This window comes from Rhinatrema bivittatum, unplaced genomic scaffold (genome assembly GCF_901001135.1).
Source record: "Rhinatrema bivittatum unplaced genomic scaffold, aRhiBiv1.1, whole genome shotgun sequence".
Lineage (NCBI taxonomy): Eukaryota > Metazoa > Chordata > Amphibia > Gymnophiona > Rhinatrematidae > Rhinatrema > Rhinatrema bivittatum.
The window spans coordinates 1-130,255 of NW_021820948.1; the positions used below are offsets into that span (position 1 = coordinate 1).

The 130,255-nt window shown below is 44.4% G+C and overlaps 1 protein-coding gene and 1 long non-coding RNA gene across 2 annotated transcripts; both read left to right on the forward strand.

The window, feature by feature from the left end:
* The first annotated feature begins 27,039 nt into the window (after window positions 1–27,039).
* Window positions 27,040–45,174, forward strand: LOC115082322 (thioredoxin-like). Its single transcript, XM_029586556.1, has 5 exons — window positions 27,040–27,169; window positions 32,446–32,550; window positions 36,653–36,712; window positions 43,496–43,561; window positions 45,051–45,174. Exons 1-5 carry the CDS (start codon window positions 27,146–27,148, stop codon window positions 45,114–45,116), a joined length of 321 nt encoding a protein of 106 aa, XP_029442416.1. The 5' UTR covers window positions 27,040–27,145; the 3' UTR covers window positions 45,117–45,174.
* Window positions 45,175–61,138: 15,964 nt separating this feature from the next.
* On the forward strand, window positions 61,139–95,345 carry LOC115082323. The gene is made up of 5 exons (XR_003854135.1): window positions 61,139–61,379; window positions 80,302–80,400; window positions 88,916–88,974; window positions 92,789–92,854; window positions 95,212–95,345. It is a non-coding gene; the product is annotated as an uncharacterized LOC115082323 (long non-coding RNA).
* The last annotated feature ends 34,910 nt before the right edge of the window (window positions 95,346–130,255 follow it).

The window sequence follows — 130,255 nt, forward strand, 5'->3', positions numbered from 1 at the left end:
CAACGAGTGAGGTGATCAAAATTGCTGATGACACAAAATTATTCAAAGTTGTTATTATCACAAGAAGATTTTGAGAAATTGCAAGAGGACCTTGGAAAACTGGGAGATTAGGCTTACAAATGTCAAATTAAATTTAATGTGGACAAGTGCAAAGTGATGCACTTGGGGAAGAGTAACCCAAATTCTAGCTACACAGTTAGGAATCACCATTCAGGAAAAGGATCTAGGTGTCATCATTGATCATTTTTCGAAATATTCTGTTCAGTGGGTAGCAGCAGCCAAGAAAGCAAATAGAATGCTAGGAACTATTAGGAAAGGAATGGAGAATAAAATAGAGAATATCATAATGTCTCTCTGAATGCCTGCATCCTGCGATCTCATCTTGAGTATTGTGTGCAGTTCTGTGTCACCACATCTCAAAAAAGATTTAGTAGAATTAGAATAGATACAGAGAAGGACAAGCAAATGATAAAGGGGATGAGAAAAGGCTAAAGAGGTTAGGACTCTTCAGCTTGGAGAAGAGTCAGCTGAAGGGAGATATGATAAAGGTCTATAAATAATGAATGGAATGGAACGAGTAAATATTAATCGGTTTTCTCTTTCAAACAGTGCAAAGATTAGGGGGACACTCAATGAAGTTACTAGGTGATACATTTAAAACTAATAATAGAAAATATTTTTTACCCAACACATAATTAAGCTCTGGATTCGTTGCCAGTGGATGCGGTGAAAAGCTATTAGTGTAGCTGCGTTTAAAAAAGGTTTGGACAAGTTCTTGGAGTAAAAGTTCATAAAACATTATTAACAGAACACTATTTAATATAGTTAAAAACCTGACTAATGATAAAACAGAAGCACCTCAGTCCCCACAAGAGAATAAATGTAACGAAATAGCACACTACTTCAGGGACAAAATAACAAACTTAAAAGCAAAAATCCCAAATTCATCAACACAGGAAATTAAAATGCAGAGTAGAGATGTGATACAATGGTCCACATTTGACGAAATATCCAGTATCAAAGTTGAATCCATGCTAAAAAATTTAAACCCAGCACCACATAAAATCGATACAATTCCTACCATAGACATGAAAAACCTTGCTGACACCACATCCCATACAATTGCCAAAATAATCAACCTATCCCTTAATGAAGGATCAATCCCAGACATACTTAAAGGTGCAATAATCAAGCCAGTATTAAAGAAAAAAAAACAGTGACCCAAATATACTAAGTAACTACAGACCAGTCTCAAACCTATCCCTACTTGCTAAACTGATAGAAAAAACAGTACAAAAACAATTAACCGAACATCTTGACAACAATAGCATACTGTACCCCTCGCAACATGGCTTTAGAAAACACTATAGTACCGAAACATTACTAACCTCCCTAACTGATAATGTTCTACTAGGATTTGATAATGGGAAACACTACATCATGATACTATTAGATCTATCGGCAGCATTTGACACAGTAAACCATAACATACCGCTAAAACGATTAGAAGAAATAGGTCTACAGAACAAAACATTGAAATGGTTCAGATCATACTTAAACAATAGATTTTTCCAAGTACAGATTAAAAACAAAATATCAGACAGAATTGAGCTAAAAACAGGAGTACCCCCAAGGATCCACACTTTTGGCGACACTATTTAACATCTACATGCTGCCTCTATGCCACCTCCTAGCTGGAATAGGCATCATACACTACATATACACTGACGACATTCAACTAATATTACCCGTAGAGGAAACAATTGATAAGACATTAAACCTAGCAATGATGTACCTAGATATAATTAAGCAATTACTAAACCAAATGGAACTAGTAATTAACATTGAAAAAACTGAATTTATTCACCTAGAACGTAAAAACTCTGAGACAATTCAAAACCCCATCAAACTTAAAAACAATCAGGAAGTGGAACTCACCGAGAAAGCTTGCAACCTAGGAGTAATTATAGACACTGAACTCAGCCTTAAGCAACACATATCACAAAAAGTTAGGGAGGGCTACACCAAACTTATGATCCTTAGGAGGCTTAAACCCCTACTAACCCAAACACACTTCCGAACAGTTCTACAAGCTCTTATATTCTCTAGCACTGACTACTGTTACACACTATTTCTGGGACTACCGTATGTAACAATAAGACCACTACAAATCTTACAAAACTCTGCTGACAGAATACTTACTGGAAAAAGCAAAAGAGACCATATCACCCAAACACTTGCCGAATTGCACTGGCTGCCAATAGAACAAAGAGTGCACTATAAAACACTCTGCACAATCCACAAACTGATAAACAAAGAAAAAGCAGACTGGTTAAACACAGCACTACGCCTACACATCCCACAGAGAAATCTCAGATCAGCTAATAAAGCTCTATTACCCATCCCATCAATCAAGACAGCAAAACTGACCCAAGTCAGAGAACGAGCCCTATCATTAGCCAGACCAGCACTATGGAATTCATTGCCACTGGAAACAAGATTACAGAGAGATCTAAAACTCTTTAAAAAAAAGTTTGAAAACATGGCTTTTCAAGAAAGCATTCTACAATGAGAATGGAGATTCTGAAGTCTAAATGAACAAGCTAAAGTCACCAAATACCACACCTATACCTATATATTATCATTTTTACTTAACATTATAATAGAATAACTTAAGAAAACTGTAGTTCAAAGTGCAATGATTGTATGTTTTTTTTTCCTATTTACCATTAAAAAGGACAAGATCCAGATCACACAACATTTACCTTATATTATGAATACTTGTTACCGGTAAATATTATGGCACATTGTCAGTAAGAATTTCACCAAATATATATTTACGTGCCTCATTGTAAACTGTTGTGATGGTGCTTTACTAAACGACGGTATAGAAAAGATTTTAAATAAATAAATAAATAAATATGGAATTGCAGAAATCCACTTCTTATCCTTGTGATAAGCAGCATGGAGTCCATTTACCCTTTGGGATCCTGCCAGGTACTTGTGACCTAGATTGGCCACCGTGGAAACAGGAGAGTAACCCGAGAAGGGCCATGACTGAGGCGAGTCAACAGCCCACATGAGATGCAGGAATTGAGGCAATCAGATTATGATGGCCATAGGGGAGCTGTTATAAATAGGAAAAGGCCAAAGTGGGCAGACCATCTGTGAGTGCCACTCATCGTGGTGTTACCACTGTGAAAGGGGAAGCTCATTGGGAAGATTACTTAAATGGTCGCCATTACAGGGTCATGTACTGCACAGAGATAGGGCAGCGCTGGCATGAAGTGCTCCATTCTTCAGGGCACTATTAGCAGTAGCGGGGCCAATTTATACTTCTCCAATTAAGGTTTTAGTGCCCCTTACAGGTAGGTGCCCCTGGCAGCTGCACTGCTGCTCCTTCTCCTCCCCAATCTGGCACTGTGGTCAGGTAGACAGATCAGAAATGAAGAATGAAGAAGGAATAGAGGAGTAAAGAGGGTGGTGATAAGAACAAGAATTACCAAGCTGGGTCAGCCCATGGTGCATCAAGCCTAGCATCCTGTCTCAGACAATGGCCAATCCAGGTTGCAAGAATATGGAAGATCATACAAAGCAGATCTAATTCCTGTTACTCACTCTCTCTTCTGGATAGAAATATAGTGGCAAAAGAGAGAAATATAGAGAAGTCATATGAGAGAGTGAAAGGTACATGTTGGAGACATGGGGAGAAATGAAGACAGGAAAGCCATGAAAAAAAGTAAGAAGACAGAAGAGGACAAGCAGTGGAGAGATGTAACAGTATGATTAGGGAAGGAGACATTTGCTTAAGCAAGCATGACTGTGCTTTTTCTAGGGAGAGCGCTAGAGAAGGATTATCACACATTAAGGAAAATAGGCACCTCTGGTCTCACCGGAATCAGGCAGATGCCATATTCTCACAACAGGAAGTACAGTGTCTTTTAAACAGGAATCTCATATTAGTTTCATCAGGTGAAAAAAAAAGTTTCTTCAGCCCTTTAATTATTAGAGATGTGCCTTCGTTTTTCACGATTTAGCCAATGCCAACGACATTGTCTAATTCGTCATTGTTGGGGAAGTTGGGAAAAAGAATCAAAATTCCACGAATTTTCGGGTTTAAAGTCGGTTTTTTATTACTGCGCACTAACGGATGTTAGTGCGCATGGACTATCCGTTAGCGCGCAGTCGCTGGACGTAGTGCGCAGTACATGGCGCCTCACCGTACTGCGCACTAACGGATTATTAGTGCGCACTAGGTACATGGGCAGTGCGCAGTGATATATGTTAGTGCGCACTAACGTAAATTGATACTAAATTGACACTTTTTTTAAATTGAAGGTTGAATATGTATTCCTATTGGGTGTCTTCTTGTTTTTTTATTCATTACCAAGGTTACCAACAGCCAAGGTGCTGTTTTTACAGATTGTTTTATATGGGGGATGGGGAATGGGAATGGGGGATAGAGCTATTAGCTTGAAGTTCTAATCCTACTGTAGTAGTGTGTCTGTGGATATTGTGATTATGTCATCAATCATGTGACTAGAATTTGTTTGATATATTATGCATAATATTCATTTGCATCATTTTGAATTGGCCACTTAAATTAATAGGTTTATTTTCCCTCCTACTTTTAGTCAATAGGGTAGCAATAATAGCTATATAATAAGGGGTGCTCTGCTTATGTGTTGCTTTTGTTTTGTGGGTTTGAGGAGAAAACATCAGTCAATCAGTTTATAGCTAGCTGCAGCTGTTGATTTGATAGTTAGTTAATATTATACAGCCTTTATTGTTATTAAGGGGGTACTAGCTGCTAGCTGGCTTAGCTAGCTGATACTAGTATCAGCCTATGATACTAGCAGCCAGCCAGTAGCCATTGCCACTAGCCACAGTAGCATATAGCTAGCTACTGGTAGCAGCCAAGCCACTAGCCAAAATAGCCAATAGCCACAACCAGTGAGCTGAGCTGAGCTCTACTCTTTTTTTCTGTTTCTTGAGTGAGCTCTTCGTTCGCAGCATTCCTAGCCTAGGCATAGGCAGGCACCAGCACTCCAGTCCAGCAGCAGGGCTTGCTTATAAAGGACAAGGTGAAGGTACTAAGGTAGGTGCGTTGATTGCTTTCTGAACATTGCAGCAGTAGAGTTTTAATAGATTTATAAATATATAAAATTATATAATATTATATTTATCAATATTATATAGATGTATGTGTAATCTACCAGATTTATCACTAATAGTGTTTATAGCTAGCTAGCCCTAGCCAGTGACACTAGGCTAATAGCTAGCTTGGCTATTAGCCTAGTGTCACTGGCTATATTGGCTAGCTATTAAAGCCAGTGAGTCACTACTATCAAATCAATTCTACTACTAAACCTATAATTGGCCAATAGTCTGTCCAATATCCTATATTATGTATCTTGTGCTTGGCTTGAGGCTTCTGCTCCTGTGTGTGAGATCTGTGGGTAAGACTTGAAGTGGGAGGGAGAAGTTATTTTAGTTCAAAGAACAGAATAGGCCTGAAAAGGATATGAAAAAATAGGAATAGGACTTCTCTAACCTCAATGCAGAAAAGCCTAGCCACTAGCCAGTCCTGCCAGGAGGCTAGTGTAATGAGTGAACTGAAGTATTGCAGCCTAGTTTCAGTCTCAGTCTGCTGCAGTTTGATGCTCTGGCCAATGCATGGTATAAATTGCAATATAATATATTAGTAAGTATACTATATCAAATTATCAATTGTCAGTGTCACTCACTGTCTAATAAATAATCACTATATCCTTCTTTGTCCTGTGGTCTGGGGGTAGCCTTAGCAATAGCTAGCTAGCTAATGCTATTAGCTCAATAAAGTTTTAAAAATGAATACCAAACTAATTTATTAACTTGTTTAATGTACTATATTTATTATATATTTTCTTTGACCACAGAATCATAATGCCCCTACCAGTACCCTCTGGAAAAAAACGTGTTGCTAGTGATAGTGCTACTGGAAAGAGCTGTCTGCCAGTCCCTAGGAAAAAACTGCGATTTTTTGAGAAGAAAGAGGATGTAGAAGTGCAAGGAAACTTGTTGCAAGGGAAGGAACGAGCAAAATTTGAGGGAAAGGTGAAAAGATTAGATGAAAGAATGGTGCTACAGAAAGTATTGGATGATGATGATGAATCAGATATTGAGGAGGAGGAGGAGGAGGAGGAGGAGGAGGAGGATGATGATCAGGAGTTTTTGGCTAGTAAACATTCTGAGGAGAAGGAGGAGGAGGAGAACAGAAGCAATGACAATGTTAGTCAGATTGCAAAACAAACAACTACTGCCAGTGCCAGCAGTATTGCTGGTACCCTGTCCCCTACACCATTTGAACATCCACGTGTGACTACTACTACTACTACTATTTCTACTACTAGTATGAAAATGACAAGTATCCAGCCTAGAGTAAGGAACAGTACAAGGACATCAAAGATTTGGAATCATTATCATGTTGTGGCTGACCAGAGATTTGGACAATGTATCCATTGTAAAAAGATGGTGAGCCGTGGAAGAATTATTGGACATCTTACTAACAGCAACATGAAATATCACCTTGAAAGAGAACATAGAGCACTGTTGCTTGCAGAAGAAGCTGGTCCCACTGTGCTTGCCCAGGCTTCAAGTAAAGCAACAGGGAAGCAGCCACAGAAGGAAAGTAGTAGTACTAAAGATAAAGAAGATACAGATTGTGTGCATCTGCAGAAGCAGCAGTCTCCTCTTCCTCATCCCCAGCAGCAGCGGCAAGCTACCATGGAGCAGATGGGGTGGTGTTCTTCTGCAATGTCACAGAGCAGGAAGCAGGCAATGTCTAAAGTGGGTACACGACATATTGCTCTAATGATTGCTTTGGATGATCAGCCGCTGCAGATTGTAGAAAATGAGGGATTTAAGCGGATGCTCCATTATTTCGCCCCTTACTACAAACTTCCTTCAAGAAGTACATTTAGCCGTCAGGTGCTTCCTTCCCTATACAGAAAATGTCGTGCTGAAATGCAGATTATGATGGCAAGGGCAAAGGGGAGGAGCATCCATCTCACCACTGATGTTTGGACTAGTATGAATGCAATGCATGCATATTTATCTCTAACAGCACATTGGTGGCAGCTGGATGAGGCATTAATACCTGTAAGCACTAGCAGCATTGGCAGTGGCAGTGGCAGCAGCTCCAAAAAGGTTTCGCCAGGATACCATTGGGCTTTACTGCATGCTCAAGTGCTAGACAAGAGACATACTTCCGAAAATATCTTACACGCAATTCAGGGGATGATGGAAAAATGGAATGGGCTCCTTAGAAGCAGTGATATGGAATGCTTAAATGGATTTTTCATTACTGACAATGGTTCCAATATTATTAAGGCTCTGGCTGATGGTAGATTCAACGGCATCCGATGCTTTGCACATACCCTGCATCTGATAGTGAGGGATGCTTTGGGGCTTAGTGGCAAGGAAGGTGGTACTACTAGTTGTAGTAGTCAACTCCTGAAGCGGTTGATTGAAAAGTGTCGCAAAATAGCTGGGCATTTCAATCGTAGTGTAAAAAGTGGGAAGCAACTCAGAAAGAGGCAAATAGCAGTTGGCGCACCTTTGCACAACCTTCTTCAGGATGTGCCTACCAGATGGAATTCCACCTATCTTATGTTGGAGAGGTTGTCTGAACAGCAGACACCTCTTCATGATTTGGCAATGGCAACTGAAATTGGATGGAAAATCCTCTTGGATGTCAGGACTGGACAAACATTGCACACATGGTGCATGTCCTCAAGCCTTTCAAAGTATATACTGATGCATTGAGTTCAGCTAATGCCACTTTGGGTGGTGTCATCCCTGTAATAAAACTATCTGGAGGATGGTATTAGAGGAATTTCTGCATCATCCAGATTTCTCTAAGGAAGTGTTAATGCTTGTTAAATGCTTAAAAGAGCAAGTTTGAAAAAAGATTGAAACCTCTCATGCAAAGGGATTGCTATATGTTAGCCACGATGTGTGACCCACGTGTGAAAGGCAGTATTGCTCTCAAGAACAATGCTCTTACACATTGGAAAAAAAAGTTGATTACAATGGTTGAAAACATAATGTCTAACAGGGACTGTTCCACTGGTAACGATGAAAAAGATTTAGTATCATCCTCTCAGTCTCCAACTCCATCCTGCTCAAGTACTAGTATGATCAGCTGCTCCCCTACCCCTTCCATAACACATCAAAATATGAGTCATTCCACATTTAATGAACTGCCTGCCATGTCACAAGCAATCGCATCAGCTGTTGGCAGAAGAGTTACTACTGAGTCCTACCTGCAGGAGAATGTTTCAGAACTGCATGTTAAGAGTTTTCTGTCTGAGCCAATTCAGAGCATGGACTCAGATCCCTTGAGATATTGGGCACAGAAAGCTTCAATGTGGCCTGATCTTGCAATACTAGCACAGCACTTTCTTTCCTGCCCGCCAACAAGTGTGCAAAGTGAAAGAGTATTTTCAATGACAGGGAACATAGTGAGTCCACACCGTGCACGTTTGTCTCCAGACTTAGTCGAGCAATTGGTTTTTATCAAAACGAACTTTCCACAGCTTGGGTATCCGAACTTTCCCTGTGACTGGGAGGAGTGAGTCTCTTGTCGAGGGCCGAGATCCAAGGTCAAGGGGTGGAAGAGAGGCTTGGCTCTATGCAGCTGTGCTCCCCGCATCGCTTGCTGGGGCGCCCGGCCACAAGAGGCAGCAGCGGCCACAACATTGCCGCTGCTGCCTCTTGTGGCCCACAGGAGAAGCCAGTCTGGGAGTCACAAGACATGAACACTCTGTCCTGCTGCGTCTCCAACACAGGCTTCTCACTCCCAGGCTCCTTTCCCCCAATGTCCACCTCTGAGGCAGGCAAGTCCTCGCTGGGTTCTTCTGCCTCAGCGTCCATCTCCGACAGCATGATTGTGTGAATGAAGTATGAAAGAATTTCAGGCCAATACAATATTAAATTGCACTTACAGTGCACAGAGAGGTTGATACTCTAACTAAGTAGCTAGTGGCTGTACTAGTAGTAGCTAGCTACTAGCTACTGGATATCCAAGTACTAGCTACTACTTGGATATCCAGTTTATATCCAACTAGTAGCTGCTACTACTACTAGCTACTAGTTGGATATAAACTGTTACTGTCTGTTATATCCACTACTGTAACAATATATTGATTAACCAAATATATACAGACACCCTTGAGTGTAATAAAAAGAGAAAACTGAGCACCCAGAAGTTGTACATTTCTGAAGGATTTTTTGTTCATGAGTCTGCTTTCTCCTAGTCCTTACTCCTACTTTAGTATCACAAGCATTACATTTTTTGCTTCAAATGGCTGTCTTGGTCATGGAGCAATTTTTGGCATTGACGTGTGAGTCATTGCAGTAGCTTGAGTGCTGCACACACTGCACACAGTGCACAATATTGTATTGGCCAGGTTGAAAGATGTGTGAATGGTCAGTAGCCACGGTTGAAGCCTTGACGTTGGCGCTACTGCTCACAAGTATACAACTTGTGCTAATTCAGCCAGACTGAATGTTGTATGGAAGTGTATGACTAACTTAGTTACTACTACTAAAACAATGAAATGTGTTGGATTATAATAGACATACATCCGTACATGTCTGCTCTTTGTAATTTAGTAGTACCATACTATATTATTTTGGAATAATAATTATTAGTTAAATGACTAATAAAATAATATATAAAAAAGAACAAGCAAACATTTACAATATAAACAAATTTATTTTAACATTTATATTTCACATATTTATATTCCACCACCACAGTACACACATTTAAAAAAAACAAAACAAAACAAAAAAAAAACCCCAGGCCAGCAGCCCAGGTCAAGGCGAAATATGATGCCTTGACTTCATGATGTTGCAGCAGGGTCAGGCTCATGTGGAGAGGAGGGTGTCGCCACTGGAGAAACCTGCTCTGAAGCAGAGGGAACTGGCACCTCCTCCTCATGAGGCATCTCATGAGGAGGAGAAGCCATTTCCCTCTGCTCCTGAGGGGCCTCCTCCAGGGCTAACAACCTCCTCTCCACATTGCACACACTGGCCTGCACCTCTCCGACCCTCTGCTGCAACATCATGAAGTCGGCATCATATTTCGCCTTGAACTGCCGTACTTCCTGCAGGATCTCCTCCAACTTTGAATATTGTGCACAGCAGCACTTACAGGTTGGAGGAGATCCTGGAGGAAGTACGGCAGTGCTGGTGCTGGCACTGGCGCTGGCGCTGGTGGTGGTGCTGGTGGTGGTGCTGGTGGTGGTGCTGGTGGCAGTGGTGGGGCCGCTGGCTCCTGGCAGCTTTTTCTTGGCCTGTAAAGAAATTAAAAAAATAATAATTCAACATGAGACACAGAACTATACATTATACATACATTACATAGTCAGATATGACAAATAAAAAAGCAAATACTACTGGATGCGTGTGAGCAAGTTTATAAAATAATCTACCCCTTATTTAGTTTATTGACCTTGAGGATTATAGAAAAATGAGGAGTCCATTGCAGGGGAGAAGGAGTGAGGGGGAGAGTGGAGGGATATCAAATCTATCAACATAGATTAGAGAGAATACATAATTTGAAGGATTGGAAGGAGAAATAATAGTCAATCTCAGGTTACACAGAATATGATGGTAGGAGATACACTACAAAACCTCTTCTTTTTTTTCACCTTCAATTCTTTAGTTTACTATCATAGCCACTCAGTGTCATTTAATATATACAAATAAATAAATACACACATCCCCCCATTCCCAATCCCCAGCCACTATAACTGACTGATATAAAAAAAAAAGATTTTGTTTTTCAGCCTCAGATAATATATACTACTGTACTGGCTGTGCCAAGATATATTATTTCCTACCTAGACCACTTGTTGTTGCTGCCTCCGTCCTCCTCTGGTGACAGCTCTGCCTCCCACTAGGCCCAGGAAGCCCCGCCTCGTCCCTACCTGGGTGTTGTTCTGTACAAGACAAATCAAAATTCAGAGAACAACAGTTAGAATTTTAAAAACAAGAATGAGATCAGACACAATGATTCATTCACTGTTATAGTAAAGAAACATTTTTAACACAAATTCCATTACAATTAATTGAATAGTTGTGTAATGTGTGTTGTTCTTGTGTAGTATTCTGAAAACAACTTACCAGGCACGGAACAGGGCAAGGTTCGGCGGACCTCCTCAAGCCACCTACCCTCGTGCAATCGCAGATGGCGACCTGAAAATTAGAGGAATATACAGGAAAAAGAATAACATTGATTAATTTTTACAACATGCCCATGTTTTGCCTTGACCTACTAGATTATTTTTTATGCAACATACAAAAGTTAGTTATACATAAATACTATTTTATTTATATTTCAATGTGGCTTTCAAAAAAATCCCAAATACCACCATTTCAAAAAGATAAATATAAATATCAATAATATACCACAGATAATTTTATTTCCTTTGTAGTCTAGTTATTAAGTATTAATACTAGTATAGTATAGGGTAAGGGTGGTACACTAGTAGCTAGCTAGCTAGTAGCTAGCTACTAGTATTTCTGTTTTTTTTAAAATATATTTACTTAACATTATAACTTTTATTACTTATAGTAGTTAATTATTACATTATAATTATATAACTCACTGTATGCTACTAGTAGCTGCTACTGTAGCTAGTATTACTATCATACTCTATTTAATTTTCAATGACAAAATAATATACATAATTTATAATTGAATAATATGATCAACATTATTATTTCTCACCTTTCTTTTTGAGGTCTTCCACCTCACGAGGGTAGGAGGCCCGCCGGCAAAACTCCTCCTGGAGAGAGGCCCAGGCAGCAGTCTCCCTTTGCAGGTTAGGCCTGCTGCCTGGGGGGGTGTACAGGTTCCTCTCATCCAGGAGCATGAGCCGGGCCAGGAGGTCCACGTCACCCTGGGTAAAGCGGGGCTTCCTGGACCTTGCTGCCACCTTGGAGGAGGACGGTGGGGAGGAGTCAGACTCCCTCCCCCTGTCCTCACCGGACTCCCTTTCACGTTCCATCCTACCATGAGAAAATAAAAAAGAAGATGAAAAAAAGTATGTGCTATAGGACAGCTGTTTGTTCAGAAGCTCACACACTAATGCAGGGAGGGGCTAGGCAGCTCCCCCCTGTCTGTGAAGCCAGCCCTCAGCCCTCACCCTCACAGTGACAGTACACTATTCAGTTCAGTGGCAGGGACATGGGGGGGAGGGGAGGAGTGAGGGTCAGGCAGCTGAGCTCCCCCCCCCCTGTCTGTGAAGCCAGCCAGCCTCTCACTACGTAATGCAGGCAGGGAGGGAGCTGTCTCAGCCCTCACCCTCACAGTGACAGTACGCTATTCAGTTCAGTGGCAGGGACATGGGGGGAGGGGAGGAGTGAGGGTCAGGCAGCTGAGCTCCCCCCCCCCTGTCTGTGAAGCCAGCCAGCCTCTCACTACGTAATGCAGGCAGGGAGGGAGCTGTCTCAGCCCTCACCCTCACAGTGACAGTACGCTATTCAGTTCAGTGGCAGGGACATGGGGGGAGGGGAGGAGTGAGGGTCAGGCAGCTGAGCTCCCCCCCCCCTGTCTGTGAAGCCAGCCAGCCTCTCACTACGTAATGCAGGCAGGGAGGGAGCTGTCTCAGCCCTCACCCTCACAGTGACAGTACACTATTCAGTTCAGTGGCAGGGACATGGGGGGAGGGGAGGAGTGAGGGTCAGGCAGCTGAGCTCCCCCCCCCCTGTCTGTGAAGCCAGCCAGCCTCTCACTACGTAATGCAGGCAGGGAGGGAGCTGTCTCAGCCCTCACCCTCACAGTGACAGTACACTATTCAGTTCAGTGGCAGGGACATGGGGGGAGGGGAGGAGTGAGGGTCAGGCAGCTGAGCTCCCCCCCCCTGTCTGTGAAGCCAGCCAGCCTCTCACTACGTAATGCAGGCAGGGAGGGAGCTGTCTCAGCCCTCACCCTCACAGTGACAGTACACTATTCAGTTCAGTGGCAGGGACATGGGGGAGGGGAGGAGCGAGGGTCAGGCAGCTGAGCTCCCCCCCCCCCCTGTCTGTGAAGCCAGCCAGCCTCTCACTACGTAATGCAGGCAGGGAGGGAGCTGTCTCAGCCCTCACCCTCACAGTGACAGTACACTATTCAGTTCAGTGGCAGGGACATGGGGGGAGGGGAGGAGTGAGGGTCAGGCAGCTGAGCTCCCCCCCCCCTGTCTGTGAAGCCAGCCAGCCTCTCACTACGTAATGCAGGCAGGGAGGGAGCTGTCTCAGCCCTCACCCTCACAGTGACAGTACACTATTCAGTTCAGTGGCAGGGACATGGGGGGAGGGGAGGAGTGAGGGTCAGGCAGCTGAGCTCCCCCCCCTGTCTGTGAAGCCAGCCAGCCTCTCACTACGTAATGCAGGCAGGGAGGGAGCTGTCTCAGCCCTCACCCTCACAGTGACAGTACGCTATTCAGTTCAGTGGCAGGGACATGGGGGGAGGGGAGGAGTGAGGGTCAGGCAGCTGAGCTCCCCCCCCCCCTGTCTGTGAAGCCAGCCAGCCTCTCACTACGTAATGCAGGCAGGGAGGGAGCTGTCTCAGCCCTCACCCTCACAGTGACAGTACACTATTCAGTTCAGTGGCAGGGACATGGGGGGAGGGGAGGAGTGAGGGTCAGGCAGCTGAGCTCCCCCCCCCCCCTGTCTGTGAAGCCAGCCAGCCTCTCACTACGTAATGCAGGCAGGGAGGGAGCTGTCTCAGCCCTCACCCTCACAGTGACAGTACACTATTCAGTTCAGTGGCAGGGACATGGGGGGAGGGGAGGAGTGAGGGTCAGGCAGCTGAGCTCCCCCCCCTGTCTGTGAAGCCAGCCAGCCTCTCACTACGTAATGCAGGCAGGGAGGGAGCTGTCTCAGCCCTCACCCTCACAGTGACAGTACACTATTCAGTTCAGTGGCAGGGACATGGGGGGGAGGGGAGGAGTGAGGGTCAGGCAGCTGAGCTCCCCCCCCTGTCTGTGAAGCCAGCCAGCCTCTCACTACGTAATGCAGGCAGGGAGGGAGCTGTCTCAGCCCTCACCCTCACAGTGACAGTACGCTATTCAGTTCAGTGGCAGGGACATGGGGGGAGGGGAGGAGTGAGGGTCAGGCAGCTGAGCTCCCCCCCCCCTGTCTGTGAAGCCAGCCAGCCTCTCACTATGTAATGCAGGCAGGGAGGGAGCTGTCTCGGCCCTCACCCTCACAGTGACAGACAGTACGCTATTCAGTTCAGTGGCAGGGACATGGGGGGAGGGGAGGAGTGAGGGTCAGGCAGCTGAGCTCCCCCCCCCTGTCTGTGAAGCCAGCCAGCCTCTCATGCAGGGAGGGAGCTGTCTGTGTGACACTGACAATCTCTGTTAAACTTTTTTTTCACTAAATTAGCATAAAATTAAATGAAGTACTTTTGTGTGTTAAACTTTTAATTTCCCCTAATGTAAGTAACTTCATTTAATATTATTTTTATATTATTTTATGCTATTTCACCGAAAAAAAGTGCATTAACTATTTAACTTAACCAACTAACTAATAGTAAAGTAATACTGTATAAAAACTAAAACAAAATCTTATATATTTATTATATTATACACTTACACTGGTAAAGTTGTTGATGATATTGTAACTCTGTGCACACTACAGCTCAAGCACTCAGCTTCTGATTCCTGAATGGCACTGCAGTCTGCTGCTGCTCTCCTCTGTCAGACAGCACGTAGTAAGAAAATAATTATTAGTGCGTGCAGCAAAATGGCCTCTGGGGACCTCACAGAGCATGCTCAAGAGAGCGCGCACTAATCCGCGTTTGTGCGCACTAACCAGCGGTAGTGCGCACTATCCAGCGGTAGTGCGCACTAACTACGGATGAGTTAAAATACTGATTCTACATTCCCATTGGCTGTTTTCCAGGTGGTGCGAACCAGTGGGAGCCCAGAACCGTACATTTAGCTAACGAACTCCTTAAAAATTGATACGTTTTACTTAAAAGTTGCAATTTTTGGTAGTGCGCACTAGCATTAGTTAGTGCGCACTAACGGGAACTTTGGGCGCACTAACCCCGTTAGTGCGCACTAACTCTGTTCGTAAAAAAAACCAAATCACACGTGAAAAACTAAACTTTTAAACGAATCGGTCGACCGAAGCCCGATCCGATTCCTAAAAACGAAGCACATCTCTATTAATTATGTTTCAGACAAGCAGGGGTTCCCTGGCTCCTTAGTGCCTGTTGCGTCCGTCGGTGCTAGACGGCTTCACCCCGTTTGCCTCACCTTGTTCACAACTCCTCCCGCATCCCTAGGGAAAATGGCTGCCGCCTCGTCTACAAGCCAATCTCTCTGGCGTCCCTGGAACGGTTATGCCTCCCACCATTCTTCTCCCAAGGGCCTACTAGGGTGCGCATGCGCATGCCACCCAAGTCTTTATTCCAGCATTGGAGCGAACCTCGGGGGCTTTCCCCTCTACTGACATCACGTCATTCGGGTATATAGCCTGTACTAAGTTGCTAGCTCGTTGAGTTAGCAAAGGATTGGTTTCGGTCGGTTCTAAGCTACTCTGCCGCTTCCCTGCTGTTGCTGGAAGCTCTCTCTCTTTGCCCTTCGGGGTATTGCTAACCTGGGTACCCGCTCCTCGGGGACCCTCTGCTTTATTTCAGGTGCCTTACAGGGATTAGGTACTCGCTCCTCGAGGGCCTGCTCTCCCTGCCTCGGTGCCGCTACCTAACTTCTTCAACCTGGTGGAATCGCATACCAACAGCAACTATCTTGTGAGAAATCTAACTCTCAGTCTATCTCATCCACAGTGCTACCTTGCTAGGAAACCTGCACCAGAATTCCCCTATACCAACGGGGTAAGAAGGGTCCCCTCTGCCGAGGGTCCTGAGACTGCTACTTCCAGGCTACCTCACTACTGCCACCTCTGGTGGTACACTACAAGCGGTTTAATAAAAGAACTAAACTCTGTGTTTGTGCGTCCTGCGTTTAGCCCAGTATTGTGGCGCCTCACAGGGAGTCAAATTTATCTCTTCCAATCTTCAACCCACCTCTCCCACAACCCTCACCCATACACATATTTTCACCCTCTCTCTCTCTCTCTCTCTCTCTTTCCCGCTTCCAGGGTTGTCTCCCTCTCCATCACCAAGCCCCATATCAGCATTCATAGAAACATAGAAACATAGAAATGACAGCAGAAGAAGACCAAACGGTCCATCCAGTCTGCCCAGCAAGCTTTCAAACTTATTTATTTATTTTTTCATACTTTTCTGTTACTCTTGTCCCTTTAAATAACTTTTTTGGTTCTATTTCCCTTCCACCCCCTTCATCTTAGATAGCAGTGCTGGAGCTGCATGCAAGTGACATATCTAGCTAATTGGTTTGGGGTAGTAACCGCCATAATAAGCAAGCTACTCCCACGCTTGTTTACCTAGCCTGTGCAACTCAGTCCTTGTCGGTTGTTTGAATACAAATCCTCTTTTCTTCATACCCCCTGCCGTTGAAGCAGTGAGCTGCGCTGGATATGTATTCTAAGTGAAGTATCAGACTTGATTCGGGGTAGTAACCGCCATAACAAGCAAGCTACACCCATGCTTATTTGTTTTACCCAGACTATATAATTCAGACCTTGTTGGTAGTTGTCTGAATATAAATAATCTTTTCTTCATTCCCCCTGCCATTGAAGCAGAGAGCTATGCTGGATATGCATTGAACGTGAAGTATCAGGCAACTTTGGTTTGGGGTAGTAACTGCCGTAACAAGCAAGCTATTCCCATGCTTATTTGTGGATGCAAATTCTTTTTTCCACATTTCCTCTTGCCGTTGAAGCATAGAGCAATGTTGGAGTTGCATTAACCGTGTGTATATTTATTGAATAAGGATATTAATCTCCAGGTAGTAGCTATCATTCCCGCAAGCCACCCCCATACCTCTTCTCTTCATTCACATCCTCTAGACTTTATGGATCCACAGTATTTATCCCACACCCCTTTGAAATCCTTCACAGTTTTGGTCTTCATTCTTTTCCTTCCTAATCCCCCTGAGCCCAGCAATCCCTTTTCCTTCTTTTCTCTGACCCCTGCACTCTTCCCTTCCCTTCCTCCTCCTCCTCAATCCAGCACTCCCCCTTTCCTGACCCCAGCACTCTCCTTCAAACCCAAATATAATCCCAACATTCTTCTTATGTCCCCACTCCCAGACCTGACCCCAACTCTGTCCTTCCCCTTCCTTTCAAAGCACTCTACACCCGCTCCTCCCTCTTCTGAAGCTACTGTCTTGACTGCTATAGCCACCAACACCCTCTCTTCCTCTGGCCTCTTTTGGGCTGATTTGGCCACAGCCACCATTTTCTCTGGCCTCCACGAGCTGTTTTAGTCATCACTATTGTAGCTTCCTCTGACCCAGGCAGGCTGATGCTCTGCCTTTTTATAGCCTCCATGGACCAACACTTGTCCTCTTCCAGGCCATGTGGCCAACTCATGTTCAGGTGCTTTCCATCAGACCATCTAAAGCAGTACTGCTGGTATCTGGAGATTTTCTGGGTGTCTCTAGAGAACCAGAAATGTAATAGAAAAAACAGAATTTCCAGTGAAACTTAGGTATGCTAAAATAGTTTGCAACTTGGCAGTGGTGTTGCTTGCTGTCTTGCAAATGATTTTCTGAAAAAATAAAGTTTTATTACTTCTTCCCCTTTTTGCAGGGAGCCAATCATTGCAAATGCAGCAGCCGCAGTAGCCCAACACTGCACCATCATTCTCAAGTCTGTGTGTCTCTCTTAAAGAACTTCAATGTCTTGCTTCTGAAGAAATATTTCACAATCCTGCCCACTGCACCCCTCCTAGTGCCCAGGGGCTTGTTCTGAACCTGTTCCTACACACTCAGTGATGTCCTGGCAGTTTATCTCCCCAGATGCCTGCTGCTAGGTACAGCTTCACACCAGCAGGGATGAGCTGTGACTCCATTTATTGAGGGGATTATTTTGACCCTCCTAAATTTTTTATGTCTTCTCTTCATGATATATTATCTGTACTTATAGTACAGATTACAAATGGATAAAGCAGGACAACAAATACCAGAGTGAACAAGCATGAAAGCTGAAAAAAGAATCAATCAAATCAAGCCTGACCAAAAGTATCTCTCCAGTAAGACAAGACAACCCTGCACTGGGCAGGTGTTTCCTGTTATGCATTGTCCCAGAGTGAGTTTCTGGATCAGTAAGGGCTGGATACAGAAAGTAATTTCCAACAGCTTTAGGCTGGTTTACACAGGGGTATAGACAAAGACAGGGAACTCTGCAGAGGCGCTTACTGCAGCCCCAGCACTTCCTGCATCTCTTCCTTGGAAAAATGAATGTGTCACTGGTAGTAAAACTCCCCCCTGCAGCAACTAAGCTATGCCAATTCCTGAGAAACTGTAGGGAGTTACCGTAAAGCCATTGTGATGGATGGCGTGGGTGTGAGCCCTTGTTGCTATGGCATAGCTGACTAGGCCTCATAAGCAAACCTATGAGGCCTATGCCGACAGCTGGCAAACGTGCCCTGTAGCAGGACAGGCTGGAGCTTCACCAATACCTGCCCCTCACCCCCAGATTGAGCCCTTTGGTTTTGGTGGCCGGCAGCTTAGGTGGGACCCCCAGAGTGGTCTGGTAAGCAAGAGTCTAAGGGCACGCCAGGGTCAGGGCAGACAGCAGACTGAAGGAGCTGGAGACAGGCCAAGGTCAGTGCAGGCGACAGACAGGGGCGATCAGATCTAGGCAAGAGATCTGATCGCCCAGGCAGCAGGTAATCATAGCAGGTAATCATAGTCAGGTCCAAGCAAGAGGTCAGAATCCAGAAGTCAGACCAAGGGTGGGTGAAGACTCAAAGAAGACACTGTACAAGATGGATAGGACAAGTCACGGTTGGACAAGGAAGGCAGGACGAGACGGGAATCAGGAATGCAGGCAACAGGAACCAGGTATTCGAAGTAACACACACACTGCTAAGAGAGGAGACCCGGTTGCTGAAGCATCGAGGCAATGTTCTGGGAGCTTTATATACTGAGAGCCAGTGATGTCATCAAAGGGTGCCGCGGGGTCTTTTCCGGCTGTGGCCCCTTGATGTACCAGTGCACCTATGGAGCCTCTGAGGGAAGCAAGATGATGACGGCATGTTGGCAGTGTCTGAGCTGCATCGTAGGCTGAGGTTTGCATGGTCGTGGCAGAATTGGTGGTAAGTGCAGTGACTTGTGGGACCGACCTGGGAGCCGTGAATCGTAACAGTCATCCATCAGGACAGACTGCTAGAAACTGCTGTTAGTGTGAGAGTAGAAAGGCTGGGTATGGTGACTATCAGGACTACTTTAACACAGGCAGTTGGGACGCTCCCCTCTCTGCCCCTGCCATCCACCCCAAACATACAAGAAACAACAAGCCAATACCATTTAAGTGGAAAAACAGGGCCGGGGCAGATTGGCCTACCGGGGCTTCGGGCATGCCCGAGTGGGCCGGGCCAGCCAAACACGTGGTTTGTGTTGGTCACAGTGACCTCATGCATGCGGGGCCACTTTGACTGACCCCGGGAGTCCAGCTGCATTTCTCCCAAAGCAGGAGCCTCTTCCAAGACTCTCCCTCACTGACGTTTCCCATGGCAGTGATGGCAGTGGCTCCCCGATCCCCCTTCCACTAAGTTCTTGCACCTTCTCTCCCCACTTTCAGCTGCCGCCTCCCTCTCACCAGCTCGCTTTCTGTCTTTTCCTGCGGGAGGCGAGTGGGAGGCCTTGCGGTGCTGCCTCTTCTTTGGCTCCATACTTTCTGCTTGTCTGTCATGGGCCCCCCCCCCCCTCATCCTTGGGCTGCGGCCCAAAACCAAAACAAACAACCTCCCTTTCCTAAGGCAAGGGAAGCCTCTTCCTGTAGCAACAGGCAGCCACTCAGCCCACCGGGACCCTGTTATCCAGGGGCTTTGTTTGCATCCCCTAATCACCAATGTGATTTGAAACTGTTTGTGTGTGACCACTAACTATATTTGACAGTGCATTTGACTCAGCCTATGTGTGTGTCAGCATGTGAATGAGCATTTCTGTGTCAGCATATGCGAAAGTGTGTATGTGAGCATTTGTGTGTCAGTGAGCATGTGTGATAATGTGTGTGCATGACTGAGTGTGTGTGTGTGTGTGTATGAGTCAGTGAGAGTGTGTGTGTGACTATGTGACAGTTTGACATGTTGTGTGTGACGTGTGTGAGAGTGTATGTGTTAAATGTGTACATATGAGAGTGAGAGGTAAACATTTGTACATATCCCTCACCCCTGCCCATCTCTGGGTTTTTATAATTAAAAGAAAAAGTTCTTAGGTATTTTAGTTATTTAATTTGCTTTAAGAGCAGGGGATTTTTAGTCTTTATTGATTTTAATTGTTGGTTGTTTATGTCTGCTGTTTTGAAATATTTTATTGATGTTTGGGAAATTTTTAAACATTTTGTATGAATTTTTAATTATTGGATATTCTGTTCATCAACTGTTTTGAAATATATTTTCTTTTTGTTAGTATGTAATGCTGCCTTTTCATAGGTTGGGATGTTACTGTTTGAGTTCTAGCAGTTAGTACTATTTTAGTATGGGAGGTTTACTATATTGTAACTCAGTTTATGCAAAATTTGCATGGGGGGGGGGGGGGCTGGAGGAAGAGAGAGCATGTGAATGATCCAGAGGCTGAGTGTGTGTGTGGACCACTAACTATATTTGATAGTGCATTTGACTCAGCCTATGTGTGTGTCAGCATGTGAATGAGCATTTCTGTGTCAGCATATGAGAAAGTGTGTATGTGAGCATTTCTGTGTGTCAGTAAGCATGTGAAAAAGTGTCAGTCAGTAAGCATTTGTGACAGTGTGTGTTTGTGATTAATCATTTGTGTGTTAGTGAGCAAGTGTGATAATGTGTGTGCATGACTGGGTATGTGTGAGTGTGTGAAAGTCTGACATGTTGTGTGTGAGTGAACGTGTGTATATCAGAGTATGTGAGAGTTTATATGTTAAATGTGTGCATATGAAAGCGAGAGGTAAAAGTCTGTACACATCCCTCATCCCCGCCCATCTCATGGATTTTATAATTAAAAGAAACAGTTCTCAGATATTTTATTTATTTAATTTGCTTTAAGAGCAGGGTATTTTTTAGTCTTTATTGGTTTTAATTGTTGGTTATTTATCTCTGCTGTTTTGAAATATTTTATTGGTGTTTGGGAAATTTTTTAAACATTTTGTATGTAAAAATAGTATACATTGTTGTCATAAATGATATTTTACCTCAGAAACCTTCACTTTGAATGTCCTTTCTCATATAAAATCTATTATAAATGCATAATTTCTAATTATGGGTGGGGAGGGTGGGGAGATGCAAGGCTGTAAGGTTCACCTAGGGTATCTCATACCCATACACTGGCCCTGGCTGCACAGGTTCCTTGTGGAAAGGCAGGATTCTATCTCGAACTTTGTATCAGTGACTGAAGCAGTGATGCATGCAGTCTTGGCCATGGCTAAATTTTCTATTTTATAACCCCAAAGGAATTTGATAGCATGGATCACTTCTAGTGTGTCCTACCCTGGAGTAAGTATGCAGAGCAGAACCTGAAGAACCAGCAGAAGACCACGTAGCACACAGTCAACACAGTCACACAGTGCTGGAATAACAGGGTGAGGGGTGGGGTCAAGACCTGAAGGCAAGTTACAATCACAGAAAGGGAGGGGGTGAGCCAGTAGGAAATGCCTGTGCATTGTTATTGAGGCCTCTGTCTGAGGTGGCTGGGCTGAGCTCTGAGAGGGGCAGCGGGCTGTGGAGCCAATGAGTCTCCTGGAAAAGCAGGGGTGCTGAAAGCAGGTGGAAAAGAGAAAGGGAAAGGAAAGGACTCGCAGCAAGCAAGAACTTTTCATAATGATATAGGGGGCACAGACTAAATGAGCATGTGAGCAGCAGCAGCAGCAGCACAACAGCTGAATGTGTGTCTGTCTCTGACACACCGATTGGCAGTGTGGTTGCCTCATTGCTTGGCAACTGGTTCAAGAGCTGATTGGTTGGCAAGAGACAACACCAGGCTATGAATCTAGGATATACATACATGAGAGTGACTGTATTTCAAAAGGGATAGAGACAGGATGGAAGCTATCCAGAGAAAGCCAACCAAAATAGTGAAGTGTCTGCATCAAAGTCCATATGAAATAAGACTGAAGCACCTGACTATGTATTCACTGGAAGAGAGGTAAGATAGATGAGATACAATGCAGACTTTTAAATTCCTGAAAGGCATTAATGATGTACAAGAATAAACCCTTTTTCTGATGGAAAGAAATCTGTAGAACTCGGGGTCATGATATGATCTCCGAGGGGATAGACTCAGAAACAATGTTAGGAAATATTTCTTCACAGAAAGGGTGGTAAATGTATGGGATACCCTCCCAAAAGCTGTAGTGAAGACAAGAATGGTAATGAAGTTCAAAAACAGGCGGGCTAAACACAGAGGATCCCTAGTAGCTAAAGGATTGAATTGAAAAAAAGAGGTAACCTGCACGGAGCTACAGTTACTATCCTAAAAGAAAAAAAATGCTGGGCTAAATGGACCACTTGGCTCTTTTTACTGTTGCTTACTGTCGGGCCGATACAGTAAAAATCGCGGGAGAGCGGGCGAGCGCCTGCTCTCCCAGTGTGCGCACAGGCCACTCTCCTCTGCACGGGATTCAGTAAGTTAATTTATTTAAATTAGGGCCCGCGGCAAAAAGAGGCGCTAGGGACACTAGCACGTCCCTAGCGCCTCTTTTTGGACAGGAGCGGCGGCTGTCAGCGAGCTTGACAGCCGACGCTCAATTTTGCCGGCATCGGTTCTCAAACCCTCTGACAGCCACGGGTTCGGAAAACGGACGCCGGCAAAATTGAGCGTCCAGTTTTCAACCTGTGAGCCGCGGACCCATTTTACTTTTTTTTTTTTATTTTTAACTTTTTTTAACTTTTGGAACCTCCGACTTAATATCGCCATGATATTAAGTCGGAGGGTGCACAGAAAAGCAGTTTTTACTTCCCCGGTGCCGGCAGAAATTAACGCTTACCTTTGGGTAGGCGCTAATTTCTTAAAGTAAAATGTGCGGCTTGGCTGCACATTTTACTTACTGTATCGCGCGGGAATGACTAATAGGGCCATCAACATGCATTTGCATGTTGTGGGCGCTATTAGTCTCGGGGGGGGGGTTGGATGCGTGTTTTCGACAGGCGTCCAAATGCCGGTTAACAGTGCGCTCCACTGGAGCACACTGTACTGTATCGGCCTGTATGTTACCCAAACTTCGGGTAGGGGGGGCTAACAAGTTGAATGAATGGGAGGGGGACTGCACTCCAATTTCCTCATCCATGATTTAGGTTATGCTCTTTTTATTTATTTAGAAGAAATGTGAAATTTACATTAGAGATACTTTGGCTCAGATCATGTGATGTACCTCTAAAGGGTTGACTTGGCATGCTTTTGGGAGCTGTTGAAGCACATGCTGCACAGAAAGTGCACAAGGGTGTCTGATATATAACCCATGGGCCTATTTAGAAAAAATCCCCCAGCTGACGTTTTCCTACAATCCGCCCCTGAACAGGGCTGCATGTTTTATTAAGTTACAGCAAAAAGAACAATATCAAGTAGTACTCGAGCCAATTCCAAGTAATCACTGTTGCCACCTGGAGACTGCCATGGATCAGCTAAGCCCCAAGCCTTAATGGCCTGCCACGGAGCCACCTAAGCTATATACTTTGGGCAGTGGCCACCCAGTTGACTTAACCCCCACTGCAGCATCCTGGGGGTGGTCTCGTCTTACTGTCATGGGCAGCTAACAGGGTTTGACCTCCACACTGCATCACCATCCTTGTCTATGCTGCCATTCCACTGCAGGGAACTCCCCCCACACACACATGGTCCAAGCAGTCCTGTATGACAAGTCTCCTGCATTATAGCAGCCCCATATAAACATTGGCTCAGGTACCCTACCACAGACAGGGGTCAGTGCCAAGCACTCATCCCCTGACCCCCAAAGCTGCAGCCCAAAGATTAAACCAACCCAAATGATTTTCCATTAGCTTCCTGCCAATTATAGTTCAAGATGTTGTTGTTGCGTCGGAGGTGGACCCTTGGGCCACGGTGGGGTTGATGCAACCCATAGGTAGGAGACCTACGGGTCCCCACCTCGGCAGGCGGAGTGGGCTGATGGACAGAGGCCAACTGGAGCTTCACCAATACCAGCCCTTGTTCCCCGCAGGTGAGCCTTTGGGTGCCTGGGCCGGCTGGACTTAGGTGGGCCTCCATAGATAGTCGATGTAGAAGACAGCAGATGAGAGATGGTACAGTCTTACACTGGACAAGGTAATGTCCCGGAGACTCGGGCACCAAAGGAACGAAGGCAGACAGGGGGCGACTGAGCAAGAGTAGGCTGAAGCCTGAATAGACCAAGTCCAGGAAGTAAGCTGAAGAGGTGTCGAGGAAGAGGCTTGAGTCAGGCCTGGCGGCAATCCAGAGGCAAGCAAGGCTGAGGTCTGATCATGGAGAAAGTCAAACGTAGTATGCGTAGTCAGGCGAAGCAGAGGTCTCGGTCTGGAGATAGGCAAAAGTGTAGTCAGGCGAAGCAGAGGTCCGGGCTTGGAGAGAGTCAATGGCGTGGTCAGTCGAAGCAAAGTCAAAGTCCGTTTAGTCAATCCGAGGTATGAAGCAGGACATAAACAAGGAGACAGGAACCAGAAACAAACGAGAAACAGGAACACAGGTGTGAGACAAATCTCTAGGAAGCAACGAGTACTCGACCAGCGAGGAGACCTGTTGCAAAGGCAACTCTAGGGAGCTGAGCCTGTGCTTAAATACTATAGCTCTGTTGACATCATCATCCAGGGCCGCGGCTAGGTTCCTGCCACGGTCCATACTTAAACATCAGTGATGCTCGCGCACCTAGGGAGGGGCGTGGCACCGAGTAGCAGCGTCTCTCCGCGGGCCACGCGGAGAGGCCCAACAAGCAGCAATGGGTGCGGTGGCTGAACCAGGAATGCCAGGGGCTGAAGCAGGTCCTGAGGCACTGGGAGAGGCCTGAGGATGGAGCTGACAGCCCACTGCCGCCAGCGAGGAGGAACCAGGAGCTGGAGTCACTGTAGAAAGGTGAGGGGGCCGTGCCGCGGGTCTGTCGCAGGTGACACGCGTAACAGTTGTTGCCAATTTCTGATAGATGGACTAAGTCTTTCCAGAATGAACCAAGGCAATCGGATCTCAGCTCTTCATGCCTTATTTGCCTCCAGCAATGGCTTTCCACCTACATGCTTATTTGTCTGTTCACTTTTTTCAGGCCACTGTTCCAAAGTTTTTTGGCACTCAATTGCAGTCTGGGAAGAATGTCTGACCAAAGAAGTTATGTGCCCAGAAAAATGATTGCAAGGTGCAAATGTCACTATAAACCCTCCGGATTATCTGAATGCATGAAAGGTGACCCAAGTCATTACCGCCAACGTGAATGATAATGAGCTCCAGTCTGGCCAAGGTGTCTGGCAGCTGCCTCAAAGCAGGAATCAGTTGCCCCCATGTCACTCCACTTCTGCTCATTTAGGTGATGCAAACTCCTTTTGCTGCCATGCCCAGATGTCGCCCATATGCGCTGACTGTTGCCTGCTTCTCTGCCCACTTAACGAATGAATGACTGACTGACTATCCAGACTGATTCTGGACATGCTGCTTGAAATGTAATATCTAGAAAAAATAGCAATCACAGCAAAGGTTAATGCCCATCCTTCCCAGCTCACCCCACCTGGACATAGGTGGAATAGGCTGCGGAACGCCAACTGCTGATTCTCTTGATTGAGGATACTGGGAAACTCCACTGAGCTGCACTGGTGGCTGCACCAGTTCTGAAGGTGCTACCATCCTTGCCAGTTGCTACAATGCCTTGCTTAAAAATGGATGTGAACTGGAACCTTGTCAATGGGGAAAGAACCATGTGGACCAGCCAGTACTTACCCCATTGTGGATGCAAAGCAAGATAATCCTCTGCATTCCTCATGGGGACAGTGTCAAGGTGTTTAACTGTATGCAGGACTAACCGCATCTCCCTGCCAGCCTGGACCACCCTGGATTTATGTGACCTCAGGAACAACCTGTCTCACTGTATGGTGACGTTACTCAAGAGGAGACTGCCAGGTACCCCTCTCGCTTAGAATTGACTATGAACTCGCCTACCCGAAGGGTGCCAAAAAAAGGCTAATGTAAAATCTGCGCAGAACAATGCCATCTCGAATGGGGATGCACATACTTGGGGCAAAACCAGCCAGAGCTCCAACAGTGTGTCATATGTTACAGGGAGTCTTTGATCTGGCATTGGTCCGACCTCATGCACCCTCCTGCCATGAGCTTCTTTACCAGGAAACTCTGGCAGGGGCCATCCTATGCCAATGCTTTGGAAAAGAAGGAAACACCTGCTGAATGGGAAAATACTACCTGCATGCATTATATACTCGAGCAAGTGGCTCTCCACCACAGGGCCTGGTGGCAGCCCCCTCTGCTGACGAAGTGTTCCATTTTTCGGAATCCTTGCGCATATGCAGTCCAGGTTTGGATTTCTTGAGGAGCCTGAGTACTTTGTTGTCCCAAATTGCCACAGTTCTGCCAGTACAGCTGCTCCCTCCTCATCCACACCGAGCGTCAGTTCCCTAAAAACAGACACTTGAAGCGCAAGAGTGGGTCAGCTACACTGTTCTGGAATGGAGCATTCTGAAGAGGGACTTATTGCATCTCCAGCGCTTCCTCAGTCTCTTCCTTGAAAAAAATAATGTGGCATTGGTTGCAAAGTTCCCTCCTGCAGCAAATGAGCCATTCTAATACCCGAGAAACTGCAGGGAATTGCGAAAAGCCATCCAACAGGACAGACTACTAGAAACTGCTGGTTGTCTCTGAATAGAAGGGCTGGGTGTGGTGAGTACCATTGCTATCTGTGCAGAAGTAGGAGGGCTGGATATGATGGGCGTGACTGCTGCTTGCTTATAACAGTGCACCAGAGCTGAGTTTGGCCAGTAGGTCTGCTGCCTCCTTTGCATGCCAGTTGTGATCCCCTGGGGAATCTTCACCACTGTTACTAAAGGAAGCAAAGGTTCACCATGGTGAAGGAAATCCAATCAAAGGTAAGCCTCCTCTGCCGGGAAGATTGTGCAGATTTAGTTTATTCATTTGTCTTCATCCTCTGATCAGTGACTTAGCACATAGTCCAGCGTGTGAAAGCATGAAAGAAAACAGGAGGACCTCAGTCCCCTATCCCCCATCCCAGGCTTATTAATGTTATTTCTGAAGTTTAACAAGTGTCCCAATGTCAAGGTTTAAGGAGGAGAAAGATTAAGATGCATTAAAAAAAAAAAAACTCCAGTAATCTCTTACTTTTAACCCAATTTCCTTCCCTCAAAAATATTTGACTGTTTTGATTACTGTCTTGTAAAATGAATCCCTTACGCAAAGGTGCAAGTGCTTCCATAGAAAGTAAGTAGAATACAAGTTACTACATGCTTCAGCATTTCTGCTCCTCAGCTCAGATGAAAATGTACTTTGGCTATGGATCTCCGTTGAAATTCACTGTTTGGAGAAGGCAGACGTGTTCTGTGATTTTGTGAGCGAGGCAGATCCCAGGTCCAAGAACACAGGAAGGCTGTGTGTGTGTGTGCATGGGGATGTGCTGGTGGTGGGTGATCCCTCTCCTGATGCAACAGATCCAGAGGTTTTTAGGCTGAGTTCTTCTGGCAAGATGATCTTCTCTTACACTGCTGGAAGGGATCAGATTTCTCTGCATTGTGAATCGGCACCAGCTTACCTCGCAACTTGAATTCAGTCATTTTTTATATTCTGTAACCAAAGTTAGTTATGACTCAAAGCTCCATAGAAATGCATTGGGCTAGGTTCTTCTGTGTTTATTTGTGTAGAAAATTTAGCAAGTTTGGGACTCTATGTCTGCAATCATAAGGGTTAAAAGACACGCGGTTATTAAATCTGTGGAGTTGTGAAAGGCTGAGGAGAGCTGCCAGTACTTGGGGAGGAGAGGGGGAGGGCTTGAGCGGGTGAGGGTGGTTACATTTTAATTTCCTGTAGCACTTTGAGTAAAATCACAGAATTCCCCAGGTGAATCTTTCAGCTGTTGATATAGAAAACAGTTGCAGTATCTTTAATCTGATTTTTTTACCTTTATAAAATTTCTTCTCTCTCTCCCCACCCCACCAAGATGGTATGCCTGGGTGACTCAAGAACCTTCAAGACTATTTCTCACCATTCCTGTATGGCCAGCAGGGGTCGCCACCTTAATGGCAGCCATCTTCCCTCCCTCCCTGGTCTTGGCAGTGTTCCTGAGCCCTCCCTGCCAGTGCCATCGAACAGCAGGTTCCAACTCAAGTCTGCTGCAGCGCAGTCCTATAGCCTGAGGCACAGGACTGAGCCACAAAGCTGCCATGTACAGCACTTCTCATATTGAAGCTATGAGTAATGATTGTAGTTGATGTCATTGGTTTTCTAACTATACAATACAGAATGAAGCACTCAAGCAATTTATTTATTTAATAATTTTTATATACCGACTTTTCATGCAAGCATATCAAATCAGTTTACAGTAGCTAGCAAATATTCATAATCTACTAGATAAGGGAGCCCTGACCGACGTGCCACAAATGCGTAGTAGAGAGCAGCTGTACCGCGCATGCGTGGGCGAGCACGTCGGCCAGAGTGACCGAAAAAAAAAAGGCGCTGGGTCGCTAGGAGCAGGAGCAGCGGCGGCAGCGGCGATGACGAGCAGCAGCGGGAGGAGCAGTAGTAGCAGCGACGACGAGCAGGAGCGGGAGGAGCAGTAGCGGCGGTGGCACGTGCGAGGGAGGGAGGGAGGGACAGCCCCCATTATCGGTTGTGGATGAGATGAAAGGGGAGGGGAATGAGAGAGGGGGAGTGAGTGAGGGGAGGGAGGAGAGAGTGAGCTGAGGGGAGGGAGGAGACAGGAGGGGGAGGGAGGAGAGAGTGAGCTGAGGGGGAGGGAGGAGAGAGTGAGGAGAGGGGGAGGGAGAGGGAGGAGAGAGTGAGGGGGAGGGAGGAGAGGGGGAGGGGAGGGGGGGAAGGTGAGAGGGAGGGAGAATAGAGGGGGAAGGTGAGAGGGAGGGAGAATAGAGGGGAGAGGTGGGAGGGAGGGAGGAGAGAGTGAGGGGAGGGGAGGTGGGAGGGAGACTAGAGGGAGAGAGGGAGAATGAGGGGGAGGGAGTGGGAAGGAAATGGACCGAAAATTTTTTTTAAATGTAGCCCGTTGTTACGGGCTTAATGGCTAGTATAATATAATTAAGACAGTTCTTTTGACCTCTCTAAAGTTATTTATCAGATATCTACCTCATTCCTCTTTTTGCAGAAACTGCTGGTGGTTGTTGTGTGTACTGCTGCCAGGAGGGCAGGGCATGACATGGCAGGGCTTCAAAGAGGCAGGAGAGTGCTGAGTTTAAGACAGGGCACTTGAAAAACAAGATTTACTGATCCTGTTTGCTGCGGCTAGGTAGCTCCATGTCAAAAGAGAGTTTTGAAAAGGAAGGGATAGAGAGAGATGGCAGCAAGCTGCTACTACTAGTACGTATTTCTGTATGGATGGGCATTCAAGACAATCAAAATAGGAAATGGGCTGAAATTTCCTATTTCATTTTGGTTCAGTTTCAAAATGGAACGAGTTAAACTCCAATGAAATTTCATTGAAATCTCGTTTCGTTTTGAAAACCTATTTTTAAAAAAAAGTCATTGGTTGAGTCACTGGTTGAGCTGCAACCTGCAAAATGGGCCGCGGCCTATGCCCGAGCATGATACCGGGGTCTTAGCCTAGGCTGAGACCTCAGTGACCTACTGGAGAGTCATCTTTAGAAGTGGATTTTGGACATTCTTCAACATCACCACTTCCACTGAATTCCTCAGTGAAGTCCACAGCAGCTCTACCCATTGCTGCTGATACCATCAATAACACTCTGAAAGATTCTTCCAAATCTCAAAAATCATCTGTCACCTTTGCAGAAGATGAAATAGAAATCAAGATCAAAGAGATTCTGGATGTTCGTAACAGAGGCAAGACTTTTGAATACCTTCTGATTTGGGAAGGCTTCGGCCCCCGATTTGATCACTTGGGAGCCTCAGACCAATATCTTGGATAAAGAGATGCTTCATCAGTTTCACCTCGCACATCTTTTGAAACCAAAGCCTGGAACCCGAAGAGCAGATCGCCCTTTGAAGGGGGGTACTGTTGCGTCCGTCGCTGCTCGACACCCTCACTCCGCCCTCTCTACCTCTGTGGCGACTCCCTCTGGGCCTGATGGACGGCTAGCTGCTGCGGCGTCTTCTTGCCGCTTCTCTCCGGCATCCCCGGACCAGCACGACACTGTGGATCCGCCATGTTCCTGATGACGTAGGGTGCGCGCGTGTTCCCATTGATGTACCAGCAAGGGCGCGAACCTTGGGGGCATCCCCCGAGATGATGTCATCCGCTTCCAATACAAAAGGTCTCAGAATTTGCTAACAGATCGAGTTAGCAAGGATTTGTCTTCGGATTCATCCAAGCTAGTCTGCCTCCTCGGACTTACCAGGGATACCTGCTCCTCGGGGGCCTCGCTCTCTTTTATTTATTTCAGATTGCTGACAGGAACCGGTACTCGCTCCTCGAGGGCCCATGTTCCTGAATACTCTGAAGAATCTCTACTGCCTGGAAGCTATCGCAGATACAGACAATTTTGACTTACCAATCGCGCTCTCAGAGCTTTCCCTGGAACCAGGTACTCACTCCTTGAGGCTGACCCTTTCCATCTACTGAGCTTCATTAAGACCTTATGTGAGTTGTCATCTAGTTCTGGTTATGAACACTGCATACCTTGTCTACTCACGATCTATAGTTTCTCTACAGCTCAGCAACCCTGGGATCGCTGTTCCAGTCTCTGAGGGACTTCAGCCCTGCTGGGCATATCAGCTCACTACTGCCACCTTTGGTGGTTCTACGCACCTGTCTAATAAAAGAACTATCTGTGTCAGTCTCCATATCCAAGCCTAGCCGGTGGTCCCTCTCAGGATATCTTCCTGGGGGCGCTGTCATCTGCCATCGGCCCAAGGACCCACCTATCTACATTCCTTTTCAGTCGAGTATCATCTCTAAGCACTCCGCTGATAACAGATTGCTACTCCTTTCCCATCAGGAGTCTTCAGCTACAGATTCATATTAGATTGCTACCTCTGCAGTCTGTACCTTTACAGATTGTTATCTATTCCCTCTACAGAGCTGAGTATATCAGATGGCTAACTCCTCCTTCCACAGGAGCCAGCTCATACAGATTGCTAACTCCTCCTACAGGAGCAAAGCATAACAGATTACTAACTCTTCCCCTTTGCAGGATTATAACCTATCATTCTTAACTCCTATCTGATTGCTCTGCCCATCCAGCATCAGATTTATAACAACTGGCCACTCAAATGGCAGATAAAATTTCAAGTGGAAAAGTGCAAGGTGATGCACAGGGGAAAAGTAACCCATACTATAGTTCCACAATGCTAGGCTCCATATAAGGAGCTACCACCCAGGAAAAGGATCTGGGCATCTAGTGGACAATACCTTGAAATCCTTATCTCAGTTTGTGGCAGCAGTCAAAAAAGCAAACAGAATGTTAGGAATTATTAGGAAAGGAATGGAGAATAAAATGGAGAATATCATAATGCCTCTGTAACTCTCCATGGTTAGACCTCACCTAGAGTACTGTGTATAGTTCTGGTTGTAGCATCTCAAAAAAGATATAGTTGCATTGGAAAAGGTATAAAGACGGGTGATCAAAATGATAAAGAGAATGCAATGGTTCTCCTATGAAGAAAGGCTAAAGAGGTTAGGGCTATTCAATTTTGAGAAACACTAGATGAGCCAGAATATGATAAAGGTCTGTAAAATTATGAGTGAATGGGTAATTTAAATCAGTTATTTACTCTTTCAAAACAATGCAAATACTAGGGAATATTGCATGAAGTTAGTAAGTAGCACATTCAAAACAAATTGGAGAAAATTATTTTTCACTCAATGCACTATTAAGATCTGGAATTCATTGCTGGAGGCTGTGGTTAAGGCATTTAGCATAGCTGGGTTTAAAAAGGTTTCAAACCGTTCTTAGAGAAGAATTCCATAAAGTGTTATTAACCAAGCAGACTTAGGGAATAGTCACTACAGACTTAGGGAATATCACTGTGCGATAGCAGTATGAGAGCTATTTACTGTTTAAAATCTTGCTAGGTACTTGTAACCTGGATTGGCTGCTATTGAAAAGAGGATAATGGACTTGATGGATCCTCAGTCTGACCCAGCATGACTATTCTTATATTCCTATGTGTGAGAAGAAATGCACTGTGACTGATCTGCAACTTCTGGCATTTTTATTTACAGGGGGAGTTTGACCAAATACTAATTGAGTCGTCTGATAAACTTGTAGTGACAGACTTCTCAGCTTCATGGTGTGGCCCGTGCAAAAAGATTGCTCCATATTATGAAGTAAGTTGGAAAGAAAGATTTGGGGAAAAATGTGAATATTGACTTTAAAAATGGTATACCATCCTTTTTCATTGTAAAACCCACAGAGAAATGAAGAAAAACAAACCAAGTTTGTTGTTTGTACAAGTCTGTTTCATAATCTGATTTCAAGGAAAGACCAATATTAAATTAGTAGTTTGTGTGTGCATAAAATTGCTATGTGCCCAGGAGAACTCATGCTACTGACTGGAAACTAATATAAAAAAAACCCCCTAGTTTTGAAATTTAGTGACAATTTTAGTATTTTGATTTTTTAAAAGTTAAGCTTTTGATTTTTCTTCTTTGTGAAACAGAGAGATATAAATAACGCAGTGAACAAGTTTGTGTGCAGATAACTTCATTTTAATGCTCCTGTGCTGTAACATAGAAAGCATTTGAGAAGGAATTAATTAGTAATAGGCTAATTCTCTCCTCCTGCAGGCTTTTCTGGGAGAGGAAAAGTACAGGAAGACACATCCTCCCTCTCCGGCACCCCCCCCCCCCCCCCCTTCCTCTTTGCATCTCTCTGTTACGTTTACCTCTCGTGGGTCTCCCCGGCAAGTAGCTGCCCTTACCCCCGAGATCAGCGGGCCTTCCCGCAGCGAGACTCTGCTGAGCAGCACGACACTCCTCTTTGATTACAAAATCGATGCGGGGTGGTGGAGGCAAGAGCCCGCTAAGGCTGACAGCAGGAGGCTGCTACGCCGGCTGTTTTACAGGCTGTAGTGGATGAGCACAACCGCTTCTGAAGTCAAGCTGTGGAAGAGTGGCTTTTCTTTGTTTTTCAGGGCCTTTTGGGTTAGCGAGCTGATCACCCGCGCTAAGGCGACCACCAGGGTTTCTAATGGGTGCCTTGCAGAAGAGGATATACGGGTCTGTCCTGACACAGTCCAAATTTTCATCAGAAGGTCAAAAACTGACCAGCATGTAGCAGGGAGGGGGTTAGTTTGTATCCTGCTCATGTGGCAGCTATATGTCCAGTTATGGCCTTGCGAGATTATTTAGGGATGTACCCACCCAGGAAAGGCCCCTTATTGAGCCATCAGGATGGTTCTGCATGAATGCATTACCAGTTCATTAGTTTATTCTGTAGAGCATTGGCAGCAACAGAGGAGGAGCCACGGAATAACACACTCCTTCAGAAATGGTGTGGCATCATTCGCGAGCAGCAGTAGGCTAAGCGAGGCACAGATAAGGGCCATAGGGCAGAATTAGCATAGGGCTGCTAGGGCATTTGCTAGCCTTGCTCACCCTAACGTTGGTTTTGTTATTTACCGTAGACTCTTCTCCTGCTTTTGCTAAAGTTCTATGCATCCTGGGTCACTCATACATTTATTGGGCACACATTAGAGCCAAGACAAAGAGTATCACCAAACAGATGGGCATACCATAGAGCAAAACTACCATTTTCTGGCTAGGCAATAAAGGGATGAGGTGGGGCCATCCTTCAACATGACTCAGAGCTTCCATGGCTGGAATTTATCATCTTTCATTTAGGTGGTAATGACCTGGTCTCTGTCAAAAACATTGGCTTCATCATTGGCATCTAGTAGGATTTGGTGTTCATTAAGGCCTGCTGGCAGCCAGCAGTGTTGGTTTGGTTCTACATTATCCCTCACTTGGTGTGGAGAGGAGTGGCTTCCATCAAAAGCATCGAAAAGAGCAGGCAGAAATAAAACAAAGAAGTAGATCTTGAGTATGGGCCATAGGAGAACACGTTATCATATGTGAGGATATACCCGCTGGCTGCATGGGCTTGTACAGGCCAGATGGGATTCACTTATCTAAGGTTGGCACAGAACTCTTTATCCTCTCCTTGCAAACAGCCACAGAGGTACTAGTGAGTTAGGTGGGGGGTAGGGACCCAAGAAGGAGTAACTGGACCCTACAATGGAAGGGCCCTCACTGGAGCATAGGGAGAAGCTTTGGCGTTAGTGGGAGGGGAAAGAGTCCAGGCGCCAATGTATATGCATAGGAGGAAGCTTGTGGGGTGTTATTGGTCAACCTATTAATAGGCGGGGGGCTGTGGACATATGCGATGGATGGCGCAGACCAAGATGGGTATCTGGTCTAATGGTGGCTAATTGGAGGCCTGGCATAAAGAAATAGGCATGGCCTGCAAGAACGGCCAGGAGGTAGCAGCACACTGCATGGAGTGGCAGTGGCCATGGCGGTATTCACGGAGCGGGATGCCGGTGAGTACCTCCTTCACAGAGCAGAAGGTTGGAGGGCTACTGCCTCACTGGGATAGCGGCAGTAAGGGGGGGGGGGGGATAACAGCATGAACTATTTGATGGTGAGGGTGTAGGCTAGTCTGTTATAAAAGGTTAATGTTAAGTTTGCACAAAGGCTTTCTGTGTAGGGATGTGAATCGTTTTAGGACGATTAAAATTATCGTCCGATAATTTAATATCGTCTTAAACCGTTATGGAACACAATACAATACAGATTCTAACGATTTATCGTTATAAATCGTTAGAATCGTGAGCCGGCACACTAAAACCCCCTAAAACCCACCCCCGACCCTTTAAATTAAATCCCCCACCCTCCCGAACCCCCCCCAAATAACTTAAATAACCTGCGGGTCCAGCGGCGGTCCGGAACGGCAGCGGTCCGGAACGGGCTCCTGCTCCTGCATCTTGTCGTCTTCGGCCGGCGCCATTTTCCAAAATGGCGCCGAAAAATGGCGGCGGCCATAGACGAAAAAGATTGGACGGCAGGAGGTCCTTCCGGACCCCCGCTGGACTTTTGGCAAGTCTCGTGGGGGTCAGGAGGCCCCCCACAAGCTGGCCAAAAGTTCCTGGAGGTCCAGCGGGGGTCAGGGAGCGATTTCCCGCCGCGAATCGTTTTCGTACGGAAAATGGCGCCGGCAGGAGATCGACTGCAGGAGGTCGTTCAGCGAGGGTTCCGGCGCCTCGCTGAACGACCTCCTGCAGTCGATCTCCTGCCGGCGCCATTTTCCGTACGAAAATGATTCGCGGCGGGAAATCGCTCCCTGACCCCCGCTGGACCTCCAGGAACTTTTGGCCAGCTTGTGGGGGGCCTCCTGACCCCACGAGACTTGCCAAAAGTCCAGCGGGGGTCCGGAAGGACCTCCTGCCGTCCAATCTTTTTCGTCTATGGCCGCCGCCATTTTTCGGCGCCATTTTGGAAAATGGCGCCGGCCGAAGACGACAAGATGCAGGAGCAGGAGCCCGTTCCGGACCGCTGCCGTTCCGGACCGCCGCTGGACCCGCAGGTTATTTAAGTTATTTGGGGGTGGGGGATTTAATTTAAAGGGTCGGGGGTGGGTTTTAGGGGGTTTTAATGTGCCGGTTTTTCGATTTTTTCGATTTTTTTAACGATTTTTCACGATTTTTCACGATATTTTACCCCCCCCAAACGGCAACAATACGATTCCCTCCCCCTCCCAGCCGAAATCGATCGTTAAGACGATCGAGGACACGATTCACATCCCTATTTCTGTGTGTTATGTTTAAGTTCATGCTTGTATGGCTGTAGCCGTTTTTATCTATTCAATAAAGAGCATTATGGAACTAGTATTGTATCGTTGTTGGCAATGAGGTGGGGGCAGGGGGAGGGGAGACAGGATCCCGAAATGTTATGGCATGCCCAAGTTCTGAAAATCACCCTCTTACCCTTAGAAGTATCCCTTCAGAGAAGGGTCAGGGGCCAGTGTGGGCTTGCATTGCCACTCTCCATCTGGTACCTCTGCTGAGGATAAATGAGTCTTCTGTTTCCACTGCTGTTAATGTGACACCATTTAGGGAGTTCTCCGTTCATCGGAAAATATAAACCAAAATACGTCTGCTTATCAGCTGGAGGGAGTGTATGGAAAGGGTTAGGATAAGTGAGACTTGCTTGTTGCTTCCTGGGTTCTCTCATTCATATAACTCATAGGTGGTCTGAGACTTCGCCATTTCTTTTTAATGGCAGAAAGAAGGCAGAGCTGAAACTGAAGATAAAAGGCCTTCTGCCAAAACATAAACAGTTATTGCTTTGCTGTGACTTGTTTCAACTGCATAAAACGCTCTTGAAGCATTCAGATTTCCAAACTCATGTTTCAAAATGTTTTTCTTTTTAGGCATTATGCAAACAGTATAAAGACGTAGTGTTCCTTAAAGTTGATGTGGATGAAGTGGCGGTAAGTTACAGTTTATTAAATGTTACAGTTAAGCCATGTGTTTGGCATTACCTTTTGCTATTATGTTATTGGAAACCTATTGTGTTTGCGGAACAGAAGATACCTTAATAATAACTTCATGGTTTTTAACCCACTTTTCCAAATAATGCTCAAAGTTGATTACAGAATTATTAGTATTTGTGTACAATAAGTCCCTGCTTCAGAGAGATTATGATACAAGTGGTTATCTGAAGCAAAGGGAGATAAAGTGACTTGCCCAAGTGGAATTTGAACCCTGGTTTCATTAATGTTCTGCCCATTGAGAGGGAGGAGGTTCCCACAGCTTAAGTGGCAGGGAGAAAAGTTGAGGTCCTCTCTTGGGAATTTCTTTATGTTTTATATCCAGAAATGGGTTTTATAAAACTGCCCACCCGATATGTGAGTAAACATTTATGTGCATATGTAACGTTTGCGTGTATGTTTATCTGGGCTGTGCAGAGGCATTTCCAGGGGTGGGGTGGGGGCAGAGTTTCATTACATGCTTGATTTTTTTTATTTTACAAAGGATGCATGTAAGTTTACAGGGCAAATGTATGTATAGCTGTAAGTGAGTGTCTTTGGTAGGATAATTTTTAAAGCAGTTTGCAGTGAGGTCAGCAAAACCTGCGCCTCACCCCATCACTTCCCCCCTACAACTGGCCAAGCCCTGGGTGCCAGAAAAGTGGCCGGGGGGGGGGGGGGGGGGGGGGAGCTAAGAGAAGACGGTCAGAGCAAGCGGAGAGCAGACCTCAAAATCAAAGATACTGTGAGATCAATGGGCACAGTATCGTGGGTAGGGATCCTCAGGCTCATCAGAGGAGCTGCTGGTGAGGAGAAAAAATCAGAAGTGTGGCTGGTGGGGAGCCCACAACCTTAAGCCATAGGCTGGAAGAGTCAGGAGCCGTGCAAGCGTGCCCTTTGGCTGTAACTGCTTGCCCCAATTCTTTTCCTCTGCCTGTGTGCTGTTATCTTGTTTTAGTGGCAGTGCAGAGACGGAAGTGAAGGGGAAAGAGGAGAGTCTCTGGGAAGCAGGGAGAGGAAAGGTGTGTGCGTGTGTGTGTGTGTGGGGAGGATGAGAGAATGTGTGCAGGGCATGCACATCCCATCCATGCCCCTTATATTTTTAGACAAGCTGGTTGATGGCTGGGATTAGAGGAAGGAGAGAAAAGAGATTTAATTAAAAAAAACAGAAAAAAAAAGGTAGCTGATTGGTATTTGGGGCAGGGGGAAGAAGGCACAATAGTTGCTGGCTAAGAGGGGGAGGGCGAGCCAGTGATTTATCCTGGGATTTCAAGTTTAAAAAAAGGAAAATAGGGAGTTTAAAAAGTCCAGTCCTCTCACTCTTCAATTTCTTGACACAGGGGATTGAAGGGGGAGAGGTGATGGGGGAGGGGGCTCCCCTCTTTCACAGTTCAGTATTGGTCTGTATTTGGGGGGGGGGGGGGGGGGATGGATCCTTGCTGGTCAGTTTAATGGGTGAGCCTTGTAGCTGGTCTATTTTTAGGAAGGTAACTAGCCAGTTCCTGGTACACAAAGTTGAGAAACATTGCTGTAAGACATCTGAACATGGTTCTGCCAGAGCAGTAAACTTTCTGCTGTAGACTATGGTGTTTAGGTATGAAACACTTCAGCAAGAATAGTCATACGGGGAATATTTTTGTGCTATGTCAAAGTAGCACACTGATTCACCCTACCCTGTGTAATATATCCATACCAATATCTCTATTCTTGGTAATGTAATTGACTGTCTTTAAGCATCCAATGTAAAGGCGTGTATTCAAGTATATTATGGGGGTAATTTTGTAAGAACCCTCATGCATGTGCCAGGAAAGACTCGCGTAAGTTACATCAGCTTTCATAAGTGCCTAAGTTCACTTTGAAAATTATCCCACCAACTATCCCCACACAATTACACCTCCCAATTTGTGTGCAGGATATATCTTTGCAATTTTACCAAAAGTATGCATGCAGATCTGAATCCTGACCCTGGGAATGTCTGCCCTCAGTCTGGATAAATGTAGGTGTATTCAGGCTATAGGCACATACATTTGCCCCCCATATTGGGCAGACAATTTTGCAACAAGCCAGTTCTGGGTGGTAAAGATCTGTTTTACTCATAGAAATACCTTTAAAAATGACCCTCACTACTACTATTGATACTACTACTGTTATTATTATTATTATTATATATGTAAGATGCTCTGCAGCTGGGTCAGCAAACAAACTTCAGTGATTTATTTACCAGTGATATTCCTTGCAAGGGGATCACCAATGGGGTGGAGCCATGATTTAAAAGAGAAAGTGAATTGAAGGCTGTCCAAAAATTTTCACGCTTCCCGCCCTTCCCCCTTCTCTGTGAGAAGGGGGAAGAGAGGGAAAGCGGCATAGAGAAAGCAAGGAGACACAGCCAGAGGTCTCAGCTCCCCTTAGAGCTCATGAGAGACAAGAGGAAAATGGAAAACAATCTCCTTTCCATCAGCTTTCCTAAACTGTAAGATTGAGGCTTGTGACTGGGAAAGAGCGTCTGAATAAAGATATTCTGTCTCCTTCATGGGGGAGGGAGCCAGTGCCTATAAACCTGGGACTGAGAGAAGTTCCACAGGGTTTGTTTCTTGGAGGACACCAAGACCAGGAAGCAGTTGGCGTCTCTGATGGTGACAGGGCCAGCAAGGAGTCAGTGTCTCAGGGAATGCCAATGGGGGAGAGTTTGTCTGACTGTGGGTGCATTAGTATCAATAACATTCTAGTTCAGGGGCAAGAAAACATTTTTAGCCCTGCCCTACCCCCTTCCATTTAAGCTTACTCCTTGGAAGAGAAACAAAATGGGAGCTTTGAGCCACTGATTGGAAATGTGGCTGCCTGGTTTGTCTGTTGGTGCATCAGTGTCAGTGTGATGATAACAAGCTAGTTCACAGCAGAATGCTCATCTGTTACATGCCGGGTGTTTGTTTGTATTTTAGCACCAGGTGGATGCTTATTTCTAGGAGTGCATGTCCTTATTTGTGGCGATAACCATCAGAGTGTATCTGCTGAACACCATAGCATCCTGCAAGACATGTTTCCCAGAGCTCACAGACTGACTTCAGCACAATACCTAACATCTAACAAAGAGCGGTTGAGGGAGCATATAATGAGTATTTATGCTCTCCAGAAATGTTTGTATTACCACCACCTTATATGCTTGCAGTTTAAATCCAAAATACATTTGTCACTAATTTGATGAAATGTTTGACTCCTACTATGCTTAGATTCTTCACAATCTCATGAACTGATTCAAAAATACTTTTAAGCCATTTACAATTTTTTTTTGGGGGGTGCAGGGGTTCATGTCCCATTCAGATGTTAGTAGTTTATAGTACAAACCTTATCCTATCTTTCTGGCACACACATCGATATACATAGAATTTATTTTTCATTTAGTAAAAAACAGTTTGCCTGTTATGTAAAAAATGTACTTCGGTAATATGTTCCAATGTATGCGAGGAGGCTGTGTACAGATTAAATATCTTAACGGTTTAGCATTCCAATGAGAAATGTCCAAAATCTATTTTAGGGGGTTCCCTCACACCTAAACAAATCACCAGTGATAGACTTTTATAAAATAATGAGTGGGGTGGAATGGGTAAATAAAGGATGACTATTTACCCTTTCAAATGATCCTAAAACAAGGGGTCACTCCATGAAACTAACAAAGAGCAGATTCAAAGCACATCATAGGAAGTCATTTTTAATTCCACGCACTATCAAGCTGTGGCATCTGCTGCCAGAGGTTGTGAGCAAGGCAACTAGCATAGTGGGGTTTAAAAGAGGTTTGGACAAGTTCCTGGAGGAAAAGTCCATATTGTGTTATTAGTCAGGTAGATTAAAGAAAGCTATTGCTATCCCTGGGAGTGAATAAGAGGAATAAGATCTACTTTATGGGATCTGCCAGGTACTTGTGACCTGGATTGGCCCCTATCAGAGAGAGGATGCTGAGCTTGGTGGACCTTGGTTGATCTTGGTCAGGCCTAGCATGGCAACTCTTATGTTTTTTTATGGAGGCCTGGTTTTGGTAATAGGCACACTAGACCTATGCCTAAGTTAGCAAAAATCTGAGGCCTTCAGCTGTGTTCAATCTCACTCAGCAGAGATTACTCTTCTGTTTTCTGATCAAACCCCTCCCCTGCCAGTCAGCAACCAGAGAACAAAAGGCAAGGGGGTGAGCCTGGAGAAGACATAGCAAACCAAAGAAGAGATACTTTGCTTCTTAATCCAGCCTCTACCTCCTATCATTCAGAGACAAGAGGGGAGCGAGTGAATCTGGAGGAGACAGACAAAACTAGGTTAATTTTATGGAGGTCAGGAGGGGCTGAGTGGGAGTCCAATGTGCGGTGAGGGCATCAGCTAGGGGGCATCCATCTGTGTGGAAGTGGGGAATGGCAGAAGGGGCAGTGTCTTGTTTGGATGGGAGGTAGGGGAAATGATACAAAGGGGATCCTGACTGGAGCAATCTTTCCCCCTCCCCCCACAATGCAAGTTCAGACTTCTCTCCCTTGATCTTCAATTTTATCCCCCAGATCATGGAAACTCTCTTCTAGGGTTGTGCATTTGTTTCTAACGTATTTGTATTCCGCAACGTATAGGGCCATATCCGTTGTATTCGTGGGGAAGCAAAATGTATTGCGATTCCCCACGAATACAATGACTCTTTGCCGAATTATTCGGCCGCCTAAAGGAGCGAATTTACACAAACCCCCCACCCTCCTGACCCCCCCCAAGACTTACCAAAACTCCCTGGTGGTCCAGCGGGGGGTCTGGGAGCCATCTCCTGCACTCACGCCCTCAGCTGCCGGTATTCAAAATGGCGCCGATAGCCTTTGACCTTACTATGACACAGGGGCTACCGGTGCCATTGGTCAGCCCCTGTCACATGGTAGGAGCAATGGATGGCTGGCGCCATCTTGTGCAGGAGATCGCTCCCGGACCCCCGCTGGACCACCAGGGAATTTTGGCAAGTTTTGGGGGACCGGCCATCCATTGCTCCTACCATGTGACAGGGGCCGACCAATGGCACCAGCAGCCCCTGTGACATAGTAAGGTCAAAGGTATCGGCGCCATTTTGAATACCTTCAGCTGAGGGCATGAGTGCAGGAGATGGCTCCCGGCCCCCCCCCCCCCCCCGCTGGACCACCAGGAAGTTTTGGTAAGTCTTGGGGGGGTCAGGAGGGTGGGGGGTTGTAGTTAATTCAATTTTAGCCAGGAAACAAAAAAGAATGAACACATTAACGTATCGGGGGGCCCCCCTTGCCGAATGCAATGTATCTGCCCCCCAACGAATATGAATTCCGAATGCAACGTATGGCGTCCCTCTGCACATCCCTACTCTTTTCTTCTCCCTTCTCCCCAGATACTTAAACCCCACCTATTTCCTCCCATAATCCTACAACTTCTCTCTTTATCTCACATTCCTGCTCTTTCTTTGACCTTCCCTATGAAGGAGGTGCAGGGGAGATATGATACAGACCTTCAGATTCCTGAAAGGTTTTAATGATGCAGAATCATCAAACCTTTTCCATTGGAAAGAAATCAATAGAACTAGGGGTCATGAATTGAAACTCCAGGGAGGACGACTCAGAACCAATGTCAGGAAATATTTCTTCATGGAGAGGGTGGTAGACGCCTGGAATGCTCTTCTGGAGGAAGAGGTGAAAATGAAAATAGTGAAGGAATTTAAAGGGACATGGGATAAAAACTGTGGATCCCTAAAGGCTAGAGGATGGAAACGAAGAAAAGAGTGCATGAATGTAACTTGCTGGTGTGACAGTTGCTACCCTTAACAAATAAGCCTTGATATTGTTAATGCAACTCCCATCGTTGCTTTTTGCTTCAACGGCAATGGGAAAAGGAGAATTGGATTCAGAGAGCAACCAACAAGGGTCTTGACTTTTACAGTCTGGGGAATAAATAAACATGGGGGCAATTTTCTGATGCAGCATTTACTACCCTTAAGCTTGATACTTTCGATGCAACTCCAACATTGCTCTCTGAATCAGGTTTCCCTTAACCCTTGCCGTGGAAACAAACCGCATGCAATGAGGGCCCTGACTTTAATGGTCTGGGAAACTGATAAGCATGAGGGTAACTCGCACAGTGTAGCAGATACTGCCATAAACATAAGTTTGGGCAGACTGGGTGGATCATTTGGTCTTTTTCTACCGTCGTTTCTATGTCTCTATTCCCATCCGCAGTCCTCTCACCATTCCCTATCTTCTTTGTTTCTCACACTCTCCCCCCATCTTCTGTGCTCTCATCCCATTCCAAGTCTTCCTTCCTTATCTCCCCACCCCCCGGTACTATCGTTCTCTCCATCCCTGTAATCTCCTCCCTGAGATCCATTTTCTTCCCCCACTAAAATAAAGTAAATTATACAGACACAAACAATGTTAGAAAACGTACCAACATTTCCATCATGTATTTTGCATTATAAAATTAATATGCTTCACAATATTACAATTTTTCCAGAGCATTTACTTCTCAGAAGGAAACACTGGGGCTGTGCTTTACACTTTCTGCTCTCTGTTGTCTGACCTTATGGGAGTAGATCTTTATTTGGGGATAGGAGGGGGGCAAAACAGCACCAACAGTGACTAGGGGCAGCAAAATCCTAAATGCGTCACTGACTACATCCAGGGGCAGTGACACCAGGGCATGGTGGCTTCAGTAAAATAATCTGCAGAGCACTGGATTGCTTCCTCTATCTTATTCTCCATATGTATCTCATTATAGGATCTAGCAGAAGCCTGGGAAATCTCATCCATGCCAACATTCATGTTCTTCAAGAAAGGCAAGAAGGTATGGGCATGAATGATGATGGAATAATAATGAAAATTAATTTAAAAAATAGATATATATATTGTCGAGATTTTGATGGATAAAATAGAGTTATGCATGTAATTCAGCCCTATGCACTCAATGTGGATTTTAAGTTAGCTAAAAAATGCACGAAATTTAATTATGTGCTTATATTTGCCATTATGGGGGGGGAGGGGGAGGGGTGAATGTATTTTTGGTTTGTATTAAAGAAGATATACATGCAAAATCTGAATTTTCTAAAAATGCTATGAATAGTTGGCATCTTGTTTATATAGCTTTGCTTCCGGTTTAGTAATGGGTAACATTATGTGCATATCTGTAGCTGCATAGCAAACCGATCTCCAATGTCAACTTGTGTGTGTGTTTGTGTTTCTTATGATTGAAAATAGAGTTGGTTTTGTGTGTGCGCACTATTGAGAATCCAATATTCATAGGGGTATATTTTATAACATGCGCGCGTGGCGTACACGTGTGCACGCTACCCGGCACGTGCACATGTATACCAGATTTTATAACTTGCGCGCGCAAGTGTGTGCAAGTTATAAAATCCAAGATCAGTGCGCACAAGAGGGTGCACCTTGTGTGCGCTGAGCCACGCTGCCTTCCTCCATTCCCTCCCAGGCTGCTCCAAAATTGGAGCGGCCTGGAAGTGAACTTCCCTTCCCCCTAACCTACCCTAACCTTCCCACCCCTTCCCCTAACCTTTCCCCCCCAGCCCTACTCTAACACCCCCCAAATCTTTATTTTACCTTTTGCGCCTGCGGTTGCGCATGCCGGCAGCCTGCCGGTACGTGATCCTTTGATACAGCAGCAAATGGCCGCTGTGTCAGAGGCCTCTTGCCCCACACCCACCCCGCGACCGCCCAGGATCACCTACACCCCGCCCCTTTTTGCTAGCCCTGGGACTTACACACGTCCCGGGGCTTTACGCACATCACCGGGCCTTTTGAAAATAGGCCCAGCGCGCGTAACCCTTTTAAAATCCGGCCCATAATGTTCAAAGGCGGTATATCATTAATTTCCCTAGCCACACCCTTTTTTAAAATCTCGATGCTAATGCACCATATTTCTGCTTTATAGCATTTTGATGAATCTAGGCCTAGATTTGGTAAACTTGCATACATTAATCTAAAAGTAAGGAATATACATATAAAGGTATAAATTGAATTATTTGCTAGTTTAAATACTTTTTTATTGGACCAACATTGAAAAAAGCCAAAGATGGCCTTTCAAAGGCAAGACAGATCTGAAGAGGGGAACTATATGCCCTCGAAAGCTTGCATTCCTCCTCATCATAATCTGTGGATGATTGGTAGGTTGGTCTAATAAAAGGTATCGCACTCTGCAGAGACTCCACTTTCCTCCTTCAACCCTGCCCTACATATCAGGGTGTACACATTGAAATCTTCCTTTATATGCTTGTTTTCTTTTAATAAACAAACAAATTACATGTTTTCTTGTTTTGCAGGTAGCTGTAATTAAGGGAGCCTATGCAGAAGACCTGAAGGCCAAGATTGAGGAGCTGAAATGTTGATGTGAATGTGGACGCCACGGAGCAATGTTAATAAAATGTTGACTTTTCTATTTATAAACAGTGGTTGCTTGGCAATTATCTTCTAAGTAGGGTTCCAGTCTGAGTTTTTAGCTTCCTATTTTTAGAGCTAGGTATGAAAAGATACAATAATATTAGGTGTTTAAAAAATGTAGCCTTTTATTCCTACTTTACAGTTTCTAATCAGTAAGCCCGGTGAATGGACAAGTTATCTGGCTGAAATTAGGCAGAAAACTCATCCCAGATATTCCATGGGATAAATGTTCCGCTGAATATACTTGCCTGACGTTATCTGGCTACATCTAATCAGATTATATTCAGACATAGCCATTTAGATTTTAAAGTTATCCTGCCTTGTGTGATTGGCTAACTTTTCAATTAAATGGGTTTCTTAGAAGATGTCTAGTTAAGTGGCAATTAAAGTAAAAAGAGAACATTGCCGTTCAATTCCCTCTCCCTCCCCGATATTTCATAAATGAATTTAGCTGGTCGTGCACCTCCCTCCTCCCAAATCCCTCCAATGATGGCAGGATCCTCAATCCCACCCGACTCCATTCTTTCCCCACCTGCAACCTCTTTCTCCCAGGCTGCCTCTCCCCAGGCTCTGAACACACCAGCCGGCAGCAAGGCATTCACACAGTCCCCCACTCCCGGGTGCTTCCAGCACTGCTCTGACAACAGCAGCGCAGGACGCATAAAGCCACCTTGCTGCCGGCTGCTGTGTTCAGAGCCTGGGGGGCTGGGAGGTGGCTCCTGAGAATGAGGTGGCAGGCGAGTGAAGGGTGGGGCTGCATTTGCTGGCCTGATTTAAATGTTAAAAACCAATGGGGAAGAGGGTTGGTGGGCGCCAATCTATTTCTCTATAAGGGGGTGGGGGGGGGGGGGTCAGGGGGTGCCTGGCTTGGCAGGGCCATTTATGAGATATTGAGGGAGGCCAGAATGGCTATTTTTTTTTTTTTTGTTATTCATTTTACCGTCCTATGTAACTGGATATCTTTGAAGATGTCTGGTTATTACATGGAAAGTTACCTGGCTACACAAGGCTGGATAACTTTAGGCCTGTCATAAAGCAGATCTAAAGTTATCTGACTAACTTAACTGATTTTCAGTGGTATCAAGCTAAGTTGGCCAGATAATTTAGTGCATATCACAGGGTAGGGAAGACCTGCAGAGCGCTCTCTCCCTCCCTCAGAGGATCAGCTTTAAATTGGCAGTCTTTTTGGACTGTCTTCTCTATTTTGAGGCAAGGAAGTTTTATTCTACCCATCCTGTTTCTTACTTGATTTCCCCCCTTTTGGGTTCAAAGATTACTTTTGTTCTACTGGGAGCTGATGGCCCTTGGATCCTGGGACTCGGTTACCAAACTCTAAGGATAGAGGTATCTTTCAGTTAGAAAGAAGTGAAGATTAGAGGAAACATCATAAGAGGGAGTTCTGCCCAATTGCAGGAAACAAAAGGAGGCAAAGGTAGTAAAGAAAAGAATGTGTCAGCTGTGACTCAAGGAAGAGGAATTTGAGAGGAGAGCGCCAATCAGGTACTAACCAGAAAAGCTAAAGTACTTTAAGAGAGAGATGGGAACTGGGACTTATGTTCTAATAATAAATTGGGACTCTGTTCTAACCATCTACAGTGCGAAGAGGCTGGGATAAATTTAAGACTACAAAGGAGCATTTATCTATCTTCCATCTGTGAAAATTTAGTAATCTGAGTAACTGGGAAAAAGAAAGAGATCATATATTAACTAGTATATGTCCAAAGAATTAAGAGACTTGCCCAGAAATGAGGTCACAAGCTTATTAATCTTTCTTATCAGTTATTGACTTTATTTGAACAGGAAATGAAGCTGTAAATATTTTCAGTCCATCTAATCTACTATCAGTAAAAGAAGGTGGAAATCACCCTGCTTTTTAGTGTTCTGTGGCTGAAAGTCTGTGATAATTATTAATGCAGTGCACAGAGGACACAGCTACAACCCTCCCCTCCCCTCCCAAGAATTGGAACTATTGTACTTTCTCTACTGGGAATCCTGGAACTCAAGAGAGTTAAGTTATCTGTCCAGTGAGTGAGAGTCACGAGTTGTGTGCATAAAGGGTCCATTCATTTCTCTTTTGTATGTGCCCCTGGGTGCCAGCTACAGGATCTGTCCCACCCAGGAGTTACATTAAGATGAAGTGGAATGTACATTTTCATAAGACATAGTGCTAAAGAGATATTTCAGTTCTACAGTAAGTAACGATTTAAAGGATATACTCCAAGGAGCTGTACATAGGTGGGAGTGGTGTTTGTTTGTCCAGGAAGTGTTGCATCTTCCATGTAATGTGCACTTCTCCAGCCACTAACAGGACTAACAACAATAGAAGAGCACACAGTAAAAAGTAAAAAGTTAAAGCATCCCCAACTGGAAAAAACATTTACAACTGTCAGATTCGACTATACTAGTTCCCCACTCCTGTGACCTGCATCAAGTCAATCCGTTCTCTGGTGTGCCTCCTGAAATATGGTCATAGATGAATGAATGTGATCTAACTATTAGATGTTTGTGCTTTACTTTGTAAATGAACATCTAATAATAATAATAAAAAAAAAAAGAATTGATCTGATAAGGATTGGAAATTGTCATTAGCATTTAGAGAAAGAAACAACATATGTTTTGAGTGAATAAACCTGTTACTTTTAAATCAGCTCTAACAAATGATTTAAATGCTTGGTCAATCATCTGAATGTCATGGTGGAGCAGCACATGTCCAGCTATAATGGTTTGCCTGGTGCTTGTTTGCCATTCATGTACAGCACAGCAAAATTAATGTTGAAATGCTTAAAATGGAAGGAATTTATAGTGCAAGACCCACGAAGACCAGGACAACAAGCATGTGCTACTGCCCCTAAGAGATCTTCCTGGTTGGTAATGTGAGCTCTGCCCAGGCTGCCAAACACCTTCAGCCCCATGTCAGCCAAGGCATTCTTGATGTTGGCCTTCAGCGACCAACCATATCCCTGGGCAGGGACAGATTTAGGATTTTGCTGTCCCTAGGTACTTTTGTGTCAGGAACAACAGACCCTGCAACCCATGGACACAGGATGAAGGTAGCAAGGGAAAATTGTCTAGCAGCTATCAACACACTCCTCACAAACCTTCAGCTTGCTCTGAACACAAATAAAACAGAACTCCTCCACATTTCTTCGCATTCCCTTGACCTCCGTGACCTCCCGCCCAACGACCCTAAACTGAACCTCCTTACTGCTCAACCCTCTGTCAGGGACCTAGGAGTCCTTCTCGATCCCAATCTCAATATGAAACCCCACATCAATTCCATCCTCAAAACTGGCTTCTTCAAACTCAATGTTCTAAAGAAACTCAGACCCTTGCTCTACACGCATGACCTCCGCACAGTGATTCAAGCCACCCTCACCTCCAAACTTGATTACTGTAACGCCCTCCTCTTAGGACTCCCCCAGTCTTCAATAAAACCCCTCCAACTATTGCAAAACGCCACCGCAAGACTTATCACGAACACACGTAAACACGACCATATTACCCCTATCCTCAAGGACTTACATTGGCTCCCCATCCTGTCCCGTATACACTACAAAACCCTGACTATAATACACAAGTCCATCCACACCCACAATTCAAACTGGCTCGACCTCTCATTCACTGCCTCCTTGTCCACCCGAGCCACCAGATCTACCAACAAAGGCACCCTTCATGTTCCATCCCTGAAAACAGCTCACCTCTCCTCCACCCGCGACCGTGCCATCTCTATAGCCGGTCCGGCCCTCTGGAACTCACTGCCTGTCCACATGCGCCTTGAACCCTGTGCAATCAAATTCAAAAAGAAACTAAAAACATTTCTGTTCAACCATGCCTACACAGAATAACCTCATAGTCCGTAGTCCGTACCCCCCCCCCCCCCCAGAGGTTCGCCCTCCCCTCATTCCTAGGAGATACTAAATGTAAATTGTAAATTGTAAATTTATTTTCCTCTTGTTATGACTTACTTGTTTCTTTTCTTCTTACTGCTTCTTGTTTATCCCTTCGCCCAGTTACTCTCCCTGTTGAAATGTACTTTCCAAGCTTCCAGTTATTATGTGAACCGGTATGATGTCCCCACAATTACCGGTATATAAATGTTTCTAAATAAATAAATAAATAAATAAATATTTAGAGATGCAAATACAACAACTCCTGTCTTACAGCATTGCAGGTAACAAAAGAGGTTTTCACAATAAAAGGATAAGGCTTGCATCTCATCCAGCGAGACAGTCCAGGTCTTTTAACTTTTGCTTCTGTCCAATGACAATACAGCAAAATAGCAGACTACCAACTTCACAATAACATTAACACATTGCTTGGTTAACTCAAGGGTCTCCTCCAGAATCCCACACTCTATTGTTCTGGCCACTGAATCATCTAAACTCTGGAAAAACTTGTGAGGGATCCTTTTGAGTCCACTCCGGATTCTCAGGGGCAGGGCCATATAGGAGGCTCTCTCTATAGTAGAGAGTTAGCTCTCTTTGAGCCATCCTGTGACTCTATAAGCAAAACATCTGCCCCAAACCAGGCAGACCCCAGTTCAAAACCAGTAAATATACTTTTTTTCCCCTGACACTTTTGTACTTTCACCCTTCCTCCTCTTATAAGGGTCTGTTGCAGGATACTAAAGGACTATTCTCTGCTGAATGAGATGCAGCAGAGCTCGAAAGCAGCATACATCAGGCAGCCTGATGTCCTTAAATGTTTGCTGCCCTAGGCACAGGCATAATGGGTGCCTATTGATAAATCAGGGCTGCCCCCAGGATCACTTTCACCCTTTTTATGAACAGCGCCACAGATAAAATATGGAGTTTATAATGCTCTCCAGCATCACCACTCATTAAACAGAAAGTATCTTTAGTGCAAGTGAGCTTAATTTTCACATCCACACTGAAAAAACAGGATACTGTGTAGATGCCCCAAGAGCTCCACCTTCCAGCTAGTTGCGTAAAATCAGCCCTTTCCATATAACTGGTGTTACACCCTCCCAGTTCCACCACTTCATGGTGCCCTGTGGTGTATTTATAGAACAGACCACTGGTAACTTGTGTTTTGAGGGGTCCTTCACAGTAATTCAGCAGCAATTCTATGAGGGCTCTGTAGGGGTAGCAGTTGCTCTGCTGATCAACCAGTCTCCGAGGATGACATCCAGCTGGCTGAAAAGAGAGGTAACGCAGTAGTTCACCAAACTTGCTTTGGCTCCCTCATCAAGGTCTGAATCATTCTGCTTCACAATGTTACAGGTCAGGTACAGCAGCTTATTATTTAAATCTAAATAATCTTCACTGTGGGCTGTTGATTTAAAAATTCAAGGGCACGGTTTCCAGTAAATCTGATAGTGGAAGTATTTCTACATAAATGCTTTTTTCAATATTGGTTTGGATGGGCGATAATTGAAACAGGATCTGCTCCGATTTCACACATTCTTCCAACCTTTGGTGCACAAATGCCATGGCGCTTTGTTAAAATATATCTTTCTTCTCTGAGATATCCATTTTCTTCTTAGCCTTACGCTTATGCTTCTGAGACATGATACCCCCAAACTTCTTTCTTTTACAAGGTTTGGGATACCCTTGTATCTGCTGCTTTGCTCTTTTTCTTTTCACAGCTCTTCAAATTACAGCCAGCCCTAACCTTATCTGGTCCACACCATTATTTATCTTATTTAGAACTGTTGTGGTCACAAACCCCATTATATCACAGAATACGTTTTTGGCCATGCTTATCACATGCAGCTCAATGATCTCAAACCCCTTCTGAAAAGTGGCATTTCTTTGCTAAAGAGATTATGAAATACACCACCTATTCCTGGGTGCCCATGATACACTGGAAGCCTGCATCCTGCCTAGGCTGTATAATTCTTTCGAGGAGCCATGGGATCTCCATAGTCTTTAAAACACAATCATGTTAAAAAAATGTCAACTTTGCAGGGTTGTAGATGAAGTTTGATGAAGCTGAAGTTTAAGGATCACCTTCCAATGAGATGTGTAAGTTCCTGTTCTCTGTACACCGACGTGATATCTCTGATGAGCGGCGGTATATAAAAAACTATAAATAAATAAATAAATAAATGTGTGTGTTCCAATTCTTTATTTCAAAGGTGGTATCGATGTGCTATTTTTCCACAGGGACATAATGAGGCTTATCATAAGTGAGAGTGATAAACTCATCCCTATGGCCTTTGACAGGGATGCAGTGTAGCAGAGGGGTGAAAAGGTCTCCTACTAATTGATATTCTTTGATATCTATGTACAGTGCTAGGTTTTAACTTCAAAATGGTAGCTAGATCATCCCACATAGAGATTAGCAATTTTCCACTTCCATCTTTCACTTATATTCTTCATGTGATGGAGTCATACACAATTTGACGGGGTGATTTTATAGAACCTGCCCATGTCTTAATTCTTGTTCTCTGTTAACGCTTCCATGGTTAGCTAGTAGTCTTTCCATAGCATACATTTCTGATCATGGTCTCCATTAACAAAAAAGATATACATTTGGTCGTGCTTAATGTTATCCCATGTGTGTGGATATTATATTTCCACACTAAGCACCTTTTGTTCACTTCCTTTTCTTTTAATTCTAAAATCTTATCGATACCATCAGGGCTGGATTAAGAGATGGGCCAACTGGGTAATAACCCAAGGTGCTAGCCAATAGGGTGCTGGTTACCCCCATCCTGCTTCTCCATTGTGGAAGAGCCAGCAGGGGAAGATAGGAGAGGGCCGCAGAGCTGCCAATGGAGTCCAACTCACTGGCGACTGAAGATAGGAGGAGACTACAGGGCCACTGGTGAAACACAACCTGCCCATGGCTAAAGATGGGAGGATGCTGCATGCCCACCTGGCAGAGCCCAACCCACCACAGGCCCAAAGTGAAGAGAATTAAAGCAGATCTGAAGAGGGGGAGGTGTGTGTGAGAGAGAGGGAGCATGTGTAGGAGAGCATACAAGAGTTTGTATATATGTATGTGTGGGAGCATGTGAGTGAGAGTTTATGTGTGGGACAACATGCAAGAGAGCTAGTGTGTGTGAGAGCTTGTGTGTGAGAATGTGAGAGAATGTGAGAGTGCAAGCTTATGTGTATGGCAGAGCATGTGGAAGTGAGAGCTTGTGTATATGTGTGTGGTGAGAGCATATGAGAGCTGGTTTATGGGACAGCATGTGTGAGAGAGCTTGTGTGTGTGTGAGAGAGAGCTTGTGTGTGATTGTGGGAGAGCATGTGAGAATTTAACTTTGTGTGAATATGGAAGAATGTGAATTTGTATGTTGTGTGTAAAGAGCATGTGAGTGAGAGTTTTTGTGTGTGTTTATGGAACAGCATGTGTAAGCTTGTGTAGCAGAGCATGTAAGTGAGAACTTGTGTGTATATGTGTGGGAGAGCATGTGGGCGTGAGAGCTTTTGTGTATATGTGTGAGAGAGTGTTGTAGTAGTGGGTTCTGCTCTGTATTTGTCCTGTGGTCTGTATCACATAGTCAGACTAAGAAAATAACAAGAATTACTATATGTCTTATGTGAAATAATGAATAGCTATAATTGTCTGTATTAAAGATATATATTATATTATATATATATATATTATATATATATTCATCTTTTAGAGTACATACACATTACAGATTTTCTTATCAGTGGTTTGGCAATATAGCAAGAAAGGCTATTTGGCAATATAGCAAGAAAGGCTACACAAAGAAGTCCAGACTGCGCATGGCCTATCCCAAAGGGCATAAAACCCACAGCATCTCAAACTTCAGACAGATTCTCTGCAGAGAACTTGTGATAGGGATCTCCAGCGCTGATCTGTCTCTTGAGGTGATGGGGCTTTTATGCCCTTTGGATAGGACATGCACAGTCTGGACTTCTTTGTGTAGCCTTTCTTGATATATTGCCAAACTACTGATAAGAAAATCTTTACTGCATATGTACTCTAAAATGGTGGACTTCTTGTATTTTTTTTAGGGATGTGAATCGTTTTTTGACGATTTAAAATATCGTCCGATATATTTTAAATCGTCAAAAATCGTTAGGGCCACGATACAATACCAATTCCCCCGATTTATCGTTAAAAAATCGTAAATCGGGGGAAGGGGGAGGGCAGGAAAACTGGCACACTAAAACCCCCTAAAACCCACCCCCAACCCTTTAAATTAAATCCCCCACCCTCCCGAACCCCCCCCAAATGCTTTAAATTACCTGGGGATCCAGCGGTGGTCCAGAACGGCGGCGGTCCGGAACGGCCCCCTCAATTGAATCCTGTTGTCTTCAGCCGGCGCCATTTTGCAAAATGGCCGCCGCAAAATGGCGGCGGCCATAGACAAAAACGATTCGACGAAGGAGGTCGTTCCGGACCCCCGCTGGACTTTTGGCAAGTCTTGTGGGGGTCAGGAGGCCCCCCCAAGCTGGCCAAAAGTTTCTGGGAGTCCAGCGGGGTTCAGGAAGCGATTTCTTGCCGCGAATCGTTTTCCGTACGGAAAATGGCGCCGGCAGGAGATCGAGTGCAGGAGGTCGTTCAGCGGCGGTCCGGAACCCCCGCTGAACGACCTCCTGCAGTCGATCTCCTGCCGGCGCCATTTTCCGTACGGAAAACGATTCGCGGCAAGAAATCGCTTCCTGAACCCCGCTGGACTCCCAGAAACTTTTGGCCAGCTTGGGGGGGCCTCCTGACCCCCACAAGACTTGCCAAAAGTCCAGCGGGGGTCCGGAACGACCTCCTTCGTCGAATCATTTTTGTCTATGGCCGCCGCCATTTTGCGGCGGCCATTTTGCAAAATGGCGCCGGCTGAAGACAACAGGATTCAATTGAGGGGGCCATTCCGGACTGCCGCCGTTCTGGACCACCGCTGGATCCCCAGGTAATTTAAAGCATTTGGGGGGGGTTCGGGAGGGTGGGGGATTTAATTTAAAGGGTCGGGGGTGGGTTTTAGGGGGTTGGCTCACGATTTTAACGATTTTTCACGATAGTTTACACACCCAAACGGCAACAATACGATTCCCTCCCCCTCCCAGCCGAAATCGATCGTTAAGACGATCGAGGACACGATTCACATCTCTAATTTTTTTATCCACTGTTTATAATTGTTGCGATCCCGGGGCGCCCCCGGGACCGACACTCACCCCGCGGCGGTAGCGTCGCTGGCTCCGGCCTCCCAGGCCTGCAGGGACCGCGGGCGCTGCGCCCCCGGCCTGTCCCGACCTCACTCGGGCCTGCAGGGCCCTCTGGCATCGCGTCCCGGCCTCTCCCGATCCGTCGGCGTTCCTCGGCGGCTGGCCCCGCCCCCTAGACGCACGCGCGCGTCTCTCAGCTGGCTGTAAAGGGCCAGCACAGGAAATTGGCAGGGGAAGCTCCCGGGTGACGTCAGACGCTGCAGGGTATAAAAACCCTGCAGTACAGCCAAGCCATTGCCTTGCAACGAGGTTCCCAGGTTCGTCCTGCTCCCAGTTGCTGTGTTCCTGCTCGTCACTTTGATCTTCTGGTTTTCGACTTCGGATTGGCTTGTGGTTCTTCTTGGCTTCTGACCCTGGTTCGGCTTCGGTGTCTTCTGGCTCTCGACTCGGCTTGGCTTACGATACTTCTCTGGATCTCGACTTGGACTGGCTGACAACGACTTCTCTGGCTCTAGACGCGGACCGGCTGACAGCGATTCTCCGACACCTGACCCGGGCTTGGTGAGCTACTACTCCATCGATAGGGATCTCCTAAGTCCCAGCGGCCGGGTTCCTACGGGCTCCTCCCGGGGGGACACCGGCTTCCAGGGTGAACCGCCTAAGTCCCAGCGGCCGGACTCCTACGAGCTCCTCTCGGGGGAGTACCGGCTTCCAGGGCGAAGCACCTCTCCCACCGGGTCAGCTTCATCTCCTGGTCCTTGGTCGCATAGGGCCCTTCGTGTCTTTCTCCCGGTAGTCCGCGAGCCTGCTTTCGCCGCCTCCCGTTTGGAACCGGTGCCCCTACCTCTCTAAGGTATTCCATCTCCTGGTTCCGATCGGCCCAAGGGTCCACGAAGCTAACAATAATCACCTTATTATAATCACTAGATTTAAATCTAACACATTCCATCCTGAGCAATTGCCAGGTGTGACCTTGAAGCTTTGCAAACTTCATGTTAGAAGAAGGAGTGCTGGTGGAGGAAACTGTGTGTCTGTGTTAAAAAATATGGAGAACTCCCTACAATACTGAGGGAAAAGTGAAAGCTATGAAGCTTAAGACTACATACAATCATTATAACTATATGACAGTATTTTCTTTCATAACAGACATATTTATACACTAATATGTTTGTAAAAATACCAAAAAGAAAAAATGAAAAGTTTCTCACCACAGGCCCAAGCTTGTAATACTGTCAGTTTCTTTATCTTATCAATCTCTCTCTGTTTGTCTATCCTGATGCCTGCTACCAATTCTTCAACCTGCTGGAACACTACCTGTCAGCTACAGAGAGTGAGTACAATTTCTCCCAGTCTGTCCATCTACAGCTCCTCGCTGCTCATCTGCTTCGGGCCATACACCACCATTGTGGAACGGGTCTCCTCTGTCGAGGATGACAGACTGTTAATACCTATCCTCTCTCTACTGCTCATATTTAAAAAATATTTAGGATAGGCACCTGGAAATAAGCAAAGGGTCCCCGAGGAGCGGGTACCCAGGTTAGTAGAACCCCAGAGGATGAAGATGGCTTCCGGCAGAGTAGCTTCAGACCGGAGCGAATCCAATCTGTTGCTAACTTGGCGAGAGTCAGCAAATGGGCAACCTTTTGAATATGGAAGCAGTGACGTCACTCGAGGGGGATGTCCCCGAGGTTCGCGCCAACACTGCTACAAGACGTGAGGCGTGCGCGCGCGCGCCCTAGGAGGCCTCAGGTCAACATGGTGGGACGCCGCACCAGAGCCGCTCTGGGGAAGCCGGAGGGTGTGGCAAGGAGACGCTACAGACGCCATTCTCCCAAGGCTGGTGGAGAAGGCTGAAATAGAGGGGAGGCATGTCGGGCGAAGCCATCTGAGACCGATGGACGCAACATGTGGAAAGCCTGACAGACCAATGCAGAAAGGTGCGTTCTGGCCAACGCACACCATTACCTGTAATTTAACGCTCATTTTGTGAGCGTAAACTTTATTGCCAATGCAGCAAGAAGTTTTACACTCACAAAATGAGCATTCTAAAATGCAAGTAATATTTAGCGCCCTCTCATGGAAATCCCTTGCAAATGAGGGCATTAAATATTACTCCTTGATGCAGAGAGATACTTTGGCCCAGCCAGGATTTTCTTAGTGCTGGAAACTTAACTCCAGGGTCAGAGATGGAGTTAAGTTTCCAGCATTACTTCGTTGGCACTTAAAATAGATTTAAAAAAAACAAAAAAACAGAAAAATATTTAAAAAATTGTCCAATACACTTTGCGGATAACTTATTTTATTTGGCTATCTGGTGAATTTTGCTGCTGCCACTTAGCTGGATAAGTCAGTATATATCCGGCTATCTGGTGCGGGTTTCCTCTACTTAGCAAATAAGTCATTACTTATGTTCCCTGTGATAATGGGGAGATGGCAGCAACTGCAGAGTGGGCCTCAGAGTCGTGGAAGGTGGAACCAGCACTGGAGGTGGGGACTGTAAGGTGTCCATTTTTACAGAAATCTGTCAAGCATGCTGGTTAATTGATTCAGGATGGCGTGCTGCTGTTGTAGTTGCTGGGCGAGCCCTGGAAAGGCTTGAAGTGTGGACAGCTCTGCCGGGTCCCTGGTCTCAGCAATTTGTAAGGAAGATGGACCCTTAGTGCTGTGGTGTGGTTATCACAGCCTATGGAACAAACCCCCAAGGCCCACACTGACAGTTTGCCAACGGAACTAGTCAGGAGCTTCACCTTTAAGAACCCCTTTCCCTGCAGGTTGAGCCCTTGGGTTCCTGGAGCTGGCAGGACTTAGGCAATAGTCCTACGGGGTAAGGCGAATAGATACTGGCGCCAAATTGGGTCGGGGCAGGCAGGAAGCAACGAGGTCTGATTCTAGACAAGGATCGGTAGCAGGTGGCAAGCAAGAGTAGTCAAGGGCCAGGCAAGGATCAGATCGAAAAGTCAGTCCAAGGAGAAGGCGAGAACAAGGCAAGGGGGTCTGAACTAGGCAGGGCAGGCTGGATGAGACGAGAGCAAGGCAGGCTGGATAGTCAGGGCAAGAAAGGCTGGAAAGGCAGTGTAAAGCAAGTCAAATGAGTCAAGGCTCGGCAGGCTGGAGAGGCAAGGCTCGGCAGGCTGGATGAGACGGAGCAAGGAAGAACGGGAACACGAGTAATACGTGCTGCACTAGCCAGGGAAACCCGTGGCTGAGGCAAACTGATGGCGTAATGGTTGGGCTTAAATACCCTGCCGCATAATGTCATCAAGAGGCGCTGACATTGTGTTTTTCCACTGCGGGGCCCTTAAGACTTGGTGCACTGCAGGTGCGCGTGCACCTAGGGGCTGGCGTGGCCTGATGGAGGAAGGAGGGCTGGCAGAGTGCATGCCACATGATGCGTTTGGCAGCCTTCTCAGCTTGCGGGAGCATCCGAGAGTGAGTGCGGTCAGTTGCGGGATATCCTGCGACCAGCCGAGGTTACAGAGCTGTTTTAGAAGGCAAAGGCTGTTTTGCTGGCAGGAAATGAATCTATCCCAGATGGGCTCAGGAACTTGGGAGGCCGATGAAAGCTTTCACCCTTCTGCATTCAGCATGCAGCTAATCACTGGGGGAACGTAAAAGAGCACAATTCTGACATATGAGTCAGTTCCTGCCCCCACTGGCAGGCAGCCATCTTCACCCGTAGTACTTGTGGCTGTGGATGTGGGTCCTAGTGCTGCCTGAGTTCCTTGCAGCAATGATTCTCAGAGCAGTTCCTCTTTTGAGGAGGGTAATCCAGGGAGGGGCCATGACTGTGGCGTGTCAACAGCCCACATGAGATGCGGGAACTGAGGCACTCAGGCTATGATGGCCATGGGGGAGGTGGCATAAATAGGAAAAGGCCAAAGTGGGCAGACCATCTATGAGTGCCACTCATCGTGGTGTTACCACTGTGGAAGGGGAAGCACATTGGGAAGATTACTTGAATGGTCGCCATTACAGGGGTATGTACTGCACAGAGATAGGGCAGCGCTGGCATGAAGTGCTCCATTCTTCAGGGCACTGTTGGCAGTAGTGGGACCAATTTATACTTCTCCAATTAAGGTTTTAGTGCCCCTTACAGGTAGGTGCTCTTGGGGACCTACCTGAAAGGGTAGGTCCCCAAGACATGGGGAGAAATGAAGACAGGAAAACCATGAAAAGAAGTAAGAAGACAGAAGAGGACAAGCAGTGGAGAGACGTTAACAGTGTGATAAGGGAAGGAGAAGTTTGCTGAAGCAAGCATGACTGTGCTTTTTCGAGGGAGGGTGCTAGAGAAGGATTATCACACATCAAGGAAAATAGGCACCTCTGGTCTAACCGGATTCAGGCAGATGCCGTATTGTCACAACAGGAAGTACAGTGTCTTCTAAACAGGAATCTCACATTCGTTTCAGCAGGTGAAAAAAAAAAAGTTTCTTCAGACCTTTAATTATGTTTCAGACAAGCAGGGGTTCCCTGGCTCCTTAGTGCCATTCGCCAGTTAATGCGCAATCCAGAATCCAAACAGTTCTACACGCAAAGGCACTCGCCTGGGGCAAAAAGACTTTTTTGTCAGCCGCTGTTTGTCTCTCTGCCACTGTTTGTACAGCAATAAGTCCTGCGCACAAGCCTCGCTGTCTCATGACTTCTCAGCCTCTCGTTTCTTCCTCTGGCTTCGTGGGTCTGGTGACTTCTTGGGCTCAGCTGAGGCCTGGCTGAGGTCCGGGCAGGGATGGATTTTGGACTTTTGCCGCCCCTGGGCACTTCTTGTGTTTTCACTCCCCCACCTCCTGTAAGGATACGTTGCAGGGTAGTGGAAGGCTTTTCTCTGCAGAGCTGGATGGTAACAAATCCTAGCCCAGCCTGCTGCTCCCACACGTTTGCCGCCACAGGCTCAGGTATAATGGGCGCCTATTGAGAAATCCAGGGCTGGGTCCAGATCCTTCTCTTCCAGGAACTTCACCCCAGGGACCCTTTAACTTTTTTTTTTTTTCAGCCAACTTTGATTCTTTAAAATATTCCTACCCAACTAGTTCTTCTCTTCCCTGGGGCTTGTTTAAGTGAATCTTTTTTTAGAACCAGTGAGGAGCTCTGCTCAGATCACAAAGTCCGCCGCACCAAAGCAGAGGTAAAATATGTGGAACGTGTGACTTTGTACTATTAAATTGTAGATTATATGTATAATTTATTTTAAAACTTTTACCTGCCAGACCTGACAAGTTGCAGTGGTCCACTCCTGGTACCATTATTTCATTACTTAGTACACGTAATTTAAATGCATTAAATGCTATTTTTGGCAACATTTTAGCTAGAAGGGTTGGGGGAAAGGGTGTGGCATGACGGTTCTGCTTTGCGTGCCGTAACTGGTTCTCCACCTTTGTCTCTCTGAAGTCAATACCGAAAACCTTGGCTTTCCGGATTACTAAAGTACATGCCTGGAGTTTATGAGTTGTGCCATCCTGAGATTGTCGTGGACGTTGGGAGTCAAATTTATCTATTCAAAACCCTCCACCCCCGACATGCACATACATTTCACCCTCTCTCTCTCTCTTTCCCCCTTCCAGGGATGATCCCCTTCCCTCCCAGGTGCTCTCCTTCTCCATACCCAAGTCCCACGTCAGTTCTCTTTTCCTTCCCAACCCCTCTGATCCCAGATCCCCCATAACCCTCTTTTCCTTCCCCTCTCTGATCCCAGTGCTCTCCCCTTCTCTTCTTCCTCCCCAGTTCAGGACGCCCCCAGAACTCTCCTTCAGACCCAAATATAACCCCAGCATTCTTCTTACACCAGTTCCCAGACCTGACGCCAGCACTGCCCTCCCCCTTCCTTTCCCAGCATTCTCCACTTCAACCTCCCACCTCTGATATGTCCACCACCACCTGCACTTCCTTTGGCCTCTTGTGGGCTGATTTGGCCACTGCCACTACTTCCTCTGGCCCCCACGAGCTGATTTAGCCACCATTATTGCAGCTTCCTCCGGCCCGGGCAGGCTGATGCTCTGCCTTCTTGTGGCTTCCACGGGCCATCACTTGTCATCTTACAGGCCACATGGCCAACACATGTGCAGGCTCCTCACATCAGCTCATCTAAGGGAGCAGTGCTGGCATCTGGAGATTTTCCGGGTGTCTCTGGAGAGCCACAAATTTAAGCAAAAAGGCCCAAGTTTCCAGAGAAACCCAGAAAGTTCCCAGGTATGCTAAAAAAAACAATGATTTCCCCAAAAAATAAAGTTTGACTTCTTCTTCCTCTTTCTTCAGGGAGCCGAGTGCAATCATTGCAAGTGCAGCAGCCACAGTAGCCCAACTCTTACAAAACTTCAATGTCTTGCTTCTGCCAGGGAAACCGTTCACATTCCTGCCCACTGCACCCCTCCTAGTGCCCAGGGACTTGTTCTGAACCTGTTCCTACACACTCAGTGATGTCCTGGCAGTGTATCTCCCCAGATGCCTGCTGCTAGGTACAGCTTCACACCAGCAGGGATGAGCTGTGACTCCATTTATTGAGGGGATTTTTTTTTTGACCCTCCTAACTTTTTGATGTCTTCTTTTCCTGATATATTGTGGTATTTATAGTCCAGATTACAAATGGATAAAGCAGGACAACAAATACCAGGATTAACAGGCATGGAAGCTACAAAAAAAAAAAAAAAAAATCAATGAAATCATTGGGCAGGAGTTTCCTGTTAAGCATTGTCCCAGAGTGAGTTTCTGAACCACTGAGGGCTGGATACAGAAAGTAATTTCCAACAGCTTTAGGCTGGTTTCCACATGGGTACAGACAAGGACGGTCCCAGCACTTCCTCAATTGCTTCCTTTAAAAAAAAATAACGTAGCTCTAGATGTAAAGTTCCCCTCTGCAGCAACTGAGTGATTTCATTTCCTCTGAAACCGCAGGGAGTTACGGTAAAAGCCATCCATCCAGACGGACTGCTAGGAAGTGCAGGAGTAGGAGGGCTGGGTGTGGCGTCCTTGTTGTTTATAACAGTGCACCAGAGCGGTCTTTGACCAGTAGGTCTGCTGCCTCTTTTGCGTGCCAGTTGTGATCCCCTGGGGAGTTTTCGCGGCTGTTACTAAAGGAAGCAAAGGTTCGCCATGGTGCAGACAATCAAATCAAAGGTAAGCCTGCGTCCCGAGGAAGGTTGGGTAGATTTCGTTCTATTCCTGTGTCTTGATCCTCTGTGACTGAGGCTTGAACAGATGGGGTTTGGCAGATTATCATGTCTGAGAGTTCCTTAGTAGATGGTCCAGCGTGTGTAAGCGGGCGGGGGAGAAGAACAGCAGTTCCCTTTTCCCCATGGTAGACACTTTATTATTATTTCTGAAGTATAAAGTGTGACTGACTAGTAACTACCTTCCCTAAAAGCAATCCCTTACTACTTTTTACAGGACTTTAGCCTCCAGAAAGGGTTGCATCTCCCCTAGAAACAAATACAGTGCCAAACTGTCAGGTTTCTAGGCTTGTGCTGGGATCTTCAGATATTAATGGTTAAGCAATCCCGGAGAAAAGCGCCTGGGGAATTGTTACTGCAGGTGTACGGAATGCTAGGGAGTTTTGTGCATTCCTAGAGCTTAGGTAGTGGAAGAAGCAGGCTTAAGACGCACACTCCACCCTTTATCCCGCTTCCCGCTGCCTGTTTTGAATACTTTCTCAAAAATCCCTGATTCAAAGATATAAACTCTCAGGGAACCTAAGCTACTACACCAGCATTTTTTGATTCTCAGCTCAAATATAAAGTTGCTTTGGATAAGAGTTGAAATTGGCTGTTTGGAGAAGGCATATGTAAACGGCTGTGTTTGCTAATGGCAGATCTTGTGCGTGCAATGGGGATGTGCTGGTGGTGAGTGATTTTTTTCCCTCCTGCTACAACAGATCCAGAGGTTTTAGGCTGAGTGAGTAGTTCTGGTTAAGGTCTTCTGTTACGCAACTAGAAGGGATCAGACTTCTCGGCGTCGTGAATTGGTAAATTTACCTCGTAACTTGAATTTCAGCCATCTTTTTTATGTTCTATAACAGTTATTTATGACTCGGAACTCCATTTAATGCGTTGGGCTAGGTTCTCTGTGCATTTGTGTGGAATTAAAGACTGCTGCAGGTCACAAACACTTTCCATTCTAAAGGCTGGACACCGATTATTAAACTGTGGTGTTGCCTAAGACTGAGGAAAGCTGCCAGTACTCGGGAGGGGTTGAGGGTGGTGACTTTTTTTTTTTTTTTTTTTTTGTTTCCTGTAGCACTTTGAGTAGAATCACAGGATTCCCCAGGTGAATCTTACTGGTGCTGTTTGCTATATTAACAGCTGAATCTTCTACCTCTTATTTCCTCTCCCTCCCTTCCTTCAACCTACCAGAAGGCATGCCTGGGTGAGGCAGGAACCTTCAAGACTATTCCTCACCTCCCCTGTGTTGCCAGCAGGGGTCGCTCTCTTCCCTCACTTCCTGGTCTTGGCAGTCTTCCTGAGCCTGCCTTGGAACAGCAGATTCCAACTCAAGTCTGCTGCAGTGCAGTCCTATAGCCTGAGCCAAGGAAGTAGGCCATAAAGCTGCCATGTACAGCACTTCTCATATTGGAAATTATGTGAAATGGTTTTCTAACTATACAATACAGAATTAAACATGCAAATAAGTATGTCCTTAGAATACCCAAAGATTTAATATACATGTACCTCATGGCTCCTCTTTGCAGCAATTGCTGGTGGTTGCTGTGTACTGCTGCCAGGAGGGTAGGGCATGGCTTAGGAGAGTGCTGGGCTTAGACAGGCACTTGAAAAACAGGATCTACTGGCATTTGTTTGCTGCAGGTAAATGTCATATTTTTCAAAAGGGAGGGACTGAGATGGCAATAAGTTATTACTACTAATCGGTTCTGCAGCACTACTAGACCTATGTAGCATTGTACAGATACACACAAGAGTCCTTGCTCCATAGAGCTTACAATCTAGTCAAGATACAGTTAAAACAGAATATTGTTAAATCAACAAGAGTACTTGGGGAGCCAGCATATGATTTAAAAGCAGCTTAAAATAGGTGGGTTTTTAGGATGAATTTGAACTTGGCAAGAGAGGGTGGTAAAATGCATTAACTCAGGAAGGCTATTCTAGGCATACAGTTTAGCAAGCTGGAAAGCATCGAGTTGGCTGTGGAGGATGAGAACAGCTCACCTGATTAAGAGATCATGAGGATAGGTGTAGGGGGAGAACAGAGAATGATACAGGTGAGTAGGAGAAGCTTGAACTATATGTGGATGAGAGCCCATGCAGTGACTTGAGGAATACCTTGGTTTTAATATCACTGGAAGAAATTAGTTAAGCAGCTCAACTTTGAATAGACTGTAGTGGAGAGAGATGGTTTGGGAGGCCTGAGAGTGCAAGTTGGGAGTTTGGCATGCTTTTCAAGATGGGTAAGAGTTTCCAAAGAAAAGGTTGTGCAGCAGATGAGATTCCTAAAGGTGTTGGTGACTGAATTGAGACTTTGGGACAGTGTGATTAGGTGTGACAGTTATCCAACAGTAGGGATTTCCCATTAAAACTTTAATTTTGCTAGGAACTTTTTTTAAGTAAAAAGTTAAGGCCCATTTATGAGAGCCTTCCTTTGGGAGGCTGCCAGGATGGATCGTGCTGTCAGTTCAGAGGCCTCGTGTTTTCTGGAAGGAATCTTGTTATGTAGTGGTGGGGAGAAAGATCAGTCTCTCTCTGCAGTATGAAGCAGGGAGGCATACAGGCAGCAGTCTGTAAGTGGGGAAAATAGGTCGACCTAGGACAGGCCTCTCTATTTTCGGAGAGTTAAGGAAGGGAAAGCAAGTCTGAAGCTTTCCATTCCTAAATTTTTTTTTTCTGAGAAATCCTAAGATTGCGAAGATGAGAATACTTTCCTATGAGTTCAAAACTGAGCTATTGGTCTTATGTGATGGGGCCTCTTACACCAGTATTTAATAAATTGGTAGATATTGGGCTTAATAAAGAGGCCCCTGTTGTACAGTCATGTTTCTGGATGTTTAAACTTGGCTCTTTTGAAGACTCATATTTCCCAGCTAACAAAAATTGGCATCCTTGTTTTAGATCTTAGTTAGTTTAGGGTTGTGGTGCAAGCATATGTTCTCACCTAGATTACTTACTGGTCCTCTATTGTAGTTGATATATAGATTCCAGATAAACATTTCAGCGAGGGTGATTTGGTGTTTTCTCCATACAGTGTCAAGGCATTTGCTGCATCATATGCACTGGGTGCCAGTGATATGCAGGAACCAGTTTAAAATTCTCTTTTTACATAAAGTGCACTGGTACATTCCTGGCATAGCGTTGTGCTCTTCACATTCTCTTCTGACTCATAAGGAGGTTCGACATGCTAGCTTACCTCCCGTTGTGAAACAAATTCCCTCTAGATATTAGATTTGCGTTGAACTATCAGGCTTTCAGGAAAATTATAAATTTGGCTTTATCTGCAGAGTAAGATCAGGCTTCTGATCATATAATATATTTTTTTTCTTGTTGGGTATTTGTTTTTGTATTGTATTTTAATAATTTGGGGCATCCATTGCTAGTAAAGCAAATGTTATAGAAATACAATAAAATAAATGGTCAGAAAAGGGAATAATGTAAGTGGAGAGGACTAGGTCAAAGCAGTAACCATGTCTGAGTGGGGGATGGTAGAGCATATTTAGATGTGCAAGGAGCTTTGAGCTGTAAGACTCAGAAGAACCAGCAGCATGGAATATCTCTGAGAATAAAAGGGGAAGATGGGAAGTCTGAAGTAGGTGGGGAAGGATAATGGTCTTATCAGGGGGTTGATAGATTGCAGTTACCTGAAGAGACAGAGGGGTGAATAGGAAGATGGAGTGGGATTAAGGAGACAGAAGTTGATACCTGCAGGAAGGGAAGTGTAGCAGCCCCTCAATGCCCCAACAGCCTGGTTTGCAGGGGAAAAAGATCATCTCCATGACAGACAGCAGGTACTGAAGCAGAAACCTGAAGAGAAAAATCAGATCTCTGGCAATAAGTTAGAGGTAACAAATTTTTAGTTGAGCTTGATGGAAATAGTGGGAACATGGAGGGATACAGTTGGATGGGTAACATTGATGTGAGCTGACTTGAAGGATTGGATTTCCTCTTCCAGCTGAGAGTACATAAGAGGAAAAATGGAGGGGTGACAGTGACTAGAATGATATGCCTCAAGGAGTGTGGTGGTGATGACTGGATGAGGAACTATTGAAGCTCAAAGGCAGTGGACAAGAAGGAAGAAAGAATGGCTAGCGAGGTGGTGGTAGTGGACTTGATGTCTGGAATATATCAGCAAGAGAAAGTATAGAAGAAAAACTGCTGATCTGAGGTAGCCAGAATGTCTTGTTGGATTGAAATTTATGTAACTAGGATGTGCTGCTTGGTTTATTCCATAGCCTTTGCCTTCTGGGCCTTGGTTAAAGGAGTGTGGGGTGGCAGAAGCCCAAACTCCATTGGGTCATGATCCTCAGGTGTCCGCAGCTGTGACCACCTGCTTTAGCATTCACCACCCTGCAGCAGAAGTCTAAGATTTGGAAGTGGAGATGTAACCTGCTCACAGCCATGAGTCTGTATCTGGGAGCCAAGCAGATGAAGGAGAAAATGGGGGGGCGGGGGAATACTGGAAGCATCAGGTGACTGCTTTGTGTGCTGAATGAGAGAATCTAAATCCTTCTCTACAACTACAAAATGTAGTACTGGTCTGAGCTCTTCTCAGCTCAGCTCGGGGAGAATTGAATTCCATTAGACTAGTGCTGGCACAATGGATTTAGAACTCATTCCTCTACCACTCCAGAAGTCATTAAAGTACACCAGCTGGGATCCAGGTGGCACCATGCCCATAGCAGCATTAGTAAGAGAACTATCCTAGGGTCTGTGAGGCAGTGTACACACAACCTGTGGCTGCCCCTTTCCCTGCAGACTTGAGTTCTTGGGGTTGGTGGGACTTGGGCAAGGGTCCAAGGGCTGGCAGTGTGTGGGGAGTTGGATACCAAGCAGAAGTCTAGTACAGGAGGTCAGACTGAGGGAGATGAGAACACAGCAAGGGGGCTCAGACAAGGAAATGCAGGAGCAGGATTGGGATAACAGACTGCAGAGCAGGGAGAAGGTTACAGAAGTGCTGGCTGCAAATGAATTTCTTAAATACTTAGGCGGATGTCCTCAGCCAGCACCATAGGCAGTCCTGGCTGGAGGACCTATAAAGAGTTAAGAGCTATAGAAAGTTCAGCCATGTTCTTCGGATGCAGCATGACACTGGAGATGCTTCAAATTAGAGGTGAGGGGCATTACAGTGGAGTCCTTACTAACAGAGCTTGTGCAGGAGGAGTCTTAAGTGCATGCTGGCTTACAAGACCATGTGGACTTTATTTTTTGCTTAGTAATTCTTGATGATCTTGGCGGCAGCATCAGCCAGGGGAGGGGGGAGGACCTGGGAAAAGGTCATTGAAGGGGAGGCTGTGTAGAGGTGAGTATCCCTCTCCCCTTTAAGTGTGGTGGCCTAATGGTTAGAGCATCCATTTATGAACCAGGGAAACCAATGTGCTAATCCTTCTCCTGAAATTCATTGTGATCTGAGCAAGTCACTTTGTCTCCTACTCCCTCAGGTGCCCATATAGACTGTAAGCTCTCTAGGGCAGGGAATTATTGTACCTGAATTCTAAAACTGCTGTAAATTTTCCTTGAGCCTTACTTTGAAAAAGGTGGGCTAAAAATCCAAATTCCCCTTTCCCTCCACAGATGTCTTTGGGTACCAAAGTCTTAAAGCCAGCTCTGCTTAGGAATAACTGACATGGTGATCCTATAAAAGGAAGGAAGGCTTTAGACTTTAAAATTAAGTACCTCAGACTCATGGTGGCACATAGAGGATGTGTAGAAAATGAGCTCCATAATTCCCCCGGCCACCATGTGCCCACTGAGTTAATATTTATACCCTCTGCAGCGTGATAGCCACTGAGTGAGTGGACTGGAAAGACCACTATTGATAGCAAAAAGAAGTGAGCATTAGAATGGTCCAATCAGGGGACAAGATGGCTGCCTGTTGAGATGCATCAAAAGAATCCTCTCCTTGGTTTTCCTCAGAATTTTTGTTTCCTGTTGAAAAATGCCTCATACCAAACACAGGGAGATAGCTACCAGTTCTCCCTTACCTGGTCCCGCTCAGCTGTGAATTCTGGAGCTTTTTGTCTATGCCAGGTTTTACTCCCGGTGAGATGGCTGCAGCGACAGACACAGAGCGGAAGTCTCCCATGCAGGGCCAATGAGATCTCCCTAAGCCTGGGAGTGCTGGCCACACCATCTCTGCCTCTACAGCCCCAGGTTTGCGACGGGCTGAATAGAGGAAATGCAGAGTTGTAAGTGAATGGGGGGGGGAAAAATACTGGGGAAGAGGCTGAGGCTTCTATTTTGAATGATCTAGTATGGGGAAACTTCAGCTATGGCACAAACTCCCCATAAGTGAAGAATCTGCTGTTCCAGTTACTTTAGTCTCAGCCCAAGCCATGGTGGGACCTGATACACTGACTAGAGCTGTCCTTGGTGGAGAGGTTAAGACCAGGTTGAGAACTTGTTTGTCTAAACCACCAGTTATAATGTTAGATACTCTGGAATGCTATTGGTAAAACTGGAAGCATCGATTGTGAGGTTATCGCAGCTGTTATGGATACTACTGTCTCAGGACAGTGTTCGGTAAAATGACTCCAAAAAAATTAAGATAAAGAATTTAGTCTCAAGTGGATTTGCTAGATCAGGTACAGAAACAATTGGTACAATATGAAATAACAGCTTAGAGAATATTGGGAATAGGATACAGTCTCAATTTGAGTCCTTAATTTTCCTATCATACAGAAGATAACTCTGGAATAATTCTCAGAGCAATGTCATCCAGAATATTAAGGTTCCTTCTCTGCAATACCTATCTTAACTAAGGCATACTATTTGCCTCAAGCTCAAAATGAAGAGGTATCCAGAGATATGCCTTTGGAGTAGTCATTAAATGTAACTTCAAGATTCACTTACAGAGATTAAATATCGGGGGAACTTTACTGGTGACATTTGCTTTTCTTGTGGATCGTGATACTACTTTGGTTTTTTTTTTTTCCTGTGTAACCATACAATGCTGTTCTATCAAACTCTGGATTTATCCAGATTTAACCAGGGTCACACAACTTCATTGTAAAAAGTTTTGTGTTATGCAATCAAGTGATAACTTAAGGGGGTCATTTCTTGCTTTATCCCTGTAAACGTTCTATTAAAATTAATAATGTAAACTACTTTAACCATTGCAACTAAGGGTCTTACTTATATAACTAGTTATTAAGGTAGAGAGTCAAGTAACTGGCTGTTTCTCAATATTTCTTTTTTCTTTACTCCTTTGCCCCCCTTTTTTTCTAAATGAGGTAAATTTTTTGTGTAAACAATTTCCTATTTTTATTTCTGTGTACCTCCATTATTCCATGCAAGGAATTCTGGTACGTATAATTAAAATTGCATAAACAAAAAGTGAAAAAAAATGGTCCAATCGGTGATGGAGAGGTTGGATACAGAATCTAAAATGGTGCCAGATTCTGCAAAAGCTGAATTTGAGAAGGTCGTAGTGAATGTCTGAGATGATACAGGCTTTATCAAAAATGTCTCAGCAGCTTTGGAAGATCAGCCATATGGTTAGTGCAGTTAGTATAGCTGTGTTTAAAAAAAAAAAAAAAAAAAAAAAGTTCTTGGAGAAGTCCATTACCTGCTATTAAGTTGACTTAGAAAATAGCCACTGGTATTACTAGCAACGGTAACATGGAATAAACTTAGTTTTTGGGTACTTGCCAGGTTCTTATGACCTGGATTGGCCACTGTTGGAAACAGGATGCTGGGCTTGATGACCCAGCATGGCATTTTATTATGTTAAAATACAGTAGACAATTGAGAAAACTGAGGGGCTAGAAATGCAGACCCAGCAGCTGATGGAAATTGAGCAACTTGGTCTGAGTGGGAAGACCATGCAACTCATCTCTGAGCAGGATAATTATGCAACTCAAGTTGATGTATAAATACTAGTGCTGAAAGAAAATGAGTTAATCAAAGGTAGAGAAACAAGAGAACAGAAATCAGCACAAAAAAATCTGGGTCCATCTCTTGACTGAGAAGAACAGGATGTATGTAGTTGAGGGATGGCAGTCCCTTGAGCATGGGGAACTGAATATGTGGGAAGACAGGTGAGGGTATAGATGTATAAGAGGGAGGGATTGGAGAAGCAAATAGAATTTGGGGGAGGGCCCACATTTGTAGTAAGCAGATCAGACAGGAGGACACTGAAGGGTTTTTTTCTCTTAAGACAATTTGGGAGGAAAACATTTTTTGGAATCTGCCTTAGCTGGGATGTACAGGGAATTAGTTACATGGGGATCACACTAGATCTCACGATATCCCTACTCTTGGGATAATTTAGATGGGATGCACTCCTGTGAAGAGCTAAATTACTTAACATTTTAAAGGGACAAAGTGCAGCTAGTGCATTTGAGACATCTTTTGGATGCGTAACATGCTAAACTAAAGATTAGATGGGTTCCTGTTCTACTTCATGTTTGTGCAGACAGGTGTGGCTATTCTCATTCACAAACATTTGCCATTTTATTTTGAAAACGGCATAAAGAATACAGAGGGCAGATATGTCTTATGTTTATATGGTGTGAAATACATTTTTGCTAATACTTATGCTCCTAGTAAGTACTCCTTAGTTTGTGTGGCTTTTTTCCCCTTCTCTAATTACAATTGTTCTGTGGTATTCTGATTACCATTTGGTGCTGGAAGGTGACTTCTTTTTTTTTAATCTGGTGGCAAAACAGCAAAGAAAACTGTAGACCAGCCAGACAATTTAAATCACAGGGGGGATTAATCTTGGTGCAGGAGTCTGGAGTGATTTATATCTGAAGAACTTTGCATCTGGGTGAGAAGGCTTTCACATTTTTCTAACCACATACAACTTACTCTGGATTAGTCTATTGGGTTTTTTAGGTGGGGGAAAGATGAAACACTTTCACAAATGAGTCCAGGGCTTGCAAAGAATCTTAAATTGAGTTAAGGACCAAATGGAAGGAATATTGCCAGTTACCCCAACAATTTTATGGGAAGCAGGGAGAAATATTGGTGTATGTGGTTAAAAAGAGGAGACTACATGACTTATGTATTTTGTCTTTTATATGTTCCTATCTTCAGAGTCAGTCATAGGAAAAACATGGCTGTTGCAAGCCCCTCCCTAAACTTGTTTTTACATTTGAATCTTATAAACTTGGTAAGGTGGGGAAGTTGAGGTCATGTTTGATAAAGGGTGTTCATAAAAAAACACCATTTCAGAGGTATTAAAGATAACATCAAGCTTCCTCTTTCTGATTCTGGAAGTTTTTCAGACCTATTATCAGAAATTGTATAGTACTGATCAGTTGGAAAGGGGTACATTCTTTTTAAGGGCATACAATTACCTAAAGTTTCCCAGGAACAAATTGCAAAGTTAAATATACCAATATCTGAAATGGAAATATTCAGGGCCATCTTTTTCCTGAAAGGAGGAAAAGCACCTGGAGCAGATGGATTTGGACTGACATATTTTTTTTTATAAAATTCTTAAGTTTCAATTATTGCAACCTTTAAAGCCTATGTATAATTAGGCTCTCCATGGTTTTGCTTCCTTTCTATGCACCAAGCTGTGTTAGTCTTACCTAAGAAGGGGAGGGATTTGGAAAGTCCTACATCATACTTCCCAATATTGCTTTTAAATGTAGATCCCAAGATGCTGGCCTCTATTTTAGTGATGCACTTAGGTGGTCCTAATAAGTGGGTCCAGATCAGATGGAGTTTGTGCCAGGTAGATATGGCATTAACAATGCTTGCAAAAGTGTTGAATACTGGGTAAGAAGAGGTCATCTCAAGAGGTAAGCATGCATCTTTCTAGATGCAGAGAAAGTATTAGTTTAATTGTCTTATGTTTCTGCTGTTGGCTAAGCATGGCATAGAGGGGTTTGTTTTTTTTTCAATTGGGTTAAATTGCTAATCCTAAAGCATGCATTTTGGCCAATGGGGCTCTGAGGAGTTCCCATTGGGGGGTGGGTGAGAGAGGGCTGCCCCTTGTCATCGTCTTTTATATTAACTATAGAACCTTTAGCCATTGGAATTTGGCAAGCAGCAGCTTTAAGTAACTGTCAGTAAAGAGCTAAAATGTCTGTTTGCAGATCTGCTCTTGTTGGACAATGCCACACAAGCTATGGGACCAGTTTATGAGATTTTCTACAAATATGTGCATGTCTTACTATAAATCTTTAAGTCCAGAAGCTATGCCTTTAAATTTGGAATCTGACAAATGGCAGGGCCCTTTCCCATTTGTGGAACATACACAGAATTAAATATCTGGGAGTCTGGATACCTCAGGACTTAATGTCTCTGAGACCAACTTTAGGGATTTATTGGACAGGTAGGTCTGCAAACTACAAACATGGAAAGATTTGCCTGTCTATCAATTTGGAAGAAATGCTCCCTTTTTTGAGAGAAAAAATGTATAAACAATCTTCTGTAGATGTTGGCTATCAATGACAGATTTGGTCTTACTGTGTTTTCCTATGGTGGGGTTCTGATAAATTAGGAAAAAATAAAGGAGGGAGACAAAAAAAAATGTAGGCTATTTTCCAATTTGGGAAATGTGCTCCTGAGGGGGTAGGGGATGGGAAGGAGTGATAGTGTGGGTAGGTGTGGGGGCATTGTTTTCATACTTAATTTATATATTGTCTTACTCAAATGATTTTGAAAATTACCTCAAAACTGGCACTAAATACATTCATGCATTTATATACTAGTTCTATAGGGAATATCAGGCCCTAATGCATATACTCTTGAATGTAGGCATTTTATTGATCTAATATTATAAATTTGTTTATTGCATCTGGCCTAGGTAAACTGCATATCTGACCAGACATCTATAAAGCTAATATACTTTTGTGCATGCAATCACTTTAACATGTTAGATCACAACAGCTGTAACACACTTAAGCTGTTTTGCAATCATTACTCCATTAGCATATCTATTTGTGCAATTAAGAACAAGCATTACAAATATGCAAAAAAAAGTTAACTGCACCCTGCTGACTTTTCTACTGCTGAGAAATGATCCCTTTGCATATTAATGGACATTGCAAAAGCAGAGATCACACACAGAACGAAAACATGAAGTTGGTAGAAGTAATATTAAACAATTTCTAGGTGGCTCACAATTTATAAGTTAAGCATAAGAACAATAAACAAACATTCAAATTTAAAACATACTTAAAAAAATAAAACCTTATTTATTTGCTGCAAATCACATACAGGAATATAAATATGGTAAACCCCACTTGTAAAAAAAAAAAATGCCAGGGACATTTTGAAAACACACACTTCAGTAGTACAAAGTTATATACAAAAATCTGTTCCTCTTGCATGAGTACAGTGGTGCAAAATTGGGACCTCCGCTTGGCTTAGTCTTTCTCCCTTAAAATTCTCTTCTCCTGTGCAGAAAGTTTTGGTCACAATATCTGGCTGTAGAAAATCAGTTTGGACAATCCAGTTTATCCTTTGATCTAAAAAGTGGACCTCTAACACATCACTCTCAGGACACCTCCTGGAATCCATTCAGAGCCAAGTAAGCAAGCAAACACCCTCTCTCTCTCTGGGGGGGGGGGGGGGAAAGCAAATTCCCTTCCCCTTTCAGAGAAACAGCCTTGCTGCCTCTAATGGGCATCACATTCCTCCCCCCCCCCCCCCCCCGTGCCTTGTGGTGTCGCCTGTATAGACTTCAGGGAAAGATCCTCCTGGTGGGATGGAGCCTCCCATTGCTGGACATTTCCATGTTAACCTATAGTGAGGCCCAGTCGGCCATATACATAATTAATGGGAGCTTAGTAATGATCAATAATGGCTGATGCACTTTGGTTTCTATATATGATCTCTCAAACTGAGACTTTAATCATATTCTGCAAATCGTGCTGCAGCCTGTTTTTGAGGAATGCATCTCTGCTTCTGTAGCATTCTTTCCCCTAATTGCTGTTCTTTTCAGCTGTCATAACTTTGTGATTTATTGATCTCATAAGATGCCTTTTAGTTGTTAAGCAGCTGCACAATGTGAAATCTCCAGAATATTTAGATCCCCCCCATTCTAATTTCATCTTTCCAGGATGCTCTTGTTTTCAGTACTTTATGCTAACATTCTAACCTCAACCATACTGCTTTCAAAGCTAAAAGCTGTTCCTAATCATTCTTAACTATAGGTATCAGTGCAACAAGATCTCTTCTCTGCACAGACTTAAGTTATATTTCTCATAATTATGGCACATATTTGTGGTGTAGGCTAGTTCTAATCTGTCTGGGTTACTGGGTCCTTCTGTGATCATGGTATAGCAGGTAGTCTAGTAGATCACCTCAGGAGGTCCATGTACGACAGGGCTGACCAGCTTTTCTGTGAATAGAACAAAGATCTTCAAACCAGATGAAACTGCTTCAGGCAGTCTGCTCCAGCAGAGGCAAAAAAGCTTGAAGGTTCCAAAGTCACTAATATATGCTTTATATTTTGATTCTGAAGATCAGTCCTAGGTGGTCAGGGCACCATGAATAAAACACCAGAGTAGCAGCATTCTCCTTCCTGTGATGTCTCAGACCAGATAGACAAAAGGAAGCAGTGGAACACAGTAAAGGTCAATCTAACCAATCCCTCTTAATTGAAACAGTCACAGAGAAAGTTTAAATCACAACCTCCACACTAACTTTTTTTTTTTATTGCAGAAAAAAAATCTTTACACTCCAGCTTAATATCACATACCTTGGATGACTTAATTTGTAAGACCATCATTCTTCAGGCTCACTACATTGCAATGGCTCATGAGGCAACTGATCACTATGCCCTTTTTCCATATCCTCAGTCCTGATTAAATACAATCACATCTCTTAATTTTAATGGCAATGTCTTATTTTATTTTATCTGCAAATATGTACAATTTTCTCAGTGTCAGACTTGGATCAGCTTGTCATATCAAAAGTCAAAATGCTTGTAAATTTCTATCCAAATGGGTTTTACAAGAGTTCTGGATTATGGCTTTTGATATGACCAGCTGATCCAGTTCTGCTGACATTGAGAAGTAAAATTGCCATCTGCAAATTTGATCTCCTTGCTCAGTGTAGAGATGTGAATTGTGTGATCGATCGTCTTAACAATCGATTTCGGCGGGGGGGGGGGGGGGAGGGAATCGGATCGTCGCGGTTTTGTTTTTTTAAATATCGTGTAAATCGGGGGAGGGTGGGAAAACCGGCACTAAAACAACCCTAAAACCCACCCCTTTAAAATAAATCCCCCACCCTCCCGAACCCCCCCCCCAAATGCCTTAAATTACCTGGGGTCCAGAGGGGGGGGTCCCAGTGTGATCTTTTACTCTCGGGCCTCTGGTGCGTTGTAGAAATGGCGCTGGCGCCATTTTGTTTTTTGTCCCCCGATGTCAGGAGCGAAGGAGATCGCTCCTGGACCCCCAGGGACTTTTGGCCAGCTTGGGGGGGGGCCTCCTGACCCCCACAAGACTTGCCCAAAGTCCAGCAGGGGTCCGGGAGCGACCTCCTGCACTCGCATCGTTTTGCTGTACAAAATGGTGCCGGCCATACACCGTATGGCCGGCAAGTCTTGTGGGGGTCAGGAGGCCCCCCCAAGCTGGCCAAAAGTCCCTGGGGGTCCGGGAGCGATCTCCTACGCTCCTGACGTTGGGGGACAAAAATCAAAATAGCGCCGGCACAATTTCTACAACGCACCGGAGGCCCAAGAGTAAAAGATCACACTGGGACCCCCCCCTCTGGACCCCAGGTAATTTAAGGCATTTGGGGGGGGTTCGGGAGGGTGGGGGATTTATTTTAAAGGGGTGGGTTTTAGGGTTGTTTTAGTGTGCCGGTTTCCCCCCTTCCCCGATTTACGATTTTTGATGATAAATCGGGAATTCCTATTAAATATTGCCTCTAACGATTTTTGATTTAAAATATATCGGATGATATTTTAAATCGTCAAAGATTCACATCCCTAGCTCAGTGCCCTTTCCAGGTAATTTATAAAAATACTAGCAGTTAAGCCCGTAATGGGCTACATTTAACATTTTTTTTTTCAGTCCATTTCCTTAACCCCTCATCTCTCCTCCCTCCCCCTCCGGATGGCGCAGACGGAAGATCTCCGGGGGAGCTCCCTCGCACGCCGCTACTGCACCTTGCCGCACCATTTTTGTTACTGGCAAGTTCTGACCAACGTACTGCGCATTTGCGGCACGTCGGTCAAGCTTCATTTATCTAGTAGATTAATCACTGGTCTCTGAGGCACTCCACTGTTTACCTCTCTCCAGTGAGAATTGACCATTTAGTCCTGTTATCTGTTAACCAGTTTGCAATCAAGAAAAGGACTTTGCTTCCTTTCTCAGGAGTTTCTCATGATTTAACTTTGCCAAATGTGTAATGGCCCTTCTGGGCTCATTACTGTTGGTGGCCTTAGTAACTCCCTTAGCTAGGGATAAGAATAGGAGAGGAGCAATTCATAGGCAGCTTCTCCCTCTGAGAGTGTTGGAATGCCCGTCGTCCTGGATAGGTTTTATAAGCAGCTCTCTACTGAAATTCTGTGGGCAGTGCCTTTAGATTATTGGAGTTAGGTGGTAGTAAAGATTGTTTCATTGAATTTTCAGGCCACCTTGGAGGATCCAGGCAAACTCTGCCTGGGGATACCAAGCAGGGTCAGGAGGTGGTTCCTACTAGTCCATCAACTAGCTGGCTGAGGCTTTCATTTGGGCTTTTTTGGGGGAGGGTGGACTTTGCATTTTCCTGATAGGAGCCTTGTGACACTTCCCCTGGTATCTCCTGTGTCCAGGGCATGGAGAACCCTGTTTCTGGGCTGCCCAAGGTAGGGAAGACCTGCCCCTCTGTACTCGAGGAGGGAGGGGATACGGTGACCTGAAGCAAGGAACAAACTCCAGTGTTCATTTTGGGATGAAGATTTTTATTTTGAAGATCCCAGGAGAGTGTTTCCTTCTTCCTACCTTCTGGGGAACATTAAAAGCTGCTTGTCCAGAGCATCCCTCTCATCAGGGATTTGAAAGAAAAATCACCTAATTTTGAGGACTTCGTCTGGAGTAGTCACCTCTGGAGGGAGGGGGGGGGGGGGAGGATGTTTAACTCTCCATAGACTGTTGCGTCCTTATTTGCTGGTATTGGAAATCCTGGGAAATCCATTTAGCCAAGCTTTGGAGGGTGGGTGTCTTCTTTGCTGTGCACAGAGGGAAAAACTGTTATTTAAGAGTACATTTGTGGTGCTGAGGACTGAGTTAATTGCACTATATTGCACCAACTTATCCATTAGTAAAGACTTTATTTTGGATAATCAATCAGTGGCTTTTGGTACTTAAAATTCACACAGTGAAGGGAAAGCTAAAAAGTCACCCTTTTCACACCAGGTCCTGAAAGCTAAATTTTTGCTCCCACTAACAAAGGGGCCAATGCCATAGTGTGCTTAGTGCAGCACACTGTATAACCCACAGTTGGACGTGGGTTGTAAAGGCACTAACTAATCTCCTTGTACCTTAAGGGGATTAGTGCTTCTACAATGCATGTCCAATGTGGAGTGAAACTTAAGTGCTCATAGCATGAGAATGAGGCTATTAGCTATTTACTCCCTATGCAAAAAAAAAATGCATCTAGGACACTTTAGCAATCAGAAATTAATGCTTGCCCAGAGCAGGTGTTAATTGCTGAGTGCTACTAAAACTAGCATAGAACTGCTTTTCTGTACTGCCTCCTACTTAATATCATTGGGATATTAAGTAGAAGGAACAACTCAACTTAAAAAAAAAACCAAAACCCACTCTGGCAGGGGTGAAGAAAATAGACACTGAATTTATCAACATCCATTCTCAGAACCTGACTACTGGCACCAGAAGGAGTGTATAAATCAATATTAAACGTGTCTGGCACTTAATTTATTCACTCTACCTATTGCTGAACGGTCCCTTTACTGTCACATGTCAGTGAAAGGGCCAATCACCTTTCAGGACAGCCTTCTGAAAGGTGATTGGCCCTTTCACTGACATGTGACAGTAAAGGGACCGTTCAGCAATAGGTAGAGTGAATAAATTAAGTGCCAGACACGTTTAATATTGATTTATACACTCCTTCTGGTGCCAGTAGTCAGGTTCTGAGAATGGATGCTGATAAATTCAGTGCACATGCAGGGGTTAAGACACTGGTTAGGAAACAGGACACACATTCAGCATTTGGTTTTCTTAACCAGCAGACCTCTGCACACCCCTAGCGCCTCCTTGACAGCGTGAGCCCTAATCCTAAATATTGCATCGCACCCCCGGGAGAAGGGCCTGGGGCATATTATGAAAGGCACTGTGAACACAAGGCATGCTTTCAGCGCAACTATTTTGCACCAGCCCCTAAGAATCCCAGCCCTGGAGAAAAACTGTCAACTAGTTAGGAGTGGTTCCAGACCTGAAGAGATGCTAAATACTTTTATGGCCCAATCAGTGATTAAGTTAGTGGCCTGGCCAAAGATGGGGTCACTAATTTTCTGAAAATGCAAATATATTACATCTACTTTGTTGCAGCAATGAAGACACATCAGGCAGGATTCATGGCAAAAAGGAAAAGGAAGGGCTGACCACTCCCGTGGGTCCCTTTTTATTGTACATACATCCATAGCATACAAATGTGCCCTCACATCATTGGCTCCCCTCTCCATAGCATACAGGCATGTCATTATATCATTGGCTCTCCTGGCCATAGCATACAGATGTGTCATTAGACCATTGGCTCAGGGGGTGCATACAGATCATTTCATTGGCTGCTGAAGCCTAGACTATATATGTGTCTTTTTTGCCTGCAGCTGAATACGTGGCAGCTAGGTATCCTCTCCCTAGGCAGTGAGGGTTAATTATAAGCTAGAGATTTAAGATGTACTAGTCTTGCTGCATTCAGTGCAAAGGTCAGAGAGAAGGGAAGTTAGTTAACCCCTGACATGGCCTGCTGGCCATCAGGAGCAAAGCTCATAATTCCCCACACTACTGACTCGCCATTATTCACGTTTTATAAGTATCTTCAAGATATCTTTGTACTTATCAGGATGTTGTTCAGTCAGACTTTATGTAATGTTATCCAGTCTGAGTATTATGGAAGGTAACTTGGACAGCAAGAGCCATTCCCATGCTGTCCAAATCACAAGATGTGAATATATTTTAAATCACCTTCACATTGTTCAGGAAAGCTTGGAAGAAGGGAACCATTTCAGATAACATAAATGCAAGGGGAGAATTCCTGTAACTACAGTTAAACTTGGACAAACCAACCACTCTATTTGCCCACTTTGGATTGAATATAAATTATTCAAAGCACTGCAAGATCCTGCCTCTGAATACTTTGAATAGTTTTATTCTGCTAATATCTGCATAAATCTTGGCCCTTTAGCGTAAATACAATTTCTGATTAAAGATAATGTGTCTTTTTTTTTGTTTTTCATCTAAAACAGCTCTTTCAATGCTCAGTCCCTAGCATGAAGCTGTATTTAGGGCTTTAAGTAATTAAAGCATAACTCAAGTGTTTGCATTATTTAGGTATTTAGAGATGTGCTTCGGATTTTACTATCGTTTTGGGGGGGCCCCCACAGGAATTTCATTTTCCCGTGGTTTGGGGTTTTTTGGGGGCCCCGATTATTTCAGGTTAGTGCACACTAACCAGAATGATTTTTTTTTGAAATGTCAAATTCATTTTTTGGTTCTCTCAAACCATACTGAATTAAGCAATTTCAATGAAATTGCCTAATTCGGGGAAAAACAAATGCACATCCCTAACAATAGTCTATTTTCCTTTATTTTTATATGGGAGGTGATTTGGTCATATCTATTTGCTGCTTAGCTTTTCAGATTTATATATTAGTATTTTTCCTGGAAGCCCTCTCCTGTGGATACACTGAAAATTGGAAAATAACATGCTCTTTGGTTTTATATTAGAGTTCAATTTGTATTTTTTTTTCCTTTCGGTAATAGCTTACATCTTATTTACAAATATCAAATTAATTGGAGTAACAAGAAATGCTCAAAACCACAGGGTTCCTAGAGCCAGATTCGGAGAGCATCCTAGAAATTATGTAATCCTGTATGCATTTCAGAAGTGAAAATCCCTACAAAAATTAAGAGAAAGTTGGGTTTTTTTTGTTTGGCATATATATATAAAGATTCACAATGATCTCTTGGCATTGTGCTCTAGAAAGAGGTGAAGGAGTTAGTATCAATTCTAAAAAAGGAGAGCATTAAAAGCAGGTGAGGTTTCCCTATTGTTTGACCTTTGCCATGGATAAGACCTACAGAGTAGAGTATTCCAGATGCCTGGAAAAAGTTTGGTAAATGCTAATTGATAAGGCTCTAAAGGAGTTGACTACCTGGGAGGATCAGCAGAGGGTGCAGCTATGGTATGGAAATGGTAAATATGAAGGCACTCAGACTGATAATACAGGAGAGAGAAAGGAGGGTCCATTCGCCTGAAAACAGTGGCTCAAACATGACAAACACCAGGAATTTAGGGATGTGCATTCATTTATTCTTTGGAAGTTTGTGTAACACTTTTGTGCACAGAAATGTTGATTCCATAAAATCAAATTTTAGGGGTGAGATTGCATAAATTCTGAAAACTAATTGGAATGTGACTTTCTCTCTGTCCCAAAATTCAACTTTTTTTTTTTTGTTTGGTTCATTCTTTTTGCCCTACACCCCTTCTGGATTTTATTTCTGAAGATGGAAGCTTTTCAACTCAAACTACCATTTTTCTCTTTTTCTTGGCTTTTCTGATTTGCTTGCTATGATAGCAACATGGGATCTATTCATGGTTTGATCTTTCTGGTACTTGTGACCTGGATTGGCACTACTGAAAACAGGATACTGAGCTGCTTGGACCCTGTTTGACCCAGTATGGCATTTCTCATGTTATATTCCTGTGTACTGTAACTGATCTACAACTTCTGGCATTTATGTTTACAGGAGGAGTTTGACCAACTAATTGAGTCTGACAAACTTGTAGTGACAGACTTCACAGCTTCATGGTGTGGACCGTGCAAAAAGATTGCTCCATATTATGAAGTAAGTTGGAAAGATTTTAGGGAAAAATGTGAATATTGTCTAAACTAGTATGCCATCCTTTTTTTCACTGTAGAATTTGCAGAGAAATGAAGAGAAACAAATCAAGGTGTCTGTTTCATAATCTGATTTCAAGGAAAGACAATATTAAATCAGTAGGGTATGTGCATTTACATGCTATGTTCCCAGAAGAACTTGTGCTACTGACTGGAAACTAATATAAAAAGAACCCATAGTTTTGAAATTTAGTTACAATTCTAGTGTCTGATTTTTCTTTGTAAAACACACAAAATAGTATACTGAGCAGATTGTGTATAGATAACTTCATTTTAATGTTCCTGAGCTGTAACATAACATTTGAGAAGGAATTAGTAATAGGCTGCTTGTCAGAGGTCCATATTCAAAATGCCACAGAGGGTAAGCTTACAAATAACTTTATCTAGATAGTCAGCAGTACTTATCTGGCTAAAAGAACCATTGTATTTTAGGGTTGTGCAGGGGTAAAAAAAAAATACACCATGCTTCTCAAGGCTTTCAGTCTCAACACAATCCCTCCTATCTGGAAACATTCTGGGGTCAGGATCCTCCTTACCCAGTCTGGGAGGGTATGTGCTGGGGATTCTAGACCCAGGCTGAAGCCTTATGCTTCAAGAGACCTAGGCTGCAATAGATTATGGCAACCTGTACCTAGGCCATACACAAGGCCAAGGCTTGGTCCTCATACCTTGCCATAGGCTGGATGTCTGGGCCTCTGCTTCAGCCTTTGCTGGGTACGAACTCCTTGGACTTGACCAATGCCAGAGCCCAGACTAAGGACTCTGCCTTTAATTTGGGTTCCAATGATTGGGCCTTGGCCTACACTTAAGCCTGGAACATGCCCAGATGCTAAGTCATGGTGCTTGGGGGAATGGTCCCAGGCCCAACATCAGGGCTCTGCCCAGAGGCCAGGTTCTGACTCTTGGGCCTCACCTTAAGCCTGTGACCAAGCACAGGGCCCAGGCCTTGGATTCTTCAGTCTTGTCTTATTTAAATGATGCTGTCCACTAGGAAAGCAGCAAAGTAAATAAACTCTGGTGCATCCGCCTCAGAGGGCACTATTTCACTGTGTGGCTGGCTGTATAGCTTGCCGTACAGCAAAATAGTACCCTCCAGTGAGGAGGATGTGTGAAGCTTACTCTGGCACATCACTAAGATATGGTGTCACTTCAAGAAGAGAGACGGAGGACTCTGAGGCCTGGAACTGGCCTCTAGGCTGGACCCTAGTGTTGAGCCTTGACCTAGGTCAAGGCTCAGGTGGCAAAACCCAGCATCAGGACTAGGCTCTAGGCTGGGCTCTGACAACCTGTGCCTGGGCTTTGGGTTGAGAGTTGTGCTTGGCCACTCCATTGGTAAGTGGGTTTCAAATTTACAACCCCCTGCAAAATGTTTGCACAGGCAGAGACCCTGGTGTTGTGCGTGGGCCATGGTACCTGTGTTGGGCCGCAGCCTAGGGGTTAGGTAATAGAGATGTGTGTTCGTTTTTCACGAATAAGGAAATTTCAACAATTGCCTAATTCGTCATGGGTCGGGGGCCCAAACCCTGAGACTGATTTTCCCCGAACTACGAGGAAAATTAGTTTTTCAGGTTTGTACAGGGGGAGGGGACACTTTTTTTAAATAAAAAAAATACCCCAAGCATTAAAATTCACTTTAATACATTAACAACACCCATCCCAATCCACCCCAAGACTTAACATCCCTGGTGGTCCAGTGGGGTGCCGTGAGTGATCTCCCCATGCTGACTGTCGGGCCTGCCTCGATCAAAATGGCACAGATAACCTTTGCCCATACATGTCACAGGGGCTACTGGTGCCATTGGTCAGCCCCTGTCACATGGCCTCTGTGAGCACAGATGGCCATGTGACAGGGGCTGACCAATGGCACCAGTAGCCCCTGTGACATGTATGGGCAAGGTTATCTGTGCCATTTTGATCGAGGCAGGCCCGACAGTCAGCATGGGGAGATCACTCACGGCACCCCACTGGACCACCAGGGATGTTAACGTCTTGGGGAGGGATTGGGATGGTGGGATGGGTGTTGTAATGTATTAAAGTGAATTTTAATGCTTGGGGTGGTTTTTTGAACTTTTTCCCACATCATTTTTTGGGCCAGTTTGTGCCCCATTTTTTCCAAAAAACAAACTTACTCCGAAGCGTCAGATACAAAAAAAACCTAATCTCTATTAGGTAAGGCCTTGGTCTAGCTAGAGGACCTGGTGTGCTCTGGTATAGGCTATGACATCTGTCTTGGGTCACTTCCCTAGGTGAAGCTCTGGCCTTGGGCCTAGGCTCAACTGGTAACTTTTTTTTTTTTTTTTTTTTTTTGTTCTGGGGAGCCCAGAATTAAATTGGCCCCATTTTGTCTAGTTTTCCTAACTAGTTTGAAACACGTGCACATATATACCTGCATAACTTTAGGCCTGTTTATATCCAGCCACACTTACATGGATAAGTTTTGAAGCTCCACAGCACAGTTTCATTTTACATGGATACATTTGTGTGGCTAAAGATTTGACTAGATAAAATTGTCTATGTAGGGAAAAAAATTCCAAACCTCCGTGCTTGGCCAGCTAACTCCAAAATTAACTGGGCAAACCCTCTGAATATTGACCTCAGATTGTACAGCAGGAAAGTTCATAGATGTTCCACAGCTTGAAGGAAGGAGCAGAGATGGCATTACCTAAAAGTCTTTTTCCTGGGTTTTGGCAGGAGATTCCATCTGGTATGAAATTACAATATGTGGGGAATCTAAACACAGATGCACATTAGGGAGCTATAGTTAAAGATTTTATATAGGACAATCCAGCGAAATGAGGGGAAACATAATTTTCACAAGCAGCTTCCAGCTCAGTCAGAATGAGCACTGAGAATCCCAGTGCCAAGACCCTTTATTCATAACTGCTCTAGTATCTCCTCCCCGCTTTGTAGCCTGGTCACTGCACAAACAGTTCTCAGCTGGGGACCATGCATCAGTTTCTTCTGGAAACCCTTCAGTCATGGGCCCTGAGTTTGAGCACTGTGCCTTGTCTAAAGCGATTCATGCTTTGGTTTTGACTTTAGAGGAGTGTCTCAGCTCCTTAGGCAACAAAGGGCCTGGTTCACCAAGCTTTCTTCCCCACAGACACAGAATGGGGAATAAGTATGACATTTTTCTGTATCTTTGACACTGGTATGTATTTTGTCAAATCTGGACTGTTGTGCTTTTCCACCATGAATGGGAAAACTGATCTCACCTGAACACATTTTCTCAAACAGGCAATTCTGTTTTACTAAGTCGTTTGGGATGTAGGCATTGGTAAATACCTCCCATAGATCTTCCCACTCTCATCTAGAAATCCTTTAATACATAACAGTTTAGAGATTAACCCCCTACCTCTCCTCCATTTAGCCCAGGGTTGCCGACTGGTTCCAGACTTTCAGTACAGGTTCATCCAGTCCTGGTTTTACTCCCTGCACACAAGTACCTTAGTCTTTTACCTATTGCATTCCCTCAGAAAACAAAAATCAGAATAAGTCTCAGCATGCAATGGGGTAAAACAGGACTGGATCAACCTGTCCTGAAAACCTGGAACTGGTTAGCAACTTTAACATAGGCCCCTGTAATATCCAGTTCTTATTCTGAAGTAGATGTTATATCACCACAATCTAAAAGATGGGGGGGGGGGGGGGGGGGGGGGGGGGAAGAACTGGACAGTCTTGCCTATAATGGTTCCATAGATGACAAATGTTCCCTTGGGGTCAGATTGTGATGGATGTCTTTCCTTTCTAAACACTTAAACTCCTTGATGTCAGGTATCTCAAAATCTCACTATATGGATAACCTCCTACTTATTATGTCAAAACTTAATTTCACAGCTCTGTTTAGAACCTTCATTTATTTAGAACCCTGCTAAATGTGGATTTCATTATCAAGAGGCATGGGCTAGTAGCACACTTATTTTGTTCCTGGTTGCTTAAGTGAAAAGGTAAAGTACTTTTTAGTGATACTGGATGGCTGACAGGAACTGCATAGAGTTTAAGAACTACTTGCATTTATGCCACTAGTTCAAACCTGATCTAGTATTGACTTTGTCACCACCAACCTATCTTAAAGCTGTTTGGCAAACTAGGTGAAATGAGCTGGTTGCCTTCATTCAGTTTCTAGTGGATAGGCACCACTACAACTTTGATTCTAATAATCCCCGTTGTTGGCATGCTCAGCAGAATAGCCAGGGACTGCACAGGCATGGAGTCTGAATGAACATTTCATCCTTGGAGGTGGTCCCTCCAGAGAGAATGGGACACATTAAAGAAGCTTGTACTGTGGATAAAAATGTCAATTTCCAGTACTGTCCATCCAGCACCAGGACTAAATTCAGTTTTCAAAACTGACGGTCTACTTAACTGGGGAAGAAGAATCCCAGCTGCCTGCATGCTCTGGAGATTAAAATTAGATTCTGGGCCTCAAAGGACATGAGCTGCAGCTCTAGCCCAGCTGCAAACTCTACTCTACTGCAAGTTAAAAAGAGGAACTACTATCATGGGCCAGAGCAGAAGCCACAGTTACCTTGCCAGGAGGAAAATACTAGAGGAAAAACAATCCCAAAAATAAGTAACATTGAGTAAGCAGGGGAGCAGAAAAGTCAACTGGATAATGTATCCAGACGATTGCTTCACTGGATACACATGGCTAAGGGTTTTGTTTTTTTTCTTTTTATCCATTCTGGGTAACTTTGCACTGGCTATGTTACTGAATATTGCCTGTCAGTTTAGTTTAATGCAGAGGGCCCAACAATTTTCCCCCATGAGATACAGAATTTGGGGTACCAGGACACCCCCCCCCCCCCCCAAGCCTGGAGGCAGTAGAGACTTACTGTTCTTTTGGCATCTAGCATTGCTCTGATGGTACTATATGCTAACAGTGATGCCAGAAGTATAAACCTCATCTGCCTTTTTATAGTTCTTTCCAACATTACAGCATCGGGGAAGCTTAACAAGGTGGTGTAGACTTTCACAGCACTTCCACTGAAGCATCCTGACCTCTCCCAGCATGATTGATGGGACATTTTTCCAAGACCCTCCCACCATGGAAAAGATCCTCTAGAGCAGGGGTGGGCAATTCCGGGCCTCGAGGGCCGCAAACCGGTCGGGTTTTCAAGATATCCCTAATGAATATGCATGAAAATGATTTTACATATGACTGAGGCAGAGTGCATGCAAATCTCTCGTGCATATTCATTAGGGATATCTTGAAAACCCGACCGGTTTGCGGCCCGGAATTGCCCACCCCTGCTCTAGAGCCTTAACTGTCTCACCTGTGGCTACCAATCAAGGCTGCCTCTTCCTGCAACCAGCCTTTTTTTGGAAAAGGCAAGGTGTTAACCACATTCTGATCAATCCATGGGTGGGATCTGCCCACCCATCAGGTACTAAGACCACAACAGCACAAAACATTTTGATCATGGGATACAGTCCAGCATCAGGTTGTAGTAAGTCTTTTATGGCTTATTCCAGGGGTCCCCAAACTTTTTACACAGGGGGCCAGTTCACTGTCCCTCAGACCGTTAGAGGGCCGGACTATAAAAAAAAACTGACCAAATCCCTATGCCACACTGCACATATCTTATTTTAAAGTAAACAAAATGGGAACAAATACTTGTTCTTTATTTTAAGTATTGTAAATTTAAATCAACAAACTGACCAGTATTTCAATGGGAACTATGGGCCTGCTTTTGGCTAATGAGATGGTCAATGTCCGGTTCCATATTTGTCACTGCTAGCCGTAACAAGTGATGCAAGTGTGCATCAGTTAGTCTAGATCTGGTTGGAGATTCAGATGTTTCATTCTGGGGAAAAAGTCTGTTCACGGACATAAGTGCTGCCAAAGATGGTTGCCATTTTGAGTGCATGGTTCCTGAGATTAGGATATGTCTCAGAGGGGAGAGATGCATAGAAATTAGGCAAGCTGCTTGACTTGAATGCAATCTTTCAGAGTCAACAATTCTGCAGTTCAGCCAGTTCCATTTGGTAAATTGTATCCACTTTCAATGTCAATAGAAAATGGGTTACGGAAAAGCTGTATGTCCTGTTCATGGAGATGAAGCTCTTTAAATCTGAATTGGCACTACCTTTTGCAACTTTGTCTCAAAACTCAAGCCAACGGACTTCTGTGTGGTACAGAACATCTTCATAGGCAAACATGTAGCTCAGACAGAAATTCCTGAAATTGTGGTTTAGTGCATTAGCGCGAAGGGAAAGTGAACACAAGATACCAACAATTTTCATAACCGTCCCACTTCAGTGATTTACTACATAGCGCTTGTTGGTGGATGAGGCAGTGTATGGCTATTGGATGAAAATGGTTACGTTTGTCCATCTCTTGGTTAATGCAAGCATTACTCCTTTCTTGGGCCCCACCATGCTAGAGCACCATCAGTTGTCACACTGGCTAGTTTAGCCCAGTCCAACTCCAAATCCTTCACATTTTGGGGAAACCCTTTTCATAGATAATCCTCTCCTGTAGCTGTGTCCTCTACTTTGCAGTTGCAGCAAGCTCTTCTGTGACTTCGAAATTGGCATTCGCCCCACGAATAAAAATTAGAAGTTGTGGCAGAATCACGAACATCATTGCTCTCGTCGAGTGCCAAGGAAAAATAGGAAAGTTTTTTCTGCAGAGTTTTGCAAATGCTGATGCAAATTGTCTCCCACTTCGTCATCCTTCGTGTAATTGTAGATTCTGAAAGACTAACTGGACTAAAGTCTGCCTTTTCTGGACACATCTCATTTGGCAACAGAAAGAAGGCACTCTTTAACAAGTCTCCTCCACAAATGGTCTGCCATGCACGCTATTAGCTTGGCAACTTGAAAACTCGCTCGCAGTGATGAAATATTTAGCTGCTTCTGTTTCACAAAAGTATTTTGCTGAGTTGTCAATGTGTTTTCAGTTTTAATTATCTTTTCTCACATCTCCGACCAACAATCATTTATCTTTATATTGAGTTTGATAGTGTCAACGCAAATTGTATTCTTTGATATGCCAGAATATAATGGCTGTGTTCAAATACACAGCTCTTTCCTTGTACTTGCATGAAAAAAAGTAATCATAAAGTCCACTGTTCTTTGAATATTCTACATTCAGAGTCCATTTTTCTTTCTTGACATCATTGTTTTCCTAGGGATTCAAAATTGCTATTAGTAAAAATACCAATAGATATATACAGCCCTACAAAAACCATATACCAACAAGAATTTTGCCCACACAGAGGCATACAGACTGCACTGCCCATCAATGCAGCCTTCCCAGTCCACATTTCAGCCTCACCAGTGGCCATAGTGGTGGAACTCCACTTTTACCTCAGGCTCACACTGGTGGCGGTGATGTGGGGCGCCACATCGCAGACCAGATGTGCATCATATTCGCACTTCCGAGCCATGACGTGTGCATCCGACGTCACCGGAAGTAGTACTGTAGCATGAGCGACACCGTGCTTTGCAGCGCCGCCACATACAGTAACTCCAGGAGCCCAGGATGTGGATGCATCCTGTGCTCCTCTCACTGACCACCAATGGAAGATGTGCCCCTTCGGAAGTGCGGCGGGGGCCGCATGTGGCCCACAGGCCGTAAGTTTGGGGACCCCTGGCTTATTCTCTTACTGGATTTGTTGCATGCTATTTGTTCTATTTCTGCCTACTATAGTCTTTCTCCATTTTGTCCTGTCTGGAAAGTGGCTATCTTCTCAAATGATGCATGCTTCCTATGGTCTGTCCCTGTTTGGCACCATAGAAAGATGCATCATGGCATCAGCTGATTCTAGAGACTGGCAGAGAAATGCAGAGCCTTTTGCAAATCACATTTCCGTCAGCAGTGACGGAAAGCATCACGTGAATCTGTAAAGTTGTGTGGGCACCAACAGGAAATCAGGTGGTGGTCTCAGCCCTGTTCCCTCCCCCCCCCCCCCCCCCCCCCCCCCCCCCCCCTGGTCAGGTGTCCAGATCACTAAGCCATCAGCACAACTGACAGGAAGTGGCACTTGTGTTGGCAGTGAGTAAGCACAATAATCAAATTACCCTCTTACCCTTAGAAGTATCCCTTCAGAGAAGGGTCAGGGGGCCAGTGTGTGGGCTTGCATTGTCACTCTCCATCTGGTACTCTGCTGAGGATAAATGAGACTTCTGTTTCCACTGCTGTTAATGTGACACCATTTAGGAGCTCTCCATTCATCAGAAATATAAACCAAAATACGTCTACTTATCAGCTGGAGGGAGTGCATGGAAAGGGTTAGGATAAGGAAGACTTGCTTGTTGCTTCCTGGGTTCTCTCATTCATATAACTCATAGGTGGTCTGAGACTTTGCCATTTCTTTTTAATGGCAGAAGCCAGAGCTGTAACTGAAGATACAAGGTTTCTGCCAAAACCTAAGTTATTGCTTTGTTTCAACTGTTTAAAATGCTCCTGAAGCATTCAGATTTCCAACTCATGTTTCAAATGTTTTTCTTTTTAGGCATTATGCAAACAGTATACAGAAGTATGTTCCTTAAAGTTGATGTGGATGAAGTGGGGGTAAGTTTATTAAATGCTACAGTTACCATGGTGTTTTGTTACCTTTTCTGTCGTATTTGTGGAGGGGCAGAGAGCTTATGATCTGTGGTTATCTGAAGCAAAGGGAGAGAATGGCTTGCCCAAGTGGGATTTGAACCCTGGTTTCATTAATGTTCTGCCCATTGAGAGGGAGGAGGTTCCCACAGCTTAAGTGGCAGGGAGAAAAGTTGAGGTCCTCTCTTGGAAACTTATTTATGGAGGTAATTTTCAAACCATTCTGGACAAATGGGTTTTATAAAATTGCCCACCTGAGATGTGCATGTTTATCCGGGGTGTGGGACTCTTGTTTCTCTCTTCTCCCCTCCCCTCTTATTGGGTGTGTGTGTTTCTTTTGGTAGGATAACTTTGCTTTAAAAAAAAAAGTTGCAGCGATGACAGACACCTGGCCAAGACTTGGGTACCAGAAAAATGGCTGGGGGAGTTAAGAAAAGACTGCCAGAGCAGGCCATGATCATTCTGCATAGTATGGTGGATAGAGATCCTGAGGCCATCAGAGGACTGCTTTGACGAGAAGCGGAGTGTAGCTGGTGGGACCCCACATAAGCAGAGGAGCCAATAGCCATGCACAAGTGACCCTCTAGCTGTCTCTGCCTGTGTGATCTTGTGCAGAGGTAGTGTGAATTTAGAATAGAAAGTAGCCCATTCTCACTCCCCTCCCCGAAGCCTCATTTTTTTATAGGTCAACTATATAGTGGAACATACATCCACTTTTATTTTTTGCAAGCTTAACAAGTAAGAATTAAAACATCAAAGTTGCTGTTATCTTAGAAGTAGGCTTATTTTTAGATCTGGTCCTAAAACAACCTTGTATTGTGGAAAAACATGAAAGTATGACACAGTATTGCATGAAATGACTGAAGTCCATAATGAAGAAGGGGGTGTTACTTCGGAACATGGGGCAATAAGCAATTGGGTACAGATCTTGATTAGATCCATGATTGGACAAAATTGTATATTAGGAAAAAAATGTGGTGAAAGGAAGCTTGTCAATAATGCATTTGATTGGTTATATAACCTATTAATGAGAAACAAGAAATAGCCCCATGTAAGCTTTACAAAAACAGAGGCCATTGCCATGAGATTTCTAATTCTTTTCTTTCAATAGAAACAAGATCTACAGTTTCTCTTTTTTTTTTTTTTTTTTTTTTTTTTTTTTTTTTTTTATTTTCTTTGCTTCTACTTAAGTTGGACAAACGTAGTTGCTTGATAGAGAGATGAGGCATAATCTAGGGTCCTCTGACAGCTGCTATTAAGCTGGAGTCTCTTTAGACCATAAACCTGCCAGACAAGATCGCTGGGAGAAGGGGCGAGTGTGCAGGGCATGCACATCTCATGCCATCATGGTGTTGTTGGGGGGGGGGTGTAAAAAAGATGGCCAGGATTAGAGGAAGGGAGAGCCAAGTATTTAACTAAAAAAAACCCAACCCAAAACAGAGGGGAAAAATGGTTGAGGGGAGGGAGAGCCAGACATTTTAAACCTGAAATCGGTATAAAAGAAGCCTTTTTTTTCTTTATATGGGATTGGAGGGGGCTCCCCTCTTTCCCAGTTTGGTATTGGTTAGAGATGTGAATTGGAACCAGAATTGGTTTGGGTTCCGATTCACATGTGGGTTTTTTCATCGGACCTGAGCCGACAAACACCCACCCCCCCCCAAACATTTTACAGGTACCTGGTGGTCCAGTGGGGGTCCCGGGAGCGATCTCCCACTCCCGGGCCGTCAGCTGCCACTAATCAAAATGGTGCCCCTGTCACATGGAGGGAGCGCTGGATGGCACGCATACCCTGTAACATGGAGGGGGCGCTGGATGGCACGCATACCCTGTCACATGGAGGGAGCGCTGGATGGCACGCATACCCTGTCACATGGAGGGAGCGCTGGATGGCACGGATACCCTGTCACATGGGAGCGCTGGATGGCACGGATACCCTGTCACATGGGAGCGCTGGATGGCACGGATGCCCCTGTCACATGGAGGGAGCGCTGGATGGCACGGATGCCCCTGTCACATGGAGGGAGCGCTGGATGGCACGGATGCCCCTGTCACATGGAAGGAGCGCTGGATGGCACGCATACCCCTGTCACATGGAGGGAGCGCTGGATGGCACGGATGCCCCTGTCACATGGAGGGAGCGCTGGATGGCACGGATGCCCCTGTCACATGGTAAGGGCAAAGGACAATCGGCGCCATTTTGATTAGTGGCAGCCGACATAGCAGGAGATGGCTCCCAGGACCCCCACTGGACCACCAGGTACCTGTAAAACATTTTTGGGGGAAGCAAGTTTTTTTTTAAAGGGTCGGGGTGGGTTTAGGGGTTATCTTTGTGCCATTTTTCCCACCCTCCCCACCGGGAGCCCCTGATTTCTGACTATTTTCAATAGTCTGAAGCCCTGACTCACATCCCCAGTATTGGTCTGTATTTGAGGGGTTGGGGGGGGGGGGGAATCCTTGCTGGTCACTTTAATGGGTGAGCCTTGTACCTGGTCAATTTAAGGTAGCTAGCCAGTTCCTGGTACAACAAAGTTGAGAAACACTGCTGTAAGACATCCTGAATAAGTGGATATGGTGCTGGCCAGAGCAGGAAACTTTCTGCTGTAGATTATGGTGTTTAGGTATGAAACACTTCACATGAATAGTCATATGGGGAATATTTTTGTGCTATGTCAAAGTAGCACACTGCTTCACCCTACCCTGTGTAATATATCCATACAAATATCTCTATTCTTGACTTAATTGTTTTGCTTTGAGCATCTGATGTAAAGACATATGTTTAGGGGGTATTTCTGTAAGAACCCTCATGCATGTACCAGGAAAGACTTGCATAAGTTACTACAGCTTTCATAAGTGCCTAAGTTCAACTTGAAAACAATCCCACTAACCATCCTGCACACAAATTAAGATGTAATTGGGATAATCTGAAACTTTTTACCAAAAGTTGGCATGCAGATCAAATCCTGACCCTGGGAATGTCTGCCCTCAGTCTTGATAAATGTAGGAGTATTCGGGCTATAGGCAGACAATTTTGCAACAAGCCAGTTTGGGTGGTAAAGATTATTTACCCATAGAATACCTCTTGAAAATGGCCCTCATTACTACCATTCCCAATGTAAGATGCTCTGCAGCTGGATCAGCAAGCAAACTTCAGGGATTTATTTACCAGTGACTCTTTGCAAGGGGATCACCAATGGTGTGGAGCTATGACTTAAGAGTGAAGAAAATGAAGGCAGCCAAACCCTTTCACTGTAGCTGCAACTGAGGGAGAGTGGCATAGAGAAACAGCCAGAGGTCTCCACTCCCCTTAGTTCATGAGAAGAGGAAAAAGCAAAACTCCTTTACAATAGCAGCTTTCCAAAACTGTAAGATTGAGACTTCCCATACTCTCATCACCCCATTCCAAGTCGTCTTCTTTATTTTCCCCATCCTGTACTGATACCTGAGATCATTTTTTTTTCCTCCTCTACTAAAAGAAAACTTACATACAACAATGTTAGTCATTTTTCCAACACTTCCAGCATTCATTTTACACACTAAAATTAATGTGCTTCATCAAACGTTTCCAGAGGACTTCTGAGCAGGAAGCCATGGGGCTGTGCTTTACACCTTCTGCTCCCTGTTGTCTGACCTTTTATATTGGGGTGGGAGGGGGGCAGCAAAAATCCTAAATCTGTCAGACTACATCCAGGGGCACTGACACTGGGGCATGGTGGCTTCAGCAACAGAACCTGCAGAGCACTGGATTGCTTTCTCTTACTCACCCTATGTATCTCATTTATAGGATCTAGCAGAAGCCTGGAAAATCTCATCCGTGCCAACATTCATTTTCTTCAAGAAAGGCAAGAAGGTATGAGCATGAAAGATGCTGAAATACTAATACCTACATTTAATTAAAAAAAAAATAGATATAACTCTGCTCTATGCCTGCAATGTGGATTGACTTTCACCTAAAATGTATGACACTTATGTGCATACACTTCCATTATGGGTGGGGGGAGGTGGTGAATGCTTTTTGGGTTGTGTTAAAGTATACCTGAAACTCCCAAAAGTTCTATGAAGTCAGCAACTCACTTATGGCTTTGCTTCCTGTTTAGCAACGGGCAACAGGCTGCTATGCAGTTACAGGTGGCAAATCTTCAATGTCAACTTGTTTGTGTTTCTTATGCTTCCAAATAGTCTGTTTTGTGTGCACACTACTGAAAATGTCATATTCAGATCTGCTGGCCAAAATACCATCTCTCTTTAAGCAGAGATACAGTATAGACAATGTATATATCATATCTGCATATATATCTATCTATTTTGATGAAGCAGGGGATTCACACACTGAAGCCTAGAGACAGGAGAATTTGAGACTCCAGAAGGCTGGGGGACACTTTCAAGGGGAAAAACTAAATAGTAAACCAAAGTTGGCTAAGTGATTGTAAAGCCAGAGGGGACAGGAACACTGGGTTGCTGAAAAATGTAGTTTGGAACTCCTGGCAGAGACCCAATTAGGCTAAATGCTACAGAAAGGTGTACTAATTGGGAGAAACAGCAGGGGCAAATTACAAAGCTACCAGGTTGTCAGCATCCCTCTAAGAGGATTGCTTTTCAAAAAGGAGAACCATGTGGGGAGCCAGGAAAGAAAGCTCACCCAGACCCCGAAGAAGCAGACAATGCCCATAGCCTTTGGGTCGGGATTTGAATCTGCAAAAGCTACCTCTTGAGAGGTTGGCTAGAGTCCTGGGGGATTGGGATAGCCCTCGGCTAATGGCCGTGTTCCTGCTGTCTCTGGAAAAGAACTGAATCTTCAAGTGACTCTAACACAGATGTCTGGAATAAGGTTGTTTGACTGCAAGTGTCTAGACTCTTGAAGTGGGTTCTGCAGCATTATGCAGGAACCTGTGATGTACCTTTTTCTTATTTGGGATTCCAGTTCAGTCAGAACCAGCCTCTTAGTCTGACTCTTTAGTACCGTGAGCCTTTAATCACAATCACCTAGACCTTTCCCCCCTATTTTTATAACTCCCTCCTCCACTTAGTCCAGCCAATGCAGCAAGCTAGCAACCAAGCCACAAATTGCAGCTTCCTCTGGAACAAACTTTGTAGACCCTGAGTAGGGTTGCCAACTGGCTTCAGATTTCCATGGACACAATTGATCCAGTCCCTGGTTTTACCCAATTGCAAGCTGGACTTATTCTGATTTCCTTATTGCATTCCTAAGATAAGCAAGGCTATAAGTACCTGCAGCAGGGGAGTAAAACAGGACTGAATCAACCTGTCCTGAAAATCTGGAGCCAGTTGGCAACCCAGTTTGCACTATAGTGAAAACATAGTGACCAATGATGGGATTCACACCCTCCTAGGAGCTGTGAATATGGCCCAGGAACTGAATCCAGATCTTCTGCATGGCCATACTGTGCTTGCCCCCTTGATCACCAGTTCGTCTCAACAAAATTTGGAAATTTACCAGTGCTAGTTTATACTTTCAGCTCTGTGAAAAAGCTGAGAGAGTGGGCTGTGCATGCAGAAATGCATAAAACCAGTACTCGCAGAACTCCAATGCAACCTGACAAACTGAGCAGATCCTACAGTAATAAACAGTGGGAGGACCACTGCAATAACATCTGTTAACTATTTCTGAAAGAAGTAGGCTTGCGAGGACCTGGAAGGCAATTGACATGTTGCAGTCTCAGGTTATGATTTCTGACCGAAGATCCCAGCTGACAATAGAACCCAAGCCAGAATGCTTTGGACTGGGCCTAAGAGATTGCTAGAGATGGGTAATTCACTTGGATACCAATGCAGATCCTACCTGCCTGTGTCTGAGCTTGAAGGGAAGCCCCTGACCTGCAATCCAACCCAAGCTGCTAGTCTTGTGTCACTGCCACAATCGGTCACGTTTTTGGTTTGAAATGAATTTCCTTATACTGTGTTGCTGCCTTGCCTTCAGGGTCTCTGTCAAGGCAGCAGTAACCATGGCAGACTAGATTTGGTAAACTCACATCAATCTAAAAGAGGTATTGAACTAAGCCAAAGATGTTGTGGCACATGAGCTTCCAAGGCCATCGGAAGAGGAGCTATGTGGCTAGAAAGCTCATGGCCCTCTTAATCTGTAGATTGAGATTGTGTTTGTTGTCAGCCTGCAAGAGACTCCATTTTTTTCCTCTCATGCATGCTTGCTTTCTTTTAGTAACATGTGATGTTTGTCTTGTTTGGCAGGTAGCTGAACTTAAGGGAGCCAATGAAGCAGCACTGAAGGCCAAGATTGAGGACGCTGAAATGTTGACATGAATGTGGACTCTATAGTGAACATTGTTAATGAGATGCTAGTCACCATGTATAATAGCTTGTAACACTTTTCTATTTATGAATACTGGTTTTGCTTGTACCTACTTCTAAGTAGGGCTGCAGCCTGCATTTTTTTGGCTTCCTATTTTGGAGCTAGGTATAAAATGGTAAATAAAATTCTTTAAACAATGTAGCCTCTTATTCCTTTAGTTTCAGGGGGTGGGGCCATAGCTTATTGAATGTGGGGGAAAAATCATCCCTGATATTGCATGGGATAAATGCCCCCATTACAAATACTTGCCTGAAGTTATCTGGCTACATATACTCAGATTATATTTTAAAACATAACCAGCTTTTGTTTTTTAATCCAGCGTTAAGTGGTGCAGTGGAGGAAACCCCCCCCCCCACCCCCAAAAAAAAAAAAAACCAAACAAACCTGTTTGGGCCTGGTGCCTAATTCCCACAAATAACTTTACGGTTGTACAGCTCCACCTGCCCCCCATGTCTTAAGTCAGGCCTATATCCTCACTCAGCTGTTCCTCCCCCCTGGACCCTGAAAACACCAGCCATCAGTAAGGTATTCACTTGCCTGCTGCAGTGCAGAAAGCATAAGCCGCCTCACTCCTGCCTGTGTTCCCAGAGGGTGGGGCTTGAGGAATGAGCTTGCAAGGGGGGGGGGGCTGCATTTGCTAGTTTTGATTTAATGTTAAAAACAAATGGCCCCCACCAATGTTCTTGCCCCCAATCTAACACTTTGGCCATATTTCTCTATAGGGTGGGGGCCATGGCTTGCTTGGTAGAGCAATTTGATACATGGGGGGGGGGGGTAGGGAATTGGGTCTCAGGGGCCACTTAACTGGATAGGTTAAAGATATATGGTTACATGGAAAGTTTTCAGATTACCAAGACTTTATAACTAAAAGACCTGTTCTGAAATCATATCGGCGAAGTGAGCTAGATAAATGCATTCAAGTGTTGTCCTGAATTTGTTTTTTTAATCCAGCTAGATTTTTAGGTACACAAGTGGCCCAGTATTCAAAAATGTAGCCAGATAGGCATGTGAGTTATCCAGCTTGCAGGCTTGAATAGTGGAAGCCTTTGAGACTGAGGTTTTATTAGCTTGCTTAAGTGACAGATGAAGAGGGAACCTGATCCAGATTAATAATGGGGTTGACCAAGAAGAGAATGTGCAAACTTGCTGGTAGAAAATTAGTTTGCATCGAAGTGCTATTCTGCAGGGAGTTCTCAACATTTTGCCTTAAGGACCCCTCATTTGTTTAAAATTATTTATCCCCTTCCCCCACCACTCTAACAGTTATTTTTTCTGTATATAAATTAGCTTAATGTGCATATTTCTGTTAGGTTTGGTAAACCCTTAAACACTTTGCAAATCCTTACGATGTCCTGTATCCCTGGCTGAGAACTCCTTTCTATATGGGTGCAGTGTTTCCCTGCCCACAGCTTTTTAACCCTGCATGAAAATGTAAGTTATGGCTAAAAATAAGTGGGTTTAAAATAGTGTCCATGCTACCTTGAATGTTTTTTAGGGAGGTGGAAGAAGTCAAGAGACTTGCAGCAGTTTTTTGGTGCAATTTCCTAATCTATATTAACCATAAGGTGAAGGTGGCATTTAGACCTTCATAAAGAAGGTATAGTGCTACTATGATTTCAGTTCTATAGTAAACAATCAAAAGGATAAATGCCGAGCTGTACATAGGTGGGAATGGTGGCTGTGTTTGTCCAGGAGTGTTTCATATGGCAGGGACATACACACTCTCTTCTATACAATGTGCACTTTCCCAGCATTAACAGTTTTAACATGTACAATGGAATAGACACACACTAATCCCATTACTCTGCCCTGAAATGGAAGGGCCAAAACTTAAAGCAGCCCCAACTGGAAAAACCTTTACACCTATCAGATTCAACTATACTAGCTCTCCACTCCTGGTACCTGCATCATGTCAGTTGGCTGCTGGTGTGCCTCCCTGTCATGAGGTCATAGATGGAGGGTGTAAATATTACTCTATGCTTAGGGCCAGGGACACAAGAACACTTAGACTCAGTAAAAGGTAAAGTATTTTTGTTAGGCAATATAAGTGTTCTTGGGAGATGCTGGGTACTGGATGCCTTACCAGTCTTACAAACTGACCAGCATCTCCCTGTATACAGGAAGTGACCCTTCTTTTATAGATAAACATACAATATTGTGGAAGCTTCTAGACTTACGTGACTGCCCAAAGAATCATTTACAGAGTCACATCATGCTGTTGACATGACAACCTATCTCTGAACTGCCCTGATTAGTTTACACAGGTGTGGCCCATTTGCCCTCACTCTCCAAATAATCCTTTGTTCTGTTTAAAATCTCACTGGACAAGATAATTAACAGAATAGTGCCTGAAGCTCCTGCCGTTAGTTTCTTCTTTGTGACCCAATGAATAGGGCCTCGCCTTTCTGGTGCCAGTTTGTCTGCCTGTTCAGGGACATTCTGGCAACGTCATGCTCAAAGTCACTCAGTTCATTTCAGTCCAGGCAGGCTAAAGAATAGCAGAGGCTTCTGGGGATTTTCCTTCTCCATGTTGGTTTTCTGTTCAGGGCATACTTCTCAAGGGACATGATCTAACTATTAGACTTTTGCTCTTTACTTTTTTAAACTAAAAGAGTTGAATTGATATGGATTGGACAGTTATTAGCATTCAGAGTAAGCTACTTATTGAGTGGCTTTACATATTACTTTTCAATCAGCTCTACAGGTCAATTCTATTAAATCTCTTGTTGGGGGCAGCACTAGTCCAGCTGTAAAGGCTTGCCTGGTACTTGTCTGCTGGCCAGGTACAGCACAGTTTATGTTGTAATCCTTAAATGGGAAGGAGATTTTGTGCAAGGCCCACTAAAAGCATTCATGTTCACAAAGCCTAGGAAAATGTGCATGGGCAACTGCCCCCCAAAAATGTTCTTGGTTGGTAACATGAGTTTCTGGCCAGGCTGCTAAAACACCTTTATCCCTCCATAGTCCATGGCATATTGGATGTGGGCCTTCGCAGCAATATATACCCCAACAGCGAAGGACTTAGGATTTTGCTTCCCCTAGGCACGTTTGTCAGGAAACAACAGACAGATGCATGAAGGTAGCAAGGGCTTTTATTTAGAGATGCAAATACAACTCCTGCCTACTCCTGGGGGAATTCTGCCCACAAAAATTCTGCAAGCTTTATATTGGGTCAAAATAACACAATTTATGTCACAGTCTTTAATACATTTAAATTAATACAGAAATGTTAATTAAAGTTGAGGAATTTTAAAATTTTGAGCAGAATTCTCTAGAAATTCACAAATGTCCCTGCCACTGCTCTCTTACTCTCCTGACCCCTTTGCCCTCTCAGGCCTCAACTCTCCACCTGCAGTATCGCTTTCCTGCCTCCTCTAGGTGCAACCCTTTCCACTCCTCGCCACTCCCAGAGTTTAACCCCATTCTCAGTACTGCCCCTACAAACATACCCCTCATCACAGGCTCCTCACTCTTGTGCGTGCACACATCCTCTCAGACAGGACCCTCTTTCTTGCATACACACCCTCACAAGCTCCCTTTCTCTTTCACACACTACACCTCACACAGGGCTACCTATGTCTCTCTCATGCACCCCTTCATACAGGCTAGCACCCTCATACACACAATCCCTCCTTCATATACATGATATTCATATACATGACATAGATATTAATACCGATCCATGACACCATAGATTCAACCTACAAGAAAACATCAATGTACCTTTTGCTCATATAACAACTACTTAATCATATGAGACTTGTTATCAACATGGAAAAAACAATTGTTATACCCCTACAGAGAAAATCCAATTTAACAATGTTTCCCCCCCTGAAACTTGATGCCAAATTTCAGAACTCATCCCAGTAACCATGCTCGTGACCTGGGCGTTATTATAGATAACGAACTGAATTTCAAAGTGCACATCGCAACAAAAATAAAAGACAGCTTCCACAAATTAACTCTCCATTGACTTAAACCATTCTTAAATCCTACTGACTTCAGGACAGTGTTACAATTATTCAACTTTGCAAATATAGACTATTGCAACTCCCTTCACCTTGGCCTACCCCTCTCTACCATCTGCCCCCTTCAAATCCTGAAGAACACAGCAGCAAGAATCTTAACCGGAACCAGAAACACGAACACATCACCTCCCATTACTATCCCTCCATTGTTTACCAATGAAATCAAGAATAGAATACAGAACCCTTACTTTGGTACATAAAATCATATACGAAGCGCGAACCGACTGGTTGAATGCAGCAGTTAGACTCCACATTCCACAAAGAAATCTCCACTCAGCAAACAAAGGACTACTAACAATACCTTCTGTCCGTTCAGCTCAACTCATTCAAGTACGCGAGCGTGCAATATCGCTTGCCAGCCCCAAGCTGGCAAGCGATATCTGTACTTTTGTAATGTTTATTTTAAGATGCTTTTATTATTGTTAAACCTGGTTTGTATATTTTAAGAAATGTTACTGTATTTCCCAGATGTGCATTTTGCCTTGATGAATTGTTTTAGGTTAATCTTATCTCTCTATCAAACACCACATAGTTTTACATTAACTTTTAAATGCAGTACTATTGATGCACTAATTGTGATCCATTATGATGGCATTGTCAAATGACGGTACAGAAAAACTAATAAATAAAATAAATAGTTGATCTCTAGCGCTATCAAAAGGCTCAGGGTATTGAGAGACACAGTCTTGGATAAGGCAATAGTCTGGATCTTGCTGGTAATGGATGCCAGTTCCCTTGTAGGGGCTGTAACAGAAGCTGGCTTGGGCAAGATTTCTTAAAATCTCTTTTCCAATGCCTTCAGAAAGGCCCTGGGATCCCCTTGCAGGTGTTATCTGGAACCATTCCTGGATAAACTTTGCTCTTCTCCCTAGAGGTTATGGCAAATATGGGTTCTTTTAGCTGCCTCTGTATACATTGTCACAGCAAACATGCTTTCACAGTACCAGTAGCAGCTAGGGATGTGAATCGTTTTTGAATGATTAAAATTATCGTCAGATAATTTTAGAATCATTCTAAATCGTTAGAATGCACGATACAATACAAATGCCCCCTATTTATCATCAGGGGCATTTGTATTGTATCGTTAAATAGGGCACGGGAATTATTTGAGGGAGGGTGGGAAAACCGGCACACCAAAACAACCCCTAAACCCACCCCGACCCTTTAAAACCAATTCCTTACCCTCCCCCACCCTCCCGAACCCCCCCAAAATGTTAAGTTACCTGGTGGTCCAGTGGGGGGGGGGGTGGGGGGTCCCGGCATGATCTCCCGCTCCTCGGGCCATCGGTGCATTTTTGGCTACCACTGATAAAAATGGTGCCGATGGCCCAATTAAAAAAAACCCACCCCGACCCTTTACAAATTACCCCTTTGCTTCTCCCACCCTCCCGACCCCCCCCCCCCCCCCCCCCAAACAAAAAACCTTTTACCTGTACCTGGTGGTCTTGCGGGGGGTCCGGGAGCCATCCACTCATACCCCTCGGTGCCGGAGTTTCAAAATGGCGCCGATCGCCTTTGCCCTCATTTTGTCACAGGGAGCGACAGTCACCCCTGTGACATAGTGAGGGCAAAGGCGATCGGCGCCATTTTGAAAACTCCGGCACGAGGGTATGATTGGATGGCTCCCAGAACCCCCGCTAGACCACCAGGTACATGTAAAAGGTTTTTTTGGGGGGTCGGGAGGGTGGGAGAAGCAAGGGGTAATTGTAAAGGGTCGGGGTGGGGGGTTTTTTATCGGGCCAATCGGCGCCATTTTATCAGTGGTAGCCAAAATGGCACCGATGGCCTGAGAGCGGGAGATCGCGCCGGGACCCCCCCCCCCCACTGACCACCAGGTAATTTAACATTTTGGGGGGGGGGTTGGGGAGGGTGGGAGAGCAAAGGGGTCCATTTGTAAAGGGTCGGGGTGGGGTTTGTTTTTTTTTATCTCTCCAGGCCTCACTAAAAAATTAACAATGTGAAATTGGAATCGGAACCGATTCCAATTCACATCTCTAACGATCCGATTTTTTTCTCCCACCATCCGAGCCTGATCGTTAAAACGATCGGGCACATGATTCACATCTCTAGCAGCACTCATCAACAAAGGCCTGTAATTCCTTGGGAATGCCCTAAAGCTCGTTGGGGCTGAGGGAGATCACCCATCCCCACATCTATGATTTTCACTTCAGGGCATGGCCCTAACAGTCTTGAAAAGCAAATTATATGTATCAGTTTAGAAAGTGTAGTGCCTCTCTCAGTGATGGGGGAAAGCCTGCCACTAATAGAGGGAGGTGGGCTGTGACAGAAGACCCCCACCTGCCCCATTTGTTTCGTGGTTAAGTGTGTATGTAATGAATGGATGAATGTAAGCACCGTTCATTTTGTGCGCACATTCATCCATTTGTTATATACGCGCTTACCACAAAATGAATGAAAACAAACAGATGCACAAATATCAACGAATGCACATCCCTATAATGTAACTAATCTGCAAGATGACCAGTGTAACCTGTTATATCCTAAAAGCATTCAACATTTTACCCCAACACTGATGTAACTTTTGCATGGATTGCACTGAACAGGTATTCCAATCTGCCCACCACAGTCCTCAGTCCAGGTTGTGTATATACACCATACAAAAATTATGAACAAAAACAATGCAGGACCCCAGGACTTCCTTGAAAAACAAAACTGCCCACAAATGCTGCAGTGGGTTAATAGAGGAGGGCCCTCCTGGGTACCGGTAATATGCTTTAAACTGTATATGAACATGTTCTGAAGCAAGTGCCAACTAGATGTCCCAGTTATTAAAAGCAAATATCGTTGATGCAGGGATGGACTGTAGTTAGTCTATAAATGCTGCAGTATTCAAAGTAAAGTGTAGACAGTTGGCACAGTTAAAAGTTATTAAGGCTGTGTATAATATATAGAGCGATGTAGGGAATCAGTGCCAGGAAACATGTATAGGGGAAATCTTTCTCCTCTGCACTCCTGTGTCTGGATGTAGATTGATTTACTATCTCAGCTTGCTCCCTGGTGCAGCAGAAGTAGGACTCCTCACTGTGTGGCTGCAACCAACATCTCCAGACAAGCCTGAGGGTAAATAAGGAGGAGCCCCATGGCAGGTTGACTCCAGCCCCAGTTCCAACACTTCTCTCTCGCTGGCATTTCTTCCCCAAACCCTGCCCTTCCTAGGGTTAGTGTTCATTGTTACATAAATCCCAGCTCCTTTCCTTCCTCAGCCTTAGAACAGCCATTGTTTCTTTTCTTTTTTTTTTTTTCTCTCCCTCTGTAGTCTTAATCATAAAACCACAGACAGAAGCCCACATTTCTAGCTTTCTCCTTCCTGACTGGGCAAAAAGTTTCCTCTCTTCCCGTGCAATCCAGTGGCGTCTTATTGATCTATTGTATTTTCAGCAGAGCAGTGAAACACATCCATAACACTCACAGACAGTTCCTTTATTTTGTTTCTAGTTATTGGAGTCGTAGACTGCCAGCTGATTGTGAGTGCCTCACTATAGGTGGCTTAAGAGACAGTAAAACAGTTCAGTATCACTCAAATGTCCTTGCACTGCTCCAACAGCATGCACATGGGGACAGGGACCTGTAGTTGAGTGCCTTGTCACAAAAGTCATAGTTTGTTTCCGTTTGAAAGCAGTATTATTCCAGCATAAAACTAGGACTGGTGTAGAGTCAAGAGTTTGCAGCAGTGCTTGTAAACAGCTCAGCTTGCAGGGTGTGGTTGGTGGTTGCTTTAGGCAGCATTCCTAAGCACGTTGGCTGCAGCCTAATTCACTCCCACCTATGCATTCTCTCTCTTGCACTACATACAAAGGCCTCATAAAATCCTAGCTCTGTCAGAGCACTAATTAAACTTAACTGAAGTTTTTCTCATTAACCCAAACCAACAACAAAAAAAAACCCCAAACAAATTCCACAGGGGGGTTTCAGCTTTACAGTGAAGGGGAAATAAATCATTCAGGATTTCCCTGCACTTGTCCTCTGACCAGCTAGCTACAACCTGGAGCAGAGTAGGTATTCTCAGCATGTTGTCAGGATCAATGGCTACAGCAGGGGTTTGTTTAGAGAGGTATTCATGATGGGGGATCACGCAATACAGTGAGGGAGTTCAGATGTGTTCTGTGTTGCTCCAGGGCTCCATTCCCGTTATCGGTGACCATCGACCCCACCCCCCTTGGGACGGTTAGAAGGTTTTCTTTTCCTACCCGTGCCGTCTAATTTAGTAGCTGGGGACTGCCTGGTTTATTTTTTTGTGCTTTTGAAAGTGGCAAATGGCAGCTAAATCAATTCAAAAGGAAAGGCAGAAATCCGGGACAGCTTCCAATATGGCGACTCAACCCAGTGCCCCTTCCTCGCCGCCGAAGACAGCGGGAGAGTCAGACAGCCTGGTGGCAGTGATCCTAGTGGCAATGGATGACAAACTGAGGCGGAGGACAGGATACAGGACCCTCGGACGCAATCTGACTGTGGCCAGGGCGGAACTGGTAAAGCACGAGCATAAATTAGAAAACCTGGAGAACCGCTCACGCCGGAGTAATCTCCGGGTTATCAGGCTCCCCAAGGCTATTCCGGAGTGTGACCTGAGAAATCGTTTAGAGGAATGGCTGTCGTACTTTCTGAGTTCCCCGGACACGCTGGCTGGACTGCGGATTGAGCGTGCGCACCACGTGGGAAACCGCTCTGGAGAACAAGGCAAGCTGCGGCCTGTATTGGCAAAAATCTTAAATTTTCGCCATAAGGAAGAACTTTTAAGTATGTTCCGACAGCATCGTTTGCTGGATTACGAGGGGCACAAAATTTAAATGTTTCCTGATTATTCTCTAGCGGTATCAGCATGACGGAGAACATTTGCGCCCTGTGCTCTAAGTTGGTGCAGCATCAGGTCAAATTTGTTCTTCAGTATCCAGCACGGCTTAAGGTGCCTTATGACAACAAAGTCTACTTTTATGATTCAACGTTGGAGGCACAAGCTTTCTTTCATGCCAAGCTGAAGGAAACAGAAGGGCCAGCAGTTGGCGTTTCCTGAGATTGGAGTTGGCCTGGTGATTTGTTACAACAGACTCTCGTTATGGAGTTTTCTATGTGCTAGTATCCAGTTTTTGGACTGGACAGCACTATTGGTTTACTGGGGCCCTATAGTGAGGGTCGCTTGGGTTCCTGACTGGGGGGGGGGGAGAAAGGGTGATGGGGGTTATTCATGATTGTATTTTCTCTTTAAGTAGGGAGTGGGGCCCTACTGCATGAGATAAGGTGACTTCCTTGTTGCTCATAGTTGAGCTTCTGATGTTACAAGGGGATATGTTTTGTGGGGGAGCAGGTGAGGGATGGGGGAAGAAGGGGATTAGGGGCTGTATTGCATAGGTTTTGAGTTGTCCCGCTGTCCATGCAGACTCCAAAGCTTAGAATTGCTCAGAGGGAGTGTACATCCTGGTTAGGGCCTAGGCTGGGGGGGCCCTGCCAGGTTTTTCTTTTGTATATTAGGACAACAGCTTTATTATATCCTAGGCCTGCTCAGAGGGGGATAAATGGCTACAACCCCGAGATGTGCTACATGGAATGTTTGAAGCTTAGGATCTGTGACTAAGCACTTCAAAGTATTACAAGCCTTGCAGATGTGGAAGTACAAATCGCATTGCTGCAAGAGACCCGCCTTGATTGCTGCTGAACAACAAAAATTATGTAGGCAATGGGTGGGGAAGGTATATTCTGCTCAATCAGATTCCAAGAAAGCGGGGGGTGGCGGAATTAGTTGGGAAGTCTGTACCTTTCAAGAGTCGCGGGTCACCACAGACCCTGACGGTCGCTATGTGATAGTTGAGGGTGATTTGTATGGGAAGCCAGTGGTATTGTGTAACATATATGCTCCTAACAACTATGATCATGTATTTTTCCAGAACGTGGTGCACCTTCTGGTGCCACTCCTATATATCCCAATGGTAGTTGTTGGGGATTTCAACTGTGTAATGGACGCCAGCCTTAGATTGCAAAAGACGCATTCACCGCCACAGGCCTTAAATAAGGGGATCCCTTATTTATGCTTTGCCCTGGATTTAGTTGATAGTTGGCAAGCACTGCACCTTTTAGATAGGGAATTCACACACATTTCTAGGGCGCATAACACCCAATCCAGGATTGATTACTTGTTGACAGACAAGGGAACATTTTTGAGGGTGATAGAGGCACAAATTGGGCCCCTGATAATATCCAACCATGTGCCTGTTTGTCTTGATTTGGATGGCTTCAGGCCAGTTTTGATAAGTAATAAATGGTGTTTTCCACAATTCCTATACCATGACATGCAGTTCCACTCCTCTCTACAGAAAAAAGTAGGATGATTATGTCACTTTTAACCAGGAACTCCAAGCATCCCTGCTATTATTCTGGGGAAACCGCAAATGCGGTGTTATGGGAGGACATTATTTCCTACTTGGCAGCTAAGAAGAGGTCTTTAACATTCGAAATTTTTTCTCTGGGAAAGCATCTTTATGACGCAAAAAAAAAAAGATATGATCTCCACCGGAGTGTCAGTACACGGTGTTAGATTTTTTACATATAAGTAGCTTTAAACTTGCTATTATGCCAAAGGAAGAAGAAGGGACTGATGTATTATAAGGGGAAGTTTTTCCGGTATGATAGTAAGGTGAATTTGACCAGACCTTGGGGGGGGGGGGGGGGGGGGGGGGGGGAGCTAAGAATATCACCGCCATGCGTGATAGAGTTGGTCTTTGGTAAACTCCGGGTCGGACATTAGTAAAATCTTTAGGGACATCTACCAAGACCTCTACACAGCGGCCCCAGGCTCTGAAACAGAAATTTCTGATTATTTGGGTTCTATAGGGCTACCTTGGTTGTCCGAGGACCAGCTGCAGCAGCTTAATCGACCTATTTAATCGCAAGAGATCACACAGGAAATTAAGACAGCTAAGCTCCTCAAGGTTGCCAGGGCAGGATGGCCTTCCCGCCAAATTTTATAAATTATTGGTGTCAAAATTGATAGTGCCCTTGGCGGAAATGCTGATGCATTTGGTTGATACACAGAGGTATCCTCTGGCTGCAAATAGTGCCATGATAACGGAAATACCTAAAGAGGAGCGTGACTTAACTACTCCCGCCCTCTTTTCATTCCATTTTGCTTATTAACTTTGATGTAAAATTGTTGGCAAAGATTATGGCCAACCGATTGGGAAATATTTGTCGGGTCTCATTGAATCCGAGCAAATTGGTTTTGTCCCTGGTCGTTATATCACTATGAATATGCATATAATTGTGGTATCCTTGATCAGTAGTAAACATAATAACCTTCCATTCATGTTATTGAGTCTGGATGCTGAGAAGGCATTTGATAGGTTGGAATGAAACTTTGTTTAAAGCACTGGACACCTTTGGCATCTTGGGATATTTCCATTGGGTGGTGCATACTTTGTATCATGATCCCCAGGCTTCTGTATCAGTCAATGGGAGTATTTCGGAAGAATTCTCTTTGGGAAGGGGGATCAGGCAGGACTGCCCCCTGTTGTCACTGCTGTTCATTCTCTCTTTGGAACCCTTTTTTTTTTTTTTATAGGATTCGCAATAATAGAGATATTGTGGGGATCCCAATAGGAGAGTGTGCATGAGCTTGTTTTAAAATTCCGTTTTCGCGGATGATATCCTTTCACATGTTTCAGAGTTGCGAAAATCCATATTGGCCCTCTTACTAGAGGTGGAGACATATGGAAAGTTGGCAGGCTTCAAATTGAAACTTGACAAATGTGAGGCTCCCCCCAATTGACCAGGCTTTGAGGTGGATTTGGGAAGGAGACTTTCCGATACAATGGCTCTTTGATTCTTTTACGTACTTAGGCATTATGCTGATTACTGATTTGGTGCATTTAGGTCAGATTAATTTTCAAAGATTGCTTCAGTTGACTAAGCGAACTCTGCGTACGAGGCAAGATTTCCCACTTTCTTTATCTGGCAGGATACATTTATTTCAAATGGTCACTCTGCCCAAGTGACTCTATTTATTTCAAACTATCCCTTATTAATTTTCTAAGTGGGAGATGTCTCACTTAGATAAGTTGGTATGGCGATATATTTGGAAAAACAAGAAACCTCGTGTTTCTTGGATTGCGCTCTGATGTAAGTGGGAAATGGGGGGCCCGGGGCTTAGGCTTAGCCGATTTGAAGTTGTATAATGTGGTCTGTAATCTTCGCCATGTGGCTGACTGGCTACTTAAAACTAAGTTTTATACCCCTATTGAATTGGAACAGGACCTTTTTTCTTCTGGCACTAGTTTAGGGTATTTTTTATACTCCTCCTTGAGGGAAGTTCCAAAGCTTTTGAAAGATGGTCCATTGTTCACTCCTTTTGCTTTTATCATGGTGCTAGTTTTTGTGCTCCCTAAACTTAGAGAGTAATGTTTCTCAATTTTTACTCCTGATGGGTAATGTGAAATTTCAACCAGGGTCAACTAGTGGGACATTCTGTATTGGGCCGCCAAGGGACTGCGGGTGGTGGTGATTGCAGTTTCTAAACAACAATGGTGGATCAAACCTTTTTCGGTCCTGGCAGAAGAGTTTGGGTGGATGATAAACACTTTTTTGCTTATTTGCAAGTTAAAAGCTATATTAAATTCCTTTAGGTGAACGATTGAGATGGGACAAAAGGGCAATGTTGTCTGATATATGTGATGTGGAGGACCCTCTTCAACATTAAATTTCCTACTTTTATAGGCTTCTTTCTGATTTAAAGCCACCTTTGGATTTTGGGTCCATGGTATCTAATTGGAAAAAGGCACTCCCTTTAGACATGAATGCTTCCCAATATGCGTTATGTTTTAAATGCATATCATCCCTTACCAGCGGTCAGGATCTCAGGGATATCCAGTATAAATTCTTGATGCGGTCTTATTATTCACAGGTGCGGGCTTTCCATATGAAGCTTGCCGCCTCCCCGACCTGTGAGAAATGCCATCAAATGCCGGGCACTCTGGGACATAGGTTTTGGGGTTGCTCAAGGATTGTGCCTTTTTTGGCAGGCGATAGTCCAATATGTATATCAGGTTGTGGGCGTTCAGCTACCTTTGCATACTCATGTGCTTCTTTTTCACCAGCTGCGAAGTTATGGCCCTAGGGCAGAGGTTTTAAATGGTTTTGGATTAGGAAGGTCTTGTTGCTTGCAAGAAATCTATTCTTTATTATTGGGTGGACAAGGATCCGCCAAATTTTACATATTGGCGGAATTAAATAAATCTTTTGTGTGTTAATGAAAAGTACGTTGAACAGATGGATGTCACTATCAAATCTAAAGCTTTTTTTTATATGTTTGGGATGTATATATTCAATCATTGTGCACAGAGTACGTAGCCTTATTTTTAAATGATTATTAGATTGGATTATTCCTATTGGGTGGTTGGAGGATTGCTGGTAAATGCTAAGAAAACTGGGATGGGGATAGTGGGGTGGGGAATACTGGAGGGGGAATTTTCAGGATATGTGCCTACTTGTAGAGGGGTGCTGGGAAAAATAAGCAATGCACCTCCCGGTTGTTTGTGTTTAATATTGTTCCTTATTGCACATTTGGTTGTACCTGTTGGATGAAAACTCAATAAAAATATTTAAACACAGAGATGTAAACACAACATCTGCTGTCTTACAGGAGACTGGATCATCAGCCAAAATAACAACTGCTACTCCTACAGAGCCCTTATGGCAATTGTTGCTGAATTACTGCGAAGGACCCCTCTTAACACAATTTACCAGTGGCCTATTCTATAAGGACACCACAGGCCACCACAAGAGGTGGAACTGGGAGGGTGTAACAGCACTTATTCGGAAAGAACTGATTTTACAGCCACTAGCTGGAAGGTGGAGCTCTTGGGGCATCTAAACAGTGACCTGTTTTTTTTTCCAAAGAAACTGCTATTCAACCAGTGTGCATGTGGAAATTAAACTCACTTGCACTAAAGATACTTTCGGTTTAATGAGTGGTGATGCTGGAGAGCATTATAAACTGCAGATTTTATCTGTGGCACTGTTTGTAAAAAGGGTGAAAGTATTCCCGGGGGCAGCAGACACCCATTATGCCTGTGCCTAGGGGCAGCAAATATTTAGGGACATCAGGCTGCCTGAGCGTATGCATGCCTTCCAGCTCTGCTGCATCTCATTCAGCATCGTCCTTTTGTACCCTGTAACAGACTCTTACAGGAGGTGGAGGGGTGAAAGTACAAAAATGTCAGGGGAAAAAAGTATATTTACTGGATTTTAAAACTGGGGTCTGTGTGGTTTGGGGCAGGTGTTTTGTTTATAGAGTCACAGGATGGCTTAAAGAAAGCTAACTCTCTACCATAGAGCAATGGTTTTCAACCTTTTTTTTGGCCGGGACACACCTGACAGATGGTTCTCACATGCGTGCCACACTGAACATGTGACCGTCGCGGGGCTAAATGTAAACATGCACTCTGCATCCTCAGGAACCCCCTAGACCCCCAAAAATGGGTGCAGAGCAGAACTAGGGCATTATCTATACAACTTACCATATAAAAACAATGTTCTGGTGACATCTCAGTAAAAGCAAAATAAATTCCCTTTACAATGTAGGCACAATACCCCTCCTTATGAAAAGACAGTAATTTACCACTAATGCATGTACCATTGAGAAAACACAACAAATAAGATTGATGCAAATGCCTACATGCTAGTAAAATACCTCACCTTGGGCACACACACAGAACCGACCTTCACCAAGTACAGAAAGACCACACATTATAAATATGGAGACAGAAACTGGAATCGAAAACCAAAAAGGCCTACTCCTGCATGCAGTGCAAACCTGGAGAAATGGAAAGAGAAATATAGCACCTAACATAGTCCCAGGATCTGCAATAATGCACACAAACTAAGCCCCCCAAACAGTAACAACCCTACCTATGAAAAGGCAACATTACAAATATTTAACCAGGCCCTAAACACTAATACACTTCCTATTAGGAAAACAGAATTAGATTCCCCACCAGAAATAATTGTAAAGCTATACTAAAATGTTACAAAACAGCTGCTGAACAGAATAACATAAAAATTATTAAAACATGTCCAAATATCTATAAAATATTTTCAAACAGCAGACATTGCATAATATCAATAATTAAAATGGCAGTCAATCAAGACAAATAAACTTAAAAAAGCCGCCTTTACTTACCCTCTCCAGCAACTCTCCTACTCCTTTCCCTTCCAGGCCAATAGCACTCACCAGAAGCAGGCAAGGGCCGATATTTTCCTGCCAATCCTGCCCTGCCTGTTGTGCTTGTTTGAGGAAAAATAATCCAGTGTGTGTTTTCTCTTTTGTATAAACACTGTTTAACATTAAACAGTACAATTCTGCTCTACTCCTTTTTCCTTCAAAACCTTTCTCCATCTGTTTAAAATATAATCCAGCCTGGATCCTGTCTATTTAGTTTTGAAATAAAAGGGACTGCCCAAATCTGGAGGCATCTAATGCTCTCCACCTCTGAGCTACAAAAGCCTTTCTGTCCCGCGGTTTGAGTTCAGGGAAGGAGAGAAGTAAAAGCCCACCACCTACAAAAACGGAGACTCCTAAGAAATGAAAAAAACATTTTTACAGTTTAGAATAGCTGTTTTACAAATAACAAATAATTACTACCACAGCTTGGGCCTGAACCGGGGTCTTTAGATTTTTGATCTGATGTTCTATTCCTTCTGAGATACCAAGGTTTCAGCCAAAAGTAGGAGCTTATAAGAACAGTAAAAATTGTTGCGTTAGTGGACCCTTGTTACACCCGTTCGCAGACGGCTGTGACCTCTCATGCTCACCTCGTTTTTTTTCCTGCACTGTCCATCCTAGGACAAGTGGCGGCATCCCAGTCCTTCAACTGAGTTCCCTTTCAGCTCTGGAATTTGTTGCCAGAGGATGTGGTTAGTGCAGTATAGTGAGCTTGGGTTTTAAAAAAGATTTAGATAAAGTTCTTGGAGAAGTCCATTACCCTGCTATTAATTAAGCTGGACTTAGAAAATAGCCACTGCTATTACTAGCAAACAGTAGCATGGAATAGACTTAGTTTTGGGTACTTGCCAGGAACTTATAGCCTGGATTGGCCACTGTTGGAAACAGGATGCTGGAGCTTGATGGATCTTGGTCTGACGCAATATGGCATGTTACGTTGCTCCGGGTTCCCCTCTTTCCCAGCTTGGACTCTATAGACTTTACGTGTGAGTTCCTTGTGGTGGTTTTCTATTCTCTTTGCTGCATCCCTTGCCACCTTCAGGCTTCCACTCTCTCTCAACATTACCAAAGGGTGTCTTCCGACTTCTCTGTGCCATCTCCACCTGCAGTGCCTCCCTCTGGTACTTCTGCAGTGGTTTGGTTTGGGCACCCTACAGCGCTACACTCTGGGCTCCCTGTAGTCCCTCTGGCCATCCTATAGCACCTCTTGCTGGCTCCTCTGCAGCACCTCCAAGTGGCTTTTTTTGGCCCCCTTTCCAGGCACTCAGCAGTGCCTCTCTGTGGGCACTCTGCAATGCCAATCTCTGTTCCTCCATACTTCTTTCTGGACTCTTACAGAGCCTATCTCTGGCATCTTCATGTTGGCTTCCGCGACCAATCTGTTTGGCTTCCAACTGGCCACTCTACAACTGGCGTCTTCAGGCACTTTGTAAGGCTCCTCCCTGAGCTCTCTGACACAATAGTCACCGCAGCACCCATCAGCTGACTCTTCTTCTCTTTCCTGGACTCAGCTGTGCCTGTCTTTGTAAGTCCAAGCTTCTCTTCTAGGCTTTCTTATCACACCGTCCATAGGCTTTTCTCTGGCTTCAGCCCCTTTTTGATGCTTTAATTCTTCCTTTGCAGCTTTTGACCCTTTGAAGGGCAAGGTATCAGTCATGTGATTGAGATGGCTGCTGTGCTTCCTCAGTTTCTAGGAGCCCCTGAGCTCTTGCTTGGCTTCACTCTGGCAGGCTGGAGTTTTTCCTCAGTTCCTTCATTAATTGAGTGTTCTCTTTGGCGAGTTGCCTCCGGGTCATTGCTGCAGTCTCATGCATCCCAGCCATCAGCTGCCTCCGTTCAGTTCTCTGAGAAGCCCTGGATTCCAGGGAGTGTGTTCTCTGGATCCACTACCTTGGTTTGCTTTTTTTTAACTGCCACATCTCTTTCTTAATTGCAACAACTTCTTCTGCAAACTCATTCTCCTTTTATTCTAGCTTCAGTGTCTCACTAGCTGGTTCAGGGTTTTTCCCTACTCTTCATCTTTATTATAGGAACCTTCTCTGCATCAACTTTCTTGTAATTCTGACACCTGGGCTTGCAGCTCTTGTACCTTTTTAAGAGCACGGTTCTTCTCTACAGTTTTCTTCAGCTCCCTGGCTCTCATCACTTTGAGCTCTTCAGTATGCTGACTGACCCTCTCTTTTAGGCTCTGTTTGGACTTGTTTGCTCTCCTGAGGTTTAGCTTGGAATCCTGCATCTCCCTTCAGTTTTCTCTTCAACTCTTCTGTCAGCATTTCAGAGACTGCCTTATTCTGGTCCAGTGAAATCTCTCAGAAACTGGGTTAACTGCTCCCGCTGTCTCCTTTCAGATTCCAACTGGCTCAGAGCCTCCCTCCAGTTGAAAACTCCAACTTTTCTTTTTCCCATAAGGTCTCTGCCAGTTGACTGAGGAGGTTCTTCTTCCCTGGGGCCCCTGCCCTTAAATGTTCTTTTCTCTAGCTTCCTGAATTATTATCCCTATTCTTCAGTATTATGTGACCGGTTTTCATGGGCTGTCTTACCTCAAATTAGACAGGGAGACAACCCTCAACAATTTTCACCCCCAACCTGTTCAGTCAGACCCCATCAATTCCACCTTCCACACAGTGCTTCCCAAGCCCCAATGTTCTTGCCTCTGTGCTTGCATAAGGACCGATTCCTGTGGCCCGATCCACTGAACCCCACAGTTATGGCTACAAGCCATAATGCCAGGGCCCAGCTTTCTCTCTTTCCATGCCAGAGAGTCCTGCTAACGTTGCATGGCCTAAACAAGGCACTTACCACAAAGCTGTGTGTGTGATCGACGAGCACTATAGACCTTCTACTTGTTGTTAACTTTAAGCAAGTGCTGTTCAAATCATCCCTCTTGGAGCTGCTGAATGTCCACAGTGCAGGGAACTCCCAGGTCAGGTGTGCCCTGTTTAGTGCTCTGCCAGCCAGGATGTCAGAGTACAGGGGATATATTGAAGCTGGGGGCTGTGCCTGTTGGGGCAATCCTAGTTACTATGTCATGTCAGGACAAATTGGTGTCTCTGGAGGACATACTGCAGAACAGCCAGGGGCATGAACAATCTTACCACAAGGTTGTAAGTCTTTCTGCATGACATGTGTGGCAGCTGTGGATGTGCAGCTTCAGTGTTAGAGGAATGCTAGAAAATAGGTAGCAATAGCTTTGGTTCTGACTATGGACACTTGTGTAGGAACCCACAGGCAGTTTTAAATTCTGGAAGATCTAACACAGCATAAGCAAGTGCTGTAGCACACATATAGTGTCACAGCAAAGAGGCGGCATGAACTTTGGGTCAGAAAGACCCTTTTAAAGCTCCTGTAAGCTAGAGTTTAGCTTCTAGTGTATAGTAGCAAATCTTGGGGTTGGCAGCAATAGCACAAGTCATGGTGATATGTGAATGATGCAAGCCATTCTGTCTTTTTGCAGGAAATTCAGGATACAGTTGCAAGACCTAGCTTCTCATGCCTGTTACTGTTCCCAACTTGCCAGCAGAGAAGAGGTACAACCAGGCCTTATTTTCTACCTGCTACATAAAAGAATGCACCTTTGGAGTTCTTAAAAGTATATTTTACTGTTTAGACTAAATAGGGGGACTTACTGTATGCCCTTTTACTGTATGCCCTGTTCATAATCACAGAGATCGTGCTGCTCTGCTGTGTATTCCATAATCTGGATCTTCAGTACTGTATCCCATTCAAGATTGTAACAGGTGTTATCCTAGGCAGCAGGATGTTAGTCCTCACACATGGGTGACATCATCAGATGGAGCCCAGTACAGAAAACTTCTGTCAAAGTTTCTAGAAACTTTGGCTAGCACACTGAGCATGCCCAGCATGCCACTATCCCTGCATCCACGCAGGGTCTCTCTTGTTAAAAACAAACCAACTAGGATAAAAACAAACCAACTAGGAGAACCCAATTCCATGGGGCAGCAGGCGGGTTTCGTGAGGACTAACATCCTGCTGTTCTAGAAGAACACCTGTTACAGGTAAGCAACTGTGCTTTCTCCTAGAACAAGCAGGATGGTAGTCCTCACACATGGGTGAATCCCTAGCTTCAGGCCTGACCCGACTTAAGGGAACCAACAGACACCAAAAACAGGTGCCAACTAGAGATGTGAATCAGGTGCCAGAATCGGTTCCAGTTTTGGTATCATGGACCCGTGGGAAATTCCGTTTCCCGCGGTCCAGATGTTTTTTTTTTTTTTCGGCTGTCCTGAGCCGAAAAAAAAATTCCACCCCGACCCTTTAAATCTAATTATTTACAATCTCCCACCCTCCCGACCCCCCAAAACTTTCTTAAAGTACCTGGTGGTCCAGCGGGGGTCCTAGGAGCGATCTCCCATTTTCGGGCCGTCGGCTGCCAGTAAACAAAATGGCACCGGTGGCCCTTTGCCCTTCCCATGGCGCGGGCCGTCCATTGCTCCTACCATGTGACAGGGGCCGGCAAATGGCACCAATAGCCCCTGTCACATGGTAAGGGCAAAGAGCCACTGGCACCATTTTGATTAGTGGCAGCCGACGGCCCGAGAGTGGGAGATCGCTCCCGGGACCCGCTGGACCACCAGGTACTTTAGGAAAGTTTTAGGGGAGTCAGGAGGGTGGGGGATTGTAAATAATTAGATCTAAAGGGACGGGGTGGGTTTGGGGTGTTTTTTTTTTTGTGTGCCCTTTCTCCCCCCCCCCAAAAAAAAACTATAAAAAAACCCCACGAAAATTTGGTGGGGGTTTCCTATCATTTTCAAACATGACAGATTAGAAAATACCATACAATATTTTCATCCATCAAAAAAACAATGCACATCCCTAGTGCCAACGGGCACAACAATATAGGCACTGGTGGTGACCTCGGAGACAGCCTGAACAAAAATAACCAGGGGCCCCCAGTGGAAGAGATGGGTTCACAGCTGAAAAAGGTTGTGCAGGACAGACTGGCCAAATCTGCTATCCCGTTGGCCATCCCTGTCCAGACAATAATGTGCAGTGAAAGTGTGACGGGAACTCTCCGTTGCCGCCCTGCAAATCTCTCCCATCGGAACTGCACAGAGGTAGGCCACAGAGGTTGCCATGGCATGGACGGAGTGCGCCATAGCAGGACACTCCAGGTGCAGGCCCACCTGGCCATAGCAGAAAGAGATACAGTCTGCCATGCAGGTGGAAAGAGTCTGCTTGGTAACAGCTCTACCCAGCTGATTGGAATCAAATGAGATAAAAAGCTGGGTGAACAGCCTATGGCCCACTGTACAGTCCAAGTAGAAGGCCAGGGCCCTCTTGCAATCCAGTGTGTGACCGGTTAGCCTGACTTCAGTGCCAGGAAAAATAGTGGAAAGTGTTCTAAGCATCAAAATCACAGAACATATAGAAAGGCATGGTTTAATGGAACAAAGTCAGCATGGCTTTACCCAAGGCAAGTCTTGCCTCACAAATCTGCTTCACTTTTTTGAAGGAGTTAATAAACATGTGGATAAAGGTGAACCTGTAGATGTAGTGTTCTTGGATTTTCAGAAGGCATTTGACAAAGTTCCTCATGAGAGGCTTCTAGGAAAAATAAAAAGTCATGGTATAGGTGGCGATGTCCTTTCGTGGATTACAAACTGGCTAAAAGACAGGAAACAGAGAGTAAGATTAAATGGACAATTTTCTCAGTGGAAGGAGTGGACAGTGGAGTGCCTTAGGGATCTGTATTTGGACCCTTACTTTTCATTATATTTATAAATGATCTGGAAAGAAATACGACAAGTGAGGTAGTCAGATTTGCAGATGATACAAAATTGTTCAGAGTAGTTACATCACAAGCAGATTGTGATAAATTGAAGGAAGACCTTGTAAGGCTGGAAAATTGGGCATCAAAATGGCAGATGAAATTTAATGTGGGCAAGTGCAAGGTGATGCATATAGGGAAAAATAACCCATGCTATAGTTACACAATGTTAGGCTTCATATTAGGTGCTACTACCCAAAAAGAAATCTAGGCATCATAGTGGATAACACATTGAAATCGTCGGTTCAGTGTACTGCGGCAGTCAAAAAAGCAAACAGAATGTTGGGAATTATTAGAAAGGGAATGGTGAATAAAACGGAAAATGTCTTAATGCCTCTGTATCGCTCCATGGTGAGACCGCACCTTGAATACTGTGTACAATTCTGGTCGCCCCATCTCAAAAAAGATATAATTGCGATGGAGAAGGTACAGAGAAGGGCAACCAAAATGATAAAGGGAATGGAACAGCTCCCCTATGAGGAAAGACTAAAGAGGTTAGGAATTTTCAGCTTGGAGAAAAGACGGCTGAGGGGGGATATGATAGAGGTGTTTAAAATCATGAGAGGTCTGGAATGGGTAGATGTGAATCAGTTTTTCACTCTTTCGGATAATAGAAAGATTAGGGGGCACTCCATGAAGTTAGCATGTGGCACATTTAAAACTAATCGGATAAAGTTCTTTTTCACTCAACGCACAATTAAACTCTGGAATTTGTTGCCAGAAGATGTGGTTAGTGCAGTTAGTATAGCTGTGTTTAAAAAAGGATTGGATAAGTTCTTGGAGGAGAAGTCCATTAATTAATTAAGTGCTCTTAATTAAGGTGACTTAGATAATAACTACCGCTATTACTAGCAACGGTAACATGGAATAGACTTAGTTTTTGGGTACTTGCCAGGTTCTTATGGCCTGGATTGGCCACTGTTGGAAACAGGATTCTGGGCTGATGGACCCTTGTTCTGATCCAGTATGGCATATTCTTATGTTCTCTCCTCTGGGCCAGCATGGGGCTAGGGGAAGAAGGTAGGCAGTAGGGATGTGAATCGTTTATCTGACGATTGAAATCGTCCGATATTTTCAATCTCGTCAGATATCGGGGGGTCACTGATAGCGATAGGAAACCCCATGATTAATTTAGTGGCTTTTCTTATCGTTATGGGGGGGGGGGGGAGCGGGAAGAAAGGACACACACCTAAAAACACAACCTGACTCTTTAAAATGAGTTTGTTAGTATCCCCCCACCTCCAACCACCCCCCCCCAAAAAAAAGTTTTAAATACCTGGTGGTCCAGCGGGGGTCCCGGGAGCATTCTCCCGCACTCGGGCTGTCGGCTGCCACTAATCAAAATGGCGCGATGGCCCTTTGCTCTTACCATGTGACAGGGGCTATCGGTGCCATTGGTCGGCCTCTGTCACATGGTAGGTGCACTGGATGGCCTGCGCCATTTTTAAAGATGGCGCCGGCCGTTCATTGCTCCTATATTTATAAATGATGGGGATCAGTTCTGGATGCACTTTTCCAGGGTCAGTCTCTCTCTCAGCCCATATGCAGGGACATGCAGGCAGCACTCGGATGGGTCGTCTTCTTCTACTTGATGGGTGGCGATCGACTCCCTGGCGCTTGCTCCCTGCTGCTTTTAAGGGCTCACCTATGCATATTCAATGGCCTCATGTATAGTCAGGTGAATACACAATTAAATGTTTGACTGTGCTTTCATGCTCTTTCCTCCAGATTCAGCAGGGACCAGCTTGAAATCTGCCAGTTGTTCACAAAACGAGTCCCCTGGTGTTCTGTCTTCACATTTTCATACAGCATCAATTGTCCTCATGTTCTTATATACTCCCAGGGCACCTTCCCAGAAGTCAAGAGTCCATAAATCTGTCAAGCTGGTCACGTGCACAGCAAACTGGCACAGTTTCTCATCTCTGCAATTGGCTGCAGCAACGTAGGCCAATATCCAATTTTCTGACATCAGAGAATCCATCTTAGCTACTCAGCAAGCATTGGGGTCTCCCCTAAAAGACATTATTTGTATCTGAAGAAGGGACCTCTGTGGTCTGGATAGCACATTACAATATTTTATATATTTAAATTGATTCAATAAAAGCTGTCATAGCCCTCAAAGAATCCAGTTTACTCTAGAAGTCATCCTAGATCATTTCATTATATTTTCCAATCAGTAAACTGAAAATAAAATGCTTTTCTCTACCTTTGCAGTCTGGGTGTTTTTTTTCTAATCACATTGGCCTTGGTCTCTTTTGTCTACTGTGGTGTCTTCTTCAAACCCTCCACTCCTGTCCCCAGGCATAAGGCAGCACCTTCTGTAGCCATGGTGGTGGAGGGAGAATGAGAGGAGGGGAGAGTTTGGATTATGGAGCAGAGTAGCTTTGATCTGTTCTAACTGTCCACTCCATCCTCAACCCCTCCCCTCCTGTTCCCTGAAAAGGACAGGAGTGGAGGGAAGCATTGCTAATACTTAAAAGATTCTGGTTGGGACCCATAGGGGACCCTCCTGAGATTTTGATAATTAAACTCAACAATCATTTTGTGCTGGCTCAATAAAAACATCCGAGTTTTTCTCATCCAGACAGCTAACTTTCCTTCCCAATCAGTCCTCAGACAAAGATGCTTTAAGTTTGAAATTATTTATTGTACAAGTAGTTTTTTTTTTTATTACTTACAATTGTTGCATTCCAAACATGTAGCCCCAGGCAGAGATCTTTGTAGCTGGAAATAGGTAGGAGAGGGGAGAACAGAGTTTCTTGGGGTGCAAGATGAAAGACAAAAGGGGTTCTGAAGCTGATTTAATCTTTAGAAATAAAGCGATAAGAAGGAATGTAAAAAAGCCAATCATTTCACAGAGCTTGCAGGTGCTCCTGGCTTTGAAGCCGCATGGGCTAGACTAGACTGAAAGTTTTCCAGAAAGCTGTTACAGGAAACACCTCCAGAAGCTGGAGGCGGGGGTGGGGGGGGGGGGCAAGGTCCAATGGCAATGAACCTAGGACCCATGTGACACAGGGGCAGCATGAAGGACAGCTCCTTGAGCCTATGAGGCACTTAAGAAGACTCAAGTTAGATTGAGAGGGCATTCAAGCTCTTCCCAAGTGGGAGAAAGCAAGGGGGAGGGAACTTCTCTCAAGGGCAAGTTCCCTTAAAGGCAAGGCTCACAGGTTTTTATCGTGGGTTACAGAAAGTAAGAACTGCACTAAGCGCAGTTAAGCTACAGTATATACAGACACAAACATGTACCCACTGCTGGGGACAGAACACATTTTAAGCCTGCCCCTTCCCCCCACCAAGATCAAGCCTGTAAAAACACAGGAGTGTAACTAAGATCCTGCTAGCCTTATAATGTGTTCCACCAAGCAGGCAAATATACAAAGATATGCGAGGGGATTCACTGTATTGGTTGATTCTTACAAGAGTTTTTATTTACAAATGTGTAATCTACAGTACTCCAATGCTCAATGGTGGCTTTCAATAAAACAAACATAAAATATCAGATCAGAACACAAAATCAAAATTAAAAATACACACACTATCTCCACCTTCAATTTCAGGGTGCAAGCTGTAAAAGGTTTTCTGATGGTAATAAATGTACTGATGTTAATATTCATACAACCAACACCTATACTCTCTGACCATTCACCACCCTGAAAATGCTTGTGTAAGCGAGAATATCTTTAAAGATTTACAAAAGGTTTTAGTACAAGTAGATAGCCATAAGTTCTCAAGAAGCACATTCCAAAAGCTAGGAGCCACTACAGAGAATGCTCTTTCCCTAATTTCTATAAGTCGAGCTAAAAGCACAGATAGAATATGAAGCAGTTCACTCTGAAATGACCTCAAACTGTGCATGGGATCAGTAATGTGCTGCCTGTTTCTTATCCAGGGGCTTTCACCTGCTCTGTTCCATTTGGCGAGACACTCCTTGTTTTCATGAAATTATATAACCCACCACATCCTCTTTCCACAGACCATACAATAACTTAATGAGTAAGTGTTTATCACTGATGATTCTGAGTATTTAATAAAAACTATCCCTGGAATGTAATTTCAGTGGCTAGAAGGAACTGCTTTATGAAGCTTTTGTGTGTGCCAGGATTTCCCCCTACCCTGTGAAGCTGTAATCAAGCATTGCAGTGCTCAGTAGTTCTACCAGCACGATGCTCTTCTTTTGTCATGTGTGAACAAGTTGTAGTTTTGGAAGGCCCTTTGAGGTTTTCCATCATTTGGAAGCAATTATTCCCTACAATTCCTAGAGCTTTCCAGGTTTTGCAGTCCTAGAATTAGACTACTTCTCTTTCTTTTAGACATTTCGAGTAAATTTAATTTCCTCATCGTGAAAACAGGGGCTGGATTTAACACTTTAAAAATGGTTTGCCTTCAGGTCTGGTCTTAAGGCAGCAGGACTAGCTGGATTATTATGGAAACCGACTTGATTTGATATGTATATCGAGAATGTCGGTATAAAAAAACCCCTAAATAAATAAATAAATAAATAAATAAATACACCAATTTGCTTGTTCTTTAAGCTGCCTTGTTTACTTTTATCTCTTTTTTAAATACTTGGCAGGAAGGATATTTACTTTGCTTTATGGCTACACCCTATAAAAAAAACAACTGCCCTTCTCTTAATTTGCTCTGCATTTGTTTCTGTTGTATTTTATCAGCCCTATTCATAAACTTGTTTGAAGTGTTTGTTTCCTGCTTCTTCAGTCAAAACATTACACTAAACAATCAAAGGTGGATCACCTGGCATTGGACAATTTACCCAACACAAATATACTGTTTGTCTAATGATGAAAAAAAAAAAAAAGACCTATCTTTCCTCTCCCAAATAATATCCACAAAAATTCTTCAAGTATGCAACATGTCCCATTCAAGATATCTCATATATTCCAATCACAAGTAACTATTCCAGAATCATATCCAAAGGAATATCAGCCAATTTGTCTCTTTGGGAGGAATTTAAACCATATAGTTATAATTATTATCCATATGTTTTAGATGTGTTAGGAAATGGGCAGCAGTTTGGGGAAGAGGATTCTTTTTCCAAAAGGGATGGGCCCCACCTTAATCAGTTGAAACAAGGCTGCTGGTGCTAACATTTAAAAAGGAGATAGAGCCGCTTTTAAATTAAATCATGGGGAAAGACACCAGTCACTCGGGAGCAGATGGTTCAGCGTTCACTATCTTCAAGGATACCGGCAAAATGGGGAAGTTAGAACATGGGCAGCGGATTGCCTTTTTGATTGGTGGGGCAACCAACCTGCCCCAAGATCTGCTCATTAATAATAGTAAAACCATATTAATAAAAGAAACAAATATTTCAGAACAGCCAATGAATAGAACAACCACATAACTCACATAACTTGTTTTAATATTTCCACAAAACCCAATAAAATATTTCAAAACAGCCGGCATATCAAATAACACCCCAAAATTAAAACTAGTAAAGAGTAAAAAATCTCTCACCCTCCATCCTTGGGATCTTTTGATGGCCAGTCACCCTGAGAATACGGAATGAGGGGGAGGGTGGCCACTCAAACTTTATCCTTTCTCTCTCTCACACTCGCACGTTAATTCTCTTAAATATTTCCCATGCTCTTGCACAAACACACAGGCAGGCACACACACCAGGCAAGCAAGAAGGTATTCTCTCTCTCACACACACACACACACACACACACACACACACAGACAGGCAAGCACTGTCTTGCACACATACACACAGGCAGGCACTGTCTTGAGCGCTCATGTTTACAGTCAGGAAGGAACTCATTTTCAGCTGCAGCAGCCACCAAGGAATGGGCTCTGCGGTAGCACAAACTTCTTTTTTGGCTGCCGCAGGACAGGCTCCGCGGCAGCCAAGCCAGGTAAGTTTTTGGAGTATCGCAGCCTTGTCACATGGACTGCTTCCTTCTCCTCAGCTATTTGTGCCTGATGACATCAATCAGTGTTATGGTTATGGGTGTTTGGGTGGATCCTTGGACACTGTGGCGGCTGACCACGCCCACGGGGGGCAGTCTCATGAGGAACCACAGTATCAGGCTAAACTCCGGCCAGACAAACACAGATTTGAATCTGGTGGTAGTAGTGAGTAGTAGTTGTACAGCCCGGCTGGGCGCATCTCTCACAGAACGCTGGAACAGCGGATCCTCTGTAGGGAGTGCTGTAGTGGAAAAGAGACTGAGAGTTATGAGCACACAGTAGAATTAGCATTCAGAATCCCAAGTAGAATAGGAGAGCTCCGAGACAGGGAGAGCAGGCCCTCGAGAAGCGAGTACCTGATCCCTTAGAGCAGGGAGACTCAGAAGCATTGTACTCACTAGCAGTAGCAGAGATTCCACTAGATGAGAGGTCTGGCACCGGAGCAGAGGGCAGGCCCTCGAGGACCGAGTACCTGATTCCGGCGAGGCAGCTCTGTAGAGAGAGATGTTTTCTGTACTCTCAGATGGTGACTGTAGTTAGTTCTTCCAAGTAGAAGGTAGAGGTTGCAGGCAGTGACACAGGGAACATGGGCCCTCGAGGACGAGTATGGGTTTCCTGATAGCACCTGAAAGAAGCAGAGAGGCCCCAGAGGAGCGGATACCCTGTTAGTGACTCCAAAGGGTAGTAAGAGTTCCAGTAGAGCTGGAGTGGCAGAGTAGCTTAGGAACGGAGAGCGAATCCCATCCTCACGATTTCCGTTGCTAACTCAACAAGCTAGCAAATGTAATAGGCAGATATACCCTGGAGTTGTGATGTCAGAACAGGGGGATGATCCTGAGGTTTGCACCAACGTAGAAATAAAGTTGAGGGCGGCGTGCACACCCTAGAGGTACCTTGAAGGAGAATGGCGGGAGGTAGTACCAAAGCTGGCCCGGGGACACCGGAGAGGTCAGCAAGCAGACGCCGTGGCGGCCATCAGTCCAAGGTGAGCGGGAGGAGCTGCAAGTAGAGAGGTATAGGCTGGGCAAAGCCGTCGAAGACCGACGGATGCAACAATCAGGTGCAGAGAGCTGAGAAGGAGGAAGTGGCCTGAGGCACTGCAAGGCCGTGACACTCCAGAAGCAGGGAAGGAAAATGAGGGGATTGCGGCAGCACAAGGTAGAGGGGTGACAGTGGTAGAAAGGACATAATGTGCCAACCCACCTGCCAGCAATGAGGCTTCTGGTAGAAATTTTGGGGGCCCCATGGTCCCTACAGCTCTCACTGTTCCAACGCTTTTGAGTTAGAATATCCCAATAGAGGGGTTGTGATAAAGGCAAAAGTAGCATAAGTACATTAAAATAAAGAACAGAGAGATAAATAATTCCAAACTACCCATTTCAACTATTATACAAATACAATACAAAATCATTGTTGCGTCCGTCGGTCTTTGACGACTTCGCTCCACTTGTTGCACCATCTCGGCTCCTCCCACTTACCTGGGCATGATGGCTACCGCAGTGCCATCTAGCCGACTTCTCTGGCGTCCCGGAACGGCTATAGTGCATGTGACAGGGTCCGGCCAATTGCATGGATACCCTGTCACATGGTAAAGGCAAAGGGCCATCGGTGCCATTTTGATTAGTGGCAGCCGACGGCCCGGGAGCGGGAGATCGCTCCAGGGACCCCCACTGGACCACCAGGTACCTGTAAAATGTTTTTTGGGGGGTTGGGAGGGTGGGGGAAGCTAAGGGATTCGTTTTAAAGGGTCAGGGTGGGTTTAGGGGTTATTTTTGTGTGCTGTTTTTCCCACCCTCCCCCAAAATGATAAGAGAACCCCCACAATCAATATCGTGGGGTTTTCCTATCGTTTTGGGGGAGCCCCCGATTTCTGACGATTTTGAAAATATCGTCCGATATTTTCAATCGTCCGAAGCCCGATTCACATCCCTACTCAGCAATACAATGCTGGTTTCTGGGGTAGCCTCCAGCCACTCCAAAAGCCCTTTTGGACTTGCTGCTTAGGAACTGCTTGAACGTCAGCACAAATGAAGGTGAGGACTGAAGTTGACTTTGGATACAAGACATGATAATGGCGCTGAAGACTTGAAGCTAGACAAAGTCACTAAAGCCTAGGCAAAGGTACTGAAGACTTGGACAACACAAAGCTCTGGGAGAGCCCTGTGCCACAGCACACCATACACAGCCCATGGGCTAGCTGCAGACCACACCGATGGCAGCGCAGACTCTGATCTTGGAGCTTGATGAGGACTTGGCATCAGGACATGGAACAAGATGGAGACTTTGGGAGCACCCTACACTGCTGCGCACCCTATACAACCAGTGGGTTGGTCGCGGACCACGACAATAGCGGTGCAGGCACTGACTCAGGAACAAGGTGGAAGCTGGAACAAGAACACCTAAGACCGGAACAGGACTCAGGAACTCAGGACTATGGCAGGTCCCCGGAATTCATGCATTCAGAACAAGGTTTTAAAAGCAAGTGACTTCTGGAGGCTTGGACCAGCAAACGAAGACTCTGGTCAAGTGAAGACTTAGAACCAGGAACAAGATGTGGAATGCAGGAATGAAGTCAAGGACTTGGACTCAGGAATGAAGACAGTGAAGACGGAACCAGGAACTGATGAGAGACCAGTAACATCTAGAAAGGAACAACAAAGACCTTGAAGATTCTAGCAAACCATTTCAAAGGCCTGGAGCAAAGACTGAAGAGCCCTTTTATAGTGTTGGCTGAATATGACATCATTGGGAGGTCCCGTGGCATTTCCTGCTGCGGGCCCTTTATGTTAGCAGCAGAGGCACGCATGCACATGCCTAGGGAGATCACCAGGGCAGAAGCATTGGTGAATCATAAGTTGGCTGCCCTCAGACTGCAAAGAAAGCAGAAGTGGCATCGGGTGATGTGATAGCATTCCTCCTGCTGTAGAGCAGTTGTGACGGTGGTGCTGGCAACGGCTCAAGGCTGCACAGAACAGAAGCGGCGCCCGCTGGCATCAAGGGTGAGCAGCAAACAGATTTGGGAGGTGAGTAAGCTGCGAACAGGGTGACCCTGTGAGCGAAATCACAACATTAAGATTTGGACAGTTATGGTCCTGATCGGTATCTCAGAGACCTAGTAGGAGAAAATCAATGGGACACTGTGTAGCAGAATACAAATTCTATTGAAATGATAGGCTGGGTCAAACTGGTGGGGGAGAGGTGGTTCTATATGTGAAAGGTGGCATAGATTCAAAGAGAATAGAAGTCCTACAGGAAACAAAATGCAATGGAATCTCTATTCCCTGTATGATAGGGAAAAGCATAGCTGTGAGGGTTTAAATACCATCCATCCACCTGGCCAGAATGAAGAGACATAGTGTGAAATGCTAACAGAAATTAGGAAAATTAACGTATTAGGCAAAACTATAATGGGAGATTTCAGTTACCCCTATATTGACTGGGTAAATGTCACACTGGGAGATGCTATGGAGGCAAGGTTTCTAGCTGCTATAATTGACTGCTTCATGGAGCAGCTAGTCCTGGAACTGATAAGTGGGGAGAATATTCTAGATCTAATACTCACTACAGAGCAGGATCTGATGCAAGAGATAACAGAGATAGGGCCGCTTGGAAATACTGATCATAGTATAATCAAATTTAACATAATCATTGAAGGGTGGATATTAAGTAAAACTTCTGTGGTAACATTTAACTTTAAACAAGGAGATTTTGGAGAAAATGAGGAAATTAGAAAAAAAACCTAAAAGGCGCAGTTAGAAAGATTAAAAGTTTGCATGAGGCATGAATACTGTTTTAAAATACCATATTGGAGGCCCAGTTAAAATGTATTTTATGCATTAGAAAGGGTAGGAAGAAGACCAATTGACTGCCAACCTGGTTACAAGGGTAAACTGAAAGAGGCTATTACAGCCAAAAGGACATATTGCAAAAACTGAAAGAAAGATCCAAATGAAGAAATAGGAAAGAGAATAAGCACTGGCAAGTTAGATATAAAGCATTAATAAGGCAGGCCAAAAGGGAATTTTAAGAGAAGATTGCCAGAGAGGCAAATTCCCCAAATAAAAACCTTTCAAGTACATTAGAAGCATGAAGCTTGTGAGGGAGTGTTGAACTGTTAAGATGACCGAAGTGTAAAAGGAGCATTCAGGGAAGACAAGCCATAGCAGAAAATTCTAAGAGGATGATATTCAGCCACTATCTGGCTAACTTGTCTAGGATATTCAGCAGTGTGGCCACGCTGCTGAATAATATACCCAGATAACTTTGAGTTAGCCAGATTAAATGTATCCAGCTAACTTTAGACCTGCTCAATAGCAGGGAAGATGAAATACAGCATGTTGACAAACTAGACTAACAAGTCATCAGGTCCAGATGGTATGTTCCCTAAAGTTCTGAAAGAATATAAAACGAAATTGAAGACTTATTACTAAAATCTCTGACTTCTCATTCGAATCAGCTACTGTACCAGAGGAATGAAGGTTGGCCAATGTAACATCCATTTAAAAAAAAAAAAAAATTCCAGGATGATCCAGGAGACTACATACCGGTGTGAATTCTGAAGAAAAACTTACTGGCCATCTATGTAGACCTAGATTAATAGAGCAGGACCAATGTTCATTTGGCAGAGGGATGTCTTATTTTACAAATCTGTTAGATTTTTTAAAGGGGTTAACAATTATATGGATAAGAGGGCATCAGTTGATATAATGTATCTGGATTTTCAAAAGATGTTTGACAAAGTCCCTCATGAGACGTGTATCAGGAAACAGGAAGCAATGTTATATTGTGAATTGGTAACTGGCTAAAAGATAGGAAACAGAGAGAGAGTAGGACTGAATGGTCATTTCTCTCAATGGAAAAAAGTAAATAGTGGAGTATCCCAGGGATCTTTACTAGGACTTTTTAATATATTTATAAATGAACTGGAAAAAGGTTATAAAATTTTCAGATGACACAAAATTGTTCAAAGCAGTTAACTCACAGAAGAATTGCAAGAGAGCCTTGTGAGAGGGGGATTGAGTGTCTAAATGGCAGATGAAATGTAATGGGGACAAGTACAAAGAGATGCATATAGGAAAGAATAATCCAAACTATAGGTACAATACTTGGCTCCATATTAGGCGTTAACACCCAGGAAAAGGATTTTGGATTCATACTGGACATTGAAATAATTTGAAATCCTTGACTCATGCAGCGGCAGTCAAAAAAGCAAGCAGAATGTTCGGTATTATAAGGAATGGAATGAAAAATACAATGCAAGATATATATATATAATGCCTTTGTATCACTTCATGGTGTGACCCCCACCTTGAGTATTGTGTGCAGTTCTGGTCTCCCCATCTCAAAAAAAGATATAGTAGAAAATTAGAAAAGGTGCAGAGAAGGGCATCCCAGGTGGTAAAGAGAATGAAACGGCTCTCCTTTGAGGAAACACTATACAGGTTGGGGCTCTTCAGCCTGGAGAAGAGACTCCTGAGAGAAGATAAGTCTATAAAATCATGAGTGGTGTAAACAGGTAAATAGGAAGGCTTATTACCCTTTCCAACAGTACTAGGCTTAGGGGACATGTCATGAAGTTAAGGGGTAACACTTTTAAAACAATTGGAGAAAGTATTTTTTTTCACTTGTCACATAATTAAACTGTGGAATTTGTTGCTAGAGGAGGTGGTGGTGAAAGCTGTTAGTGAACTGGGTTGAAAAAGGGTTTGGACAAGTCCTGGCAGAAAAGTCCATAAACTATTATTAGCCACGTAAGCCTGATAAAGCCACTGTTTATCCCAGTTATCAGCAAGGAGGACTGGACCTATGCTTTCGGATCCTACCGGGTACTTGTGGACTGGATTGGCTACTATCAGAGACTAATACTGGGCTTGATGGACCTTTAGTCTAACCAGTATGGCATTTCTTTTTTTCTTATATCTAGAAGTCATAGCAGAAATGCAGACATTTGCCTAGTCAAGCGTATTTGTCAAACTACACAGGGAACCAAGGGCACCAGACATTTGGGCAAAACCCACATTAACAAAAGATAGCTGTAGTGAGACCACCAATTCACTGGGGGCTGAATCTGGGGTGCTACATAGTCTCCAAGGTCTATCTTTCTCTCAAAGTAAAAGTACACAGCCATTGGGGTGACCGGATTCCTCTGATGGGGAGGATGTTGCACCTCCGGGGCCCCTGGTGAAGAAATGGGAGAATACGCTGACTTCAATGCTCAAATGCACAGGTCAGTGGGTACTTACAGTAGCTTATCTGCTTTGAAGAATTATGAACGCTTGCAAAAATGGCTGAAGCCCACATGGGTGTTCAACTGAAAAAAACTTTGTTTCATCTTAAACAAGATGATAGCAAAATAAAAATCCTAACAAGAAATGCAGTAGTTGAGTGGCACCTTATAGTCTAACTTAGAGCTTTCCAAACTTTTCATGTTGGTGACACACTTTTTAGACAAACATAATTTCAGGACACAGTAATTCAGTCTACTAGCAAACCAGAGGTTAAAGATTAAACGAATGAAATGTATTTTGACAATTTATGTATGTTTCCTTGAATATATACATAAAAAATGTTTCACGACATAACCTATCTTGTGGAAACCTTTCATTTATATTAAAAATATATAATATACCAAGATTAATGTTATTGTTATAATTTATGAGTAACAATAATAAAACAAAGTTATTGTGTTATTCAATTTACCTCTTTAATGAGATATATGAGCTTGATGGGATGAACACAGCTTTTGAAATTTGGTGTTAATAAAAAAGTCCAAAGGGTCTTCTGCGTAATTTTAAAAAGCTGGCCAGTTTCACACTATATAATTATTTGATAGCCTCATTCAACTAATTCTATATGGCTATGAGAGTGAAGTCTGGAATTTATAGGAAGGGACAGAATGTCAATATAAATCCTGCACCTCCAGTTCTGTAACTCTGTGCATCCACTGAAATTCCCCCAAACAATGGAGCTTGGATGTTTCCCTTACAGCTCATCATACTAAAAGATTTTCAAATTCTGGTGTCACCTCACAGTAACAGCAACACAAACACCTTCCACTGCCAGGCACATTGTGAACTAACACAAAACCTCGCAAAAAAGACACTCAAAATCTATACTGCAATCCCATTGTAACATAACAGTAATAACACCAAGGACTCAAAGAACAATAACCCTACCTGTGAAAAGCAAGGGTAAATATTACACTGGGTCCTAGAATACCAATACACCACCTACTGAGGAAACACAAACAAACCAGATTGCTATAGATCCCTATGCTAGCAGAATCTCTCATCATGGTCACACACATAGAGCAGAGACAGACCCTCACCAAATACAGAATACAAAATAAAGGAGCACAAATTAGACAAAAACTGAAATGGAAACCCCAAGAAGCCAGACTCTGTGTATTAACAATGGAAAAACAGAACCACCCCATTCCTCATAAAACAAATAAAATCAAGAAACATAAAGCATCAGTTATAATAGTAAAACCATACTAATAAAAGAATATTTAAAACTACTAATAAATAGAATTATATTAATTAAAATCATTTACATTTTTTACAATTTCCCAAACACCAATAAAATGTTTCAAAACAGCACATATATCAAATAACACCCAATAATTAAAACTAATAAGGATTTTAAAAAGCCCTTGCTGCCATACATGGGAGCTCTTGATTTCCAGTCACCCTGATATTGTCAAGTATTAGGAGGATATCCTCTCTCTCTCACACATACTCACATGTCCATTCTCTCTCACATATAAATGTCACATACATACACATTCATGCTCTTATACCCACCATAGCCTCTCGCTCTCACAGACACTGACACACTCTCAGGCTCTAAGACACTCTCTCCCCCTCCACACACACCCTTACTCCCCGGATTTTCTCATAAACACTCATGCTGGCTTCTGGCTCCCTCACATACACACAAACCACACACAC

Bases quoted from the DNA above. Each gene is read 5' to 3' on its own strand.
- LOC115082322 (XM_029586556.1), top strand. From the start codon at position 27,146: ATGGTGAAGGAAATCCAATCAAAG. The intron at 27,170-32,445 runs GTAAGCCTCCTC...TTTTATTTACAG, and splicing joins TGAAGGAAATCCAATCAAAG to GGGGAGTTTGACCAAATACT. The intron at 43,562-45,050 runs GTATGGGCATGA...CTTGTTTTGCAG, and splicing joins TCTTCAAGAAAGGCAAGAAG to GTAGCTGTAATTAAGGGAGC.